The 124,291-nt window shown below is 46.9% G+C and overlaps 40 protein-coding genes and 3 non-coding genes across 46 annotated transcripts in view; 21 read left to right on the top strand and 22 right to left on the bottom strand.

Moving 5' to 3' along the window:
- The window catches only part of FEN1 (Elongation of fatty acids protein 2), a 1,979-nt gene extending 474 nt beyond the window's left edge, over positions 1–1,505 (bottom strand). The window contains exons 1-5 of the mRNA XM_043151791.1: positions 1,173–1,505; positions 936–1,109; positions 680–883; positions 492–622; positions 1–436 (exon numbers count right to left, since the gene is read on the bottom strand). The exon at positions 1–436 is cut by the window's left edge and continues 264 nt beyond it. Coding sequence (XP_043009871.1) covers positions 1–436; positions 492–622; positions 680–883; positions 936–1,109; positions 1,173–1,463 — 1,236 coding nt within the window. The 5' untranslated portion in view covers positions 1,464–1,505. The remainder of the gene's footprint in view (positions 437–491; positions 623–679; positions 884–935; positions 1,110–1,172) is intronic.
- A 1,413-nt stretch (positions 1,506–2,918) lies between these two features.
- E1B28_007082 (uncharacterized protein) lies at positions 2,919–6,208 on the top strand (the record flags this gene model as incomplete). Its single annotated transcript, XM_043151790.1, has 8 exons — positions 2,919–3,028; positions 3,077–3,319; positions 3,378–3,672; positions 3,727–3,739; positions 3,796–4,379; positions 4,431–4,976; positions 5,032–5,083; positions 5,142–6,208. The coding sequence occupies 8 exons, from the start codon at positions 2,919–2,921 to the stop codon at positions 6,206–6,208; spliced, it is 2,910 nt and encodes a 969-aa protein (XP_043009870.1).
- Positions 6,209–7,493: 1,285 nt separating this feature from the next.
- Positions 7,494–9,200, bottom strand: E1B28_007081 (uncharacterized protein). Its single transcript, XM_043151789.1, has 9 exons — positions 8,941–9,200; positions 8,833–8,870; positions 8,722–8,777; positions 8,607–8,662; positions 8,429–8,554; positions 8,212–8,357; positions 8,080–8,159; positions 7,926–8,028; positions 7,494–7,876 (listed from the first exon to the last, which is right to left on the bottom strand). Exons 1-9 carry the CDS (start codon positions 9,095–9,097, stop codon positions 7,568–7,570), a joined length of 1,071 nt encoding a protein of 356 aa, XP_043009869.1. The 5' UTR covers positions 9,098–9,200; the 3' UTR covers positions 7,494–7,567.
- A 282-nt stretch (positions 9,201–9,482) lies between these two features.
- On the bottom strand, positions 9,483–11,978 carry E1B28_007080 (uncharacterized protein; the record flags this gene model as incomplete). The annotated part of the gene is made up of 15 exons (XM_043151788.1): positions 9,483–9,560; positions 9,628–9,746; positions 9,807–9,853; positions 9,913–9,971; positions 10,036–10,177; positions 10,239–10,292; positions 10,345–10,419; positions 10,482–10,525; positions 10,577–10,614; positions 10,681–10,865; positions 10,925–11,053; positions 11,108–11,218; positions 11,288–11,501; positions 11,572–11,671; positions 11,733–11,978. 15 exons carry the CDS (start codon positions 11,976–11,978, stop codon positions 9,483–9,485), a joined length of 1,641 nt encoding a protein of 546 aa, XP_043009868.1.
- A 268-nt stretch (positions 11,979–12,246) lies between these two features.
- E1B28_007079 (uncharacterized protein) lies at positions 12,247–15,238 on the bottom strand (the record flags this gene model as incomplete). The annotated part of the gene is made up of 10 exons (XM_043151787.1): positions 12,247–12,585; positions 12,658–13,230; positions 13,290–13,502; positions 13,560–14,048; positions 14,100–14,442; positions 14,495–14,574; positions 14,630–14,939; positions 14,998–15,038; positions 15,093–15,124; positions 15,181–15,238. The coding sequence occupies 10 exons, from the start codon at positions 15,236–15,238 to the stop codon at positions 12,247–12,249; spliced, it is 2,478 nt and encodes an 825-aa protein (XP_043009867.1).
- Positions 15,239–16,458: 1,220 nt separating this feature from the next.
- On the top strand, positions 16,459–16,552 carry E1B28_007078. Its single transcript has one exon. It is a non-coding gene; the product is annotated as a tRNA-Thr (tRNA).
- Positions 16,553–16,779: 227 nt separating this feature from the next.
- E1B28_007077 (uncharacterized protein) lies at positions 16,780–17,499 on the top strand (the record flags this gene model as incomplete). Its single annotated transcript, XM_043151786.1, has 1 exon — positions 16,780–17,499. The coding sequence occupies one exon, from the start codon at positions 16,780–16,782 to the stop codon at positions 17,497–17,499; it is 720 nt and encodes a 239-aa protein (XP_043009866.1).
- Positions 17,500–18,395: 896 nt separating this feature from the next.
- Positions 18,396–18,903, top strand: E1B28_007076 (uncharacterized protein; the record flags this gene model as incomplete). Its single annotated transcript, XM_043151785.1, has 3 exons — positions 18,396–18,471; positions 18,531–18,651; positions 18,723–18,903. 3 exons carry the CDS (start codon positions 18,396–18,398, stop codon positions 18,901–18,903), a joined length of 378 nt encoding a protein of 125 aa, XP_043009865.1.
- Positions 18,904–19,325: 422 nt separating this feature from the next.
- E1B28_007075 (uncharacterized protein) lies at positions 19,326–21,329 on the top strand. 2 transcript variants are annotated; one of them, XM_043151783.1, is made up of 3 exons: positions 19,326–19,728; positions 20,076–20,187; positions 20,248–21,329. In XM_043151783.1, the coding sequence occupies exons 1-3, from the start codon at positions 19,341–19,343 to the stop codon at positions 21,047–21,049; spliced, it is 1,302 nt and encodes a 433-aa protein (XP_043009863.1). In that variant the 5' UTR covers positions 19,326–19,340; the 3' UTR covers positions 21,050–21,329. The 2 variants fall into 2 exon arrangements, with proteins under 2 accessions (XP_043009863.1, XP_043009864.1); XM_043151784.1 differs by having other exon boundaries at positions 19,326–20,187.
- A 105-nt stretch (positions 21,330–21,434) lies between these two features.
- Positions 21,435–24,728, top strand: E1B28_007074 (uncharacterized protein). Its single transcript, XM_043151782.1, has 10 exons — positions 21,435–21,773; positions 21,904–22,040; positions 22,103–22,235; positions 22,296–22,750; positions 22,803–22,892; positions 22,946–23,499; positions 23,551–23,703; positions 23,767–24,270; positions 24,327–24,452; positions 24,507–24,728. Exons 1-10 carry the CDS (start codon positions 21,543–21,545, stop codon positions 24,581–24,583), a joined length of 2,460 nt encoding a protein of 819 aa, XP_043009862.1. The 5' UTR covers positions 21,435–21,542; the 3' UTR covers positions 24,584–24,728.
- Positions 24,729–24,816: 88 nt separating this feature from the next.
- On the bottom strand, positions 24,817–24,909 carry E1B28_007073. The gene has a single exon. It is a non-coding gene; the product is annotated as a tRNA-Thr (tRNA).
- Positions 24,910–25,363: 454 nt separating this feature from the next.
- Positions 25,364–25,738, bottom strand: E1B28_007072 (uncharacterized protein; the record flags this gene model as incomplete). The annotated part of the gene is made up of 1 exon (XM_043151781.1): positions 25,364–25,738. The coding sequence occupies one exon, from the start codon at positions 25,736–25,738 to the stop codon at positions 25,364–25,366; it is 375 nt and encodes a 124-aa protein (XP_043009861.1).
- Positions 25,739–25,830: 92 nt separating this feature from the next.
- Positions 25,831–27,009, bottom strand: E1B28_007071 (uncharacterized protein; the record flags this gene model as incomplete). The annotated part of the gene is made up of 1 exon (XM_043151780.1): positions 25,831–27,009. One exon carries the CDS (start codon positions 27,007–27,009, stop codon positions 25,831–25,833), a length of 1,179 nt encoding a protein of 392 aa, XP_043009860.1.
- Positions 27,010–27,973: 964 nt separating this feature from the next.
- On the top strand, positions 27,974–28,801 carry E1B28_007070 (uncharacterized protein; the record flags this gene model as incomplete). Its single annotated transcript, XM_043151779.1, has 2 exons — positions 27,974–28,159; positions 28,223–28,801. The coding sequence occupies 2 exons, from the start codon at positions 27,974–27,976 to the stop codon at positions 28,799–28,801; spliced, it is 765 nt and encodes a 254-aa protein (XP_043009859.1).
- Positions 28,802–30,151: 1,350 nt separating this feature from the next.
- E1B28_007069 (uncharacterized protein) lies at positions 30,152–34,077 on the top strand (the record flags this gene model as incomplete). Its single annotated transcript, XM_043151778.1, has 8 exons — positions 30,152–30,158; positions 30,212–30,675; positions 30,731–31,295; positions 31,350–31,489; positions 31,545–32,081; positions 32,138–32,405; positions 32,453–32,802; positions 32,860–34,077. The coding sequence occupies 8 exons, from the start codon at positions 30,152–30,154 to the stop codon at positions 34,075–34,077; spliced, it is 3,549 nt and encodes a 1,182-aa protein (XP_043009858.1).
- Positions 34,078–36,266: 2,189 nt separating this feature from the next.
- On the top strand, positions 36,267–38,068 carry E1B28_007068 (uncharacterized protein; the record flags this gene model as incomplete). Its single annotated transcript, XM_043151777.1, has 14 exons — positions 36,267–36,275; positions 36,325–36,444; positions 36,497–36,524; positions 36,577–36,614; positions 36,664–36,753; positions 36,808–36,981; positions 37,047–37,157; positions 37,212–37,249; positions 37,303–37,336; positions 37,388–37,520; positions 37,576–37,662; positions 37,722–37,746; positions 37,821–37,967; positions 38,029–38,068. The coding sequence occupies 14 exons, from the start codon at positions 36,267–36,269 to the stop codon at positions 38,066–38,068; spliced, it is 1,074 nt and encodes a 357-aa protein (XP_043009857.1).
- Positions 38,069–40,075: 2,007 nt separating this feature from the next.
- E1B28_007067 (uncharacterized protein) lies at positions 40,076–42,978 on the top strand. The gene is made up of 18 exons (XM_043151776.1): positions 40,076–40,214; positions 40,285–40,467; positions 40,534–40,649; positions 40,708–40,742; positions 40,804–40,860; positions 40,923–41,063; positions 41,118–41,237; positions 41,290–41,317; positions 41,370–41,551; positions 41,602–41,775; positions 41,832–41,942; positions 41,997–42,034; positions 42,099–42,132; positions 42,187–42,316; positions 42,369–42,455; positions 42,524–42,548; positions 42,619–42,765; positions 42,837–42,978. The coding sequence occupies exons 2-18, from the start codon at positions 40,361–40,363 to the stop codon at positions 42,874–42,876; spliced, it is 1,572 nt and encodes a 523-aa protein (XP_043009856.1). The 5' UTR covers positions 40,076–40,214; positions 40,285–40,360; the 3' UTR covers positions 42,877–42,978.
- Positions 42,979–44,214: 1,236 nt separating this feature from the next.
- On the bottom strand, positions 44,215–44,487 carry E1B28_007066 (uncharacterized protein; the record flags this gene model as incomplete). Its single annotated transcript, XM_043151775.1, has 2 exons — positions 44,215–44,292; positions 44,353–44,487. The coding sequence occupies 2 exons, from the start codon at positions 44,485–44,487 to the stop codon at positions 44,215–44,217; spliced, it is 213 nt and encodes a 70-aa protein (XP_043009855.1).
- Positions 44,488–45,066: 579 nt separating this feature from the next.
- On the top strand, positions 45,067–46,439 carry E1B28_007065 (uncharacterized protein; the record flags this gene model as incomplete). Its single annotated transcript, XM_043151774.1, has 3 exons — positions 45,067–45,403; positions 45,456–45,599; positions 46,147–46,439. The coding sequence occupies 3 exons, from the start codon at positions 45,067–45,069 to the stop codon at positions 46,437–46,439; spliced, it is 774 nt and encodes a 257-aa protein (XP_043009854.1).
- Positions 46,440–47,335: 896 nt separating this feature from the next.
- On the top strand, positions 47,336–47,721 carry E1B28_007064 (uncharacterized protein; the record flags this gene model as incomplete). Its single annotated transcript, XM_043151773.1, has 2 exons — positions 47,336–47,552; positions 47,624–47,721. 2 exons carry the CDS (start codon positions 47,336–47,338, stop codon positions 47,719–47,721), a joined length of 315 nt encoding a protein of 104 aa, XP_043009853.1.
- Positions 47,722–47,798: 77 nt separating this feature from the next.
- On the top strand, positions 47,799–48,503 carry E1B28_007063 (uncharacterized protein; the record flags this gene model as incomplete). The annotated part of the gene is made up of 1 exon (XM_043151772.1): positions 47,799–48,503. One exon carries the CDS (start codon positions 47,799–47,801, stop codon positions 48,501–48,503), a length of 705 nt encoding a protein of 234 aa, XP_043009852.1.
- A 429-nt stretch (positions 48,504–48,932) lies between these two features.
- On the top strand, positions 48,933–50,332 carry E1B28_007062 (uncharacterized protein; the record flags this gene model as incomplete). Its single annotated transcript, XM_043151771.1, has 3 exons — positions 48,933–49,677; positions 49,740–49,844; positions 49,959–50,332. The coding sequence occupies 3 exons, from the start codon at positions 48,933–48,935 to the stop codon at positions 50,330–50,332; spliced, it is 1,224 nt and encodes a 407-aa protein (XP_043009851.1).
- Positions 50,333–50,427: 95 nt separating this feature from the next.
- On the top strand, positions 50,428–50,730 carry E1B28_007061 (uncharacterized protein; the record flags this gene model as incomplete). Its single annotated transcript, XM_043151770.1, has 1 exon — positions 50,428–50,730. The coding sequence occupies one exon, from the start codon at positions 50,428–50,430 to the stop codon at positions 50,728–50,730; it is 303 nt and encodes a 100-aa protein (XP_043009850.1).
- Positions 50,731–51,002: 272 nt separating this feature from the next.
- E1B28_007060 lies at positions 51,003–51,095 on the bottom strand. Its single transcript has one exon. It is a non-coding gene; the product is annotated as a tRNA-Gln (tRNA).
- Positions 51,096–52,815: 1,720 nt separating this feature from the next.
- On the bottom strand, positions 52,816–53,255 carry E1B28_007059 (uncharacterized protein; the record flags this gene model as incomplete). Its single annotated transcript, XM_043151769.1, has 3 exons — positions 52,816–52,864; positions 52,922–53,170; positions 53,227–53,255. 3 exons carry the CDS (start codon positions 53,253–53,255, stop codon positions 52,816–52,818), a joined length of 327 nt encoding a protein of 108 aa, XP_043009849.1.
- Positions 53,256–53,454: 199 nt separating this feature from the next.
- Positions 53,455–55,225, top strand: E1B28_007058 (uncharacterized protein; the record flags this gene model as incomplete). The annotated part of the gene is made up of 2 exons (XM_043151768.1): positions 53,455–55,060; positions 55,117–55,225. 2 exons carry the CDS (start codon positions 53,455–53,457, stop codon positions 55,134–55,136), a joined length of 1,626 nt encoding a protein of 541 aa, XP_043009848.1. The 3' UTR covers positions 55,137–55,225.
- Positions 55,226–60,312: 5,087 nt separating this feature from the next.
- E1B28_007057 (uncharacterized protein) lies at positions 60,313–62,703 on the top strand. The gene is made up of 6 exons (XM_043151767.1): positions 60,313–60,870; positions 60,923–61,191; positions 61,249–61,596; positions 61,652–61,739; positions 61,789–61,836; positions 61,890–62,703. The coding sequence occupies exons 1-6, from the start codon at positions 60,393–60,395 to the stop codon at positions 62,312–62,314; spliced, it is 1,656 nt and encodes a 551-aa protein (XP_043009847.1). The 5' UTR covers positions 60,313–60,392; the 3' UTR covers positions 62,315–62,703.
- A 195-nt stretch (positions 62,704–62,898) lies between these two features.
- Positions 62,899–65,021, bottom strand: E1B28_007056 (uncharacterized protein). Its single transcript, XM_043151766.1, has 7 exons — positions 64,341–65,021; positions 64,223–64,259; positions 63,952–64,172; positions 63,729–63,892; positions 63,474–63,672; positions 63,004–63,421; positions 62,899–62,933 (listed from the first exon to the last, which is right to left on the bottom strand). The coding sequence occupies exons 1-6, from the start codon at positions 64,659–64,661 to the stop codon at positions 63,011–63,013; spliced, it is 1,353 nt and encodes a 450-aa protein (XP_043009846.1). The 5' UTR covers positions 64,662–65,021; the 3' UTR covers positions 62,899–62,933; positions 63,004–63,010.
- A 638-nt stretch (positions 65,022–65,659) lies between these two features.
- On the top strand, positions 65,660–67,392 carry E1B28_007055 (uncharacterized protein). Its single transcript, XM_043151765.1, has 3 exons — positions 65,660–65,847; positions 65,906–66,133; positions 66,196–67,392. Exons 1-3 carry the CDS (start codon positions 65,816–65,818, stop codon positions 67,154–67,156), a joined length of 1,221 nt encoding a protein of 406 aa, XP_043009845.1. The 5' UTR covers positions 65,660–65,815; the 3' UTR covers positions 67,157–67,392.
- Positions 67,393–67,850: 458 nt separating this feature from the next.
- E1B28_007054 (uncharacterized protein) lies at positions 67,851–69,701 on the bottom strand. 3 transcript variants are annotated; one of them, XM_043151762.1, is made up of 9 exons: positions 69,390–69,701; positions 69,273–69,339; positions 68,926–69,217; positions 68,796–68,870; positions 68,718–68,732; positions 68,504–68,656; positions 68,387–68,447; positions 68,243–68,330; positions 67,851–68,182 (listed from the first exon to the last, which is right to left on the bottom strand). In XM_043151762.1, exons 1-9 carry the CDS (start codon positions 69,608–69,610, stop codon positions 68,033–68,035), a joined length of 1,122 nt encoding a protein of 373 aa, XP_043009842.1. In that variant the 5' UTR covers positions 69,611–69,701; the 3' UTR covers positions 67,851–68,032. The 3 variants fall into 3 exon arrangements, with proteins under 3 accessions (XP_043009842.1, XP_043009843.1, XP_043009844.1); XM_043151763.1 differs by having other exon boundaries at positions 69,273–69,334; positions 69,390–69,662; XM_043151764.1 differs by having other exon boundaries at positions 69,273–69,701.
- Positions 69,702–70,480: 779 nt separating this feature from the next.
- On the bottom strand, positions 70,481–72,901 carry E1B28_007053 (uncharacterized protein). The gene is made up of 6 exons (XM_043151761.1): positions 72,649–72,901; positions 72,267–72,581; positions 71,481–72,216; positions 71,260–71,428; positions 71,135–71,211; positions 70,481–71,068 (listed from the first exon to the last, which is right to left on the bottom strand). The coding sequence occupies exons 1-6, from the start codon at positions 72,770–72,772 to the stop codon at positions 70,525–70,527; spliced, it is 1,965 nt and encodes a 654-aa protein (XP_043009841.1). The 5' UTR covers positions 72,773–72,901; the 3' UTR covers positions 70,481–70,524.
- A 59-nt stretch (positions 72,902–72,960) lies between these two features.
- E1B28_007052 (uncharacterized protein) lies at positions 72,961–75,776 on the bottom strand. The gene is made up of 21 exons (XM_043151760.1): positions 75,262–75,776; positions 75,125–75,203; positions 75,062–75,075; positions 74,954–75,013; positions 74,859–74,884; positions 74,790–74,808; positions 74,716–74,725; positions 74,644–74,661; positions 74,558–74,583; positions 74,472–74,497; positions 74,368–74,402; positions 74,297–74,316; positions 74,151–74,189; positions 74,063–74,102; positions 73,904–74,004; positions 73,786–73,845; positions 73,704–73,731; positions 73,596–73,650; positions 73,521–73,545; positions 73,181–73,459; positions 72,961–73,124 (listed from the first exon to the last, which is right to left on the bottom strand). The coding sequence occupies exons 1-21, from the start codon at positions 75,324–75,326 to the stop codon at positions 73,112–73,114; spliced, it is 1,038 nt and encodes a 345-aa protein (XP_043009840.1). The 5' UTR covers positions 75,327–75,776; the 3' UTR covers positions 72,961–73,111.
- Positions 75,777–75,885: 109 nt separating this feature from the next.
- On the top strand, positions 75,886–78,355 carry E1B28_007051 (uncharacterized protein; the record flags this gene model as incomplete). The annotated part of the gene is made up of 14 exons (XM_043151759.1): positions 75,886–76,078; positions 76,142–76,458; positions 76,517–76,619; positions 76,673–76,814; positions 77,013–77,055; positions 77,114–77,166; positions 77,232–77,308; positions 77,367–77,392; positions 77,447–77,466; positions 77,548–77,559; positions 77,616–77,855; positions 77,910–78,022; positions 78,078–78,166; positions 78,221–78,355. The coding sequence occupies exons 2-14, from the start codon at positions 76,378–76,380 to the stop codon at positions 78,353–78,355; spliced, it is 1,134 nt and encodes a 377-aa protein (XP_043009839.1). The 5' UTR covers positions 75,886–76,078; positions 76,142–76,377.
- Positions 78,356–78,522: 167 nt separating this feature from the next.
- On the bottom strand, positions 78,523–80,909 carry E1B28_007050 (uncharacterized protein; the record flags this gene model as incomplete). The annotated part of the gene is made up of 18 exons (XM_043151758.1): positions 78,523–78,682; positions 78,736–78,759; positions 78,816–78,880; positions 78,938–78,967; positions 79,024–79,079; positions 79,131–79,269; positions 79,329–79,414; positions 79,472–79,513; positions 79,572–79,677; positions 79,737–79,838; positions 79,890–79,948; positions 80,009–80,064; positions 80,123–80,149; positions 80,196–80,236; positions 80,296–80,449; positions 80,528–80,592; positions 80,653–80,764; positions 80,821–80,909. 18 exons carry the CDS (start codon positions 80,907–80,909, stop codon positions 78,523–78,525), a joined length of 1,413 nt encoding a protein of 470 aa, XP_043009838.1.
- A 245-nt stretch (positions 80,910–81,154) lies between these two features.
- E1B28_007049 (uncharacterized protein) lies at positions 81,155–85,408 on the bottom strand. Its single transcript, XM_043151757.1, has 20 exons — positions 85,030–85,408; positions 84,697–84,964; positions 84,558–84,639; positions 84,358–84,502; positions 83,944–84,304; positions 83,752–83,891; positions 83,664–83,680; positions 83,439–83,610; positions 83,285–83,377; positions 83,058–83,233; positions 82,805–82,999; positions 82,543–82,738; positions 82,381–82,470; positions 82,193–82,323; positions 82,069–82,136; positions 81,913–82,018; positions 81,772–81,848; positions 81,693–81,707; positions 81,519–81,627; positions 81,155–81,461 (listed from the first exon to the last, which is right to left on the bottom strand). The coding sequence occupies exons 2-19, from the start codon at positions 84,891–84,893 to the stop codon at positions 81,624–81,626; spliced, it is 2,265 nt and encodes a 754-aa protein (XP_043009837.1). The 5' UTR covers positions 84,894–84,964; positions 85,030–85,408; the 3' UTR covers positions 81,155–81,461; positions 81,519–81,623.
- A 530-nt stretch (positions 85,409–85,938) lies between these two features.
- E1B28_007048 (uncharacterized protein) lies at positions 85,939–87,736 on the bottom strand. The gene is made up of 4 exons (XM_043151756.1): positions 87,493–87,736; positions 87,185–87,434; positions 87,084–87,121; positions 85,939–87,020 (listed from the first exon to the last, which is right to left on the bottom strand). Exon 4 carries the CDS (start codon positions 86,750–86,752, stop codon positions 86,159–86,161), a length of 594 nt encoding a protein of 197 aa, XP_043009836.1. The 5' UTR covers positions 86,753–87,020; positions 87,084–87,121; positions 87,185–87,434; positions 87,493–87,736; the 3' UTR covers positions 85,939–86,158.
- A 340-nt stretch (positions 87,737–88,076) lies between these two features.
- Positions 88,077–89,083, bottom strand: E1B28_007047 (uncharacterized protein; the record flags this gene model as incomplete). Its single annotated transcript, XM_043151755.1, has 2 exons — positions 88,077–88,982; positions 89,036–89,083. The coding sequence occupies 2 exons, from the start codon at positions 89,081–89,083 to the stop codon at positions 88,077–88,079; spliced, it is 954 nt and encodes a 317-aa protein (XP_043009835.1).
- Positions 89,084–89,606: 523 nt separating this feature from the next.
- Positions 89,607–90,122, bottom strand: E1B28_007046 (uncharacterized protein; the record flags this gene model as incomplete). Its single annotated transcript, XM_043151754.1, has 2 exons — positions 89,607–89,886; positions 89,941–90,122. 2 exons carry the CDS (start codon positions 90,120–90,122, stop codon positions 89,607–89,609), a joined length of 462 nt encoding a protein of 153 aa, XP_043009834.1.
- A 4-nt stretch (positions 90,123–90,126) lies between these two features.
- E1B28_007045 (uncharacterized protein) lies at positions 90,127–91,331 on the top strand. Its single transcript, XM_043151753.1, has 4 exons — positions 90,127–90,372; positions 90,425–90,869; positions 90,926–91,199; positions 91,259–91,331. The coding sequence occupies exons 1-3, from the start codon at positions 90,211–90,213 to the stop codon at positions 90,976–90,978; spliced, it is 660 nt and encodes a 219-aa protein (XP_043009833.1). The 5' UTR covers positions 90,127–90,210; the 3' UTR covers positions 90,979–91,199; positions 91,259–91,331.
- Positions 91,332–100,288: 8,957 nt separating this feature from the next.
- Positions 100,289–100,870, top strand: E1B28_007044 (uncharacterized protein; the record flags this gene model as incomplete). Its single annotated transcript, XM_043151752.1, has 5 exons — positions 100,289–100,306; positions 100,365–100,427; positions 100,496–100,513; positions 100,575–100,741; positions 100,816–100,870. The coding sequence occupies 5 exons, from the start codon at positions 100,289–100,291 to the stop codon at positions 100,868–100,870; spliced, it is 321 nt and encodes a 106-aa protein (XP_043009832.1).
- A 2,265-nt stretch (positions 100,871–103,135) lies between these two features.
- Positions 103,136–104,842, bottom strand: E1B28_007043 (uncharacterized protein). The gene is made up of 8 exons (XM_043151751.1): positions 104,650–104,842; positions 104,510–104,591; positions 104,441–104,454; positions 104,293–104,385; positions 104,160–104,234; positions 104,078–104,106; positions 103,876–104,020; positions 103,136–103,773 (listed from the first exon to the last, which is right to left on the bottom strand). Exons 1-8 carry the CDS (start codon positions 104,674–104,676, stop codon positions 103,450–103,452), a joined length of 789 nt encoding a protein of 262 aa, XP_043009831.1. The 5' UTR covers positions 104,677–104,842; the 3' UTR covers positions 103,136–103,449.
- Positions 104,843–106,037: 1,195 nt separating this feature from the next.
- On the bottom strand, positions 106,038–107,703 carry E1B28_007042 (uncharacterized protein). The gene is made up of 3 exons (XM_043151750.1): positions 107,512–107,703; positions 107,229–107,456; positions 106,038–107,173 (listed from the first exon to the last, which is right to left on the bottom strand). Exons 1-3 carry the CDS (start codon positions 107,541–107,543, stop codon positions 106,219–106,221), a joined length of 1,215 nt encoding a protein of 404 aa, XP_043009830.1. The 5' UTR covers positions 107,544–107,703; the 3' UTR covers positions 106,038–106,218.
- An 8,294-nt stretch (positions 107,704–115,997) lies between these two features.
- E1B28_007041 (uncharacterized protein) lies at positions 115,998–117,044 on the bottom strand (the record flags this gene model as incomplete). The annotated part of the gene is made up of 1 exon (XM_043151749.1): positions 115,998–117,044. The coding sequence occupies one exon, from the start codon at positions 117,042–117,044 to the stop codon at positions 115,998–116,000; it is 1,047 nt and encodes a 348-aa protein (XP_043009829.1).
- Positions 117,045–124,291: the final 7,247 nt, after the last annotated feature.

The raw sequence follows: 124,291 nt of genomic DNA, 5'->3' as shown, positions 1-124,291 counted from the left end.
TGACCGATTGTGTGTGAATGAAAAGGGAGGATATGGGGAAAATCTCACCTCAACCTGATCTGCGGGTGCTACATCTGGCTTCTCGAACAAACGTTTAGCTTCCTCCCAAGGCCAATCCTCCGGCATCGAGACACCACCTTTGCCTTTGCCTTTGCCTTTTCCTTTTCCTTTTGCAGCGCTCTTCGTCTTTGTCTTCGCCTTGCTCTTTTTCGATGAGGACGCTTTCTCCTTACCTTTTGATGTCTTGGGCTTACCATCCTCACAACCAGACCCCATCTCAGCATCCTCATCCTCATCCTCCTTTCCACCGGTTTCGTCCATGCCACCCTCCCCTTCCTCATCTGGTTGTTCGACATCGGAGGTGGGTGCCGGCACATCTTCTTCATCTTCATCTGAAGATGCCGCTGCCGCAGCGGCAGCGGCCTTCTCTGTATCTCTGAGGGGATCACGCGTGAGAGATCATCCCATGAATTAACGCGGGAGTGCCTCACTTTGCCCGCAGATGCTTAACCACGTCCTCCAAATCTCCGTGTTCTCGAATAAGTTTTAGAGCAGATTTGGGACCAACGCCCTTGATAGGCTCCAAGTAATCACAGCCAAGGAGGATACAGAGGTCAATGAACTAGAGAAATGTATCATTTCATATCGTATAGAACAGTGGTCAATGAACAGCACGAACCTGGCTCATGTTCATGTCTAGCCCCTCCAAGGCTGCCTTGAGGTTGATTTCACTAATGGGTTGCTTCTTTGCTTCGGAGAAGGTGAGGTGACGGAATAGAATGGGCGCGTTGAAGGTAAGAGTGTCCATGTCTTCTGAGCCGGCCGCGTAGACTTGACCCCCTCGTGCAAGTTCAGCGCATTGCGCCTCGGCCTCTGAGGGAGCCTAAGTGTCATAGTTTGATAGACATTTAAACGAAAGCAAAAGCAGCGCGTACTGTGATAACAGGTATCCCCATGAGCTTCAAGAGCCTAATACATTCCTCGTTATGCTGTCTGGTGACTTTCACTGTTCGTCGCGAAAACCTGTCCACGTCCTCCGCAGTACCGACTTCTTTAGCTTCTTCACCTTCTTCCTTGGCTTCTTCTCGCCTTGCGAAACGTTTTGATAGCTGGCAAAAATGAGATGAGATAAGATTTCACCAAAATTCGAGAGCCAAAAAAAAACCACTTACCACGCCCTTCTTCAAATCTGGCGGTTTCCCATCGAAAACATAGGCAGGTTTTATTCCATTCTCCACGATTCGTATCGTTCTGTAAAAGAATCCCATGAGATGGCTCGTTGTCTCTCCGGCATCGTTGGTGAGCATTTCCCCATCTCGCTGACGAACGGCTATGAGAAATTGATATATCGACATGGAGGCATCTATCGCGACTTTACGGCCAAATAGTGTTTTTATGTCGTGTTCTTTGATTGCATGAGGTGCATGTTCAGAAATGAGACCAGTAAGACCTTTAATACCCATTCCCTGAGAGTGACGATGGCGGTGAGGAAAAGTTGAAACGCGTGGCGTGACGTAACGCGAGTGTGACTTGGCATGCTCTGACTGTCGACGACGCTTTTGCATACATACTCCCACACCAACCACTCTCGACTCTATCCTAATCCTCTTATTCAGCGTTATCTCTCTGCATACCATGGTTATTACAAACTCTATAATGATTTCCTGAAGCCATGCACCTAAAGAGAGGGCCTGTCAGATGATTCGAGTTCGACTCGACGAAATCGAGCATGCCTTGATGGTTGGGCTACACATTTTCAGTCCTTCAGACTTTCTGAGATTTTTTTAGGCCCTTGGGAGCCTGGTGTCAGATCCATTCAACGCTCACCATCAAGGAATTCATACCCACTTCTCAACTTCCCAGAGGCTCTGTCTTCGGTAGTCTGAAAGCATACAATTCGAGAAGTTTCATCCTCGCGATACTCGATCATACGTTCGAATGGTAATAGCTACTTCATTCTCAACAGATCTTTCCGCCATAGCTGAACGGGTTCTTCACGCAGCTCGCGAGATGTCAGTTGGTTGGTAGGAACGAGAAGTGGTGTTGTGTAGACCTGTGGATAGACTATATGCGTCGTCAGTCATATACCTGCCTCGGATTCCCGTTCTGAGCGGATATGATAGGCCATGGACCCAAGGATGCTGGTGGCCCTGCGGTGGGCGGCTCAGACTTTATGGAATCTAATTCCCCATGGCTCCGAGCGCCTAATGCAAAATACCCGCGGACCGACTATCAGCTGGCACAGCACCGAGGCGTCCCACGTCATCAAACGTTGTTGATCGTCTCAAGTGCCGCAGGATGAGCGGATTGTGGGTTGCTTATGGTAAGTTATCGTTATCACCTCGGCCAACTCAGTGCTTAGTCTAAATGTCATCAAGCATGCCTTCCTGCGTCGCGACAATCTACCGACTCGCTCGTCATCATTCCACGTCGCGCGGCGGTATAGAGGGCGGGTTTCCCATGTATACAAAGACAGCCCATATTTGGTGGCTTGACGGTTAGTTCAATTCAATTGTAGCTGTACCTACTACCCATGATGGATTTTCCCTGATGTTTCCGCGTAAAAAAACAGGATTTACCGCTAATGTCGGTTTCGGGTGTATCTGACTGTCGATGGCAGATATTTATGGCTATGGTCGCTCTGCGGCAGTGGGTCCTTGCAAGCTTCGTTTTGAATGAAGGCTGCGGGCAAACAACGTCATTTGAATGTGGTGAGGAAACCAAAATGCCTTTCACAACTCCGAGGGTTAAAAAGGAAATGCAGGGGATTTACTGTCAGGATGACAAGATGTTGTTCGGAGGACCTGACGGGAGCTCTCGTGCGAGAACTACGCGAGCGCTTCATAACCTGCAGAGCTGTGGCTGTGTAGCTCGATGAACCTACTGAAATTTCGGGCTGCTTCTGATCCTCCCAAACTATGTCAGAGGAATCATCCTCGTCCTCATCGCCCAGTGGCCACCCCATTGGACTTCCCCAGAAAAAATCTCAAGCTACATCTTGTGCAGAGTGTCGGAGACTGAAGCTCAAGTGCGTCGTTGTCCGCTTCCCAGGATTTTACTAACCACTATTTCTCAGATGTGACCGCGTTTTTCCTTGCTCCTCGTGTATTCGAAGAGGATGTGCCAATCTATGTCCAACCGGAACCCTAGAGAAAGGAAAGAGAGGGTTTTTGAAAAGATTGGAACAGTCACTCCCTTCGAGCGGGAACAGAACTGTTGACCCCAACTCTGGTGAACCGACGACAGAGGTTGCGATGTTTGTTGCGAGAGATGCTGCCATGTCTAAACGAATACAAGAATTGGAATCTGCTCTCATAAAGTGCGTTCTCCAGGGCCCTCTGTTTATTCTTTACTGAACACACTTTTTTCCCACCCAGTGCGGGAGTACCAGTTCCTGGGCTACCTCATGCAGTGGCCAAACGGACGACCGCCTTAAGCCACAAAAGAACAAGAAGTTCTCCATCAATGGATGATGATTCTGATAAGATGTCCTGTTCTGAGCGTTCACTATCACCGATAAACGCAGCAGACTCAGCTGATGTGACGATGGGATTTGGTACCCTCACCATAGATCCCTTGAACAGGGCGAAGTACATCGGCCTTTCCGGAGCTTCTGCATATCTCTCTTCCGATATCTGGTCGTGTTCATTGGAAAAGAGAACGGAGGCCGAGGTACATCCAGCCATCTATCGTAACCCTTTTCACAGCGCTGACCTGTTACTGCAGGAGACTGTCCCAGGCTAGTAGTCGCTTTGATGCACCCGTCAGTATTAAGCTAACACACCTTCCACGTAGATTATGCGTTAAACAGCGAAGTTCAACTCGCACTGTTGGGAAAATTGTCTGTTCTACCTTCTTATGAAGAAGCAATCCGGCTTTCCAAGTTATACTTCCTCAACGACTCATATATGTACGAGATCGTCTCCCAAGAGATCTTCATGAAGGAGCATTTGACTACAGCGTATGAGCGTTTCACTGCTCAAGGCGGTCATGTTGCCCCGGATACCCTTGCCCTCGTGACAATGGTCCTTGCCATAGGCCAATACTACGATATGACGCGTTCTTCAGAAGATTTGACACAGCGAGTAACGGAGCTGTTTGATGTCGCTGTCTATGCTCTGAACATCAATAACGCGGTCAACGGAGCAACCTGTCCTAGAACGATCCAGGGAATACAGGCACTTCATCTCATGGCAACGTATCAGCTCAGCGTCAAAGCTGAAGTTGGGGCGGAGGCTGCATGGCAGATACTTGGGATTGCATGCAGATCCCTTCAAACACAAGGTCTACATAGAGATGGATCCAGATGGGGATTACCGCTCAAGGAACTCGAGGAAAGAAGGAGAGTATTCTGGGAAACCTATACATTTGATCGACTGGTGAGTAGTAATGGTTTGCGTCTAGTGCCCCTTTAACATGTCTTTTCCCAGCAATCTTTCATGCTCGGCCGCCCGTATTCTCTGATCGACGCACATCATGACTGCGAGATGCCAACCACGTCCAATATACCTCTTCTTTCAGACGTAGACAACTCCAACACCTTCTCCCATACTCGATTCCATCATCATAAATTCCGATGGGCAATCCTTATCGGCCGAATCGTCGATCTGGCATTTTCAGCGAGACAGCTTACTTATGACATCATCAAACAGGTTGATAGAGAGATTAATGATTATTACTTCTCGCTGCCAACTTGGATACGATGTCCAGTTGTTACCCGTCCAGTTGAAGAAAGCGTTTGGAAACGGGTATGCTCAAAAGCTGGCTCGCGTCCACACGGACCTCATCCTGATTTTGCGAGTGGCCTTGGGAAAGTAGAAGATCAGCAGAGAGATGCGCAGATATACACACTGGCGACCAGTATCTTTGTCGCGATACTGCATCTCCATCGAGCGCCTTTCTGTAGGGCGCTCATGATGGAACCGCAAGAGCTTGTGAGGTCACCTTACGAGTCAAGTGTTTCTCGAGTTACCTCGGTATGTCTTTTTCAAAAGTGCTTTATTGGGAATCCGTCTCACGTGTTATTTGCAGGCAGCGACTACGATTATCAATATCACACGAGGCCTATATGTGCTTCATCCTGGTAAGTTCGAGTTTCCTTGAGTTATCTGGACAACAAGCTCATTCCTCCACTCTTTCAGGACACACATCCCGTGTTTGGTATTGGCTCTACCATGTATTCACTGCCGCTGTCTGCCAAGCAGTGTTTGTATGCACAGCACCATTCCATCCGCTCGCCCCTCAAGCGTTCAAAAGTTTGCAGGCCGCTCTCGAGCTGCTGGATCGTGCAGAGGGTCCGCGCGCTGCCACGGCAAGGTCGCGTCTCAAGATCATATCACAGAAAGCCGCCGCATCTATGGACAGATACCTCTCATCATCATTCGCCAAGTCGAGGTCGAGGAGGGAAACTCCGAACAACTCACCACCCCTGGATTCTACTATCAACTTACCCTTCCCTCCTCCCGGCGCCAACAAACCACCCCCACCGAGATTCCCAGAATCATACCTTCGAGGCGCCACCGGTGACTTTTTGGGAATTTCAACCAAATTGGTCAGGCTCGGCTCTCCGCCTCATTCTGGTTCTGGTTCTACTTCCGCCGAATCAGCAAGCAGATCATCGTGTTCTTCACCCATGTCTGTCACTTCAATTTCACCAGGTGAAATTCCACCTCCTCCTTCACTTCATCATCGTACGTCGCCCAACGATAACGAGAACCTTGTCCGACAATCACATAACCAACAACGACCACAAGAACGTCACTGTCCATTAGAGCCGTTGGACATATTCGAATCTGCTACTGGGAACACCTTCGATCCGTGGTTCCAAACCTTCATGGCCATAGGACCTGAAAAGGACGTCAACGCCACTCCCATCCCACCAGGTCCCAACCTAGGCTGGGCTCCCGGAGGAGAACAAGGAACGATGAACACGCAATCTAATTTCCAACCTCCTCAATTCGACCCTAATTCATTCAACGATCTCGATTTCGCTGTCGACCCTGCTGGCGTGCGGGAACTTCAGAGTCTACTCGAGTGGAGGCATACTATAAATGTTAATCTTCCTCCCAATGCAGTTAATGGGCCGACGGGAATGAACCAGAACGATGCGTTTGGGCTTTTTGGTGCTTCGAATGTGTTTGATTCGTCGAATTTTATGCAAGACGGTACTCATGGACAATGGTTATTGGATCCGTATAAAGCTAATTGAAGTGGAACGGGTCTTTTTTTTTTGTTATTTATTGTACTCAAATGAAAGAACCTCGCGAAGCAGGATTGTGTATGATAATGTACTATTAGGTTTGTTTTAGGTTTTACTTTTTTGACGCTTTCGCAATCGTGCAAACTGGTACTCTATGTAATCTCAACTGATAATAATAATGATAGATTTCGATTTAATTGACACATACTGTCATTGACCCTGAAGTCGGAAAAACGGGGAAGTCGGAAAAGTGTGATATAGTGAGTGTTAGACTAGATTTTTGAGCAAATATACTATCAAAAAAGAAGGAGCGGGGTCTTATATGCATGCCTGACAATTTTCATAACGGGGGATGGGTTCCTCACTGAGTTGTGGCAGTAGCACAATGAGGGGTCAGTTTTCCGACCAAAAATCGAAGCGTGAGAATATTTCCTAATCAGGAGATTGGCCACTGCAGCACAAGTACTCATCAACCTCTCGCCGTTCTTGGTATGTTATGACCGCAACATACTTCTCCATCTCACAGACACCCAGGACTACACCCATAACTATCTTACAAGTCTCTGGAGTCAGGTTTATATAATACACTCAGTTTTTTTTCTATCATTCTGACTCTAGATTGCAGTGACTACTTCAAGTTCAGCTGGACATGCCATGGACAGGGCTCTCAGCACAGTTATATATACCTATCAGGCTACCAGAATCTATTATCCTTGGATTTTTATGATTTTTTTTGAGTCTACACAGCCCATACCTGCAAATATCCCAGATTTTTGTGTTTTACACCCAAAAATTGTTTCTAGAGGGGAGGAAACATTCCTGTCAGATGTCAGATGATCTTCATTTGCTCCCCTTAGGACCCAACAATGAATTGTAATAGATTTTGGTGCCACCAGTGCACTCTGACTGTACCTAAATGAGGAAAAACTACTAAATTAAGGTCATCCTCCCACAAGGACAGCCTCTATCAATGCATCTTGCAACAAGAGCATTTAAAATGAATTTATAGGTCCCAGGTGCTCAAAAAAAACTCTTATATACGAGATATTGACGATTCTTGGACGATTCATCAATGTGTATGATTGTGTCACATGTAATCACGTTGCCGGCCCGCGATTTCCGACTTCGCCGTGGGGCCACGTTTTCGACACCCCCTCATTAAAAAATTCATATCTCAACAGCATTACACCCTACCCACACGAAAATTGGCAGGCATATACCTCAAAAGGTATTCTATGCAACTGCACTTTATTTACAGGTTCTGGTATGTATTTTCTTAATTATATAAATATTTCTCCTTAGATTGCCGACTTCGGGGTCAATGACAGTACATATCTTACAGCCAGATTCTCGGGACAAATTTACTCTTTACAAAGCAGGCACCGCTATCTTCTTTACTTTCTGACACTCGTCTTTCGTAGCCAAAACAAAGTTGTGTTGAAGTTCAGCATGTGGTTTCGCTTCTTTAAAACCACGTGCGAGTGTAATTTCGGTATTCTCGACAGTTTTCAGATCCTGTAAGTGACGGGGAAATTTAGAACCGGATTTGGGGTGTACAACTTTCGACAGAAACCATACCACGATCAGGGAGGTCTTGACACCGAAAACCGTGTCACTATTGATGTAGGGATCATCGCGGGGATATAGAGCAGTTGTAAGCTTCTCATATCCAGGTGCCTAAAAGGACCTTTAGTCTTTTTCGTCGAGGTCGAGACAGCCGCCATACTTCAATCATAAAATGTAGATGAGCAGGTCTCATTACATGTCTTCCCAGGCCGCTGACCATCTTTCCAACTGGTCCATCGCTAGGAATCGGGTAGGATACCGGCCTAATTCGTAATGGATGAGTGACGGTTTAGAACGCCAAGGTAACAACGAACACCACAGCTCTATAAGCAAACGATCCGTCTTCTGAAGTTTTCAGTCGACCTCGACAGTCTGGTTCGGCGCGATCATCGTACTGGAAGGAAACAATTGACCAAGAGTAGGATTGATACGAGGGAACTGTATACCTGGGTATCATACATCCCGAACCCGTCTGTTTCCCAGGTATCGATAATGGCACCGGCGATTGGTTTTCCCTTTGTATCGAGGACCTTTCCATGGACGAACATATAATCTCCTTTACCTTCCGATGCGATCGAATCTCCTGCTTTTACTGTACACATCCAACGATCGAGGCAGGTTTCAACAGATGTCCTGGGTTCACAAGATTGAAAGCACACCCACCGTCATGCGCGTCTTCTGTAAAGAAGGGACCTAGAACCGTTCCTTCAGTCGCTCCAGGGGGCTTTGGGTTGTTCATAGAATCGACAAGGATGGATAAACCGAGGGTGTCGGATAAAAGAATGAATTCTAAGAATTGAAAGATGAAGGCTGAATTGCGAAATGTGTATGTTCAACGCACCTTGTCGAATATCTGAACACGTTTTCCCAGTCTCAGTAAGGAAATGGATAGCTGTCCTGCGTATAAGTATAGCTCAGCGAACGAATACCACCGCGAACGTTCAAGAATCCCTCACATCCATTCCTCCGTAGTGAGCGACGTTTCTCGGGCAAAGTCATGAAGATGCTGAACCTATCTAGGATGTAAATGACCACTCTAGACACTAAGAATGGACGACAACGCTCACCAAACTCTTGAAGATGAATTTCATCCGCTCATCTGGGCCTGTTTTTCAAACGAGAACAAGGAACGATCAGCTAGCCGCAGGACACAAGCGAATCGCTAGAGACCGCACAATTCCCATTGATCTTGTGGACATTCTCTGTTATCGTTTTCGCCGACATATCTGATAACTTGGGGAGCTTTTTTAGGTCAATTCCATGTTCATGAGCTCGCTTGTTCGCTGCGAGTATGCTTGCTTCATGGGAGGTGTGGGTACGTGGAGTTGCCATGGTTGAGGTGAAAGTATGAGTATGAGACGGTGCCCGCTAGAAGGAGTTGCAGTTTATAATGGGTCATGTTCATAGTGGTTGGGTGGGAAGGCTTGGGAAGTTGGTACCCCCATTCGTGAGATCCAATGAGATTTCTTACTCATGCGCTTCATGCGAACACTAACGTAAAAATCTGCTCACTGCTTCCAATATTATTCTAGCGACGATGTGTACATCGATACTAGTAATCGCGACAGACTCGGCTATAATATCCTAAAGTGCCCGCCGGACGCTGTTAATGCCGATAGAGTAGCCACACCGTGTACAACGAACTTTGGGTTGACGCCGTGATCCGTCGACCACAGCCAGTAATCCAAACTTTCCCCTCTTGCCAAGTAGTATCCCACTAAAGCTTCTTACTCTCCATCACCATTCTCGAAAACCTGCTCCGTTTCCGTATTGCAGGTCCATAGAAGAAAAGCATCTAGCCCCGCCAACAACTCGCTTCAGAAAAAAAGACACTCGCAACTTCAACGGAAAACCGGACTCACGAAAGGTATCGGAATCATGACCGTAGCAATGCATGCAAACAAGGTGCTTGCCCACTTGAATGATAGCGTTTGGAACATGCGCGTTGTGAATAAAGGGAATGCGAAGCCAGCCAGATTTCCTGAAGGGGTTTGTCCAGGTTCGTAGAGAACGACAATAATAGAACCGGTTAAAAACGTACGACATAAACTCTGGCCAGCCAGCGCCGAAGAGGCGAACGGACCATAGCTAGGAAATTAGAATATCAGATGAGTGATCTCTCATTCCAAAACATGAGTAGAACGCACCAATCAGCGAGATATGAAAACACAGCAAGATAGATGACGTAGCAAGCCCATATGAAAATCTAGGAATGCGAGCCGTCGCTCAGTCAGAAACCTAGACGAGAAAGCACCAAGAGAGCAACTCACCAACACACCCATAGCAAGCCCGACCCAAGAAACATGCGGAAGAGGGGTCCAAGCGTATATAAACATTCCAGCTGGGAACAGTATAGCTGCAACACAAGCGAAATATAGACGTGCTTCAGGTCCTCGATGGGGGTATCCTTTCCTATTAGATCTGAATCAATAATCCGCGATCTCGCGTTGAGAATCTTAAGAGACTAGCTCACTGATACATTCGCTCCTGAACAAAGTTGGTGGCAAAGCCAACTGAGGAACCAATTCTACAATTACAGGTAAGTAACATCTGGGTTGAAAAACCGGTTCTCAACGCACATCATTGCCACAAAGACCGTCCCTATTTGACCGATGTTGAAACCATGTAAATCTCTGAAGAGAGCTGCGATGGATCTACGAAAAGTGACATCTGATCAATCCATCAAGCTGCAAGGAGTCGGGATTCAAAGACATACTCAAGCATGCAATAAAGAATTCCCCACGCAAAACCTATCCACAACTAAAAAGAGGTGATCGGACGTGCCACGAGTCTAAGAGAGACGGTGCTCACGCTGAAGCTTGCCACAACTGGCTCCGTGAACATCAAGTCTAGATACAGGAGGTTGAGTAAGCCAGAGCACTGGAAGGGGCCGAAGAAAACGAAAAGAGACTCACGAACAGGACGGGTACAGGAGATATATATAAGAGTTCTCAAATTTGCACGTTCATCTTCAACTCGAGCTCGAAAACGTAGATTCCCAGTCTCCTTCCGTATACGCTTTGCCAACCGCGTAAGAATGATAGAGGACCGGGTCTCTTTCATGACTATCGGAATGAGTACGAACATCAGTCCTGTATTCCTGTTGATAGGGGCATTGTAAGGGAAGTGTGAGAACACCTCGAGTTTAGAGCAACGCACATCATTTGAATCCATTGTATCCATCTCCACCCCAACTTTTGGTTCATCTCTATCCAACCGCCATAAAGCGGGCCAAGACCAGTGCCTCCTATGGCGGTTAATGCGAAGAGGGCCATAGGCAACCCACGTCTAGTACGGTGAAATTGATCAGATCAAACTCGAAACAAAAGAACCCGAGCTTACTCATCCGGTCGCCATATATCAGCCACTGTACCTCCCACCATCGTAGACCCAGTCGATCCAAACCCGCCTTGGAGAAATCTCGCCACTAAGACAGTTTCTATGTTACGCGCCCTAGAAGGTTAATCGGGTGCGAATCAAAAATTTGAACAAAAATGACAAGTGACAGCTGAGGTTGCTCACTTTGCAATCATGACATACATCATCATGAAGCCTAACCCGGAAAAAACATAAAGCGGTCGCCGTCCAAACTCTTCGCTGAACGAAGCGGTTACGAGTGGTACGAGGCCAAAGCCAAGCGCGTAAAGACTGAGCCCAATCGTTGCTTGATATTCGGTACAGTTGAGATCTCGTATCATCGTTGAAAAGCCCATGTTGTATGATCCCGCGTTAGCCGCTAAGAAGACGGAATGTCGTCAGAATCCTCCGCAGAAGCCGTGTTAAGAACAGGGAGGGTACGGGCGTACCAGAAAGGAGAGTGAAATAACAAGCCAAGGCTGTTATCGTCCATTTCGTCGTGAGCGAAAAATTTTGCGGATCTCTTTTGTCTCCTGGTTCAAATTCGACCTATCCATGATCATCTATGTATTAGTCGCCACAGAAAAAAAAAAGGCCAAGGTGGACGCACGTAGATAGGTTCAGGTACGACCGTAGTCGTAGAACTGTTCTGTTCTCTATCCTTTTCACTTGAACCACGACAGTGTGCGACGCGGCATATACGATTCGCGAGATTTTCATCGAGTTCTTCAGTGTCTAGCCTTGTAACGGTGACCCTAGGGTCCAGATCTGAATCTTGGACGTCCTGTAGTGACTTGACCGCGAGATCCGTTGCTCCTTTTTCTGTGGCATCCTCTAGATTCTGAGGAAGCTCCATTGGCGTGGAAGTTGAACAGACCAAAGACCTTGAGAGTATCGTTACTGTAACTGGAATTGGTTTTTTTAGTCATTATCGACAGGAGCCACTTGCCAGGAACAAGCCGCAGGGCATTAACATTATCCCGAAAATCCGTAATGTCATTATGTAATTACCGATTCGGCAACTTGGCGGCCGGGCGGTTGACAAATATGAAAGGAAAACTAAATCATGTATGTATAGAAACCAGAAATGTACTTTTTCAACCCACCAGAGACCACCTCTACATCTAAGCAACACTCCCAGGCTTCACACTAACATCACTCAACACCTTAAACGCCTCCTTGTACGCATCCAACAAAGTTTTCACCCTAGCCCTCTCAGCAACCAACGCCTCATCCTCATTCAACATATCCGCAAACAGCTCAGGCTTATACAACGATGCCACCAACCGATTCTGTACATGCTCACTCGTATGGTTAACGAGGAAATGCATGATAGCTTTCGGTATCAGATCCTGAATCGTCTGTCGGACGATACCAAAATACGAAGTGATAAGTGACCTGATCAAGTTCGTTTCCATTTCTTCCCGGATCGTTTGGCGGGATGTCCCGTCCGTCGTTTGGATCTTGTAAGAAGAGGTTGTTAGTTTTTCTAAACCTAAAGAAAAGAAAAAGAAAAATCAAACGACTAGACGCACAGCTTCGATATGCTTCCCAAGACTCTTCATATCATACGCCGCATTACTCTGATCCAAACTCCTTTTTCCAGACATCAACCCACTCGACATAGACAAATCAGCTCCCGTAAGGTCTCGCCCCGTACGTACAATCCCTCCACCAGAACCAACACTAGCACTATGGTGATGATGAAGACCATGGTTCTTCTCCCCATTTCCCGCCGCGCCAGGCGGATTCTGCCCAAAGAAATAATTCAAAAAGGTTTCCCTAGCAGAAGGTGGTGACGATCCAGGTGCAGCACCGAGAGCTGAATGTGGCCTTTGGGGTTGTTGACGATGGCGTGATGAGGAACGTTTGCTACCACTACTGGAAACAGTTCCACTCGGAGTAAGCGTACTCCCTGTCGAAGCACGACCTGTTCTTGAGCGGTCATGAACCGTGGAAGAGACCGAGCGTGGGCCATCTCGAGATGGGAAGATGTCGTTGGCATCACTGGTGTGACCATCGGATAAATCGTCTACGTCTTCGCTATCAACTCCTGTTGCTGTCTTGCCGTTGATGCCGTTGATAACTTTACCTTCGACCGATGCGGGCTGGGGAGAGGGAACGAGAGAGTAAATCACGGTGAGCTACACAAAAGGACGATACTCACCCGTGGTGGAGGAAGGGGTTTCGGTGGTGAGTTGGCTTGACCAGCAGCCAAAGCGGATCCAGAAACAAAAGAGGGGTGGTTGGTGTTGATATACGCGGCCTGTATTTCGATAAGGCTTTGTGCATATTCGGATGTCGGCCCAAGTCGTTCTCGTAGAAGTTCAGATACGACCTCGATTAACTGGGCGTGCAAACGGGGGAAGCGTTGGAGTTCCTAGTAAAAGGGAACCGTTAGAACGGGCAGTGGTATGAAAGAGAGAGAGAAAGTCACAGCACTAGTACAATTATGGCAAATCTTGACCAGTTCCTCATACACAAGTTCGACGCATCGCAAGCTCGGTGCTTCCAAAAGCTTAATTTGCGGCTTCACCAGAAGATCGAAAGCAGCCTCTGGCACGAACAAGCTCGGTCTCGGGCCCGTCGAGTTGCGGATGGCAGTACGTATATCCTGGTTATCGAGATTGGATGTCGCGTCAATCGATAACAATGCATTCCCAAAGACATCGTTAAAGATGTAGTAGATCCTGGCACCCCCAGACAGTTCCTTTGTGGAGATATCGACGTTGGTACCTTCGATGGAAGCGACAAAGTCTCGAGCAAACTGGGTCATAAGACGGAGAATGAGTGCGCCTTGTTGATTTTTATCACCGAAGATGGCAGCGTCTCCAAATGAGTTGAGTTCTTGCTGAGCTTGCCCCATTAAGGTGTTCAATCGTGCTTTCATATCGGGAAGTTTGTCTCGAATGTGGTTCATTAACACCTGATTCGCAGATTAGGTAGAGTTGAAGGGTAATACTCAAACGTGACACACCTGGTTCAGCGTCTTCGCCAGATACTTTGTTCCATTTTTGTGTGCGATATTTCTATAGGCCGGATGGTTTCTGAAAAACTCTGTCTCCGAATCCAATGCATCCTCCATGCTCTTCTCCGAATTGATATCTTGTTGACTTCGGTTGACAACACCGATGAAACCCAACTTCAGCGGGTAAACACGTCCAGTGAGGATGTCAAGAGCATTGGTACCAGCATCCATGAGATCCAGTTTTGTGAGGACCCCGATGGTACGCCTTCCCTGCGGGTCGACTGAACGAGCGAGTTTCAGGGATTCTGAGTTGGCGAGGTCGACATTAGCAGGCGAGACAGCAAGGATGACACTGAGAGAAGATGAGCCGATATCTCGGGACAAAGAAGGGTTTAGGGGCATACCTATTAGGTTTAGAGATGTAGTCCACGACTAGGTTTCGTATCTGTCGTTCTATGTCGCTGGGTTGATCACCGACCGGGATCTAGGCAAGGTGAATCATATTCATAAGGTCTTAGAACACCAAAGCGCGAACTCACCTTTGTTAAACCAGGTAAATCCACCAAAGTCAGATCCAAAACATTAGGACTGTATATCCTCAACGATATCGGCAACTTGCTGATACCCTTGTTCTGCCCAGCCACTCTGAAGGTCTCCTGTTCAATTTCCTTCCTAATCTCCGCGTAATCCGTAAACCGTTTATCAAGATGTAAAAATTGTCCCCATTCTGTAAATGGCGGCGCGTTTGGCGAAGGCTCGGATGGTATGGGTGTATGAACGAGTTGCAAAATGAGAGGTCTTCTAGTAACGATGCCTTGCCCTCGAGGAAGGAAATCTTGTCCAACAATCCTACGCAAAGAGAAACAATTCGTATTGAGTCAGACCTCAAGGTCATTCAGGCACTCACGTCTCCAAGACACTCGACTTTCCCGCTGACTGGCTTCCAACCTGTTTCATAAGTTAATCTTCCAAGCTTCGTATTTCAGTGAAACCTCCACATACGACGACCAGCTGCGGCATGTCAAGTTCGCCACCTGTTCAGGAAACAAAGGGTTATTGGAGAGTTGAAAGCACCCATAAGAATACTTGCCTAGATTGTGGAAGGTATCCTGAAGTCTGTTAACCAGTTTTATGAGATCTGAATCCATCTTGTCGGAGGGAAACTGAGGAGAGGGAAGCTAGAAGTCGGAGTGAAATGGAAGCCTGCCGTAGCTTACGCGCGTCGTCACGGCAATGAAGTCAAGGGGAAGGAGAAGGAAAGATTCTAAGCGGGCGATGAGAGACTGTGTTCGAAGAGTCCTTCAATCTATGGACTCGAATGCTGAAGGAGTAATGGAGCTGTGCCGTCGATGGGCGTTAGACGCGAAACAGAGACTGTCTGTACTTATCGGGAAACGAAACGAAATCTCGCCGGCAGCACAGTCACGTGGTTTTTCAGCAAGTGTCAAATAGCAATAAATAAATCAGCGTGGCATAAAAAGGAAAAATATTCGTAGCAGTAACTTTGGGACCCTTGATCTCTTCCCTCTTCCATCGTGCTCTTTGTCGACCAGTGGCGCTGCTTTTTCCAGCGTTTTTTGGTTTGACGATGGGCATGGCTGGTATCCTCGATTGTCTGTAGAAGGCCGACTCCTTCAGCAGACTTACGTCGAGCGATTACTGGCGGGGGTAAAGTCTTGGGGCGGTTGTCATTCCGTATATTCCCCAATTAGAGACGCTGACTGCGCTCATCCTGCAATCATGCAGTGTACGGGTTCCTAGGGCCCTGATCTCTCACGAGAGAACTCCTGACAAGGAGAACCTTCCATTGTGGAGGAGGACACAACCATGTCCTGGTCGACAACATTCGACCGCAAGCCATGCTTGCACCACGCAAACATCGTGGTATGGTGTGAAAGACACTAAAAGGCACAACCGCCTACAGTTCCAACATGAACTGGAGCTCGAATCTCAGAGCTCAATCGACCCAAAAGTCGAAAAGGTCGTCAGTGCCTTAACCCGCGTTAGTTGGGTTTCGTCTCGTAAATTTCGAGTCGACAAAGGTCGTCAGTGCCTTAACCTGCGTTAGTCAGGTTTCGTCTCATAAATTTTGAGTCGAACGTCTAAACAGACGTATACTCTAAACAGAGTTTTGGAGCCCATTTTCCACTTTCATTGCGTCGCCTGTCGGATGGGCAACCATCGTCGATGGTGACGCAGCTGGGATTTTTTTCTGGCAGTGGATAGGTGGGATGTACTCCGAACACTGCAAAGTGCAGTGTTGGCACCAAAAATTGGGCCCGGCAGGCGCAGTTCCGGCTGCGCCTGTTGGGCTCAAGATAGTTGATAGCTGCTAGTCCTATACCTCTATGTAGAATTTGAATAATAGTCCCTCTTAGCTCAGTTGGTAGAGCGCGTCACTAGTATAAAAAACCACTGGTGTGTATATGACGAGGTCAGTCGTTCGAGTCGGCTAGAGGGAAATTTTTTTGCAGCAATCAATTTTGTCCACGCAACAACGTCCTTCTCTGTCCCGCTTAAATCACTGCTACTGTCCGCTTAGGTTATTTTTTTTTTCGAATTTTGCCTCAATTTTGTTCATGGTGGAAGGCGGTGGGCAAACTTGAGGCGCGTCGGAACCAATGTCGCGTCTTACTTCCAACACCGTCCCAGAACTTCGCTAATGTATCCTTTGACACTGAGGTCCACTATGTTCTGCGTGCGAAGGCAGTTTTCCTCTTCCATTCACGAGTCCACTCTCCATCTCAAGGCGCATTTCCGTTCACTCCTCCGAGAATCTGCGCAAACAGTCGCCGTGGTGACTACAACAACCGCAGCTTCACCTTCATCTACGTCTCATGATCGACACCACGGAGCGACATTATCCTCATTCACCTCGATAGCAATGGATCCATACCCCCTCATCTCGTTTTCCTTACGATTACCGTCCAGGATGGCAGCCTACCTCGCAGAAGCATACTCAAAACCGCTGTCACACCCTGAATCAGCGCATATGGTGATAAACCTACTATCAGCTACACAAGAGGATCTAGCGGTGGTCTTTTCACGGCCTGATTTGCACCCACATCCATTCTCTTCTTCCGAGTTTTACAGCTTCAGCCGTGAAGGAATACCGGTCCTGAAAAGGTCTTTGGGTGCAATCTCATGCCAACTGGTTGCACCTCCGATACCTTTGCATGACCTGGAGTTTTTGAAGCATGGATTTGGTGGAGGAACGAGCATGGCAGAAGAAGGAAGAGTGGTTGGGGAGTCAGACGGGGTTACATCCGAGTTGTTTATTGCACGGGTAGTAGACGTGGAAATGGATGGCATCACGGAGGGGGTTAACGTGTCTGGGCTCGAGAAGAAACCACTGCTTTACCACCGACGGGGATATACGACTTGCTATGCCAGCCATACGACGCACTGAGCATGTAGCGATCTTGGACAAGTAGCTGCATCACGACCCGCATTGCGCTAAGCAGAACCTACCAGGCTCCTTGCGCTTCACTCCTTGCCGTGGCACGGTCCCTGTATCAAGTACAGTTAACCACGCGTAGCTCTCCGCTCGGTGACAAATATACAATCTATAATTTTCATACCTCTGAGACCCTTCTATGCCAGGGCGTCGCTCGATTTCGTGAAAGGACTCCAACGAAGGAACGTTGTCGTGATCCCGCTCCGTCTAACGCGTACATCAAGTCTTGCCGACAACTATGATGTCTCGTGCCTTGAGCTTCAACATTGGTTACAGTACCTCATGCGTTTTTCGCCGCGAACACGGATGGGCATACTTATTCATCTTGCGTCGACATACGTATGCGCATACCATGTCCTAGGAATCTTGGCTGCATTAATGATGCGCAAAGATAAGCAGGGTGTTAACTCATTCTTTCATCCAACATCGCGGAAAATCAAGCCAGATTCTATCTACGATCCCGCGGACCATCTTTTGACCATGGCGTCGCCTCTAGTAATACCGCTCAAAAGCTGTACCATCCACGAGCTCAAAGCGAATCGATAGTCGCAACATACCTGACGGACGATGATACACTAGCAACCGGGACCGTTGTTCGTTGTTTTGTTATCCTGCGCCACATGGAATCAAGTTGAAGTATACATTCACGGATATATCCTTGACGCGAGAAACCCGGTTGTGGAAGTAGGAAGCACCCTATCGTCCTTTGCTCTTCCCGGTTTTGAGGGCTTGATACGTATCATCTATGCCTCAAATGGGCTAGTAGCTTTTCCGATAGAGTACAAAAGCAGGATTAGACCTCTTGAAAGAGCATTATACGTTCTTTGCCTCTCGCTCTCTTCTTCTCAATGATGTTCCTGTCCATCAAGTCTTTGACTCTTGCCACTTTGTTGGCCGTCCCAGGGTTCGCGTTTACTGGTGATGGTATGTGACTCTATCCTCGCCTTGGTTTTGGACCGCACGCTGATATTGTCATTCTCTAGTCACTTTCTACACTCCCGGTCTCGGAGCCTGTGGTCGTCTTAATGGTGCCGGAGACCTCATCGCTGCTGTTGCTGCTCCCATATACAACACGTTCCCCGGTGCGACAGCCAATCCCAACCTGTATGTTTCTTTGTTTTTCCCTTCTTGCTTGCGGCTGATCCCCCCTTCCCCCTCCCACCTTCCTCCAACAGTAATCCGATCTGTGGTAAAAAAGCCAAAGTCACGTACCAAGGCAAATCCGTCACTGTGAACATCGTCGACAAATGTCCTGGTTGCGGTGCTACTGGAATTGACCTTTCGCCTGCTGCGTTTGTTGTGCTTGCTCCGCAGAGTGTTGGGAGGCTTAAGGGTGCGACGTGGACCATTCTCTAAGCTTTTCCTGGTCTTTTGGGGGAGATGGAAATAATTTATTTGATAAATAAGTATGTGTATAGATGATAGAACAGGGTTTGAATATTTAAGGGTTTGGGGTATGGGATGGTAGACGGGGTGCTGCTGTATTTAGTTTTTTTGGATGATTTGTGTGTCGAGCAGCGCATTGAATAGATGTATTTCGGGCTTCGGGGGTCCTTCATTAGTAGTAGCTCTACCAAAGACCGTCGTGACAAGTTGAAACAGGATTCACTGTGAAGGTAGCACCGTCACGATGGCATGGAGCTACAGTAAAGGTAGCATCTGAAAATAAAATGAATACCGAAAGATACATCCTCAGTTGTGACGCGCGAGCACGTGCCACGTGGGGTCACAGTGTGACCGGCCCTGTTGACCGCCTGGGCGCTTTCCGGAAATGCTCTTGAATATTGACCTCGATGCCGTTCCCCTTTACCTTCAACTTTTCTGTTCCAGGCCTCTCGAATCCCTTCTATAAACCTCCCATACCGCAAACTTTATCGAGGGACGTAAATGAAGCCTTTTGTCAATCTAGTTCAATCACCAGTAGACCCGAAGATGAAGATGATATCCTCAATCTCACTCCTAACTCTACTCATCTGTCTCAGCGACAACCAAGTCCTCAAAGAAACTCGAAGAAACGAGGCTGGGAGCCGTCATACCACGAATCCAGTCACTCAATGACCCAGACGACGTTGGCGTCCTCCAGTGGATACCTGGACACTCCAGCGAAGTACCGGGCATTGGCAGAAGGGCAGCTTGAAGAGACGTTTCAGTATATTCAAAACCCTGGGCCCGAGGTTGATGGTGAGTGGACACAGAAAAATTTTGTCATGTTTTTTCCCCCAAGATGATCTTCGGGTAAGCCTTGCGGAGAAAATGAGGCTTTGATCATCCGATTTGGTTCATTTAAGCAGGCGCTCTACACACGCCCCTTGCACACCTTCTTATCTCCTGCATGTCGCAATGTGTAAACGCATGCGCACTACGCATTGCTGCCATCGGTATTTATACTGTGGTCGTATGCCAGGTGCTTCTTGCTCATTTCATACTATTCCTACATCACTTCTGGTTTCTTTTCTCTGCTTTTTCTCAACTTTTTCTCACTTGCTCTTCTTTTTTCATGCGTCTCCTTTGCTTCCTTATCAATGTAGACGCTTTGCAACCACCTGCAAAACGCCGTCGCGGGCTCGCCGGCTCTATTGTCTCAACCGCTCTGAGTGCTGCACTTATCGGTACAGCCGTTGGGCTTACCGTCTATCGCCTGTGCGTTGCTCCTCTACGATACCTCGCTTCAAGAATCTCTTCATTGAATTGCTGTTTCAGATGGCGCGATCGAGGAAAAGCCGAACCTCTTGCAATGACTTACGAGCAACCTCCCCCACCCCCATATTCCGAAGCCGAATCCCGATCACGATCACTCGAGAAGACCTCCTTACCGAACGCTCCGCCAGGTCTGAACGTCATCCCACCCACACCTGTGAGGAGGATTCATCCGCATAAGCCACAGCGGTCGACACCTCGTAGACGTCGTGTGAAGGCAGCGAACCTCGGATTTACATCCCCATCTTCCAACGCTGTCTTTCCCAAACCCAAAGCCGAATTCGACTTCTCATTCCAATCAACATCGCAATCTTCTTCCACTTCCAAGCAACTTGCCAATGAGGTTGAGGTTGAAGACCAGATGGACTGGATTGGCGATAAGCTCAGCATGCTTATCGAAGAGGGCAAACGAGCTCTAGGCCGAGAAGTCGTCGTATCCAGCGAATGTGCAGCAGATGAAGTAGACGATGGGTCTGGTGGGTGGGTTGAGGAACACGAAGATGGTGGTCGTGGCAAATCACGATCTTCTTCCCCCCGGAGGGTGAGAAGGAAGGAAAGTCAGAGACGACTTGGGATTAGACATAGCCCTACATCATCGCATTCCGGGTCTCTGCCTTCTTCGCCACCCTTCTCTTCTTCAACATTCCCTGCATCTCAGGCAATGGCTTATGGGTCTCTTGGCTCTACCGCTGTAGGTTCTGGCTCTGCTTGTGAGAGTCCAGAGATCCGAGAGTCGATGGAAAGGGCGAGGAGGAAGGCTATGGAGGCTCGTGCTGCTCGTGCCGCAGGTGCTCCGTTTTCATAACCTCTGCCGTATCTCTTCTCTGCCTTTTCACCTTTTCAAGTTCACGACGTGATGCCCTTTTTATTTTTTGTTTTATAACCGTCCAAGATATCTGGACCCACAATACAATTGTATCAATACTCACTCATTCCTTCACAGGTCTTTCATTTTATGGCCGTCCAGATAGATCCATCGGCTCTTAACTAATTTATGTCCCCACCCTCTCCTTGTTTTCGTTATTCGTACTACACACTATTTAGGTTTTTGGTAGAGGAATTAATATAAACGCTATATCTTTACGATTTTATGTGTGACGTAGAAGAAGGATTTGTACCGAATTGGATTTTTCAATGAACATAATTGAAGTGTATCATGTTACTTACCTGTAACAGTATGAGCGCGGGAAATTGCGACAACTTCGACCTGACCTGCAGGACGGCGCAAGCCGGTTCCACAATTTGCTCACATTCACCCCTTGTTCGTTTTGGACAACGAACCCAGGATTTCTAAGTCAATGAACGACACCTCAGTGAAGACTGAGCCGTCCGATGATTCCTCACCACTTCACGCTGGCCAACCACAACAACAACAGCTGACTGAATTCCAATCATTACAAAAACGTCTGCGCGAAGAACCAAACGATACCGAATCATGGAGAAGACTCGTAGCGTGTGCAGAAGACAGTGGCGAGACCGAGAAGATCAGAGCTGCATATGATGCATTGCTGCAACAATATCCCAACACCGTGCGTTTTATGTGATTTTTCTACCCCCTACCCCCTTCACGGTCCAGCAAAAAAAAACCCAATAAAAACAACAAGTGTGTTCGGGAATGTGTGTGCTCAACCTCGAAAACCCTGTTTCTTTTCATGACAGTCATCCGCACAAATTGCCTATATCAACCATTTTCTGAACAACCCGAGTACGTTCAACGAAGCAGAAGAACTATTCAAGAGATTTCTCAAGAGCTCACCGTCTGTCGCTTTGTGCCGGTTCTATGTGACTTATGTTCGGCAAGTCGACCAATGTCGCCCTTAATAGATTCCTTGTCGTTGACCCTCCAGATTTATCACAGACGGATCAACACTGACCCATCGACGCGTGATACAATACGGAAATCTTACGAATTCGCTCTGAGTTTGATTGGTTATGACAAGGACAGTGGAGACATCTGGTACGATTACTTGACGTTGTTGAAGTCAGGCCAGGTGTGTAACCTACCATTCTCTCTTTCCACGGAATCCCCACTGATTCAAAAACACATATAGACCAACTCGCCATGGGAGAAACAACAAAAAGACGATGCGATAAGAAAAGTCCTTCACCGTGCGGTACAGATACCCTTGGACAACGTCGAGAAACTCTGGGGCGAACTTGAATCGTTCGAAAACGGCCTGAATCGTATAACAGCGAAGAAATTCATGACAGACCTCTCTCCTGCGTATATTCAAGCTAAATCCGTCTTGCGTGAACTCATCAAGCAGACGACACCGCTTTATCCTCCGGCTATTCCGACACAAGGAGTACCGGATATGTTTTTACCTACTTTACCTTCGTTTTCGGCTTCTGAAAGGCAGAATGTAGGGAAGTGGAAGGCGTACTTGAAGTGGGAAGAGGGCAATCCGTTGGAGTTGGAGGAGAAGGATAAATCGATACTAATATCGAGGATTCAATCAGCCTACCGGAAAGCGATGATCAGAATGAGATTTTTCCCCGAGATTTGGTGCGCCTTGTTATGAGGAACCGGGTTGTCTTTCTGACTATGCTTCATTTAGGTTTATGGCATTTAACTGGATGGCAAGTATTGGAAAGAACGAAGAGAGTCTCGCGGTGCTCAGATCGGGATTAGAAGCGAACCCGTCTAGGTGCGAGTCAACGAATCTCTATATGACTTACCCTCGTCTTACTGACGTACCAGTTTCTTGCTCACGTTTTCACTTGTTGAAGCACTGGAAACCAAGAAAGACTTCCCAGAAGTCCACAAGATCTATCAAAGCTTCCTAACAACACTTCGCGCTGAACTAACCGCCCTTGACGAAGCTGAGAAGGCTCGAATAGCAGCTGACGCCACTGCCAATAACAAGGAAGAAGGCGACGCTGAAAATGGTTCTTTTGATCAGACGCAGTCGACTCAAGCTTCCGCAAGCCAGTCTTCTGAATCTGCTTCCTATTCAACATCTGAAGAATACATCGAACGTCGGAAAGAATATGGTTTGGTCTATATCATGTTCATGCGATTTGTACGTCGTGCCGAGGGAGTCAACGCCTCTCGAAGTATCTTCGCTCAAGCACGCAAAGACCCCCTTACCCCTTGGAACGTTTACGAAGCTGCAGCGCTATTAGAATACCATTGTAGTGGAGAAAAAGAAGTCGCCGTGAGGATATTCGAGAGGGGTATGACGCTTTTTGGGAAGGATAACGATTATGTGCTTAGGTATCTTGGATTTTTGATCACGGTGAATGATCAAAATAGTAAGTTTTGCACCTTTTCCCCTCTTATCACGTTCTTATCGATACTCGCAGACGCACGAGCCTTGTTCGAGCGCGTAATTAGCACGTTCCAGCCTAAAGATGCGAGGCCTCTATGGGAACGTTGGGCTCGATACGAATATCAGTACGGCGACCTGGAGGCCGTACAGAAACTGGAGAAACGTTTCGCAGATACGTATCCTAATGGTATGCACTACGTTACAACACCCACCCCTCATCCCGGTTTTCTTATACAACCTTCTTCTCTAGAATCCCCGATCAAACTCTTTGCTCAACGCTACATGTACCTCAACACCGATGCCATCGCTTCTCGGGACCTTGGTTTTGCCCGAGCAAAGAAGGAGATCACACCTAATAGTACCATTGAGAGCATGAACGGAGTTAGCGGGTCGTCACAAAGTGCATCGTTGAAACGTCGGAACATCGAAGAAGCTTCAAGTAGTGGAGGAGCTGGAGGAGGAGGAGGAGGAGGAGGCGGTGGTGGTGGTGGTGGCAGTGGAGGTGGGAGGAGGCGAGGTGATGATAGGGATCATGGTGGCAGTCATAAGCGTCAACGAGCTTCTTCGCCTCCTCCCAGGGACGGCTCAAGAAAACGGTCTCCTGACAGACCTGGTCGAAGGGGTGGGGATAGGGACAGAGACCGAGAGAGGGATAGAGATAGAGACCGGGATGGGGACGAGGACAAGGCGGTTCAGCTTCCTGCCAAAATACCTTGGTTTATTACTCAGCTGCCTGACAAGAAGGCGTTTGATGGTAGGTTTTTGTCTCTTTCTGGATCTCGAGGGATGCTAATTTTTTGATCGTCTCAGGACCGGTATTCAGAACGGACGATCTGATGAATCTCTTGCGAGGTGCTGTGATTCCTAGTAGTACTGGTGGTGGTGGCGGTAGTGGTAGTGGTGGAAGACACAGATCACGATCACCCGCTTCTCGAGGTGCGTTTCTTTGAAGGTCGTCGCTAGCGATTAGACGAACTGACTCGCTTTCAGGTAAAAGAGGTCCACCTGACTACGGCCCTTACCAAGGACCAAATAGTAACACCAGAGGAGCAAGACGGCAGTGGTGATGATATGGATCCGACTATGCTCTAGTCTAGTTATCTGCTCTTGTTTTTAGTCTTGGTATCCTTCATACATTGCTGTATTCTGGTTGGAGTAGAATCGTGCACGCGCATTGTATCATGTTCATATTCATGCTCTTTACACCTGTACAAAAACCCGGACAGTGGTGGGTAGAAAGAGAGATCAGTCTCGTTGACGTGACGCAATGGAATCCAAAAACGTAGATAGCAAACCTTAGTTCCCTCTAGCCGACTCGAACGACTGACCTCGTCATAGTATACGGTTTAGAGGGGATACTAGTGACGCGCTCTACCAACTGAGCTAAGAGGGAATACAAGTAATGGAGGATTGTTATCTATCTCAGCAAACATACTAGGAGTGCGCGAGCCGACTCTTCCTCTAGCCAAGGTCAAGGGTATGCGTGAGGCTAAAAGCACTCCAATCCCGCTTAAATTTATGTGTTCGTGAGGATTCAACTTGAAATCCAGCGTGTTTTGCAAGGTTCAAATTGGGTTCAGACGATATACAATCCTGATCTCTCCGACGATCTCCACTGATTCCACCAGAAACGTCCCTACAGAACTTTACATCAACCGGTAAGAAAGATCGTATGGATTCAAGTGAACCCAAAGGGAGGGTGAACGAGGTATGCCTCTAGACCACTTCTGAGACCTGTGGACCTGAAAGTGGGTACGTTTAATGGTCAGTGCTCGATTTTAAATAAAAAAAAAAATTAGCGAGACTCACCAAAGCAGCACCTCAAAAATCCAGTATTTCCTCGTTCATCAGACACTAGTCACTTGAAACGAACAATGAACTCGCGTTCCGGCAGCTCTGAAACACGTTATCGAATCATAATCTGACTTGCATTCAACCTCGTTTGATACCAGGACGGTGAGGACGAGTGCTCGTAGAGTAGTGACTCTGGAGGCCAGCGTACGCTCTAACGCTTGCTGGTCGGAGGGTTCGAGTGGGAAAACAGTGAGGGTTAGGTCTGTTAGTCGGGGAAGGAAGTCACGAGAGCGTTTGTCGCCTGGGTTGACGATGAAATGTTCTAGAAAAGTTGTCGTGACAATCGGGTTTTGCGGTGGAGGGGGTTTAACGCCGGGACGCAACGCATGCCAACTTTCGTCGATGGAGAGGTGGGTGAGGGTCGGCATGAGGACAAGGAGGTTGAGCGTCTCCGTATCGGATAGAGGCAAGTGTTTGATCGTAATTGATGTGAGGGGACACGATGAACGACGGAGAAAATCTACCAGGGGACCTGAGTTCCAGGGTGACCAGAACCAAACACGGCAACCGCAAAGATCGAGGGACGATAGAGACGGGAAAGTGAAGTACCAGAACAGCAATGAGCCATCAATGCATCACCTTCTGAATCACGAACAGATACAGATTGCAATTTTTCGAGAGTGGTGTTGAGGTCGGTCGGCGACTCTAAGTCATCTGGATCTGTATCCACACGTTCTAACTCCAAACGCCGAACGTTTCTGCACAACGTCATCATATGTCCCAAGTTAGAGTCTTCGTAGTCTGAGAGCCTCAATGACTGGATTTGTGCCCACGGAAATCTGCATCCGGATGGTAAAGTTCCACCACGAATATGGATGGAATTGAGTTTGGGGCTTTTACTGAAAAGGGCCAAATCCGAAGCCATCCTGTCGCCGTCATCATCCGAGACGCCTGAGTCTGTGCAGAAATTCAAGAATAAGTGCTCCAGATTTGGGAGGCAGCGTCCTTCAAGGTGTCGGAAAGGTGAGGTCGGTTGGTTAAGCCAACAAGGATCGTCGCCAGGAAATGCTACACTGCGCCAGCGATTGGAGTGTTCCAAAAGGCAGTGGAAACCAGCCTCGAAATGCTCGAAAGCTTCAGCTTCGACCCCATAAAACTCCAAGTCCAATAATTCCTTCCTCGAGCGTGCCATGAATAAGTTCATCAAACGGCATGTATAATCCTCGTCCTCAATGCATTCTGCCTCTTGAAGGTTGAGAGTCATCGACGACCAAAGGCGAGGGGTTGCCAAGACAATCCCTCTCCAGTGTCCGCAGACGGCAGAAAAAACGATGACAATGGCCGAATCCAAGTCTGAGATGTGGTTCGTTTCGCAGCAAAACGAGAAGATGTGGCCCAATATCTCTATGGGCATCCGACAAATGGGCGATAACAGCGACCGATAGTTCGTGATAGTCTCATCCAACCTATCTCGCCTCATCTCCAAAGCAATCATCCTTGCTTTCAGCCTGTTTATTTCGGCCTGATAAGTTTTCAGATCGCCCTCAGCATCGACGAGACACTGGCTGAGAGTTTGTCGTTGAAAAGAAGAAACTGTTTGACGAAATAGACCTTGGACAGCAGAGAACCGGTCAGGTAAAGGTTCTGGGTTTACGAACGAGGTGGGGGATGTGTTATCGCCGATTTGTGGGCTGGACATGGTTTGAGATGGATGCCAGAAGCGACCAGCTGGAACCAACCCAGTTACGCCACGCGGTCACCTGACACGAACCCTCTACACCAGCTATTGCTGGGGACGGGCAATGCCCACTGAAACCGCGTCCAGCTTACTAATACACACCGCCACATAAAACATGTCCGCGTTCGTTGTCCTAAACCTCCACCATATACCACCACTCCTACTGCCTCCCCTTCGATATAATTCTGCGTAATCGCTTTATGACATAACTGCAAGCTATATAGGAGTGTAATCTTGGATTTGTGTGTTGAGGATGTACAGAGACGCGTCGAGACGCGTCAAGTCACACTGTGATACCGTGTTTGTTCACTGTATATCCATTTCGTTAATACCGACTTGCTCATGCCCCGGCCACTCAAATTGAGCCTTCCATACTGGATTTGAAGTGATTGTGTTTAAAATGTTCAGAGGAATCCCGAGATAATGCAAAAGTGACCAAGATATCATGCCTATCTCGATCAATTTTACACTACATGGAAATTCCTCTGAACAATTTTAAGTTTATGATTTATCAGGATTTATCATGAGGAGAAATTATTTTATTTGTGAGTCTACAGGAAGTTATTAAGCTCGGACACTTTTCTGAAGTGTTTCTGCCATCACCAAATAGAGCCAAACAGAAACTTTCTGTCGCGGGCATTGCCCGTCCCCACTATTGCGGTTTCTTAGAGCTCAATATATATTGTGGCTCAGAAGAGGTAAGTAATTCTAGATTCTATCTTAGGCTCTTGTTGTACGACGAGAATTTCCACCTATCTCAACGATGTTTCGAGTCAGAGATGGTGCCGAAGGCGTTACGGCGCTATTCATCATGTGACAGCCTTTCCTTATAGTACTTAGAGACGGGATATGTGAACTTGGGTTTATTTATACGAGTTACAGTACTCGGACACGCGTCAAGTCTTCTTCTTCGCTGTACCCCACGATGACAACGGACATTGTGCAGCATGGTCTTGCCTTTCTCAAACTAGCCCTCGTCGTTCTTTCGTCTTTGTCCTTCAGAAAATCTTTCACGCCACCGAGAACACCACCGTTCCCCGCGGGTAGAGGATGGACAGAACCTCAATGGATGACCATATTTCTCATTCGATACGTGTTTCCAGTGCTCAAGGTGAGTAGAGTCCTGTTCTGGTAGAATAAATTATACCTGCTTACTGAACGGGGTGAGAACCAGATAGCCCTCGAAATAGCCTCACTGAACGAATGTCTTTTCACTCTTTGCACAAGTTTTCCCGAAATCTCCATCCCATTTGGACCACATCGTGCCAGCACTTCCTATTGCACGCACCCACCACCGAACCCACCTTCCAATTCCAGCACGATCTGGTCTATACTTTCCCTGAGTCTCGTAATCACAGGCCAACACATCCGAAACGCCTGCTATCGTGCGTTCAACGGCACTTTTACGTTCGATTTGAGAGCAGACAGTGCTAAAAGTACACCCCTCGTAACACACGGTCCATACTCGATCATTCGTCATCCGGCTTACGCAGGCTCCTGGCTCATCGTCTTGGGCATCGTTGGCTTTCACCTTTCCTCGGGATCTTGGATTTATGAACGCTCCTCCGAGTCTTCGTACCCCCCATTTTATATGTTTGTGGTCGGATTATGGATTATGATTGTAGTCGCACATATGACGATGCTTACCATGCATACTCGGGACGAAGACGAGTTGTTGAGGAACCATTTCGGTGAAAAGTGGGAACAGTGGAGGAGGATTGTGAAGTACAAGGTGGTACTGGGGGTGTATTGATTTTGAACAAATATGGTGATCTTCTGCAGGCTCCTCAGATACAATACTCCAAGTAATGGATTTACGAAAGACGCCACAGCATTGGTATGGGTGTGAATGAGAAAAAGGAAGAATTGAAGAAAATGGTGAAGTTGGCAAGAAAGTGAAAGATTTGAGTGGCTGGGATCACCGAAGGTGGTGGTCGTGGTGAAGAGCAGAGGTCCGAGGAAGGAGATGAATACCGATAAGAACTTGGTCTTGATCTCAGGATCCTGCCTAGTACCGTTCCTCCGTCAAAAGACGAAGACGCCCGCTAGCCAATTACCTCGAAACGCGAAGTCAGTCAGACCTATAGGCATGGCTGGAGAAAAAAATGTCGAGAGGGAGAAGGGTTGAATCAACTTGTGTGTTGCTCGAACACCAATATCCTCCGTCGTCTGTATCATACAACGGCTCGTTTTCCATCGACCAATCGTCGGGAATGTCTAATTTGTGCCCGATCTACCCCGCTTTGACTCACGATTCCTTTCAACATCCATGAAGAGGCGCACTCCGGTACAGAAAGTATGTCTCTTCCCAGAATCCTATCTGTGCGTTTACATCTATTTCCCCTCATAATTTACCCTCCCTTTAACCAACAAGTCCGCAGGTTCATTCAAACACGAAGTGGATGCCGTGACACGACCTCCTGTCTTCTTGCAAGCCCTTTTAAACGAAACGGTCGTCGAGCTCGAAAGTCAAGACAAAGGCAGCCAGAGGTGTAGATGAAATTGGTAAAGAGAATCAAGATTGAAATCCATTCCTTGAGCGGAGACGCTGAGAACACACGAATAGTGGAGAGGCTGGAGACGCCGTGGAGATAAACTTGAGGCGGAACTGGAACTTCCGATTCTCATTCGAGCTGGATTGGTCTCGAGACATCAGTAAGGGCTACTTTTTGTGGTTTCGTGGGATCAAATAGTATACATGGTGTGTGGAGACAACCTACATCTCGAGATAAACAGATGTGGCTTTAACATAAATGATCATAAATGAAAAGTTTCTGTTCGTTTGCAGCTGAGGCAATCGATGCCACAGTGGCAAGGTCTGTTACTGTACATGGCATTCATCAGTATGCCGCGAAGTCGAGAAAGAGAACTTTACCCTGAGCTCGGTTTGTAACTTGTTCCGCTCATCGTTTGGAATGATGATGAAATCCCAAGGTGTGATTTTTGATAACCGAACCGAGTGTGCCGGCGCTTCCTTACTCCTCCCATCGTCATCCTCTCACCGTCTGGATAGGGTTGAGATAATCTTCAAGTCACCGGTCAGAGGAAGATTTGAGGTCTGTGGGCGGAGAAAAGCCACATTACAGCGAATTTGTTATTCAATATGGCCGGTTAGTCAAATGTATGAGGCTGGTCTTGTCTTATGTTCTGACTTGTTCTCAAGCCACGAGCTCGATCGCTTTCCCAACCTCAGAATCCACTCAGGAATCCTCAAAACTGGTCTCAACTCGACCGCCTCCACCCCGACCACCCCACCTACCTTTTCGAAGAATATCCTTACCAACACCACCATCATTGGTGCACCGAGAATCAGTTGTTTCTGTCGCATCATTCGATTCATTACCAGAGGAAGGTCCATCCTCGGCCTCATCATCAGTAACCTCGTTTCAACCTGAAAAGGCTGTAATGAGGAACATGACTTCAAATAATAGCTTGGCTAGTGCAGGCGGAGGACAGTACAAACGACCAACGAAACGTTCTATGTCGGCGAACAGAAAGAGCCATTACAATGGTTATATCAGTCGGGTCACTGGAGATGAAGCTACAGAAGTGAAGCGTAGGAAAGTGATTACCGAGCTCTTTGAAACGGAACGAGCGTATGTTGATGGACTGGAACTTATTTACTCGGTGAGTAGCGTTCAACAACCTGACTGGTGTATCGGTTACTCACTGATACTCGTAGCATTTTCTGACTCCCATAATCGCCTCTCTGGACACACCAGCACCACTACTGGATCGCTCAGTGATGACAGCCGTGTTCAGCAACTTCATAGACATATGGAACCTCCACCGGTCATTCTTCTCTGCTTTAACGTCTCTCTTATTTCGCCATAACACTCTGGAAAGCTCGCTACCGACCTCAGCTATGCTAGAAATACCTTCCGACTCCATGACAACATCGATACCCCTCAGTCCCCTGCTGCTTTCCCATTTTCCCTATCTGTCGCTATACACACCTTTCATCACGTCATTCTCAACAACGCTTTCAACTCTGTCCGCCCTTATTACACCACCCTCCCAGACATCCAATGCTTCCAATATGGAGTATAATCCGCGTTTCGCAGCGTTCGTGAAAAAACAGGAAGCCGATCCCCGTTGTGGGAAACTTAAGTTAGGCGACTGGCTTTTAACTATAGTGCAAAGATGTCCGAGGTACCTGCTACTGCTCAAGGATCTGATCAATTGTACGAGTCCAGACAACCCAGAGAGGAAGCAGCTAGAGAATGTTCGGACGTTGGTTGCGAAGAGTAAGTTTGTCTTTCATTCTTTTCTCCAGACAAATGACTCAATGCATTTCGTAGTAACAATCTCTCTCAATACTTCATTGCAAACACACGCACAGACACTCTCGTTACTCGTTCTGCAACGGGCAACTCCGAATTTACCATTCCAACTCATATCTCCAGGAAGAACTCTACTCAAACGCGGGCCCCTAATACAGGTATTTTCTTTCCTTAATAGGCTCGCGTTCTCGCTCAAACTTGATTGTTTTTCAGGTTGAACGTTCTTCACCCCCACACGAGCGCGAATTCCTACTCTTCTCTGACTGTCTTATATGGCTCGTACGGGAGGAAGACGAACGCACTGAGAAAGGTGAAAAAGTTTGGGGCGCCATAGCTGGTCTCGGTGGATTGCTCAGCAGCGGGGAGAAAGCGGACAAAAATGGATGGGCATCGAAAAATGGCAGCCGAACAAGTTTTGGTAACGGGAGTAAAACGAATCTCGCGGAATCGCCGACGAGCCAGACTCCTCCCTGTACTGCATCTGCGCTTCCTGCCCATTTGAAGAGACCCGCTATGGTTCGAACGAGGAGTAAAAGTGATGCAGAGGTTACTGTATTGCAGGCACGGGCTGCAATATCGGATACTTCGCCTTTGGCCGAAGAAAGCGATGGGTCGCAGTCATCGACGATTCTTAGTACAAGACCTGAATTGAAGGATAAGTCATACAGTGAACCTCAAGTACCTCTTTTGGAACCGTCGCTTGCACAGCCGAAGAGAAGATCTTTTGCCGCTCCTGAGCAACGACTTAGAGTGAGTGGGGCTCTGTTTCCTTACCGCGTAGCAACCAACCTGTTCATTGTATGCAGACGAAATCATCGGCCCCGCTACCTCGCCTGAACAAACTGAAGAGACATGCTTCATCCGCTGATGATGGGTCTGGGTCTGCGAAAGAGCGATGGGTGTTTAAAGGCAAAGCAGAACTTGTCGATCTTGAGGTCGTTGTACCTGTCAAAGTCCGGCGAAGACCGAGTAGCGTAGGGGATGAGGTCATACGAGACCCAGATGAGGAGGAGGATGTGAGCGAGAGGAAATGGGAGGTCTTGAGTCCGGAAGGAAGTTTCGTGTTGTATACTGGTGAGCTTCTTCCGTTCCATTGTTGAAGTAACTCAACTTCGAAACAGATACAGAGCAAGATCGAGACGAATGGATATCCCAGATTCGGCACGCCAAAGCACAACTTTTAGTCTCGTTAAATATCACGCACCCCAATTCTACGCTGACCTCTTCTTCATCGACCAATCATCTCCGAAAAACTCTCCAAGCGCTACCGTTCTTACCTGACGACGAAAAGGAATCCAAGAAGAAGAATGGTGAACGAAGGAGCAGGGTGGAGCATTGGGTTCCTGCAATATGGATACCGGACGAAAAAGCGGAGGGCTGTATGCGGTGTGGTAGAGCGTTTGGGTGGAGGAGAAGACGACACCATTGTAGACTTTGTGGGAGATGTGTCTGTGCAGGGTGTTCTGAGAGGGTGCGTTGTACATTCCACCCATCCATTTTCAAACTGGTCGCTTAACCAACAGCCCAGACGTTCTTCATCTCAGACCCACGAGATCCTGCAAACAACAGCAAACCTGCAAGGGCTTGTAATGCATGCTACGAAACCGTTTTTCCCGTTTTGGATCCGATACGAGATGACGATGAAGAGCCTACCACGCAAGAGGATCAAACTGACCCGAATTTCCCGTCATGGTTGTCGATGCCTTCCCTACCACTCAGTTCATTTCTACCGGGCTCTTCGTCAAACACTGAATCGAGTGATATCAAGGAGAGGCCGAGAAGTAGGGATTTGGATACTGTTGACGAGGGACAACTAGTATACGAACTGGATTCAGATGAAGAAGATAGAGGCAGGAGGAAAGTCCAGGTTGTGAAATCCCCTAGCTCATCGCACACGAGACCGAGGAGTTATCACCAGATCCTAGAAGATTTCTTAGTCGCCGAGCAAGGCAAGAAGCTCGATGCCAGTGGTGAGAGAGGTGAGGTGGCTTTGGGGGGCGGGGATGATTTGCCACCCCATACAGCGAATGGTTCACCCAGTCCTGGCCCTAAGTTGAAGAGGGAAGTTTCCTTTGCACCTTCACTCGCGCCGTCCGTGGCATCTCACAAACGGCACACGGTCATTCACCTTCCAGCATCGGAAGGTAGCCAGATGTTACTTGGAGAAACGGGTGGAAGGAAAGAGGATACAGCCAGGCGGAACAAACGGTTTTCTATGCCTGCAGTCGCGTTACAGGCTACCAGTGTTACGACGCGAACTGCGGTGAAGAATCATGATAACGCTCCTGTGGAGGGTATGGTTCCCTCCACTACAGGTCCAGTAGGTGTACCCAGTGGAGCTGGAGCATCGATGTTGGGCAATCCTCTTAGCTTCAATGTCTCCGACGACGGCGAAAGAAGTGTCGGAGGTCTTCCAGCTCCTCGAACGAGAACGAAAAGTTCCGGATCGTTGTTTGGGAAGATACGTCACCAACATTATCATCACAACCATGGAACCACTCAACATCAACATCATCACCATGTTCTCGGTAGCTCCGACTTCGCGTTTGGAAGTAAGCTGAAGAAGAGTCTGAAACGCGATAAGGGTGCCACTATTGAAGAAGAAAGGGATATGGAGGATATGCTTGAGGGTCAGATCTCCCCGCCTTCGTCTCCGACCTCTGCGAAGCATGATTTAGGGAAGAGCGTTGCTGCGGGGAAGTTGAGTGAATTGCTGTTGAGGAAGAAGACGAAGATTCTTGGATAATTTCCCCCCCTCTCCCTGTTCCCTCTGGTTCTGTTCTGTATTTTTATTTTTATTTCTTTTAATTTGCGCTTTTGGGATGCCATTGTGTTAAAGGTGTTATACCCAATTGGCATTTGATGACAATTCGCATACATATGTACTTACAATCACTATAGCAGTCCACTGATTCTTCCTTAGTAACGCTAGATTTCACGTCATGGATTTTTGGATACTATAATGAAGTTTTACGTACATGTCCATTTCGATGTTGGTCCTTGTTGGTCCAGTAACCAAGTCGCGTCGGTGCTTTCACCACATCTTCCACTGTGAATTTTCTTTCGTGCAGCACACCTGCGCCCGGTATCTCTCAAGGTACGACAAAGGGTCCTGTATGTGATGAAGTCAAATAAAACCAGTATAGATGTGGGGAATGAAGTTTAACTTCTCGTATTCTAACAGTGTTCGGGTTCGAAGGGTGTGCTTGCACCTTACACATTACTGTGCTTATCGTTTCTGTTTGACATTCCCAGTTATGCCAGTAATGGTTAGCCCTGGTTGCTGAGGTTTTTCCCCGCCCGACCAAATTTCGGTGCGCCTACGTTACGTTTTCTCTGTAGGGACAATGTGAATGCTTCTTTTGAGGCGACAACGGTTTAAGATTACACAGTCATCTGGTATTCTGCAAGATGGATTCGTTCTCTCCAGAGACAGTCGGCCTTTTGATTGTATTGTTTCTCATGGTAATGCGCAATCCTCCCGCCAAAAAGTTAGCCGAGCGTGCAGTTCCCACGGCTGGCCTCCCGCCAAATACTGGATTCAAAACGGCGAATGTCTTAATAGCGACATCGGCCACGTCGTCACTCAAAATTTTTAGTGAAATCAATGTTTAGTGTAAAAAAAACCAGGTTTATCATAGAAAAATCTGGAATTTATTCAAATACCAGGATCTGCAACATGTAAACACTTGAAAAAAGAAAACTTTTTCTATGATAAACCCGCCTGAATTATCACGGAAAGTTATTTCCGAGTGTTCTCGGGGAGCCAGCAGCTCCAGGAGGCTCAACTAACTCTTCCCCGCGGAATGGGTGAGAATAGAGTGTAAACATACACAAACAAACGCGACGCGCTCATCCCAAGCTCATCCAGACGTATAAAACACGCGTGTTTATGCCTCTCCAGCTCATCAAAAACGTTAAAAATGATGCAGAGTCAGAGGTGGACACTGTGGGGTTAGAGACAAGTGTCGTGGGGCATAGAGATGGGAGCGGGAGACGAAGAAGCAGAGTGCGAGAGTTTATCTGATGGATATAGTGTGGACAGCGCTGCCGAGTATTATAAGTCATTCAACATGGGAATTTGATAGATTCTCGTGATAGCTATACCCAAATACAGCCATTCATCTATACTACCTATTGCCATAGTCTGTACTGCGATTTGAGCTCTACACAGAATTGCATATCAAGTTGAAAGTCAGTGCTCATAATTCGCCGCGTTTCAGACGCGGCTCCAGCCAAATTAATGCTTACTAAGCGCACGCTCTCAGAACCGGCGTTGCCCATTACCATTTCTCATTCTCTTTTTCCTACAAAAAGTTGCCGGTTTGAAAAAAATTGTTGGATGGAGTCGGGTACGTTCGCTCACCAACTCTTCTCGCTACGTTGACAATGATAAATCACAATGTATATGTGCAGATATCACCCCGGATTCAAAACAATTCTCTCCCAAAGAACGATATTGGCCAACCTTCTCCCTGCCATCCCTGTAGTAACACCTGGCCTAAACCATGTGTTTGAGAACAAGTTTTCGTGTAAAATATTCACACTTCTTATATGCGCGAATTTTCACCCTAGCCCATGTTTGTAGGGTTTAAGCATTACGGATGGGATATTACCGCAGCTGTATTGTATCCATTCATTCATTTGCGAGTCCCTGTCTCCTGACCGCGTTCACATCCGAAAACAGCTCTCGTTTTTCCCAGAGGAGGTCATCATGAACGTCGCCAATGCGGCAGCAATTAAGGTAAAGTCCAACCTTAACACTCGCTCCCATTGATACAGCTAAATTACCATAACTAGGAAATAACCACCTCTCGAGCACGTTTCCCGAAACCAGTAGATGACTACCAGGCTGTTAACCTGTTGGAAGCAATATAGTTGCATCCGAAGGGGAATTGTGGAAGAAGTATCGAAAGATAACTTCCCCGGCTTTTAATGATGCAAGTACTCTTTCCCGCTACCGGTTCAATACTTATTTTTCTCGTCCTTGTAGAGGAACAACAAGCTGGTTTGGGACGAAACGGTTAGGATTATGATGGGTCTCTTCGACAGCGTATGGCTCGATCAAGACGTTGTGACTGTTGATCACTGCATTCCGGAAATGACTCTTCCTGTACGTATCCTGGTCCTTGACAAATAGTGCACAGCGAATAACCTTCCGCTAGATTGCACTATTCGTTATCGGGGTCGCTGGTATGTTCATCTCCTTAATGTCTGACAGTGTGTTTCTTAACTCTCGCTACAGGTTTTGGTCGGAGAATATCGTGGCAAGATGATGTCACCGTGCCACCTGGCCATAACTTTCAAGGAAGCTCTGATTGGAGTCTCTCAGGGAATTCTCACCAAAATGTTATGCCCTGAATGGTTGATGGGAGTCACGGAGAAGACGCGTAAAGTGAAGTTGGCATATCAAGAATTAGAGGTGCATAATGTCCATCTTTCTCGTGGTATACCTCATCACTGACCTCCTACTCAGCAATACATGTTCGAAATGATCAATGCCCGTAGGACCGCAGAGAAGAAAGAGGAACGTTACGATTTGTTCAGTAGTCTTCTGGATGCAAACGATTCTCCAGATTATGGACAGGACCCTTTGACTGAACGGGAGTTGATAGGGAACGTCTTCATTTTTCTTCTCGCCGGCCATGAGGTACTGCATCTCGATGTGCTGTTCATGGGAAGTTTGCTGATTATCTTATCATCTGGGATGTTCAGACGACTGCTCATACCCTTACCTTTACATTTGGGCTTCTCGCATTCTACCAAGAAGAGCAGGAGATATTGTACCAGAATATCAAGTCTATTATTCCTGATAACAGGATACCGGTCAGTCCTTATATTTCGTACTACAAACCACCTCTTACGAACTCTCTTTGTCAGACGTACGAAGAAATGCCCTTATTTACCCAGTCCATGGCGTACATTGTATCATCTCTCTGCTTGCACTCAAATCATTGACTTGATTGGCTAGTGTATTTCTTGAAACCCTTCGATTATTTCCTCCGGTACGGCGAGCAGCACCGTTTTCCCTCGGGCGTAAACTAACCGCCAGATAGGCGAGCATTATTCCCAAGACAAGTGCGGACGACACCACGCTAGTCGCGGAAAATGACGAGGGAGACACCAAGATCGTCCTTATCCCTCGTGGAACACGTCTTTACCTCAATGTCGTTGGATTGCACTATAATCGTGAGTTATTATATTACGTCAACCTTCGTCCCTCATTCTTGAATTTGATCTCTAGCTCGGTATTGGAAGGATCCGCATGAGTTCCGGCCTTCGCGATTCAGAGAGAACTGGCCGCGAGATGCGTTCCTTCCCTTTAGCAGCGGTGAGTCCACAATTCAACATCTGGTTTCTTCTCCCGTGTATTCACTTCGTACTTCTTAGGGGCCCGTGCGTGTATGGGCAGAAAGTACGTTGAAGCAATTGAACCAACTCACTAATCACGTCAACGGTCCAACTCAACCCTTGTCCCTCTTCGGCCAGGTTTTTCGAAACAGAAGGGATTGCCAGCCTCACCATGTTGATTTCAAGATACAAGGTCAGCTTCAAAGAGGAACCGCAATTCGCAGGGGAAACGATGGAAGAGAAGCGAGCGAGGGTGTTTAAGTCGAAGTCTGGAATTACTCTTTCGTATGTTTTTCTTCTTTCGTTTCAAGTCGAGCTGGTTCTGATTCTTGGGTGCATGTTATAGGCCAATCCGAATGCCTTTGGTATTTACTCGGCGGGTGTAGGGTTTCGTAAATAGTATTTTTGTTCGTTTGGTGGTGTACGTTGAGGGATCTCCAATATTCGGTGGCTCTTCCCGCTTCCGTACGGATTCTCCGTCTGACCTTAACAAAACGAACTATCTCGCCTGTTCCAGTCATCCTTTTCTCGATATAATTCTCTTTAAATCTCTAGTACTGTGTGACTCATACCTACGCTACATAAGTGAAGTAACGACAACCTTTTTACCACCCAATCTACTTTTCGCGTGAATAGTGAGTTTCTTTGAACACCGATTAACCTGAGTTGAAGGTTTTAAGGATAGGAAGGGCTCGTATTGTATTTCTCTACGCTAAGATAGATATCTAAGTGCAAATCCTAATCGTGCTCGAGAATCCGACTGCATTTACTATAGGTACTGAGTAGTAGATCTTAGCCGTATTGTGCATAGTGTGACAAACTGGAACAAGAACGAACTCTGGGGCTCAACGAAAATACGATGAGCAGACAGAACGATAGGCGTTGGAGGGTATAAATCAAGTGCATGGCACGTAAGTGCATTGACATGAGTGACGGAATCAAGACATTTCACCATCCGACGAACGTTGAAAAGATCTTGTTTGCTATCCACATCGTCGAGTACGAGTACGGAACGGAACAGGATGTGATTCACGTTACCTATCGCCCAAGAGTCGGCCTTTGTACTTTCATGCTTCAGTTCATCTAAAAACCGTCTTGTTCTAATTTCCTTCCCACTCGACCCTGGCAAGGGTATCTGTGCATTAATGTGGTATCTTTAACAGAAGACAGCTGCCTTGAGCTCACCGCCCAGCCCAGAATAATCACTGTGAGACTGATCCCTCTCGCCTACAGCAAGATTTAGGTTTGATGTAGAGGTGATACCTGTTATGAAGGTATAGGGAGCTGATAGCGGTCCAGAGGTAGCGCGCGAAATGGGGTTCGTTTTCCCTGCGTTTGAAAAGCCCGCTCAAATCGTCACTGTAGAAAGTCCGTTAAGCGATGAGTGGGGATAGGAACGTGGTGAAAAACCGCTTTGTGGTCTTTGAGCTTCTCAGTTGTTCGGGGACCAATTTACAGGATACGGGCCGTGTCTCTTGTATACAACCGTCGCCCATGTTAGAAGTCTGCCGAATAACAATGAAACCGTCACTACGAAACTCGGAGAGTGTGATACGCGACGTACTTATATTCGTTCCCTCTCGTTGCCCGATGATCGATAATGGTTCTCGACGGTCAGGTTCAAGAGACACGGCCCTCCATCTTGTACGGTCATAGGTGCACTCTAATGTTGTTGTCAAGTTTGTATCCACTGAACCAAATTTTACGAACCAAGTTCATTCGGAGGATTGTTCAGAAAAGCTGACGTAGAGTTGTATAATGAAAAGTCGGGAGTTGTTTCGTTCGGATATGGCGGGTTTTTGAGAGGTGAATCGTATTCCTTGGACCAAGAAAAAATTTCGAGAAGGTCGGGAAAATAGCACCATCCCTCTAGCTCGACTCTGCTGCAACCAACACAGGCTTCCTTCCCATGACAAGAAGTATGCCGCCTTAATAACGCCAGCGAGCACCGTTCTTTCTGCAACTCTCCGTACGATTATAAACGATTTCAATGTGAGCTCTTCCAAATCGCCAAATCTGGGCGGCTAGAAATGGAGAAGAATTTCTGAGCGGAAATCAAAATGTGGATGAAGCGTTGGGAGAGCCTCACGATATCGTGTATTTCGCAGACAATATCTTGTTTTATAGTTTCCGAACATCGAACGACACTGGAGAAACTGGTTACTGCAATTGGGTGTCAATCAGCACTCACGATGGAAACAATAAGATATGCTGGGATAGATACGGGATTATGATTATATCGAGTTCCGTACAAGGAAGTTCGCTTTATCATCGTCTCTTGACGACCTTGACACAAAGACTTGAAGCTTGAAGACGCGCTGGAGAAGGAGACCCTGAGTCGGGCGGACCGGTGTTGCGATTATCTTATCAGATGAAACAAACCAAAATAAAACCTTCGACTCCCTCATGACCATGAATCTCCCTGTCTGTATCTCTTAAAAATGCATATGATATTGGATACCATATGGCTTGCCATTTGGTGCCTCAACTCTTCAAGAGTTTCCCATGCTGATAGGCTACAGTGGCAAGAAGGTACGCGTTATCTTCTCGTGAGGTATGGGATGCTAATCATCCGCACTTTCTTTCCTCTCGCCGTCCAAAGTTGCCACTGGTAAACGCTACCTTGAAAGCAAGAACAGATTGTTCTGTAAGGCCACAAGTTGGATTCGGTGCCCAAGATGGATTCGTTCTCTTCAAGGACAATCGGCCTTTTGATTGGATCGGTTCTTGTGCTATTTGTTCTGCAAAAAGCTGTCAGTCTGAGAAGGCTGCTCGCAGGAGTTGGGTGTGTTCCCTCAATTGTAACCCTTGTCACTACGTTGCTCACTAAGCTCTCGATGTATATGTACAGGTATCACCCCGGATCCAGAACAATTCTGTCTCCAAGAACGATATTGGGCACCCTTCTCCCATCCATACCTGGAGTAAACCTTAACAGGAAACATGCGTTCGACAACAAGTTCTCATGTAAAAACATTCACGTTACCTTCTCATATCCGTGAACTCACTCGATTCATCTTTACAGGGTTTGAGCATTACGGATGGGATATCACCGCAGCTGTATTGTTTTCACCCATTCATTTCCGAGCCCTGGTTCCTGATCGTGTTTTATTGAAATAAGCTTACCATTTTCCCGGAGGAGATCAACATAAATGTCGCCAATGCGGCAGCGATCAAGGTAAAGCCCAACTCTGACACTCAGATCCACTAATCATTTTTCAACTGAAATACCACGACTAGGAAATAACCAACTCTCGTGCACGTTTCCCGAAACCGGTCGCAGTCTACAAAACTCTTAGCCTGTTTGGAAGCAATATAGTCGCATCCGAAGGGGAATTGTGGAAGAAGTATCGGAAGATAACTTCTCCGGCTTTTAATGATGCAAGTACTATCTATGCCCTACCAGTTCAATGCTTATTTTTCTCGTCCTTGTAGAGGAATAACGAGCTGGTTTGGGACGAAACGGTTAGGATTATGATGGGTCTCTTCGACAGCGTATGGATTGATCAAGACGTTGTGACCGTTGATCACTGCATTCCGGAAATAACTCTTCCGGTACGTGTTTTGGTCCTTGACAAATAGTATGCAGTAAAGGTTCTTCCGATAGATTGCACTGTTCGTCATTGGAGTCGCTGGCATGTTTATCCCCTTAATGTCTGACGGTGTGTTTCTTAACTCTCGCTACAGGTTTTGGTCGAAGAATATCGTGGCAAGACGATGTCGTCGTGCCACCTGGCCATAAATTGACGTTCAAAGAAGCTCTGAGTGGTGTCTCTGCGGGAATCGTTACCAAGCTGCTATGTCCTGACTGGCTGATGGGAATCACGGAGAAGACGCGTAAAGTGAAACTGGCATTTGAGGAATTAGATGTACGTATGTCCATTTCTCTCGTGGTGTACCATCTTGACCTCCTACTCAGCAATATATGCTTGAAATGATCAACGCCCGCAGAAACGCAGAGAAGAAAGAGGAACGTTACGATTTGTTCAGTAGTCTTCTGGATGCAAACGATTCTCCAGATTATGGACAGGATCCTTTGACTGAACGGGAGTTGATAGGGAATATCTTCATTTTTCTTCTCGCTGGACATGAGGTAAACCGATAATGTTGCCGATTTGAAGATGTTTGTTGACCAATTTGGATGCTTAGACGACCGCCCACACGCTCGCATTCACGTTCGGACTTCTCGCATTCCACCAGGAAGAGCAAGAGATACTATACCAGCATATCAAATCGATCATTCCTGACGGCAGGATACCTGTCAGTCTTTATGCTTCTCAGGATATTCACCCGTTTCCAACTTCCTTTCAACAGACGTATGAAGAAATGCCATTATTCACGCAGTCATTGGCGTACGTCGCCTCAGTACCTCTCCTTACAATCAGAACACCCCTTACATTGATATTGAATATGCAGCGTATTTTACGAGACCCTCCGATTGTTCACTCCGGTATGGCTAATAACACCACATTCCCCACGTGTGGACTCCTAAACAACCTAATAGGCGACTATCCCCAAGATAAGTGCGGAGGATACTACTCTAGTCGCGGAGGACGCAGAAGGAGACACCAAGGCTATTCCCATCCCTCGTGGAACGCTAGTCACCATTAATCTCGTTGCATTGCACCATAATCGTAAGCAAATTATTGATACATCGTTCTTCATTCCTTAAATATGAACTTCTAGCTCGATATTGGAAGGATCCGCATGAATTCAGACCTTCTCGATTCAGAGAGAATTGGCCGAAAGATGCTTTCCTTCCTTTTAGCGCCGGTGAGTCCACAGCATTTGACATTGGGTTTCTTTCCCCCGTTGAAGTTAAGTACTCTACACCTTCTCAGGTGCCCGTGCATGTATCGGCAGGAAGTACGTGAACAGCAAATCAAAAGCACAATCCACCGACAACTAACCATCCCCTTCTGTTGTTTCGCCCCAGGTTTTTTGAAACAGAAGGGATCGCCATCCTCACCATGCTGGTTTCAAGATACAAGATCACCTTGAAAGATGAACCGCAATTCGCAGGAGAAACGATGGAAGAGAAGAAAGCGAGGGCGTTCACAACTAAAATCGGGATTACTCTCGCGTATGTCTTTTTATCATTTCGTTCGTTCTCTGTGGCAGGTACTGAAACTCGGGCATAATGTGATTGTATAGGCCGGTCCGAATGCCTTTGGTGTTCACTCGGCGAGTGTAAAAGTTGTGTGAGACTGGTATTATTTTGTTTCGAATCTTCTGATTCGGGTTTTATGATATCGTATTCGATACACTGGCCAATTGGCTGTAGGTTAGGTAGCTGCATTGATTGTGATACGGATGGTAAATCCTGGGTTGCAATGAAGACATGATGAACAGAATCTGAAGGCAGCGCTGCCGACGACAGGACAATAGTTAATGGGTGGTATAAATCAAGAGAAAACGAAGTTCCGAGTGTGCGAAGATGTGTGCACGATGCTTGCCCTTGTTCATCGTGAGTCCCCAGAAGCTGAAAAGGTCACCTTGCTATCCACGACCTCGCCGTCGAGTTCGGTACGAAACAGGACATGTTACAAGAGTGTATGAGGCTAGTAAGGGGCGCAGTGAGAGCTTGAGAATGGCCCGCCGCCGGTGTACTTGATCTGCGAAACTAGCCCGGTCTTCACAGGTTTACACCATATGGGTTTTGTCTCTTCCGCCACGTAAGGGACCTGCCAATAGAATGTATTGGCTAACGAGAACTTTGAAGGTAGACAGTGATATGCGATACATTGACCTTCTTGCGTCTAGCTCGGATGACCTCGCTAGCTGGCTTGTCAAGTCTCTATGTACTAGACGCTCGACGTATGGGTCATGCCTCAACTTCATCATCGAGCCTTACATCCAAAAGACGATCGTAGATGCACCGTTTGACTGTGACAAATCGTCCGGACCAAGTGCGTTCTGAAAATTGTTTACGTCGTGAATTGGGTAGGGTCGACCGTAGAGTTGTCGAGGTTTGAGTATGCGGCGAGCGTCTAGGGGGTCGGTTGTTGACGAATGCCTTCAGAGTCCTACCAACGTGGATATCTGCTGCAGGAGGCCAGTAATAGGTGCACAGGCTGATCCTTTGCAAACAAGATTCATTGGTGCTCCCAAAGAATGGCTGACGACGGTATTAAAGATCCGTGGGACAAGTAAGAGCAAAGTACTGAGAGCTCACCAATCTTCCCGTCGCCATTTCATACATGATTATTCCACTTGCCCACATTCGGGCCAAAAAATAGATCCTCTCTGTCCGGCACTCGTCTGTATCATCTCTGGGGGAGTATAGGGTGTCGACCCAACGAGATGCCAATCGACCAACCTGGGTTTTGTGCAGTCCTTCACAAAGTCTTCACGTAGCGGTGGACTATTCCGTGTTCATGGAGGAAAGCGAGCCATGCAGTTATCCCGCAGAAGTAAAACTGGATAACAGAGTCCGGGAGAGGTGCATATTTGCGCATGAGCGTTCTGAGGTCTCCGGAAGGCATGAATTCGAGCGCAAGGTAAACGTTCTTCGAGCCTACAAAGCTTCCTATCATCCTGGTAACGAAAGGGTTTCAGGAAGTTCTGTGAGCACTGAATGCTCTTTGTCCTTCTCGTATACGATAACAAACTGTTCAGAATTTGACTATCAGAGATACGCTCGCTCCTTAGGAGAAGGGGAAGAACCAACCAGATCGAATTCTCGCATGTATTTCTTTGACACGGTTTTCATGACAATTAGTGTGCCGGGTCTATTCAAATCATGGGCATCGCGAACTGTGCGTACAAGGACAACCTTGCACGACTCTCCGTCACCTAGTGCCATAAGTGAGAGTGAGCCATTGCACTTTGTGGAATGGACTTCGAATGTGTACTCACCGAGTGTTCTGATGCATTCAAAATCTTCCAACCTGAGAGGCGGTGGTCTAGGATCTTCTGGTTTCAAACCTGGATCCGGGGCATGCGAATACTGGAATCAACGACATTAGAAATACACAGAACCCAAAGAATTCATTACGAACTTCGGGTTCTCTAAACCGTTATATGTCATAGTTCGACCTGAACCGCCGTCCAAACCCCAGCCCGTCGAAATCGCAGGAAACCTGAAAGAGCCTTATTATCTGATTTTGCTGAGTGGCAAAGGTCGATTTCGAACGGTAACTTCGTCGTCTTCGAATGGGGTCCTATATTTTGCAGGTCTTGCAAGCCAGCGTCTGGTTGAACGGATGATAGACAGGCTTTGCGATGAAGGCATGATGCTGAGGTAAAAAAGAGGGATACGAGGATGTAAAAATAAGCAAGACCGTTGGGTCCAAGTGTGTGTATGCACACTGTGGGAAAGCGAGGGCCTGGTGTGTGCACAACGTCGCCAACGTTAACTTCAACCGTCAGCTTCACCACCACAATGGCAGATGTCAGTCTCGGATGGAAAGGACACCTCAGAAAATTATTGGATCGATCTGTGGCTCAACATGCAAACTATTACATCTCTCGTGCGATGATTATCTTCACAACCATCACTTTTGTTCTCTTCACCTTCAACTCGAACAACCTGCAGTCATGTCTCTTTACCGCACCTGTGTCCAGCGAGTCGAGTCCTGTCCTCAAAACAGTTACCATTGGCTGGCCCACTGCTCTCACTCTAGGCTACCTGTTCTCAGTTGCTGCTGGGGTCTGCACAGCTGAAGGCTATCGATTCTATAGCTTGGCGTGTGTTGTAGCCTCTATTGGCTACCTCTCTGGTGAGCCAATCTCTTGATCTGCCTGGATCTAAGTCACAGTGGCTCCACTCAGCACTCTGTGTTGTCTATAACGCACCCAGGCCGTCCCTCCTCTCAACATTCATGCTTGCAGTCGCTCCACATCTGGGAGCACACTGGCTTATCCACGGCAATTGGCGACAATTTGAAGTTCAGCTTGGAGCGTATACTCACATTTGTAAGTTACAATTATTTGTTCACCATATTTCTGATTCCAACCACACGACAACCAGCTCAGGCAGCCAAGTGACTGAGTATCGAGTAGACTGTTCGGATTCCGTTCTACTGTGTGTCCTTGTGTGTTACTGGACCTGTTGTTAGTTATTTGGTTTTCTTTTAGTTTCTTGTTCCACACTGTCATCGTAATCGTAATCATTCAAGATCAAACTCGATTCAACTTGATGACCGTCAGTGTACCAAAGACCATTATCGCCACACTCGACATAAATTCATTTTGGGAGGGCTTCAGTAGAGCCATCGCTTTCATCACTTTTCTCGCTCCTATTATCCTCATTCACATCTACTACGTCCAACCACCAGGCTTTTATGCAATACACTGCTATCTTTGTGAATTCATTTTTCTCCTAATCACCATCTGCGGCCTTGGCTGGGCAAATCGAAAGCAACCCTACATTGCTCTCTACTTCCAAACATTGATACTTTTGAGTGAGTGAATCATACATTTTGAACCTTTTAGGGGCGACACTGACGAGTTACAACGACAGTATTAATGATTACCCTACGAATGGATGAGAAGGACGTCAGTCTGGCTTGCGTTATCCTGCTACCTCCCATCGTATCAGCCATCACCATGTCGTCCGCACTCTACCTCACACACGGGACTCTTGGAACTTATCTCCTACCGTTCGACTCGGACCTGCAAGTTGTGCATTGGGAAGACGTTCGTTCTTTTCTCAGGTCGGAAAGGAATACTGGAAGGTTGGCACACGATCCTTCTGATCGCGACGTCGAGGCTGCCATCATCTCATTGGCGGAAGCCCAACGCAAGGCGACTTAGTGGAGGGGTGGTTCACCGGGCTGAGGTTACAGGATGAGACCGACGGTCGTTGTTTATCGATCCCTCCCCATGTCACAATATTTTGTCGTCGATTCTCAGCTGCGTTGAATGACAGCGAATTCTTGAAGATGTTCAAAGAACCCGATTAGGGACCTAAACTCTGAAAGAAAGCAGGACTTGCCCAAATACAGAACGGCAGCGACAACACAGAGGCAGCCGTCAAGTCGGAGCACTCACCTGAAGCCAATAAACGAGCGGTGTCACTGAGATCAGTGCATGCTGGCTTAGACGTGCTCGAGATGGTATTGTAAATTCCGACTCGAGACTTGTAAAGCGGGCTACACAACGTGCGCGCACACAAACAGACTAACTGCCACGATGAACATTTCTCCCACTCCAAGATTTCTGCCACCTCTCTACGAAACCAACGTTGAACCACTCCTACCTCCACCTTCACCTCCAGAATCTCTGCCACCTCTCTACGAAAGGTTCCACGAGTACGAACGCAATTTACTACAAGTTCTGCTGCCTGGGCCAGAAGGAAGGCATGCACGCTTCCTGAGCTAACCATGGTGGCGGTGAGTTAGTTTTTTTTTTCTGAATGCTTCAATGGTGACAGCAGGATAACCTCAAGCTTATAACAGCGTCTGGATGGAGGACTATATTGCAAGAAATGATTCTGAACGCACACTTAGCGTATCATACCAACCGCGCCTGGGTCTTTGACAATTATACACGGGGTCGTGGCGAGAATGAGTACTCGTTCTTTAGAAACAACAACATTCTTTCACGGATACCAGTTCGATTATGTCCTCGGATGAGCTTTCATTTCTCTTCGGATTTTTAGAAAGTGCTAATGAATTCTACAGGTCCTGTCATCGGACGACCTTAGAAGGATGGGTTGGACAAAGTTATCCCTCGTGCAGTTATCCGCACATTATTTTTGCCAAATCTGTTTGAGAGGAGAAACTGTCGCTAGTGCGACAGCACTTGTAAACAGCACCGGCGCAACTTGCGGGGCGTATCGTTTCAAGGTGTATGCAGATAAAATCAACTCCATAGGCGCGAGGTGCATTGAGGTTGGTGACGTTAGGGTGCAACTTTTCAATATGTGTGCGTTTTTCTTAACACCCACTGTCGTACGACTACCTGCGAGACTTAATACCCTCGTCTTTGTATTCTAGGTTCTTCCATAGAGGTACACTCCATGTGGCATGAGATCTCGAAATCACCCATCTTGGCTCATTCGGCTTTCACCCCCATCTTGGCCGCGTATTTCTAGAACCAAGATCAGCTAGTCCCACCAACATCGTGGCCTCACCCCCACGTTCTGTCTCTCGGACCCCCATACCCGGACTTATGGTTCTCCATGTCCGAAGCGGAGAACGCTATCGATGGAGGTCGAGCTTCCTAGGCTACAACTCATTCCCAGAGTTCCCAGAACGGCTAGGATGGAAATTGGATGTGCTTATAGAAGTAGATAATGAGGAGTGGCGATGGGTCAACGTTTACCAAACGCAGTGTTACCCCACTATCGAACAAATCGTCAATCGCGTTAACGAGATACAGACTGCGCACCATGCTAGGGTTACGAGAGATGGAAGTAGATTGAAAAGATGGTACATCATGACAGATGGGAAGCGGGAGTGGCTGAGAGAATTGGGAGTGGCTTTTCATGCGTCTTCGAGTGAGAAATGGGACGGGATTTCGACAAGTCGAGATCTTGATTTGAGCCCGGAACAGAAACAGACGCTGGACACGTACACTGGATCCAGGTCTGCAGTGTTTGTCGGTAATGAGATGAGTGTCTTTTTCTTTGTCTCTCTTTTGACTGGCAGCGCTTATTTCGTTCGCTTCCCACTAGTTCTCAAGTATGACTTCGTCCATTGTCATGCTACGAAGTTTAACAGAGCAACACTAGATGCTATGAATGTTTTTGTTGGGGGGAGCTGTACATCTATATCAATGCATATTCGGCTCTTGCTGTTAATGCAGACGGTTGCGATGGATTTCTGTTACATACATCCCTACACAAGCCCGCTCAAAGATCCTTATCAGCCTTGACTTCGTGGGGTCCAGTTCGCGAATTCTTGTCAAAGCAATAGCAATGTCAAAGGTTTTTCTCGTTTGACAAGAGGCGCTCGTCCTCATGCCGGAGACACGACGAGATATTTATATTTATGTTGGCAGCACTTTTCTCAATCACGGTAGGCGGAATACAGTTCCAGCAGAGCGTAGGCGCGGTGTTTGTCATGTGCCAGATTCGGCGCCCTTGTCGGGATTTAAATGGCCGCACTTTCCACCTGCCATGACTGGACCCCTCGACGCTAAGACATTATTGACTGTCGAAAGACTAAATCCCTAACACACTCTTTACATACAAAGTCGTTCTTTTGTTGACTAGCCGTTTCTTACCCGCGGTCATCATCCCCTTCATCCTAACGCCCGTCCTCATCGTCCAGAAATTGTCTACGAACTTGCTCTATCTCATCCATGGCAGTCGCTTCCAGTACTATCATCATCATCGTCATTTGCGCCTCCCTGGTCGTCCTCATACTATCCATATCCTCTCGTTTCATTCTCAAGCTTCGCGCGAGAAAAAGCGCACCTTTACCACCAAAGCAGCCTCTTGCCCGTCACAGAGCATCGTATTACAAGACACCCTTCGGTTCTTACAACTCAAATAACGGCGACGGAAGCAGTAGGGTCAGTTTATCAAGTCAGGAAAGGTTTCCTTCAGATGTGACTTCGGCCTTGACGAGACTTTCCTATGTGGAGGATAAGTCACTTCCTTCAACAATCGCCCAGTCTTCTTCACAGCTGAAAGAGTCGAGGCTAGGATTGCCGACTCCATCGTTCTATCCAACAGTGACGACCAGCGACTCTTCAATTACATCTCGCCATTCGTCTTCTGAACGAAGCCATTCACCCGTTGCGGGCGGTAGCCCCGATCCTGAAACGATACCTTTTCCGCATGTCATGCCTCCGGATCTAATTCCGCTACCAACTCCCCCCGCTCAGTCAATACCGCTTTCGTCTTCTACGTTAAGAAGTCAAGGTTCTCGACCCCGGCCTCTTTCACATGTTTCGACAACGTCGTCGCATCTCAGTACCTCGAGAAGTTTCAGTGGTAACACGCATGCCAGACGGAGTGGAGTTCCTCACGATCCGAATACGGGGGTGCAGATTGTTTTACCTGCCCCTTTGGCGCTGATGTACACCGGTGCACCAGGTCCAGGTAGGTCTCTCATGAGGTTACTTGATGACCGACATACGACCGACATACTCACTATTCGTCAGGGCCGCCACCTCTACCTCGAGGCGCGACAATGCGAGAGAACAGACTGTCGTTTGTAGACGCGTGGGCACCAAACGCCGTCAGGGAACACGAGTCGTCTAGCTCAAGTAAGTCGCGCTTAGCTCGTCTCTTTTCTCCCGTGTTTCTATGGACTGCGGACTTTAGAGTCAATCTGGAGTGATCTGCCCTCATGTTTATACTGACATCATTATGTGTTCTAGGTGTCAAGCGGCTGCATCGACCCAGGACGTCCCTCCACATATCATATTCACCATCGTCCTCATCGCCTCCATCGTCTCGCCTGCCTTCTAGCCCGCTCACTCCCAACACCCTATCATCGCGCTCGAGGGAGCCCTCGTCGTCGTCATCATTGAGGCAAGAAGAACGTTCGCGACGGCCAGCCACTGCCCAATCACGTACCAGCGCTTCAACGTCGCCCATGAGTTCGAGATCGGGTACTCCTCCGGGTGCGATGCCAATTGATGGTGTCCTTGAACGTGCGAGCGAGGTTGTTTACGATCATTTCGGTGGCTCTGGTGATCAACCGCTCACCCCGAAGTTGCGGGTTGACGTGCCTGTCGCCGTTTCATCCTAAGCCCAGGCATTACTCAAGCGCTCAGGACCTCAGGTTCGGAGGTTTCAAATGTTCATGGACAACCGACGTCGTTGCACAGTGGATTGAGTTGACACATGACACGACATCCGTTACCTGTCACGGAAAATCTTTTGATGGTTCAAGGGAAAGGACCCACAGGCCTCGTATGGTTATCTGTTATAGAGATTTTCATCATTATTTTCGATATTCTACTTCTGCACATTTCCACGTTTATCTGCACACGTTCCGGGACATTCTATCGAAGACAAACACTTACTACTTCGTGTACATTTTACAACACACATCTGCCCTACATACAACAACATTCTAGACTAGTTATTCATGCACTTACGGTGCATTATCTTACCCTTTCTTGTTGGGACGACCCTGATGATTGACAGGTACAGGGGCATTAGGAACGGCGACCCCTGGCCTTTTGAAGACGCAAGTAGCCTACATAGACTAGCGTGGATCCGTTTCATTTCCAGGTACTGAGGGCACATGGGCTGCGTTCTGGAAACGGTAGGTCATCGACGAAGGACAATCGATAATCGATGATCTCAGCTTCGAATCAGGCTGTACCTGATATAATTATACTACAATAAGTTGAACGATGTAGAGACGAAAGAAAGACACTGGAGGACAAAAGTACAATTTGCGATATGTCTTAAGGTCCAACCAGGAATCGAACCTGGGTTAATGGAAGTCTGACATCAAACTGCGTACTCAAAATCCACTGTGATAACCGCTACACTATTGGACCATTGTGCTCGCTTGCGTTGATGGTTATTATAAAGCTTAACGTCCTCATGCTGACTGCGTGCTTCTTCTCTACGTTTCGATTTTCAATAGGACTTTGGGAATAGCCCTTGTGAATGGGACAGGAGGTGCGATTTTGTGTTCCAGGGTTTAGTAAGAACGACGACGCGAGGGGAAGACAGCTGGCTGCCCGATTTCCATGCCTCGCCTCTCATCCACATTCCCCGGACCAGGGTTAACTTATTGGATGTTAGGAGGATCTTGAGTATAGGAAACGTCTCACCTCTACCATTCCATTTGAGACACTGCAGGGAATCCTCGGAGCCCATTCCCTTTTCGTGGCAATTCGTCGATATCCTACATGGTTCGCCGCCATGGTGGTGTGTCGGTTAGAAAGTGCCTCCATAAGACAGTACGTTGGAGCCGTCATTGTGTCTACTACCTGGTGGAACCTCCCCTTTTTTCGTGCGCCGGACTCCTAGTAGGTTAATCCCTTTCCCGGTTATACAATAGAAGTCGTCTAGCCTTCACAATCTGAATGATACAGTGGGTCATAAATCTCCGAAACCATCCTCAGTGTCACCTGAATTTTGGGGGGCTGAAGTCCTATTTCAAGATATGTATGTAGGCCGCTGTTATCATTCAGCCTAGAAGTACATACCTGAAACCAAGTCCCTATCATTCTGACGACGGACTGATGTTGCTCTTTCCGTAGCTAGTCCCACCGTTCATTTTGTACGTGACTTGTAGATCTTAATGCCATATGGCTTCAACGGGGAGAAAGGGACCTCAGTAAGTCGAGTTAGTTATCCCAAGAAGTTCGAATCTGAGGTGATAAATCCTTCCCCTAATCGTTCAAAGCTGGATCCAAATACAAACCTACCCCTAACGAAGCTAATTTGCAACTGAAACGACATGACCCCCAAACGACGAATTCGGTCCCCAGTTCCATATGAATTTCCCGCCATTTCTCCATTCTTCCTTCGGCAAGTCTCCCATGCCTTGACATCCCACGTTGAGGATCTCTACTCGGACATCCCGAAGCAGGAAAAAACCTCACTTCCATTGCAGTTTCGAAGGCAAGAGGCGTTTTTGGTGGTATTTCTGTCAATTATTCATTCGGCGACAAAACAGTTGCGTGGTCGCACCTAAGTATTCGAAAACCTTTTGAGGATCCGAACCCACAACCTTTGCCTATTCATTTGGGGTGCATGTGCTTAGGAAAGCAACGCATTATCATTGTGCTACTTGGGCTTACGGAAAAAGTCGGGGCTGGAAGGAATGTTTGGGAGAGGGTGTAAGGTGGACGCGCTATGCGTTTGTAGAGTGTGGTGTTAAAAGCGAGGGGATATCAATGATGGATCTTCCTTCCTCATAATCGTGCCGATACGCCGTACGGAGTCTAGCCATATCGGGAGAGTGAAATAGTTGTTGATATCTCTAGAAAACGCACCAGGTTGGTGGTAACATGAATCAACGTTAACGCTTCTTCGATACGAGGAACCTCTCATACCGTTCTAGCTAGTCTCCACACGGCTTCGAAGTTCTCTGCCCAAAGATGGTTGACTCACTTCTAGACCTGGACGACTGTGTCGCGAATCATAAAGCAGTCTGCGCATGTATGGTACGTGCCGCCGGTGACAGTCGGAGGAGAGCAGGAGGTACGGGTCTAATCGATTGCTGACCTGCGAGATGTAGTCCGAGTGTCCACCGTCCCCTAGCATTCAATAGACCTTCGGGAAGGCCACAATTTTGAGCATATTCTCGACGGTACTGTATTGAACCAATCAAGTTATTAGCAAACGGTAAGTGATTCCAAGTTGCGCCCACTCGTTCAGTAAGGTCTGAATATAGCTCCATTGGCTCAATAATTCCTGCTTTCCTGGAGATTCAAAGGAGGCTACGACTGAACAATGAATGAGTTCAGATTCAATCGCTGGCGAAGCCTTGAATGAAGTCTGGAGACTAAAAGGAATGGAACGCACACCACATGGTACGGAGTCACGACTGAGATAGATTCTCCTCCAAGGATCGAGTTTGGTTGAACTCAAGCTTATGTTACTGTATCCCCTCTGAGGGCTCAACGAAATATATCAAGCGAAATTCGGGCAGTAGAAAAGAGATAAATACCTTACTTATTTCGGCTAGCTGACCTGGTAACCATGGCGCTTCCGCGACGTTGATTTTTGGTTCTTGACTCTCATGAACGAGAAATCTCGCCCACTATCGCTGGGGATGGTGTCAAATCGGGCGCTACCATTGGCGGCAACGTGTTGGAGAGAATCAACGTTTTCACGCTACGTCTCGCGTGGTACTACTGTCAACCTACCCGACCACCAGCAACATCATCGTCCAAAGCTGCCATGCCCGCACACCAAATTCAGAGCGACGAGACACCCCCACCTCTCAACGACCCCCTACCAAACCGTTTCTCTAATATTCAGGCTCGAGCCTTTCGTCGCACAATCTTGTCTTCGGAACGACAATCCGTCAGCCAGTGTCTTCTTGATGCAGAAACCGATCTCAAGGTATATCAGGCTGAGATTGATAGACTGAAGGCAAAAATCATGGTGTTGGAGACGAGAAGGGATGGGTTGAAGGAGAGGATAACGAAGTATCGGTCGTTGATGTCGCCTGTTCATCGCATGCCACCTGAGATATTGACACATATTCTCTCGTTCTGCTGCGAGAACGTCCTTCAACCTGGAACTCTGCAACTGGCTGTCCTCGCCTTATCCTCTGTGTGTGGACGCTGGAGAGAGCTTGTCCTAGCAACACCTCGTTTTTGGTCATCGCTGACCATTATGCTCCACGAATGGGCAAATAAAAAAGACACGGGCATCTCATCCTCAGACAGACATAATTTCTACCATTGCACTGAAATGTTCATGCAACGTTCGAAAACGGAGCTATTGGCTTTGGAGTTTTTTTCCTATTATGATCATCCGTTTGAGCCTCTCGAGGCTGGCCTCAACTGCCTTTTGGATCAATCCCATCGCTGGCGCAGTGTCACTGTCGGAATCCGCCGTGATCCTCATGTCATCGGTACTTCATCTTCACCCTTCCAACGTCTTCGAGGTCGTCTCCCAAATTTGCGTCACCTGGCGCTGGAATATTATGAGGAATGTGCTGAAGATTGGATTACCTCCGATATGAATCTGTTTAGTGCTTGCCCCTCATTAACTTCCCTCAAGCTCATGGCCGATTTGGTACCAACTAGTACCATTTTCCCATGGGAGCAGATGCATTCATTGCAGCTTTGTGTCGATTCTTCTCATGATGCACTAATACGAACCATAAAATTATGCAAGAATCTTCAGCAACTGAAATTAGCCTATGTGGACCACCCATCCGAGTCTACCATCGGCCCCATCACTCCCCTCAACGAGATGCAACACCTGTATGTTAACCACGTGGAGGATAATGGCTCGTTTTTATTCGACTCTTTTAGCCTCCCCGCCTTGTCATCCCTCCAGATTGATGGACATCACTATGTAACTCACATGGATGTGGGTCCCTTGACAGGCTTCTTACTCCGCTCGTCATGTTCAATCACATCGCTTCTTTTGAGTGAGGTCGGTCTATACGGCACCCAGATGTTCGACCTTCTTACGCTCATGCCAACACTCGTAAAACTCTCTATCCATGAACGGGTAATTCATTATGAAATCATGGCCCGAGGGGTTACGGCAACATTTTTAGAACAGCTCGTTATGAACGTAGGCGACGAACAGGCCGCTTGTTTCCTTCCTCGACTAGAAGACCTTACCCTCACAATTGAACCCCTCGAAAGCTCCAGTCGACAAACTCTTCAACGTGTCCTCGCATCGAGAAACGCTCTACTGCGCATTTTCACACCCACAGTGAGGAACCTGAAGGCAGAGATGGATGTGGCAGACTACGAATTACTGCGATGTTTCAGAGCCGTTGGAATGCGAGTATCTGTCTCCTGCCAGATTAGAGTTTTTCGTAAGCCCATTGCTGCATTTTATTTATTTATTTTGTGACTGATTAGTGCGATGTAGGACGCCGTATTCCGGAATGAGCCTTTGTAGTTCGACCTAACTATAGCAGTACAGTCACAAATACTCTGATATCTCAAAATTTCACAATCCAGAAACACCCATGATTGCATCATCTACATTGCGAACCACCAACGCCAATATCCTCAGAATCATGATTCCGCGGATATTGGGCATGGACAGTGTCGCCATGAGGGCTGAATGTTGTCAACGCCGTAGCTAGCGTGTGAACTTGAAACTCTCCGGTCAATAGCACAAATGAGCAAGAATTCTAGGTATACAGGTATATAGTATGAGAATGACATGGAAATGTATGATTGTACATGGATATAAAAAAATCTCCAATGCACCGACCTGTGTCGAGCCTAGAGACCATGACATGGAACCTTTGCCTATTCACTTGGGGTACATATATATTAGGAAAGCAACGCACTACCATTGTGCTACTTGGGCTTATGTAGAAAGTGGGGGGAATGTTTGGGGAGATCGTGTAAGGAGAGCATTCGTAGCGTTCGTATTGCCCTAGTGTTGAAGATGGAACGGGGGAAATGATGTGTAGGGAAGGAGGATATACGGGGACTGCCCAGTTTTGCCAGATACGCATCGGGGTCGCAGCGGCAATGATCAACGCTTCTTCGACACAATAAACCTCCTCTTACCGTTCTAGTCTCCGCACGGCTTTGAAGCTTTCCTTCTGGACCGGAACGACTGGGTCGCGAATCGTAAAGCAACCTGCGCATGCATAAGTGCAGCCAGTCGCAAAGGAGTCTAATTGATTACTGACCCCGCCGTTGACACTGAGATGTAGTCCGAGTATAAATCATCTCCTGAAATTCAGTGGACCTTCGGGAAGGCCGTAATTTCGAACAAATTCTCGACGGGACTGTAATGAACAAAAAAATCCTCAAGGGATCCGGATTGTTAGGTTACTTGCGAAAGGTATCGTGTTTCCAACCCATTCGTTCAGTAAGGTTGAATGTAACACTACTTGGCTCAATAATTAGCTTTCTTGGAGGTTCAATGGAGTCTACGACTTATGCATCTGGCTCATTAAATAATTGTTAAATAACGAATGAGCTTGAGATATCCAAATTTGGATCGCTGGCGAAGATCGTTTTGGTGGTTCCAGTGAGAAAAACCCAGAGCGTCCCATAAAAAGTAGCCGCTACATCTGCGCAATGGTTTGGCAATGGTACGCTCAGTCACATAGTAATGGGGGAAGGTGCCAATGTGCGCTGGTGGCGTCCGGTGTGATACTGTAAATCGCACCTCAGGCAGGAGTTTGACAGCTACGTAACGGCCTGATAGGCCCCCAAAAAAGCCGTGAGAAAGGAGCCTCAAAGGCCTTCTACGCCGTCAAAGTTTCCAAGGCACCGCGTTATACGGCTCTACCCGCTGCTACGACTTGCGCCTAATCTGCTTCGTCCCTCCCTTGATTTTCATTCCGCTCTGTCTCTTGCGTCCTCCGCCGTCATTTGGGACAAGACGACGTTAATCAAGCCTCCTGCGGTGTCTCAACACTGCGGAAACCACCCGACGTATCCCGAAATTCTAGGTTGTAAATACTACAGCTACTCGCACTTTTTTCACTCGGTCGTTCTTGTTCTCCTCGATCGTTCGCATCCTCCACGATTTATATGGGATGGAAGATGCGAACTTTACCTCCCACGATGCCAAGTACTGCGGAAGCCACACGCTGAATACCTGAAATTACACGTCCCCAGTGGTATGTGCACCTATCTGTTCCTCCTCACTGCCACTCACTCAATTCTTAATTTCCCTCTATCCTTTGAACTCGGCATTCACCAGCACTTTTACAACCTGGAAGATACAAGCTAAGCCACTTGCAGCATCATGCGCCACGGAAACCACCAGATCCAGGAACTCGAGATGCTATACCCTTAGGTACGTAGACGAATACATCTTCCTTCCAATCTGCAACTGTTCTAAGAATCTTCAAGATTTTTTCGACGGTTGCGCTGAGGGTTTGGATGCGCCCTGCCACTTTAAGATGGATTACATTCGTGGCTTCAGGTGTGCGTGTCAAAAAGTCCTTCTACCTGCCTCTCAGCTTTTTAACCATTGCCTCTGACAATCCAGAATTTTTTTTAAGATATTAAGGCTGCCGTCAAGTGCGGTCGGAGGCGTTCATATCCACACAGTGACTTCACAGACAACAACTCACCGTATTCTTTCTCAACCCTTTCATCGTCTTCGATGTGATCATTTTGAGGAATTGTGGATTGTTTTTACTCGTGCTATTCCTCTCCATGAGGTGAACCATCTTGAAGGACCCGACGTTATGTGTTTTTTTTTGTATCTTGTTTATACGTTTTGTGTTTAAAGCATGCGCCCTCATTGGGTGTGTACCACCGGTTATCCAGGTCTAGCTTAAATAATTTATGTGTCTTCTCAATAGTATTACGACCAATACAAGGCTGGTTGTCCCATCTGAACGCTGAAATGGCCAAAATCTTTGAGTGTCCGAAACTGACACCGGCATTCCGGCTATCCAGTAACCGGTGCCTTTAGGAGACTTCCCACAACATAAATTGTTTTTCTGTACGTGTAGTACTCATTCAATTGCTTATTCCTGCGGTGAAACACATCGGTTCTACAGTATGATTAGTCTATCAAAATTTCGAGTCAAACAAACGATTAGAATATGGTGAACGAAAAAGTAAGAAAACCGGCGCACCGTTTGACCCAGAGTTTCGCGCTAAGCATAGTGGTGAATCATATTGAGGTTCGTCGTGAAAGTTGTGCTTAATGGTTTTCACAAATTTTGAATATATACTCTACAGCCTTCAATAAGCCCTATTGACTGATTTCGACGGCCAACGACGCTAAACGTGCAGCGGTAGCCAGTTGTATAAATACGCAATAAATATATAAAGCACATGTCAGAATGGCAATAAAAGTATAATGAGCTGCTTTACATCCCGAGATTCTGATCACTGGAGTTGGGTTTATCGTACCTTCAGACTGATATTGGAAGGTCAATAACGTCTTGTGTATGGGCAGCTAGCTTCATGGTATACTTAATGCGTAAATCTGGGTCGCCGGTTTTCTTACTTTTTCAATTACTTTATTCTGATCGTGTGTTTGACTCGAAATTTTGATAGGCTAATCATACCATAAGTAAAATCAATGTTTTTCACTGCAAGAATAAGAAATTGATCGAGTATTGCATGTACAGGAAAACCATTTATGTTCTCCGAAAAGCGCCGGTTACAGAATCGCCGGAATGCCAGTGCTCATTTCGGACAAGTTCTACTTGAATCGGAAAGCCAGCCTTAAAGTGGTTTTGAACGACACCAGGAGAATTTATATATTATTGAGGTGTAGCCTGTACTATATACGATGCACAGATATCATAGTAGTACCGCTTCAACCATGAAGCGGAGATACTAGATTGCGTGTAGGCACGGTCCGCCGGCCTTTAAGTAGCTTAGGCAGTAGCGAGCTTCTCTCGTGCTTCGAGTAGCTTTATTCTGAATAGAGAAAATGATTAGGATGAAGTGGGCGCAAAGGTCAATCTTGCCGAACACACCTAGGTCCTACGAGATTCTATAATCATAACATTATGACCAATTTCATGCTAAGTAAAACTATCTGAAGTGTTCTGTGCTTGGCATATCTTCAATGTCTTGAAATGGTTCTGGATATGACCGATGTAAGGGACAGGTAGAACAAGGAAAGAAATTTTGGGATGCGTACCAGTAATACCAACGAGATTTAGATATGATCGACAACTACATGTCCTTATGAACGTCATTCAGCCTCGTAAATTCTTGAATGATGATCTTAGAGAAGGTCAGACAATGAAAAAAATTAGTATCCCTACGTACCCGTGTAGTAACACATACGAGGATCTTGAATTTAAATGGCGGGTATGGCAGGTTTTTCAAGGTAATAAGATGTCGCGACATGAGAAGGGCCCAATATGCATGTCTGAGATCAAATAACGAAAGGAATGAAAAGTGCAGGCACGTACCGGAAGGCTGTAGCAGCTCAATTTCTGGTTCCAGGGTGAAATCTATGCTACCCAACGTCGTTGGAGGTCGAGTTCGCGTCTCCTTGTCCCAAATGACAGCGGAGGACACAAGAGACGGAGGGGAATGAAAACGAAGTAGATTAGGCGCAAGTTGTAGCAGCGGGTAGAGCCATATAACGCGGTGCCTTGGAAACTTTGACGGCGTAGAAGGCCTTTGAGGCCCCTTTTCTCACGGCTTTTTTGGGGGCCTATCAGGCCTTTACGTTAGCTGTCAAACTCCTGCCTGAGGTGGTAAATCGCCGCTTATAATCAAAACAAGCTTATGACCCGGCCCTTTGTGCCGAGTTTTTTTGCATGTTTATACACCTGCTTACTTGCACTCTGTAGGAGTTCTGCAGGTAGTGAACAGCATGAATCACCCATGGGGGGAAAGTTTGTGTCCCTTGGCCCACTGTATTCATGTCACATGACCCGTTCTGTGAATATCCTGTGTCAGAGGCGTAATTACACCTGTTCTACCTGTTACCCATGGAAAAAAGTATGGTGGGTATGGGACTTGTACAGGATGACTAATCCATTCCAGCCCCATCCCATGCACAGGAAAACCCACCAACCTGTGCTGTTCCAACTTCCCTATCTGCAGGTATGGCCATGCTCTATCCCATTTTACAGGTGCAAACCCATGGGAAAAGTATTCTGTGTCAAATCAGTACATATTGTATAGTGGGTGACATAAATAGCAGGTAGAGGACTTGTACTGTGTACAGGACTTTGTACAGGGTGGCCTACCCCATTCCCTCCCTGTCCCATGCACAGAAAAACCTGTAACCTGTGGAAAACCCCACCAAGATAGTACAGTTAGAGAAGGGGAGAGGAGGGACCACAGAAACAGTGAGAGATGACAAATTATTACCAAAAAAGAGTGTGGGAATATAAAAGTTACATCTAATAACAGTTGAAGTATAGATACATGTCAGATAACAGTAGGAATAAACAGGAACTTGAAAAATACTACATTAGCTCAAAGGGAGGGGACATGGATATTGTCGTGCACGCAGGAAATTTCGATCTCCGCTTTAATTTACCCCGGTCCTGTCGCATAGATCATTTTTTGGAGATAATCGCTGATAATCGCTGATAATCAGGTCTCTTTGTCCCATTATATATAGGATTTCCCGACATGTGACCTAGTAGCGGACCTACTGTAGGTGACATGTGACATCTCCCTCCGTATTCATTGGCGTTGTTTCGTGCCTCAGGTATTGCAGCTCGACAACCATCGATGGCGCAAGGTTTCATTCCGGCAGGGGCCGCCGCCCCGCCTTTCGGTTCGCCATGGCTCTTCGAATCATCATGGGACTTCGCTTTGGAGATGCAGCACATCTTTGACCCTGTGACTCCTTCAAGCACAAAGGAATGGGTTGGCGCCTCTTCCTTCGGTGGTGGGAAGAATGCTGTTGGCTTGAGTACCCTTATCACTGAACGGATCAGGGAATTGGAAATGGAAGTGTGTCTAGGTGGCAACGATAAGGGCTGTGGTCCTTTTCGAGTGAAGAGGAAGGACAATGGCATAAAGGAGAGTCCGAAACGGAGTCAGCATGCCAAGAATGCCTCAAGTGAGAGAAATTCGGATGATACGAACCAGAGGATCTCTTCTGTGGTTCTCCCGTCAATCAAGAACTCTGAAACTCGACTTCGTAGTCCCTCTATTCCTTCCTTTGCCTCTACACCGCCACCTACCTCCCAACCAGTCTCGAAACGTAAGTCAGCGCCACTCATAAATTTTGCCTCCTCATCTCGTCTCGTTAACAGCAAGGTTTGAAACACCTATCCATCTGGATGAAACGTTGGGGAGACTATACGGCCTACACGAACTGTGCAAAGCCTCTTACACCCCCTTCGAGTTACCAGTCACGTTCACCAATACCATGAAGAAACGAAGAGAGCTATACTCGACATTCACGAGCCATGCCCAGGAGCTTCGGGAGCTACACCATTCATTTCAAGGATTGCTGGCTCGGACTGATACTAAAATAAAAAGTCAGTCACAACGCTTTGGAGAATGGCTCGCCACTAGTAAGGTAAGGATATATATATATCTTGGCCTCCTCTGACACCTGACAATGCTCTTTGCGTAGAACATTCAAAGCTTACTTAAAATCGAACGACACTTGGCGAAGACTAAAAGCAGTCGTTCTCTGGACGAATGGTATGAGTTCGGTGGAAAAGATGGTCGAGAGGTTGCTTGGCTGCCCTCTAGTCTAGAGGAGCTACAGTTGCAGATTCAACTGGTTAATATTGAGCTGAAGAAGAAGAAAATGGATGCCGTGACTCGCCTATCGCTCAGGGAGTCTAATATGAGAAGGAAATGGCACGTGGGAAGATTGGAGATCGTAATGGGCCTTCTGCTGGTACAAGATAGCGTACCGCTGGACATGATTGAACAACTAGGTAGAAGGGTCGTGTGTTTTGTGGAAAATAACATGGTACGTTTCGCGGTTTTTTTTTGCTTCGCACTGGTTTTAACCATTAGCGTTCCAGGCGGAGGGTTTTCAAGAGGAACGGGGAATTTACGATGACATTTTGCGTTTCGATGACGATAACTGGGATGAAGACTCGGATTGTGATGGTTCGTGCTTCTTTACCTCAATACCTACGATACTGATTTACCTCGATAGAGAATTCACCGCAAGAAACTGACAGGGACGATGGATTATGTGATGCGTGTATGTGCTAATCATTCGGTGTTTCAGGGTGTACTAAGTTGGTTTATTGAAAGTGACAGACGACAAGACAGATATTTCTTCTTCCTCTCCTCAGCATTCACCTCCGCCTACTTCAATCCAACCTGATATACATAACTTCGACACCTCCATCTCGGGTAACCGAACCTTCAGCCACAACAATGTTACGAATACAGATACCACAGACTCTCATAATACGAATAGCGAAACTAACACCAACTCTCATAACGTCTACAATAACATTACGAATCATCATCACCACAATCATCATCACCACCATCGTCAAGAACGCCGAAAATCGCGCTGGAACATAACAAAGTTTGTCCATCAGCACATATACCTACCTATACTTTGGAATCCGTACTCCTGTCTCTGCTCTCATCACCAGACAATGGCGTCGAGTTGGCTCCATGCATATTTGACGTGGCTGGCCTCCTCGTTTGGTAGCTGTCACCGGTAGTCGGTTACTATCCTACATAGGGAGCATCGGGTTCTGCTCCGCCTGACCAGTTGTTCCTCGATTCTTCACCCCGCGTTTTCCACCCTTCTTTGTTTCTTTTCACCCATCTTCACCTCGTTTTCCCTGCCTTCTTCCATCTTTTCTCACCCTTAATCTTCCCATCCCCCTTCTCTTTCCACCTGTCGCGGTTTCTGGGCTCGACACGGGTCGGTGCATCGGTGATTTTATTTTGTGAACCTTAATATCCATGTACGATATACGATATCATTATTATCCTCAAGTACGTTCTATCCTCCCACGTGTAATTCTACATTCTCATGTCATCCTCATACTGTAAACCTGTATACCGGACGTTGTGCCGTTAAATATAACAATTCTCCTGTTTCAAGCTATTGACTGGACAATTCCGCTCCCGGATACCTGCAGCTGTGAAGGAACTGGTGACAAACCAAGCCGAACAAACGAGATGGTCAGTTGGCACTGGGCAGACCCATCTGTGCTCATGATCACAGGAACAGGTGACGGTTCAGGTAAGTTACTGAATTACATTTGAATTCATGGGGATCTATAAAAGCCTACCAAGAGGCTTAACAACGTCATGTACTACCGGTTAATCTATCTGGATAAAGTCGAAGCGGAGAATTGCATGAGCCTCAGAATTCAAGAATCAATGTGGAAACGATACTGACCGTTCCTTCAGTTCTTGGACACGCTGGGCGGCGCGACTGGCCTTTTGGCTGGACCTTTGGCTGGTTTGGCTGGTTTGGCGGGAACTTTGGCTGGTTTAGCGGGAACTTTGGCTGGTTTAGCGGGAACTTTGGCTGGTTTAGCAGGAACTTTGGCCGGAACTTTGGCCGGAACCTTTGACGGAGCTTTGAATACAGCTTTCGTGGGTGTCTGTTTCGACTTGAAGGACGTCGTAGCTTTCTTAACCGACTGAGTTGGTAATTTTGCGGCTTTCGACTTAGACTGTTTAGCCACCGACGACGATGTGACTGAGGCCTTTGTCGCAGCTTTAGTTGCAGAGGGCTTGACTATTTTCGACGCCGCCGCGGTTGTCTGGGCAGTACCGTTCGTCGCGGCCTTACTACTCGGTGAGGTGGGCGGCTGATAAGACGGAGGGTAAGTAACGGGTTCCAGTCTATTGATAACCACACACAGGAGGACATTGGGTTTTGTCGGTAGCGGGTGCCTTCCCCGTCGCCGCACGAACCATGAAGTCGCGGGCTTCCATCCAGAAAGAACGCGTCAAGGGACGATTGCACTTCGCTCTCGCTGCCGTCCTCTCTGACTCATTGATAAAGCCGCCATCCGACTGTGCAGGTAGTAGTATCCCTTCGTCAATAGCTTCTTGGCTCCTGATAGTCATAAAGAAGTTACTAAGAGTTAGCATGGCAGTCCATCTACCACTTACTTCTTAACGGCAGCGTCTAGTTCTTCGATGTACTCCGACACGAAATTTGCGTCAAAACCTGACTGCCCAGTTTTGGTCATAATGCTGTCCATATTTTGCTTGATCGCTGTCGCAGAGGCTTTTGCGTCGCCCTTCACCAACGTGAGGTAACTTATAGCACCGTCCTATAGCACGATCGTGATGAGTTCGATGCTCGTTTCATTCAATCATAGAAGGAACGTACAGCGTCCTTCACAGTGGTTTCAGTACCAAAACTCGCGCCCTTGAACAAGATACCCTTTACCAAATTGACCCTGTTCTCCAAAAAGACCAGACGTGGGGTAGAGTTGATATCGTTGAAGAAAGACTTATAATCCGCCGTTCCCGCCGAAGACAGGAAGTGTTGGCATATGGCGGGGTTTGCTTGGATTTTTTTACTGATGAACTGCAATTCTACCATATGATCTTGGAGAATGGTGAGAGGAAGTTTCGGTGCATGAGTTTCAAATGCCTACCACACTGAACCTCTTTATCGTCCGTTGCATTCGGGTCCTGTCGGCGTAGAAAGAAGAGCGATCGCATAAGCGTGTTAGCACACAGAGACGTTGAAGGTTTAAACTGCTCACGACTCACAGGTAACAAAGCTAATGTACCGTCTTCCGAGGTTGCAGCTGCATTCACGAATTTGAATGACTGCTTTGGGCAATTGGGTCTGATATTTTCGAGGCGAAGAGATAGATCATCATTGCAAATACATGGAGGGACCCCGCCCTTATTGCAACGTCTCTTGGCGGGCGCCCTCGCTGTTAGGTTGAACTCTGCGGTAGTAGCAGGACTTCCTCTGACGACTGGTAGCCTCGGTTTCTCCCCTCGAAGTGGAGTCGGGGCCGTAATCGCGAGTTGCAAGAAACCCGCCAAGACGAGCGACTGAGTAATCCAATGAAAAATGACCATCGCGGTGATCCAGCAGCGAGCGAAGCCAAAAAGGTAAGGAACGTGAGGGTGATGAAGGTGAGAAACGTTAGGTAGTACTGGGTTGAGGGCGCCGGGCAAAGAACATTGCTCGTCTTAGAAGTGCTTTTATAGTATTTCGATGGTCCAGGTTGAAGATGAACTTGAAAGTTGAGATCCACCCTCATTCCATTCAGACGCAGAGTACTACTGCCCGCGCATCGATCTCGACCTGAAACCTGATGCTTGAGCTTGATGACCCGTGCTCGACGGCTTTACCGCAGGGAAAACCCTCGCCGGTAAAGCTCTGCCATGTTGATGATCTGACCCTGAGCCCAACCAGTGGACATCGAGAGTGAGATCCTTGAGTCGGATAGAATGGGGGATTGGTCAATAAATAAATCGAAGCCTGCCATGACCAAGAGGACGTACTACCAGTTATCTACCAAGATAAAGTCGGGCGGAGAATGCATGAGTTTCATAGTTCAATATTCAACACTCAAGATGGGGTTCTAACCTTCATCCGAATGTTTGTTCTTGACTGCGACGTGACATCACATGGGACCTTGACACCTTTGACTGAAACCTTTGGCGGAGCTTTCGAAGTTGCGAGTGTCTACAGTCCTATAACACAATCCGAATCAACGGTGATTCAATTAGAAAAGGACGTACAGCATCCTTTACAGTAGTTTTGGACACAGATTTTGCTCCCCGAACAAGAACGGCTTTATCGAATTGACCCTTGACGTCGTGAGTCTCGTCGTCCTCTCAACTGAAGCACAAAACTTCACCCATTCATGCTCGTAGAGTCAATGTCGAGGTGATCAAATTGGTCTTCATTTGACTGGTCGCTATTGTGTACGTCTTCCGGTCTTCAAGTTCATCTTGTATTCCAGTATATTTTAGTGGGTACGATGTCAATACGCGGCGAGCTGAGGCCTTCCAGTGACCGAACTGAACAAACAAACAAAGGCATCATGCGGTCGGCTATCAACTGATCACGTCAATCTTGCTCCCGAAACCTGATTCAACGAACGAACGATTGAACAAGCGGCTATGCTACAATATGATGGTTGAAGGTCTTCTCAACCACGGGCCAGGGGTATCTTATCACTGTACCTCAACGTTTCAACTCTTGGTTGACTGAACTCCTTTCAATGGGTTGCTCGGATACATACTGCTGCTTTTGGTGCGTTTACGAACAACAGTGCTTCTCTTTTTCCTTCTTCATTCAACTCTTGGTGCAGTTCTGGGCCTTTGGATAATGCTCGAGAAGCGTGGATAGATTTTTTAAAGGAGGGAATCACCAGTTGGCCTCCAAAGGACGGTGAATGGCACAACCCTCCAGGTTATCCGGTACCAGATCAGCCAATAGAGGAAATCGTCACGATCGATGAAGAGGACGGGGCGATTTGGGACGATTGGGTGGTAGTTTCACCCCTTTGGGCCGAGCAAGACTGGGTTTCACCATCGTGGTACGTTTTTCTTTCTTTCGCGCGCGCTTATGGGCATGACTGGAATCCTCTTTGCCTTTTAGTACTGTGGACAGCTACGGAGTTGTGGCGGTCAATGGAGACACACGTTGGAACCAAGAAAGAATACGATTTCTCATCATTCACCGCATATGTCTTTCGTTCCTCTGTCGTCGACTAGCTGTCTCGCCCAAAACCGTTTGGGAATCGTGCTATGCTCCAGAATCGGACTACCGACATTATGGCGGGGGACAAGGGTTACTTCACTGTGTCCAGTACTACGATATGGAAAACCGAAATGGGCAGTTTTTCAGCTATGTTGTAGGGAGGAGTCTATCTAGGGCAGACAGTCCTGACGAAATGTGGTACTGTTACGACTTAGAAAGCATGACGGACACTGCGTGGATATTATCTCGTCCAAATATACTCCCTCAACCCAAACCGCTCGCTCTTGCTCCCGTTTTTGAGGAACTTGCTTCAGGACCTCGATTGTTTGACGTACCCGAACTCCTTGACGCCGTCTTGGTCGAGATTATGTCTGTTTCGTCGGATGACATCGTTCGAGAGGAGCGCGACAACGCCGTCCGTGATAGCCCTTCCGTGACAGCAGTCGTACGCACCATCCTCTCTCTCTCTCTAGTCAACCGCTGGTTCTACCGAGCGATCATCCACGATAGACAAGGCCTCTTTGTACGCCTCGCATCCACCTTTGGGTGGATGCTTCCTTGCACGCCGGCTGACTGGTCCAACTGGCCTTCGGAACTCACCCCGCTATCATTCAGTTTGACTCAACCTTACGATTGGAGGGAATACCTACTCACATGCCTTCGTAAAGAGAACCCTCACGTTCGAAATAGGTGGAGATTCCATAGAATGACGATTCAGTTTGCGAGGGGCCGTACCGGGAAAGGGACGTTCCGATGGAGTGTTGGGAAGCTTGGTGTCCCATCCGACCTGGATGAACCTAAACCAGAACTATGGGAGCTAGGGTCTGAGGGTCAAGTCGATAATAAGCATTTAACGTAGGAAGATTCCTGAATCTCTTGCGCGATGCCAATACACGCTGCACTGTACAGTTCATTGTTTCCTTGCCCTAGATGCAGTTGAATTCCAAACTACCATCCGAGGGGTGTCTTACTCTCTGTCGGATCTTCTAAATCGAGTTACATGGGTATACTCTGAGGCTCACTAGCTATCTGATTTCACATGCATGGCTTATCATCATTAGAATTTTTATTCCTTCTCTGGAATACCGAACGACCCGACGTACATATGCGACGCGCCTACCCTGCCCACGTAGCTTACGATTCAATCTGCGTCTTTCATCATTCTTCGTGAACAGGAATATCGTATCAGGGTGATGGTACAGCTAATTCGGGCTTGTACCCAGCATGACGTGTCTTCCAAGTACATACTACGCCAGCACATAACGAGTGCCTTTCCACAAATCATCCAAAGGACAACCGCCCAAAACTGCAAGTAACGAAGCAAACTGACAACACCTCACGACATGGATATCTCACTCTCACTCATCATGCGGCTGAAATACTATCCATTGGATAGGGAGTGATACCCACACTTGTGGTACACCCATGTGTACCTGGCGTGTCCAGCTGCAAACCAACCTTGAAACGATATGCGTTTCAAGTCAGAGGGATTGACTTGGAATTCAATACATACCACGTTCTCGTGAGTAGGCGCCTATGAAGCTGATGCTGTCGTGGATAATACGCATGGGCCGGTCTCGCATGTTGACTCTTGCCCCCAAAAGATGGGCATCCCATGAGAGGACATTAGTGGGTCCTCGATTGAATATTGCTGCGTATACCACAGATGATAAGATGAACACTGAAGTGGCGAAGAAGTGAAATACGAAAGCACATCATCTCGCCGAACATTAGGTCACCAAACCTCCTCGTCATCGTCCCTGGGTCTCCCCGGGCTTCTCATCCGGGCCATATCACGGAATGCTGTCGCTTCATCTTGGATCCTTGCACAATTGGGATTGGCAGCCAGGATATTATATGCTTCCGGTAGTATCTGCTCCAGATACTTTACAAGAAAGGAAAGAAAGATGAAAACGTGGTTGAATGCAACGAGAAGAACGAGTACCTTGACGCGGCTCTCGGAGGTGGGATGTGTGGTCATGAATTGAGGCGCCCTACGCCCAGATTCTAGTTGCGCTAGCCTAGAGAACATCCTGAAATGTCAAGGTTTTAGTCTATGCTTGAAAAAAGGAAGAACGAATAAACAAACTCCGGTGCGCCTTTAGGATCGTAACACGCCTTTGCCATGAGACGTATGCCTATGATATCAGCTGTGGGCAACCAGTGGGTTTAAGTTTTTGATAAATAGGAGCGAACGAAGGATCACCTTCACGCTCTTGCGTTCTCGAGTTTGGAAGATCCAACAACAGCGAATGAATCAACGATGAAATGCCCAAGTCAAGCCCAAACGCGGCGAGAACAATCATGAATGCAATAGCGACTGCTTGGGATGATAGGCGTTCAGCTGAATGTCGAGCAACTGTAAAAGCGTGTTGTTAGTCAAGACGGAAGCTTTTTTACCTTCGTGTGACACTACTGACCGACGTGTGCTATTTCTGTGGGCGCAAGGGATAAATCAGACGATACGATCTGTTGTTGGATTGCGGGCTGGTACGAACCATGCGAAAGGACAGCTGCCAATCCTCGTTCGTCTCTGCAAACTGGTAATATACCAGTGAACACAATGACCGTCCCTATGCGAGGTTGAATATCAGATTAGGCGAAAGGTCATTCAAGAGATAGGTGTACCCGGTAAAGCTGCTGCGTTGATCATCTTTTGGTCATTTACTACAACCACGTCCCATTCTCGTTGGTCACCAAGAGTAGCATCCGATCGTGTGTATTCGGACGTTGCATCAGGGTTCCACACATTGTCTATCGGGGATTGCACAACTGGAGTGTGTCCTTTCACAACACCGAGGTTGGAAGCAGCCAGAATTTGAGAAACGACGCGTCGAACATGTATCGAAACGGGATGATGTGGAGGAACAATTTGGCCTTGGTATTCCTGATATGTTTGCTGTCTCGTCAAGTCACCCATCTGCATATAATCTCTCATGAGTATGAAGGGGTATTCCCAGAACATTAAGATGGACCTTGGCTTCTACAGTGGGACCAACATTGATAAATCGCCATCTGCCTGTTTCTGGGACTTGTTCTAAACTGGACGAATCATACAGAGCTCAACCAAAAAAAAAGACACAAACACGCACTGTGTAACATAGTATACTGCACCTGCTCCAATAAGTCCAGCTCCTACTTTCATCGGCCATGTTCTTGACCCGAAGAATCCTTTGGGGCGTTTGCCATTTCCGCCCGGTCCTGATGGTGTTGGGTTGATTTCAAAGCGAACATATCTCGGTCTTTGTGACAGTGAGCGGCTTGCAAGATGTTTGAAGGGAGAGGCGTTAATTCTGCGCCATGAGCAGAACATCAAGGGCCTTGGAAAGGTTGCGGTTGTACTAGAGTCTAGAGAAAGAGGAAGCGAGTCGACGGCCCTGCCGCTCCGGCTACGCAAACCTCGCGGCAATGGCAAGCAAATTCTTCTCTTCATTACCGTCACCGACGTCAGCCTCGTCCAATAGGTTCACCGCCAATATTCTCGTTGCTTTCATCTTTGTGGTTTGCGAAGGGTGTGAAGATTAGATACCAATGGTATGTCCTGGCCTTTGCTTCCGCCCGCCTCTTTTATGAGCTCACATTCGTGTATCAGAGTGCCTTATTCAACTTCCAGTCGCTGCTTCTGGTAATTCTGCTTTGGATATGTACATGTGCGTACGTGAGAGCTTTAGCTCCTAGACTGGTGGATCGGAACAAGGAAGGGTGCGTAGCTCAAATATACTGAGACTTGACAAGTCGATTTCACCTCTGTATGCGTTTTCTCTAGTTTCCTTGGATTATTCTTCATGGCCGCCAGAGTCGGTTCGTCTAATTTTTTTGTTGAAATTTTCTCGCTTGCTCATCTGCATACAACTTGCATTAGGGGAACGACTGTCTCCATACGTGGCATTGGCGTGTACTGCGATGGCGATCACATTACTCCTACAGTGAAGATGAAAGAACGATACCCCGGTTATCATGTACTTGATAAAAGCTGGAGCTTCGCGCACGCCCTCAATTTCGCTTTTACACCGAAAGGGGGATAGGTTTCGTCAGGCGATGAGTATAATTATGAACGTCAGTGTTCGTGTGAACGAGAAGGACTTCTTGGACTCCCATTACGTTTCTGAGGAGAACGATGGTAGTGCAGACTGCTTCCTTCCAGCATCATCTGTACTGAGTTGATTGGCTTCGAAAGCAAGAATTTCATGGTTGCTTTATTACGATAACAATAACAATACGCGGGAATTATGAATGTGGGGCTTTGGTTTCCATCTCCTTTTCTGCCGGGTCCATCGTCGATATCGCAGCACTGATACTTCCGATACCAGAAAGACCTAGCCCAACAGGCGTTGCTTTGGGAGTGGAATTCACTTTCAACTCTTCATTCCGCTCGTCCTCTCCATCTTCCTTCTTAGTACTGTCTCCTCTTCCCTGAATCGCTTCGCGTGGTCGCTCGTCAAGATGTCTACCCCTTCCACTCCTCCCAGACTCTCTAGAAAACCTTTCGGGTTCTCTTCCCCTTCTCTCTCCATCATTTACAGCGGCGGCAGCACTTCGAACATAGAACCGAGAACCTTTCCGCTCCTCGAGCGGTCCTACTTGGCCATAGCTCTGCAAAGTTCTGACGATGGCGAAGAAATACAGCATCCCAATGAAAAACACGCCTGTAATCGCAATCCTTGGACCCAAGATGGCTGTGGAACTTAAACCTGCTCGTTCATCTGGATCATCGACTTCGCCAGTTCGCCAGACGAAAGATAGAATAGAGACAATAAATAAGATCATTGACCTACAAGAACGTTCAAAGTCGTTGAGACTGATAAGCGAGACAGTGAGGAAGGTGATTTCCACGTACCATGACATCCACACTGCAGGCATTGCTAACATCACCCAAACATTCCATAAAAGAAACGTTTTGGACCTCTGCGCTTCCTATACCTTTCGTTACAAACCATATTTTGCGAGGTAATCTGAGCTCACCTCAGCCCATCTAGAAGCCCTAAACATACTTCTCATCGACCCGAATCGTACAATATACATACATCCGTAAGACAAACTCATGATAGCACAAATCAGCGAAAGCAAGGCGGCCGTTCTCGTGACCGGATCCGTGGCCGCGTTAGGTATTTGAAACAGGGTAAGGATGGCACTGCAACAAAGTCAGCTGAATAGCCCATCCGCAAACCACAAAGGATACGTACGACAAAAGCAGAGCAGACACAACGTTCAATGTCTTCCATTCCCTCAACAGTGAATCAATGAAGTCCTCCCATGTATGTTTGAATTTTGCCAGAGCAGGAGTGACTTGGGGTGTTTGAACATCTTGTCCTGACGACGCGCCGCGGTTCCGAGTATCGACAGGATCATCCTGGTATGCGTTCGCACCGCCAAAACACCCCTCTACCAGTCTTTGAATATCTGGTTTGCTGACTTCTGCGTCCTCGAAAATCCTGGCAACGCGCGAGAAATACATGGGGGGAAGTCGCAAGAGTAGATAGATGTAGACAATGCGAGGAAGCCAGACCGTGATAAAGATATAAGTGGTCCTCACTTGCCTGTCGGACATCCTGTTTGTATGACAGAATCCGGAGGGCCCTGGTGATGACGTTTGGGCTTCTATATCAGAAGGAAGGCCATCAGGACGACCGCTTTTCCCTTCTGGCCCTTGCTGCGAGGAAAATAGCGACGATAAAAATGCAGGAACGAAAGAATGGAATGGGTCCACTGGGATGAAAGGCTCTTCCCGGTCCTGATTACCCCCAAGAATATGACTGCGAGAGATATTAGCAGACCATTGTTGAAGGAAGCGGATGGGCGACACTGCACGGGATCTCGAGTGAGCTGACGAGCCGTCGCCGTCCTTTCTATACTCTGGTAGTATAGCAGATGGCGCGTTAGCAGGTGATGGGTCGCTCGTGTGACTCAATTTCCTGAAGGCTAAAGGAAAAGGTCAACATAACTACTTACACAATACTTCGAACACGCACCTCGTTTGACGCTATTCACACCTGAAATCGAGCCCCGGTCGCTGTCCAAAGAAGTTCGACCTCTCCCACCTCTCTCTACAGATCCTTCTGACATGCTGTGTCGAGAAACACGCCCAGTAGTATTGAAGGTGTTCCATCCAGTTTCCGAAGCTATATGCGGCCATGACCTTGACCCATCCATACTATTCCGGAACATACGAGGCGATTGTTGAATTTGTGGTGACCTTCCTACGCGATTGATACTCTGACTAGTGATCGTCTGCGGTAGCGCCGAAAGTTTATCAGAGGATGTAAGTGCTCCTGAAGAATCGGAGACTATCAAAACCCCAGGTCGAGTCAACTCCTAAGACATTAAGATCAAGAAGGCGTAGATGCAACATACCAGGAGATTGTGCTGATTCTGTCACTCTACTAGTGAAAGACGGAAATGGAACAGCTTCAACGTCGATGTTTATATCGACCGTGTCATGTTCCGAGGTGCCTGGATTGTGACTCTGAGACGCCATTGAACTGGGACCCTTGACTTGTATAGAGCGTCGTTTATATAGAGGTGATCCAGGTTACAGCTTTTACCTCGCGCGGGGTGCTACAGGAAAGCATATAATGATAACGGGATGGCGGGAAGGAGAAGGGAGGTTTCCGAATTCGGAAGTTAACACGTCATATCACGTGGAATTCACAGATATACAACAAGGAGCGAACAGATAATTTAATTTAAACAAGACACACATGAGTACTTGAGTACTTGAGTCCCTCGGCTGTTCTTCGAAAAATACACTAACGGTAGTACGAAGTACTTACAAATCCAGTTAACTCGTTTGATAGGCAAGTGCGAATGTGATTCATCAAGTCGACGCCCTTGAAGAGTTGAGATTAGTAAGGCCGCAGAGTTGAAAAAATGAACAGCAACTCACACCGAGAACCTGCTCCCACAAGCCAGATCACTCGACCCCAAAGCACTGGTGCTGTTATCAGGGTAAAAGCGGATACTGGGTTCCAATGAGACGAATGTCCTCGAGTTGTTCGGTAGGTTCATGGATCTTTCTCTCCACCGAGAACGGGACTGCCGATGAACACGCGAGAAGCGTCGCGTATTAGGAGGGATAGGGGTGAAAGAATCGGATACTTGAAATTCGCTGTCACGATTATAGACGACGTTCTCGTTGGGAAATAGAATGTGCCTTGTATTTAGCCTGTGAGAGGGTTGAATGAAAAAACAAGTTGAATTGAGATGAGCGTGTAGGGAAGGCATACGCTGCAAGAAAAGAAATCCCATAGACTTGCGTACAAGTCAGTCCCGATCAGGTAAGGAGACATCCAGTAACCTACGTTTGCTCAGAACAAAGAACACAGCGACGAATATAAAGTTTGGCATCAGGTAGAACTGAAAATATGACGATTTAAAGACCGTGGAAAACGTCCTTCATCGAGACTTACGGAGAGAAGCGTTGCGAGGCCGGCCGCACTGTAATCCTAATTTCAAAAGCACGAACAGCCCAGCTCCAAAAAAACTAGATACCTGGTCACTGCACCAGTGCTCACAGCGTATATACTGATTTTGGTAACGACCGTTGTTGCGCTTAAGGGAAATTTCTTGGAGATTGAGGTGACGAGTAAGAGGGTTTGCGATCACGTACCTCTGGCATCCAGCTTTGAGCTTTCGTAGATAGTACCATAGTACGGCTGCAATGGCCACATCCGCAGCAACTCCACAACCGAGTGCAAGGCTGCCGATGGTCTGTTAAATAGTTGATCAATTCCATGGTCTGATAACACGAGGCAAAATAACGCGACACCTTCATTTGCCAAATAAATTGAAGTGATTGAAGTTTAAACCTAGTCGCTATTAGATGGTCAAGACTGAATGGACCTCCGGTCACTCACAGTCGTATAACGAAAACTGTGAACACAAATGTATTAGCCCTGCCGCAAAAAAACGAGATCAGCGATGGAGTTACAGAGAGACAACACTGGAGAAGGAAAGCGTGTCAGGACAACAAGTTTGAGGGCTCTGATCAGACATACCAAACTCAGCGAGAACAAAGACGACCTTTGGAGTCATTCAGATATGGGAAGAGAGGATGTGAATGATTATACATACGATGATAAGGGTTGCGAGTTTGTTCTGCTTGCTAACTGCCATGAATCTCGAGTCAGGAGCCACAGAGCACGGGAATCTTCACCGCAGCCTATTAAATGACTCACATCTCCAGACCCGAAGGCTGAAGCACCTGAAGTTTAAGAGTGTCAGCGGTTGAAGAGCCGCAAAAAGGCGATGGGGAGTAAGTTACATCTTGACTATCATTGAGATGATAGCCTGGAGAAGGCCGTTAGCATTGCACATGTTCGAATAGAAGTTGAAATTAGTGCCACTTACACCAATCATAATCTGAATCTGAAGGATGCCCATCAAACCGTTGCAATGATCCCGTGCAGTATCATGACTCACAATCGAGGTCCTAAAAGACGACATTCACTTTGAGGAGTGGAGATGGATAATGATCAAAGAAATCGTATGTTTACCAGGGCGGTTTGGTGTTTACTTTGGGAACAGAAATCAATAAAGCTCTAAAAACGAATGGTTCGACTTACATAGCACCATAAGGTCGCTAGATTTCCTGGAGCGTACAAATGACGTGAGGCTTTTGATTGAGACACTGGAATTGAACCGCCGTTTGGACACATACAAAATCGTGTAGTAGTATAGTGTATGGGAGATGAATGCCTGATGGGCAAGCTCTAGAATCCTGGAGAGCCGGTTAATCCCCGAGGTCAAAGGTCTAGCACGGCCGTACCCTATGACAGATACCTAAGAATGGTTACCGGCCATTGCAAGAAAGTAGCCGGGCACGACGTACAAGAATTTTATAGAAGGTCGTGTCGTCTTGATAGCGGTTCCAGTACCGTACGACCTGCCCTAAGAATGCGCCGAGAAATCTGCCATGATAACTGTCCCTTGTAGTAGTCCCGCACACGGATATCATCGACAACGTACACGCAAGACACTGCATACCCGATCAAGGAAGCTCCTAATAGTTTATCGCTTGAGTAATCGGCCATTGGGGATGAAAGGACAGAAAAGTAAAGAGCGGCGCTGAGGATAGACGGTGAGTTGGCGGGGGAAAAGGAGGGACTAAAGTTGAGCAACTATTAGCGGAGTTCCTTATCAGCACTGAACAAACTTCAAGAACGAGGAATCATGATGTTGATTCTGAGGTATTGACGCAACTCCCATCATACGATTATAACTGCCCCCCATCACCACACGTAATCATCGAGAGATGATCACGATACAGGCCACCTTTCGTACACATTCACAGTTCGAAAATGAACAGACCACACCCAAAGCCTGGCCTTTGAACCACGTCAGCCTTCATGACGTAAAGTAGCGCGAGCTTTTAGCCTGAAGTCGAACCACAGCTGAGATTGCGATGGGTTAATCGGGGGTGGAGCCTGAGATATTATTGTGTTGCTGTCGAGAATTAACGGTCGGAGAAGTCAGAGATTAGCTACTTACTGACTACTGTAACGTGAAAGAGCTCGTGACTCAAAGACTTCGCACATCACGTGAGAGTGTAACTTTTCTTGTTCTCACGCTCGGAAACCTCTCAATGCATCAATCATGGAACGAGGATGTCTCAAGATCTAGACACGCCCGCAGCTTTTTACGGTGGCATGCAGGACTTTGATCGTTCGGGAATAGGATCATCTGGCCGTATACTAGCTTCCTGCTTGACACGGGCCCGGATGGATGACCACGTAGCGAGTCGGTAGAAGATGAGAGCGTCCCCACGTTGAATCTACGCAGTCATGTAGGAATGCTCATTCAAACCTTTCTATGTTTGTTGCTAACCATATGTTATTACCATTTGAAGGTGATGTGCCACTAGTTGACAGACAAATCGAAGCGAGCAGTCCTGCAGCCGCCTCTTTTAAGTCTCAGGTCCATGCGTAGAGTTTCGTCTCGTGGACAATTGCAAAAATCTTCCCGTGGCACAGGAAACATTTCGGGTACCACGGGTCATGCATCAGGGTGTACCGCACGTCATTTTAAATTTAAACGGCGCTTTATAAAGGACTCGTTACTCAAAGGAACGAGAGAACGTGCAACATGATGCAACGGACCTTCGTGTTTCTCTCACTCATCGTCTCTGTATTTTCACAAGACTTGGGAGTCCCATTATCGTGGAGGGTTGGTGTAGTTTCAATCATGGCCTCCCAAAATACTGACTATGTACTTGCGCCTTCAGAAATTTTCGAACGAGCGGCCTCTTGACGAACGTATAAGGATTGCACAGAATGGGATCAATGCGATCATACCTCAGTTGAACGCTGGAACCGCCGAATTCAACGGTACGTTTCGTCCATCATTCAGGCGCTACACCTTCATTCAGCCTCTCGGTCAGATATTGGGTTCTGGCAATCCGGAAATGTGTATTCAGCAATGGCAAATCAAGATCACATCGCCGGAACCACCGTCAATCGCGATCGGGTAGTCAACGGTCTCAATACCGCTTTCAATCTCAACGCGAATTACGACAAATTCGGGTGAGTTTCCCATACGATTTCAAAGGTAACATGTGCACAAACTGATGATTCTTGTAGGGTAAGTTACGATCATCGTTTCTCCAGGTTGAGCAGTGTTCACACGATTCAAATTTCAGTTCAATGACGACGCATTGTTAGTGGTCGATAGATGCATTATTTTTTAATCTCATCTTCTCATTGTAACTTTCTTTGTCACAGGTGGTGGGCACAGAGCGCTGTTTATGCGTATCGAGCATACCGAGTACGCCTTCGGTTTTACGCCCTGATACCCGAACTCATTCCAGCTCATACGCTGCTAGGATGACAATCTTCTATCCCATGCCGTTGCCACTTGGAACCGCGTGTCTGCATTGTAAGTCCAACATGTATCCATTGTTGAGATTATGATGCCGTTGACTAATTGCTAAACGTTAATAGCGTCATCACAGCTGCACAAGCCAGTGCAGGCAAGACTTCCGTGAAAAGCTTCTCATTAGCAGGCAGTTGCGATGGCGGTGAGCAAAACTTTGTAAGGATGCGTGTATTGAGCTCAATATCGTCTGGGTACCGTAGTGACCATGGCTGGGGGTGTATTTTGGGTAAGTTACCTCGTCCTTACTTCCAGTTACCCCGTACTCAACCAGTGAAAAAAGCGCCCCACTACTGATGACCAGTCCGTCAACTCTGTCACGACTGGGTATCTCTTTCTTGTCCACCTTGTCTCGACGTCTAGCTGATAGTTTCCTCACGATAGGCTCTACTTGACGTGCGTCTTTTCGCAGGCTGCGTTTGTTGACAACTCTGATCCGTAAATATTTCCAGCCTCTCTGCATATTTAGCCGAGATCACGAACGACGCTAAATACAAGAATGCCGCGATTTTGAGTGCTCAGTGGATCAAGGCCCATAATATCAACTCCAACAACATCGTTCTGGACACAGTAAACGGGCACGACTGCAGCCGGTCTCCCGCAAACTGGCTCTTCACGTATAACAGTGGAAAATACATCGAGGGCTTGAGCGTCTTGGCCGCAATAACAGGTGATGCCCAATGGACCTCCCTGTAAGCCGAACACTCGCATTTCTGTTGCATGCGTGTTGAATCTCCTTCCCACAGGTATACCAATATTGCCAACTCGGCTATGAAGACTAATGTATGGGAGGGTTCCGATGGGATCATTACAGAGGGAGCTAGCCCTCAGCAGAATAATGACGGTGTCGGTTTCAAAGGTCCGTCTGATGCCCTTGTATGCTGGCCATTTTCACGACTTAAATGGACCATTAGCTGTTTTCATACGAGGTCTTCACGAAGCCTTCAGCCGAAGCTCCAATCAAGCATTGAAAATACTGATTCATAGTTACATTGACGTCCAGGTTTGTACTCCGCTTTCCATCAGCCACGGTCTATTACTCATAGGGTCTTTTCAGTATAACGCTCTTCTCGATCTGGCTGCTAACGGAGATACGTATTCTTCAGCCTGGCATGGACCCTCACAAAGCTTCACTACTTGGGGTCAACTTGCTGCCCTAGATGTCTTAGTATCTGCCATTGACGCTAACTGAAGAGACACCAGTATTATAAAGTGAAGTGTTGAAGGACAATAAACATATGCATATCATATTTATCGATCTCCATAGAGAATAAAGAAGGCTAAAGATTGGTCGTATGTTACCGCTTCACGACAGGAATGCCCCGAAATGTACGACATGTTTTCTCGGGTAGAAGATACTTACAGTGTATAGAGGAAGCCGGGTTGACCTTCGAGAGGAGAACTTAACTTCCCCTTCCGTGACGAGATGTTTCTTCGATTGAAAACGAAAGTAGTGATAGTGAGAGTGGCCAGCAAGCCCAGTTGCAAACCTATCACAGTCCATAGTCCATTGGAGTACCTGCCTTAGAGGATGAACTACTGTGATCACCGACATAATGGAAGAAGTACTACCGTGGGTAGTCCTGTTGGCGAAAACTGTGGGGAACTCAGCATTCGAGGAACGACTTTTAGATGACGGGAGTTCTACTCACACCGTTGAGGCAAGAATTCCGCCAACGCCTCTTGAACTCGAGATAACTGCGGTGGTCACGGATCGCTAATTCCAAGTGTTATTTCAACATGTAAATTGCAGATTTTGTAGGGAACTGAATACCTTTGAATGACTAACTACGTTATTGGCGCTCTGAAAATGCAACCAGCTAGTAAGTTTGGACCCCGCAGAAGTCTCGCCAAACGTACGTATGCAAGAATGCTCGGTACACTTCCCAATGAGCCTGCCAAGGTGAGAAATATCCCTGGTATCGGCCGGTGAGACGAATGCGAAAAAGCGGTACTAAATCACATACCGAAGTATCTCACTCCCGGATTGGGGGCGAAACCGGTTACCGCAGCTCCGGTGAGGGTTATCACCGTTAGTATGGCAAGAAATATGGCGCGATTTCTGGCCTTGTCTGAGAGCCAGGAGAAGAGGAAGGCAATGATGACCTAGTATTGTCCGAGTGAATTGAGAGGACTGGTCACACCGTCGGACAAGAGAATCTTACCGCAAAGATGTACGGTGGTGCAGTCAACAGTAACGAGTCGCGAACACCCCATCCCATGCCTGATAGGATGATTGGAGAGAAAAAACCTGTTCCAAATGATTTGTTAAGTTTGGACACGAAAGATTTGGGAAGTGAGACGTCACTCATTGCGTACGCAGGCGTTGTGCCAGCAAGAAACATCACAACTGGCCGTGCGTTAGCTACAGTCTGAGAGCAAGAAAATTTGACACTTTAGAGACATACCGAAAGCCCACAAGACCCAATCGCTGAGGTGCTTCAAGACTTTTTTCGTGGTGATATTGTCTGGTAAAGAATCACCGCGATCTTGCTCGATCCGGTCGAGGACGAGCTATACCGTCAAATACCAATGTAGCCTGTCCACACTCAACTTTGAGACTCGCTACGCACCTTGGTTTGTCTCGCCGTCAGAAAATTATTGCGATCGGGGAAATCGGGAATGTAGAAGTAAGTCATCATTCCGAATAGGAGGGTCACAGATCCCTCGACAATCTACAGACAATGAGTCGATGAAAGCATCTCGGAGAACGTCTTAGAACTCACGAATATCCATTGCCAACCATTGAGCCCACGCCTACCTGCCAATAGGCTAAGCGCGTATGCTAGTGTTACAGTTACAAAGGTTCATAACAGTTATGAATCATCCACAACGATAAACCCACCGAGTATGGCTCCGAATGCGTTGATAGCTTGTGTCATGAGGAAGAAGAACGCGAGTCTGATAACCAACACTGTCAACATCTCAATAATGCACCGGGCAAACGATATTAAGGTACCTTGTCTGGACTTCATGACGCCGATACCTAAAAAGGGATGAGCTTTCGCAAGTGACGAGGCCTCCCGACTGACCAAGTGGTGATGATATATGTTATCGCAGAAAAGAAACCTGCCTTTACGTGAAAACTGATTTAGCAAGGGCTGACCGCTTTGGGTATGATTACCCGCTTACTTCGAAGACACCCAAGAGAGTCCGGCACACGAGAAGCCATCCCCAAGTTGGAACGAAGCCCATCCCCACTTGAACTGCACCCCAGCTGACGACATAGAAGGCCAGGCAAATACGAGGACCAGCGTATCGTAGGACAAGGTTGCTGGGAAGTTGACTAGCCACATAATGAGAATGAGTCAGTCTGAATGAGGCTCGGAACCGCTCGAGTATAATGGCTCGACGGGGAACTCACAGTACGATGTAGGGAATAAAGAAGCAAGTTGATACGAGACTATATCGACTTCCAATGTCAAGTCCCTAGAGTCCTCAAATCAAAAAAACACAACCAATGGACTGAGCTACACCGTGGGTCCGTACCAAATCAGCCCCCATCCCAGATGCACGCGCAAGTCCCAGATTACCACCGTCGAGCGTGGCGACTGCGTACATCAATCCGAATAGCGGCAGTATCCGCTTATCGACGAGCCATCTATTTGCAGCGTTAGAAAACAGAAAATTAATGGAGAAGTAGGGTAGACGACTTACATCGTTTCACGCTCGAAGGACTTGTAATCATCCGGGTCAGTGGTGTCGACCAGACTTTCTCTCGTGGGTTTCGACCTGAGTGAGGCCATATCCGTGTTCGCCACAAACCATCCTGCATTGCATTTAAATATACTTACTTCCGCCACAAAAAGGCAAATAAAGAACGAGATGGGCGCCAGCGGTGTACAATTTGAGTCTCGAGCGTTCACGCGTTCACGCGTTGTCCGGTGTAAATGGAGATGTCACTACGACTTGCCTTTGTAAGCGATCTCGGATGGGAAACCTTCCTGGAATCCAGCTAGAATCCACGATTCCATCTTGAAAACTCGGAGAGGGCTGAGTTGGGGCTGAGAACAGTATTACCAAGAATATTACAAATGATTGAATTGTTGAATTGTGATTACCCGGTTTACTTGAGTCCTTTCCCTGGCATCCCAACTATGACATTCCGAATCGGATTATCATGAATAGCCAACGAAGAATCCAACATGCATTGGAGTTACGTTGTACCGCCTTTTGAAGGCTTATACATAAAATGATTATATTTGTCGTGGGAGAAACTGGCTGGAATGCACAGTCATAGCCGACGCTGACCATTTGGAGACTCATGTCAACGACGCTTTCTTTTACATCCAGAATACCTATCATTCCACGAGTTCATCATCCACCATTATAGTAAACGTGAATGTAAGTCGCACCTACACCTTTCGCCAAACGACTATTTTATATTTTATCGCACAGTAAGGTTGGTTTTAGCGAAGGTTTGATCACTTGTTCCTATTTTGATCATGAATGTTCCGGGCTCAACTACCCATTTGTTGTCTTGAGACCATAGGCCCAGCTGAGATGAATCGACCAGAATTGACACTCGCCTCGAAGATCCCGCGCTGCATGTTGCTGGGAATGAGAACCCGAAAGGACGGTAGATTTTGATGGCGAGAGGAAACTCACGGAATCTGAACTTTCTCAAAACCGACAAGCTGCTGATTAGCAGTTACCACAGAGCTGAAGACGTCCGTGGCATAGACCTGAGGACATCGAAAATCGCATTGAATGACCAAGAGCTGTGTAGAAAAATAAAGGCTTCAATACCTGAACGACTTCTTGTCCATCAACAGAACCCGTGTTGTGAACGGTGACTGTGACGTTGAAACTATCCGTTGGCCCGATCGTTGAAGGATTGAGGGTGAAATCGGTGCTGGGGACTATCGGTGAGTCAAATGGAACTAAAAGGTTGAACAAACCTACTAGTTGAATGTGGTGTAGCTCAATCCGTGGCCGAAGCTCCACAGAGGTATAGGGCTTTCGAGAACATACTAACCCTCAGATCAGAACGGATTGCCCGGGCGGTCTTATGTATCAAGATAGTCACCTGATGTCCAAACACCAGAGTCCCGTTATCTGTTGTCGTTCCGAAGTCTGTCATGGGCCTAGCTCCTTTCAGATAGTTGTAGAATACCGGCGTAGTCCCTACATCTCTTGGGAACGATACCGGTAATTTGCCTAGAGTAAAAGGTAGTATCAACTCGGAACATGTAATGGTGCGTTAATGAGCCCCACCTGATGGATTGTAAGCACCAAAGATGACTTCAGCGATGGCCAGACCGCCAAGTTCCCCAGGATAGAACTGCTGTATGACTGCATCGGCGTCTACAAAATCAGAATCAGAATCCAAAACGCCGTTCCCGCAGTATGCGAATAAAAGAAATCAGAGAAGCTTACGGTCGTGAATCCAAGGCTCTGCTATGGGTTTTCCGCTAACGAAGACAACAACGGTCGGTTTGCCGGTGGCCTTAACAGCTTGCACTAATTTTAGTTGAGCGCCGACAAGACCGAGATCGTGAACATCGACATGTTCTCCTGTAGTTGCGTTCAGACCGGACCATAACAAGGTCTGGTCTCGCGACCAGGTTCCGATCTAGCCGAAAGATAACGTGTGTGAATCGAACTAATATATCGAAAATAGCCCAATAAACGCACGCACCATAACGATCGCAACATCAGAGGACTGCGCAGCATTCACTGCTTCATCAAACCCACTCTCATCGTTTGACCACAGTTTACAGCCTTCAGCATAGTTTATTTTCGTGGAACTGGATGAATTTGATAGGAATTGCTTGAAGCCTCCTAGGGGTGTTATTCCATTGAGGGTCGCGTTGAAGAAGACATAATCTCCGAACTTTCGGGAAATATGTCAGTTTCGAGTGTTCACCTGAAAGCGTCCATCAAGTACTTACCGTAACCTGATCAGCCTGCGGGCCGATCAAAGCGATGCTCCTTATATCCTTGCTCAAGGGTAATGTATTCTTGCGATTCTCCAAAAGGACAATTGACTCGAGGTCTGCGGTATGAAGCGCTTCGCGGGATTTGGATGTGCGAATGGTTTTCAGATAATCTGGATACGGGTAAGGATCTGCAACAGATTTAGCTGGAGAGATATTTAATATCAAAATAGGCCACGTACTCTCGAAAAGACCTAACGTGAACTTGACTCGTAAAAGGTACTTGACAGTTTCATCGATGTACTTCTCGTCGAGTTGTCCAGCTTTCACCTGATCTGGATCGAAAAGGATAACTCGGAACCTGGACAAATACGAGTTCTCATAATAGGGACGTACCAGGAAGTGTAAGGTAGGTGTACGTTCCACCCCCCATCTCGCCACTGAAGTTTTCGATGGTAGCTTTGGCCGAACACTCTCGTGTCTCACACGTAAAATGTTGTTTGTACAGTAGATCCACAGATCCGGCATCACAGGTCACCCAATACTTGTATCCCCATTCATCTCGAAGCTGGTGGTCGTTTGGTCAGCAAAAACTGTAGAGAATATAGTAGCAGCACTCACGATGTTAGTGAGTATATCTGGGGGAAAATTAAATGAAAGATGAAGCTAAGAAAAAGGACAATTGGTAGAAGGAGGTTTCGATACCCACTTTTATCGGCGATGGTAGGTATACCATTGTACGCCGAGTACGAGGTCATCATACTGAGACTCTCTAAACATGCGCGTTCGAAAGGTGGAAGATAGGTGGAACGCAGGTCCCGTTCACCTCCTACAACAGGGGCCAGGTTCCTGGAGCAAGCGTTGAACAATAGCTTCAACAAGCTATGCTAAGATGACTCACAATCCCGTCATAGGGCTTCCAAACGCCACGAAGTGCTTACAGGTCGCGGCCATCCGTTTTCGTAAACCGCCACTTCTCCCTGCTGTAACGTTCCTCCTCGTACCGTCCTGGATCCCGCTTACGAATGCGAAACCCAGCTCGCCGGTCAAAAAATGATCTTCTCCGTAATTTTCTTCAACTCGGCCCCAACGCAGTTCCCGAGATAGGTCCAAAACCGGGGCAAATATATGGTTGATACCGAGACCTTCGGCTTCGTCAGAGACGATAGAAGCTATGGACTTGACGACATCCCGGTTGAAGGAAGCGGCAAGGCCAATAGGTGAAGGGAATATCGTTCCGTTATTGGTAAAGCCATGTAGACCTAATGTAAGGTGTCAGGGTACGTTGTAATGGTCGGTAGAATCTTTTCGAAACCTTCGCTCTGAATCAACGCCGGTATGCCCAGAGTCGTGTTTTCCATTAGGTATCTCTGCCCGACCTCAACAGCAAATACAAACTTCTCGTATGTCATAAGGTAACCGCCCCAGATAGATCCGCCTTTCAGGCGCATCATTTCTTCCTACGCAGAGGAACGAATCAGCACGAGCATGACATTCCCATAAAGCTGATCGTACCAAGCCAGACTGATTGAAACTGAGAGTGTTGTCTAACGGATCGTCCAAAGCAGACATCCATCCATTGATATCACCTTGAATGCTAGTAGTTGGTTCTCATTAACATAGATGGAAGTGAAGCAAAATTGAGACACCATACAGTTGAGAAACCTTCTCTTCCAACGTCATCCTTGGTAACAGGTCTCCAATCCGATCTTCAATGGATGCTTCTGGGTTTTTGTACGTCGGTAATGAACCATCAATGTTGGTAGCGCGAGATTCAAGGGTGAATTTCCGCGACTCCAAAGACGAACATAGCACCGTGGGTACGAGCAGAAGTGGATATAACAGTCGCATTGAGGGCAAAGTCGATGACAAAAGCCTTCAAAATCGCCATTTCAATGTTCCTTCTTATACGGGTAAAGACACTGCAAGGGAACCAGGGCAGATATGAGTAAACATTTCTGAAAAATCCAGACCGCGTGGAACATACCGAGGTTGTACAATGAGTTCCTAACCTGCAAGCAACAGCTGACCCTCCAAGACTGAAGTTTCTTCTATTCACAGAACGACGGACCGCCACCTCCTTCATTCACAGTCCGATGATTGACCGCGAGACCTACATAAATTCCGGAGAAATTGATCATAATGTATGAGTAGATTTGTTTGAGGAGTGAACTATGTTATGAGAACGAATGAAAATCAGAAAAACCGACAAATGGTTCATATTCTGATCGTTGCCGGCGATGAAGTCTGTCAACCGTAATTGACAGCGCGTAACCACCATTTTATGAATATTTTCGAAGGTGGGGCAATACGAGGCAGTGCTTCAAGCTTTAAGCTTCAAGGATAATGGTGAGAGTCAAAGATTGTACGCGCGGTAACTGCCACGCCGCGAGTTTGTCGCAGTCACGTCGGCGACATCCATACGTCGTTACTACTTACTATCGAGCAGAAACTCAGTACACGTAGCATCATGTCATGGCCCAGGGTCAAATTCTGAACCACCGGTTATGTAGTATTAGTATGTGGCTGCAAGGTATCATTCTGATCGACGGGAAGAAAAACGTTCGGATTGCAATCTACATCGTTGCCTATGTCATGTTCGTCCTCCCTGATTTCCCTCAACATGTATGGCTGCTAATATCACTACGAACGCCGTTTCAAAGCGGTTTACGGTCGTGGACGAAGATGGCTTCAGACTCACGGAGACGAGAAGCAGTAAGGGTAGAAGTTGAGGAACCACTGACTTCTTCAAGCACAGGTGGCGAGGTTCAAGTTCGGGGCGTCGCGTTGGTCACGAAATTGCGGTGGATGTTTCTATCCATGCGTAGGCTCTCGAGCGTCATAGCCACTATCATCCGTAAACGACAACAGTCTTTTTCTTTTTTTTTTCTCGTTTATACGCCCTATGTAAGTACATACATATGTAGCGTGTACTTGACATTGAATCTAACCCGTAGTGTGTCCTGTCTCTCTGTGTGTTACGCCGCATGGGTTGTGTCCACCTAGGGTGGATCGGTCAACGCGTGTAAGCGTTGGAGCCTCGACTGGTGGGTCTTAGCAGGTAGGTCAAAGTTGGCGGGTGGTAGTACATGGTTCCTGTTCTGTCCCTTCGGTCTTTATGGGTCGATCTCCCCTTCCATCGGTAGTTCCGGTATCAGTCCAAATACTGAATGTAATCGCCTCGTCTCGTTCACATATCGGATGGTTTCTCGTACTCCTTTTTTGGTCGTTAAGAGGAATCTGATGTCGATGTCGTGCCGTCCTAGTCTCGTTCGTCCTCGGTCTCTGGCCTTGGCGTGGGTTGGGCAGTGTAGAAGAAAGTGGGCAACCGTCTCTAGGGATGTTTTGCAGCACGGGCATGTGGGGGAGTCAACCACGTTGAAGCGGTGTAGGTAATGGTTCAGACCAATATGGCCCGTTATGAGCAACAACAGTCTTCTTCCTCGTTCGAAGAACTGGAAGACGACCGACCGCTCTGCAACCGTTTTCGAAAATATTAGCACGACAGGTACTGCCGTGTACGCCACATCGGTGGTAAGTAACGCTGTCATCTGTATCGCGCCGGCTGCAGCAGCAGGTATAAGTGTGTAGCCAGTCGTTTTTGCGAGAGAACACAATGCCGGTTGATGCAGATAAATGACTGTGGTGACGCAGGAGGCATGAATGGTGGTACAAAATATGAGATGCCTTTGCATCCGAATGCCAATCATAGATTATACAGTCATCATCCAGACCGTAGAATTGTTCCTCGCCATCGGCAACCAGCGCCCTGCGTGTCTCCTTGATGTCGCTCAATCCAGGAGCCCAGAAGAAGTAAGCTGAGTGATAACGAGGTTAACAATACTAGCGGGTTGAAGTTCGTATCGTTTGGTCGTCACCGAGTTGTATTTTGGATCGTTGGGATGAGGAAGAGACAGTTATGTAGCATACCCTCTACTCCACTCGTAGCGAGTTTCATAAGTATGGTAAATGCGAGGCCTGCAATGGAATGACCGCGGTTGAGCGATGGGGTAGAGTGAATAAATTGCGCGTTATACGCACCGTGTCAGGGATCTCTGCTGAAAGGGATTCCGGCAGATCTACAATGATGCACTGTCCCTCAGCTTTCTCGTCTGGTACCCATTGGCCGAAGTCACACCCACCCTTCGCTTTCCATCTTCTCAGTACGAATGGCAATGCGTGGAGGGTTTTGCGATGATTAGTGGATTACGATGTAACGCATCGAAAGACTGGACGTTGAACGTTGAGCTTTGGCTTGTCAGATTTGGAGTATCTATTCGTCTCCTTCGTGTTTAATTTCTCTGAGTCATCGCTGTCTAAACATCTATTCCTCTTTCCGTAAACGGGACGCCTCTGTTCAGAAAGCCATCAGACTGAGAGCGCCGGAGGGATCTGGACGGAATATAACAACTTAGCAAATTACAGCACACGGAAAAATAAATGCTCGTACTCCAAGTAGCTGCTCGCTGTGTACCGACGTTCGTGTACGGCGTTATGACCTTTCGCTTTCTTCAATTGGCACAGACGAAGCGGCTGCTGGCTGCTGCAGCTCTTGGATGAAGCGTAGTATTCTCTTCATCACTCTGACTCCTTCAAAGCCTCGAGCTGTATCGATATTTCCAAGTGAGGAGATGCAGTGCGTCAGAATCTCGATGAGGAACGTTCCTGACAGTAAAGAGGAAAGAGCGATTGTTTGCAAGGCGAAAGTTCACACGCTCTCGCATACATCTCTTCCAACCTCTTGAACTTCCACGACTGTTATATCGCAGTTGGAAAGGTGCGAATGTTAGTGCTGTTTCATATCAATATGTGAAATTTTTAGGGAATCGCTTTTGAATAGAAATTATTATGCGCCGACCTCTACAAAAATACTGAAGAAGAAATACAGGGAAAAATACAGGATAGCAATCTATACGATACACAGAAATGGATACACAGAACGGTCTTTCATCTCGAAATACTTCTTCATCTGCCATCCCGACGTCTACTTCCTCCGCTTGACCTCGCCGTGAAATACACCTTAGGGAGCCAATTTTACGAGAGTCTCTGTCCCCATCTGGACTTATAATTTTCCTGGTTGAAACCGTTCGATTGACGCGGTTGAGGACTCGAATGTTTCAAGATACCTTTCAACCTGCGCTCGGGAGGGCCCGAAGTCGATGAATAGTTCTCGCTCCCCAGACTAGAGCTTTTTGACATCCTAGTCGAGGCAGAAAAAGGCGTTTTAGGCTTTTTGGAATGCTTTGGTTGAAAGAAGGCGCGTGGAAGTGGGACGAGTTCGTTCGAGTCGGGCTGCCGTTCTAACGTATGGAATCCGGCGAGAGCTTCGGTAAAGCTTAGGGAACCGAGACTTTCTCGTACATAGTACGCGATTGTGGGAGCCTGGGCCGTACTCGAAATCGGAATGGAAGCTGGCGCTATGTTATGTTCGTGATCATAATTGGCTTGCATGCTATGAGAGAACCTGCGCGCCTCGTCCATCGCTCCATCCCTCGCTTTCGGTGCGGGGTTTGCTTGGAGTTGGTCGGTGAAACGGATTTGACGTTCAGATCTGGCTCTGGTAGTGTTGGTGCTATTGCTTGTTACAAGTGGAATCTGGGCCTTTGAAAATTTGTTGGACCGATGGTCGAAGACCGTCCCATTCTCGGAGTGGTCTGCAGCCCAATTTTCCTCTGTCCTGCTTAACTTGACCTTCTTCTTCCTAAATCTCAAACCACCCAAATTACGGTCCTTTATCTCCGCCCTCCGAAGTTCTTCCTCAATGTCAAATTCCGATTGAGCGACCGAGCTCGGATACTTTTGGTTATCGACGACGATGTTTGAAACTGTCGACGCGTGGATTCGATTTTGTTCTTTCAAGGTCTTGAGAAACGAGATGGGCATAGGGTGTGAGATCTCTACGCCACTCAGACTCGGACGTTGATGTTTACGTTTTGCGCCCTTGGACGTAAATCAGTTTGGTTCGAGTGTTCGTGGAGAAGATAAAAACTCACTTTGCGGTTTTTATTATTCGCATTACGATTATTGGCAGCAGAGGGCATGGGTGCAGCTATGGAGGAGTCTGGGGTGAGTACTATGCGAGAAACTGGGAAATTGGGAAAGGTCCCTGCAATTCCGTGCTATATATAGAGAAGTTCTGAGTTGGACTGCTTACTGTAAGTCTGCCGCGGGCCACCATTCCACATCTATACTTAATACCTCCGGTTTGCTACAGGACTGAGGAAGCCATTGTAACCGACTCGTTTTCGGGGAGCTCTCCCGGGCTCATTCTCCTCCATCTCCCCTCGTACCCACTACCCAGTGTATTGCGTTCTAATCTGAACACCCATACCTTCCTCTACGCAACGACTAGAGCGACCAGCTAGTATGAATTACGGAATACTGCGGACAATGGAATAATTTGCGGAACCGAGTCGCGACGGGACGCGACGCGTCAAGCCATTGTTCAAATGTTCAATCACCGCTGACTGATTTTCCCGATTTATTTAGCAATAGAGACCTCGACCATGTTCGCCATATCCAGAACGTTGTAGTCCCTTTTGAACAAGGGACGATAGCGATTGTCTATGATTCTATATAGTCTTTAGGCTGCCCCTTTGGAAATTCCACTCCCGCTGCATGGGAATGATGGCCAAGTTCACGAAACACAGTAAGAAGGCACGACGGTAAAGCCAACGTTCGTGTGTGCGACCCACGGAGGCTCGATCGGGTTTGTCCGAGTCGAGAATACACTATCCTCTGGATTGATGTTGAGTTTGTGGTTAACAATGGCGCCTTGAGAAATGGATAAGTAGATTTGTCACCGTCCAGAAAGGTTACGCGATTTGGCTTCAGCAATATTTCTCTACGAAAGTGACATCAGTTGGGAAAACTACACATGTTGACGGTAAATAACTACGAAGCACTTGATGCGACGACCATCGTCGATGAGCTATGATTGAAAATTGTATCCGATAAACAAATAGGAATGAAGCGATGGCGAGGGAAGAATAAGAAATATGGAAGAATACAAGACGGAGCGGGAAATGCCAACGGTTTATACCGGGCCGCAACGTTGCTTGCTCGTGCTTGGTCCGCCATAGAAAAACTAGCCCCTCTCTCCACGACTCTTTCATCCAAACACCAAAATCTGAACCTGGAGGAGACGAAGGATGAACTAGGTCTCACAATGAGTACGACTCTTACTTCCAAACTCCAGAATCTGAACCTGGAGGAGGAGACGGATGAGTTATATCCGCCTAACTCCACAATGGCTATGACCCATGCATTCAAACTCCATCAAGTTCACCTGGAGGAGACGAAGGATGAGGTTATAGGTCCGCCTGACGGCGTACGTCCACCGCTCACGTCTCCAGCTAAGTTACCTGATGATCGTTCACTAGCACCTCACTTTCGGTTACATGATGAAATACGAGCCCTTCGACACCCTTCCCATCGGATACTTCCCGTGGAAGGAAGTTGATCATTATCCACCCACTTTTGACTATGGCATCCCCGTCACTGTAGAAGAAATCAAGGATTATGCTCGTCGGGAAATTTTCGCTGGAGGGCCCGTTCCTGACGATTACCGTCGCGTTCTTTTTGGCGTCTTCGAGAAGCTGGACAATGAATTCGGGCTGGACCCCGCACTTGGGTTCTTCATAGGAACGCCCTACTCAAAGACGCAAGGACTAGTGATACTCAAATTCATCGACAACTATTTCTGTCCGTTTTCAGTTGAAAAGGTGAACCTTATTGTTGATGGAATAAAGAAAGCATTTGGGAAGGCGCCTCAGTGGTTTTTGAGTGGTACTAACAAGAAATTCAAAGACCATTATAATGTTCCCGGTGTGTCTTCCTGTGGCTCAGTTGATTCGCCTTTCTGACTTGCCTGTCACCTGTAGACTGGAAACTCGATAGATATGACGCACATAGAAGGAAGCTTTTAAACTTTTAATGCATACGTTTCTGCCATCTGTCTTCAGGAAGAACATAATTCGCGGCGTGGTCACCTCTGGGAAACAGTGAATTTTTCTCGTTCTCAAGGTCAATCCTCTTGATGGCAGTGCTGTATTTGCGGAATCCCATGAATTGGAACTGACGATGGTTGACAAGCTGTTTAACAAAACGGTTTCACGCGATGCGTCCATCATAATTTCAGGGATTCTCTCGCACTGGGTAATAATCACTTCCTTTTCCCTTTCAGATCACTTTCTTACTCGTTAATCCTCGCGTAGATTCTGCATAGCCATGAAGACATTGGAGAAGATGACTGGTTGACGTTGCCGCTTGAATGGAAAGATGCCGGGCGAGCCTAGTGGTGGGCTTGAATATACAAGGGCCCACACTGTTCCACTTTCGATGTGTCGGGAATGTCGAGTATACTGCTATAACAGATTACTCCCGAAGCATATTTTCAGCCTAGTTTTTCTTTTGTACCGCGATCATTGATGCAAACAGCACAAAAAAGTAGTAACCGTACTAACACTTCATTAATAATTCGCATTGTACGGACTGTCTTCATCACCAGGCCAGGTTTACCCAATCGTCTTGAAGGTGAGTTTTTTGCCGTTTCGTCTGTAGCAACCCCGTGAGGAACGGAGGTGTCGAGAATGTGATTCGAGGATTGGTTTGAAAACGGAGCTTTCATTGTAAGTGATGGCTGGCTAGGCAATTCTGACGGGTTTGTCTTATAAGATGTTGTATGTTATAACTATGTCAAGAAATGTAAGCGAACTGTTATTACCTTATAGAACGTGGAGACGTACCATGCCTTAGTCCTTCAAATGTTACCATCGAGAGGCCCAACGCCCACTGAATGATCCATTTCCTTTGTATGTTATATCTCCACTTCGTCGTTCCTATCTTTTCAAGATAACTTTCATCGTGTCTCGGCTAACATCATCAGCTTTATTATGAAAATACTAGAATGAAGAAATTGATATACGCACGGTATGAGGTTCTTGAGCAGCGAACTATTCAGAAAGATTCTCGGTCTCCTGCGTAGCGTTGTCGATATGAACCGCGATCAATGATGGCAGGGTGTATGTCCATAGCTAGAGTCTGCCTTCGTCCAAGCCTCTCTTCATTGAAAGCGAGTTCCCACACTGGGGACATTTTGATGTCATCAGGAACGTGTCCAGTACCTGTCAACTAGAATGGACCCTACACGGACCTCGTCACTTTTGATGTGACGGAAACAAAGGTTCAATTTCGTATTGGAAATGTTTTTTGTATCAAAGGAGGTCAGATTTTGTAATGAAGTATCTGCCATAAAGAAGTCCAGCCACCATTCAAATCAATAGGGAATGCTGTGCCCACCCGAAAGAATGTGAACCCAGTACAAAGGCCCTTTCCAAAGTTAAACAAAGTGGCGGCAACGTTGCCGCATCGCTAAATGTTATCCGGTTCGAGCCGGCTCTGACCGACGGCGGTTCCAGTTCCAGTTCTAGGCTCGAGCCAGTTCGAACTGGGACCGAAACAACGGTTCTATCGGTTCCATACATACCTACTAATGAAGGGTTGATAAATCAGTGTTGCTCAGGACACTGTCAGACACTAGCCGTCACGACGTGTAGCCGACAGGCCAGTGGCGGACACATTTTGTAGTTTTGACCTTCCCACACCCACGATCATGGGGCACCAGGACACATGCCGGCGTCACCGAGATCCAACGCTGCGCAAGTGTCTTTCTACCCTTCTTGAATCTTTGATGGCTACACAGGACAGCTATCACTTGTAATGTCCGAAATTTGGCAAGTACATTTGTCTCTACTGTCATTGACCCTGAAGTCGGAAAAACCGGGAATTCGGAAATTTGTACTGTAGCCAAAAATGGACCGATTTTTTTAGACTTTTTAGTATCAGAAATTAAGGAGAAATGTACGATACCTATCCAGAACACTCCTCACAAGGGGGGATGAACTCCTTACTGACTTGTGATGGTTGCACGACGACGGGTCAAATATCGGGCCGAAAATTTAAGCGTGAGAAAATTTTTTAATCAGGAATGCTGCCACTGTGGCACAAGTTCCCGATCAATTCCCTTCATTCTTGGTTAGTTATGATCACTGGATATTTCTCTTGCCCTCACATACCCATAGATACAAATATGACTGACCTATAAGTGCCCAAGGCCATGATTCTGCAGAGCACTCCGATTTTTTCAGTCATTTTGACCCTAGGTTGTGGCAATTACTCCAGGTACAGCATGGCATGCTGAGGGCCAGGCTCTTGGCACTGTCAATTACATCCATTGGGCTACCCAAATCTTTGGTCCTTGAATTTTTGCAATTTTTTTTGGGTGTACAGGGTGTATGCTTGCAAATATCCGAGATTTTTGTGTTTTACACCCATAAACTGTACAAGAAGACTAGCAAACACCTCTGGCAGGGATCAGATGATTCCTGAATTTTTACTTCTAGTCCAAGCAATGAATTAGGATTGATTCTGGCACCTCCAGCACCCTCTGTTCATGGGAAAAACAACCTAAATGAGGAAAAACTGATAAATTTAGGGTTTTTTCCCCACAAGTACAGCCTCTGTACATGACATGTGTAGTAGAAGCATCTGAAATGAATATATATTCATGAGAAAAGTCCCAGGACCTGATGGAACCATTATACTGTCTCTAAGTAGACCTGCGTGGGAAAGACTTCCAATTTCCCCCCAACTACACTATGCCTCGTAAGAAAGGGCAGAGGAAAAAAGCAAAAACTACTACCAGTACTTCCGCAACCCCAGATTCTTCACCACATACAACCCCACCCCATTCTCCTACTCCATCTGAGTCCCCCTCTCCAGATTCTCTTCCTAAACCTTCTGATCCAGCTGTTGATCAGCTTGAGGTTGGATACCTTCTTCTGTTACTTGAAACCACGGAAGCAACTCCAGAAGACAGAATTCAATATGCACTTGCAGCTTTAGACCGGTCCAAGCAGGAAGCAGTGGCTGAGGCAGAGAGACTGAAGCAGGCAGTACGTAAATCTAAACTGAGTGTTAATGCTGCGTGAGTCCTGCTTGCAATCTCTGTGTCCAAAGCTCATTAGTACTCTAGATCAAAGCGGTTTGGTGTTCCCTCTTCCACACTTTATGACCGAGTCAGTGGAAAACACAAGAACCGACAAGAAGCTCATACTCAGGAGATGATTCTCAACCGCGAGCAGGAGTCCATATTGGTAGAGTGGCTGAAGGTGTTGGGTCGCCGTGGGGTTGGTCTGAGACCCTCTCTCATTAACAAGAAAGCTTCCAGCATTGCAGGAAAGGAAGTTGGGACAAATTTCTACAGGCGATTTCTGGCACGGCATTTGGATTTGGTTGCCAGACAGACCACCATGCTGGAGGCATGTCGGGCACAGGCTCTCAACCCTACCCTTGTTGGTGAGTTCTATGATCTCTTGGAGGAAGTCATAGATGTAGGAGATGGGTTGAAGATTCATCCGGGTATGATTGCTAACATGGATGAGAAGGGGGTCAATGTTGCAGATGTTGGGGCACAGAAGGTTATTGTTGATCGTGATCAGAAAACAGCATTCACAACATTGAACGCAAGTCGGGAGTGGATAACTATTATTGAGACGGTGTTTGCGGATGGTTCCAGTATGAAGCCTACAGTTATCTTTAAAGGTGCTCGGACAAATGCAGAATGGTCCCGAGATAATCCTGGTGGTGCAAGGTGGGTCTTCAGTCCATTTATTAATTCTGTACATTGTGCTGCACTCAACTATCCCACTATAGTGTAGCTTCATCTCCCAATGGCTGGACAGATCGGGAACTTGGATACACCTGGCTGAAGAAAGATTTCATTCCGGAGGTCCGCCGTCGGAGGAAGGACTTTGGGCTCCACTCAAAGTATCCTGCACTTCTTATTCTTGATGGCCATAACAGCCACTGCTCCTACGAGTTCTGCAATGCGGCAGAGAAAAATAATATTCATATTCTCTGTCTTCCATCCCATACTACACATGCTCTGCAGCCATGTGATGTTTGTGTCTTTTCACCTCTTGCTCGTGCATGGAAGCAGATTGTCATGGAATCGGCAGATCAGCAGATCACCATCTCAAAAGCAAACTTTCTCTCTCATTATCACAAAGCCAGGGAACGTGCAATGAAGGGAACCACCATTACCTCTGCATTCCAAAAGACCGGAATTCACCCTTTTAACCGCAACATCATCCCTACTACAGCCTACGCACCTGCACAGAATACTACTACTCAATCATCCCAGCCTATTCCTGCACGACTTCCTTTTGGTCTAGTTCCAGTCGCAGCCCCCATCCCTCTCACTGTCACATCTGCCCCAACTGACAGCCCAAACATTTCTGCCACCAGCGGACACACATCAGTCACAGCCACTAGCGACAATCTACTTGAGTCCCTTCGGATTCAGAAATTCGAACTTGCTCTTCCCGATCCCCCTGACAATGAGGCACCACCAGAGGAGCTCTGGGAATATATCGACCTTCTTGTTCAGACTGCCAAGCATGCCAGCACTGAGCTTGATCGTTCATATGCTCATATGGTACTGATGGATGAGGAGAATGCTAGATTACGGGAGGTTGCACAGAGGAAGGGTAAGACAAAGAAGAAAACCTATGCACAGGGGCGTGCTCGACATCTTACTGATGCACAGGCCTTAGAGGAGTTGGCGAAGGAGGATTGGTGGCTCAAGGCCAAAAATCTACTGAAGGAAGTTAAAGTTGCACACAAGGCTTTCCAACACCGTCTGAAAACTCGACAGCAAGAATTGGAAAAGTTGATCGGAGAGGCCAGTGGGGATCATGGCAAACGGCGAGGTCAAGCTCGGGGTAGAGCTAGAGGTGCTGGTGCTGGTCGGAGTCGAGGTAAAGGGCGTGGCAGAGCAAAGGGTGGCAAAGGAAAGGGTCGTCAAGTTGACGTGGTATCAGAATCATCTTCAGGTGAAAATTTTGACTTCTCTGCACTATCTCCACCCCCCCAGCCATCTCAACCCCGACCTCGCCCCCGTCGAATTAACAAAGGGACCAGTCCTGCCGAAACTTCAGCAGCTGCCTCTCACACCACTCCACCCCTTTCTGCCAAGAGCAACAGCGATGACAATGATGATGAATATGAGATTGGGAATGTCTCTATTGCAGATATATTGACCCAGGAGCTCAGGGACAATGGTTATGACAGCAGCAGGGAATTAGTTGATATGCCTATGGAAGATGACAGAGAGACCAGTGAGAATGACAGTGAGGAGGTGGAAATTGGTGTCAAGAAGATTGAGAAACATCGTCGTGTTGAGGACAAGCTGCAATTTCGGGTCTGGTGGGATGATGGAGATAAGACTTGGGAGCCATTTGAGAATGTTGATGAGCTGGAGGCATTAGACCAGTATCTGAAGCGGAAAAGTGTATCCTTTGTGACTGAATTAGCTTAAATAATATTCGCCTTTATCTATGCTTCATTCTGAGCCCCCTATTGTGTATTTTGGTTGGGAACTCGAGGAGATATCGACACTTTTTCAACGAGCGCGATTGTGTGACGACAGCGACGTCGCTTAAATCGGCAATTTCCGACTTCGCCGTGGGGCCACGTTTTCGACACCCCCTCATTAAAAAATTCATATCTCAATAACCTCACACCCTCCCCACACAAAAATTGGTAGGCACATACCTCAAAAGGTGTTTTATGCAACTGTAATTTATTTACAGGTTCTGGTACGTACTTCTTTAGTTATACTAATATTTCTCCTTAGATTGCCGACTTCCGGGTCAATGACAGTATATGTACACTTTTCTGTCAAAGTCCCTCTGATTCAATATTCCTTTAGCCTTTTCACTTACAGGTTTAACCAAGCTGCTGTCAAGTTCAACTGATAAATTTATGATTCATATGTAAAATTGAAGAAATGCTGCTGTACCCATTCACTCCGATCTGAAGCCATGGTTATGTGAGTACAAGAAGTACAGGATGAAACGAAATCATATAATAAAAGGAGAGGCGGCGGCGCACCGACAAATACATCGATAATCGATATCGTTATCTACAAACGTGTATCTATGACGCTCATCATTATCTAATCCACGACGGGGTAGGCAGACCGTGACCAGCCCACTGTTTTTCCGGTCTACCACTTACAACAGTCTCCGCGACTGATTTGTCAGAAACGCTGTCCACAGGACATACATTCTGTCCCTGGACAATGTGTTGCTCGAATAGGGTCGAGTTCACCCCTCTGTCAAGCCAAATTTCCGTTTCTCTCACCGCAGACAGATTTGGGGGGAAAGGCATAAGACTGTATATTCAACATATCAATAAACTTAATGGAAAAGTTGTAATTTGGTATCTCCTGAAGGTTAGGATCTGACGCGACTTCATACCATAGCCGGGATGCAATCTCCTTCGACATCAACTCTTCGGACATCATAAGCCTGGTAGTGAAATGGTGATGGTACGAAGAATAATCGAGGTTTGAGAACGCGGACAGCAGCGCGTCGAATATTTGTTTGGCACCAGTGACGATCATCGTGGTGTAGTCATGTTCGGCCGCGCCGGACTTTCTTGTTTTGACAAATGGCGGCGCCTCAAGGCCTCATGACCGGCAGAATACGGCAGCTTGGCTTCATGAACGACGGTCAGTGGGATTGCAAGGCAGCAACGATGCCGCAACCTTTGTTCAACGAAACGGCCTCGCTTACCTCGCGTTTAGATCTCAGGTCGGGTGGCTCAAAGCATTCCCAATTCCCACATTAAGCCAAATACTATATTACAAAACTTAACGTACTTTAGCACCAAAAACTCTTACAATACGGGATGAAACCTTTGTTCCTGTCACATCAAAGTGATGAGGGTCCATTCCAGTTGACGGGTACTGGACAGGTTCCTGATGACATCAAAATGTCCCCGGTGCCATTAGCTCTTCCCTTCCTTGATTTTACGCTGGACCCCGCGTGAGACGGTGAAGGACAAGGAATGAGATAGGTCGCCTCAAGAGATCAACGCTATACATTACACGTTTACAATGAGGATGACTCCGAAGCACGAAGGCCAGGCCTTGAAGCTTGAAAACCTTTGAAAAGCTTAACGCGTGACGGTGTGATGAGAGAATCGTGGGATGGGTACGGCGCGGCATGTTCGAATCTTTCGCTCTTTGATTTACCTCAGTGTGTATCGAGATTCTCTTCGGAAAGCCGACCTTCAGATTAGGAGAAAAAGCCAACCAATACGCTTTGAACGATCTGCGTAGGTCGGCAACATCCCTTTCCTACGCCAATTCACCCAGAGTCATACCGAGGAAATTCGGAGTTGAAGACCGTGAACTTCCCGTCGACGACCACGATGACCTTCGTTTGGAGAGAAAGGATAACGACACGAAGGGGAGGATGAAGGAACAACATGTGAGGAGGCCTCCAACAAAAATTCATGTTACAGTGACAGAAATGATTATCCGCCCACAATTTCGAAACGTGAACGTGAGTCAATGTCGCGTATTTTCTTACCGGATCCTGATCCACCTGTTCTCCTTCGCAGCGAAATCCGTATCATCTACATATTACGTTGAAGATATTATATGAGCTTCACGAAGTATGCAAAGCGGCCCCTTCCTTCGACGTTTATAAATTCTATCAGGAAACGAAAGGAGTCGTATTCGGACTTCGCTGGTCATGCTCAGTCCTCAGAGTCATCCTCATTGTATACGTGTAATGTATACGGTGGAAGGCGTTGATCTCTTCAAGTGACTATCTCGTTCCTTGTCCTTCACCGTCTCACGCGGGTCCAGCAAGTCTTCGAAGCTCAGGAGGAAGAACTGCAAAAGAATGGGAACTCGCTCTTGGACGAAGGCAGAATCTATGGACATACAGCGCACCATCGAACTTATCCGACTGCCCGGAGGCCAAAAATCTTTCTGAATGGTTCAGGTTCGCTGTCCAAGCTCATACCATGCATATACTAATCTCGTCACGCTAGTACTTTCATAATAAAGCCCATGATGTTGGCAGACGGGATGAAAGCTATCTTGAAAAATATAGGAAAGACGAGGCGGAGATATACCATACAAAGGAAATGGATCATTTAGTGGGCGTTGGGCCTCTCTCTCGATGGTAGCATTTGAAGGGCTAAGGTATGGTACGTCTCCACGTTCTATAAGGCATAACAGGTCATTTACATTTCTTGGCATAGGTATACACACAGCATCTTACAAACCGGAAAGAATTGCCTAGCCAGCCATCGCTTACAATGAAAGTTCCGTTTTCAAACCAATTCGGTCCGAACTAGAATCAGCTGTATATTCTCGACACCTTCGTTCCTCAAGTTCGAGGAGGGATTTCGATCCAGCATCTGCCGGGTCAGTGCTCGAGTTGGAGGTGCCGATCCCAGGCCTCTCTGTGCACTTCATTCACCATTCACCTTGCACCACCTCCCAACTCATGCGACGATTGAGAACAGATGGCTACGCTCAAGCTTCAAGGGTCGGTACGCCCTCCGGGCTCTTCCCTACGGTGGAAACGAAGGTGGCTGTCGAGGATCTTCACTGGGATAATGTACAGTAAACGAAAGACAGTTTTGCACTCTAACGAGCTGCTCTGTCATTTTTTCAACTAGCAAACGCAACGCTTCCAACATCCATATTCCAACCTTGCCTCACTTCCAGATTATGGGACACGCCTCTCAAAGAAGTTTTTGCCCGGTATTCTAACAGAGAATTCATACTATCTATGGAAGTATACTCCACTGGCATTATGTCGTGGAACCTATCTATCCTTCTGGTTTCCCTAGCTTCTGCTTGACTGCGCGACTCTTTATGGATCCGGGACGATGGAATCGAATGCAATCAAGATTTGAAACATCTCGAATCCCTCGTACAGCCTTGTCTGCGAGACGAATTGAACTAAACTTTACATCTCGACGTCCTGTTTCCCTCGTTAGCCCCGCATCGACTTCCGTTCTCATTCTCGAGGACCCACACATTCGTCAATTCGCGCGGCCACTTGGGTTCTAGTCTCCAACGCGTATGATTGGAAGCACGAGCTCAGAATGAAAGCGAGCAGGTGATGCGGAGCGAGAAACATCTAGCATCGATTCGCTGTTCATTCCAACTTTCGACACCAAACTATCACTTTCAACCTCAAATCTTGGTGCTTTTGCACCTAAATCGTTCGTAATGTCAAAATGTATCGTGATTCCGGGCGGTACAGCAGGTCAAAGGTAGGAGGAATGCTTGTGAAGTTCTGAACTTCGCTTCTCATTTACAGAAACATTTCTGTTGTCCATTACGGGGGTCGGGCGACTTCGTTTTCAACATGGGAATGGAGCGACTTGTAAGTACTTGATTTTCTTTGTGACCACTAGGGCAGTATAAAAGCTCAACTCGTCCAGCTCCAGATTCCTCAGCAACTTCCTGTTACTCTTCTCATTCTCAAAGCATCCACAACATGTCTTGTGAGTCTCTCGATTCTAGTGCAATTGTCGAGTCGTGTGTATTGACTAACGGATGCTCGTCCTCATAGTTCCTCACGAAGATAATAGTAAGTCTGAACTCCTTCGTTTCCCCAAGCACACCACGTCCTCAACTGTAAACCTACCCAGTCGAGCACTTCATTGAGGCCCACCACCGGGTTGAGCCAGCCTCCAAAAGCACCAACAACCAGGAGATTCACGTTTTCGCCATCGAACGAACCCCGGTCTTCGGTTCCCAAGCTTCCGCCGGAAAGTGCTTCGACATCGCCTTCGGTTTCGGACCTGCTAATTTCTCTGTAAGTAGAGTTCAATTTCGTTTCCTACCAGCATTCGTCTCTGGGCACTTATCACCTCTGTTTCATCGGCACAGGTCGAGGCTTGCTTTGATCTCAGCTCAGGCTCGATCTCCATCTGCCTCTACGTGAAGATCCCGTTCTTCTCGAAGCAAAAACTCGGGTGTGCCACTGGAAGTACTACCGAAGGGATCTCTATCGGTTTTGATTGGAAGATTGTGTCTGGGAAGTTCACGTTCTCGATCAAGGATAAATGGTTGTGGTTGCACTATGATATCAAAGTGCTCGGGACATCCTGGAAGGGTGATCTCAAGTTGATCCCACTTCCGTGAGTACATTGGCTCTTCAAGTTTGGGGTGTTAGCTCATTGGGATTTTTTGGTTCACCCATCCGCAGCTTCCTCTAGTGAGGTCTCAGGTGCGATGAGAGTAACTCCCGACCCGTTAGCAAGGAGCTCCTGAACCGAAGAAAAACAGAAAAACAGAATTTCCGTAAACGTTGAAAACCAAAAAAAAATGTTTGTAAAGTTGTAGTCGTCGGTCGACGAGTCGTGTTGAATGGATAACCATTTGTTGTTGTCGAATTTTGACTGTACGGATTCTGGCATTGATTGAGTCGCCGCACTGTAAGTCTCGACAAAATCTACCCTCATCCCTATCAAATCCCTCACTCACACTCGGAATGGTTTGCTTATGGTTACTCGGTGTATTTGTCGCGACAGACCTGTAGGCTTGCTTTTTCAGCGGCTCGCTTCCGAGCTCATGATATGGAAGTACTGTACCAAGTGGCGATGGCCGCTGCCGTCTACTAGGAATCAAGCCCATGTCCTCTGAATATTGGAGGGCGTACCTTCCCCGTTCATGAGGATGGAAGATCCACAGGTACGGAATAGATGGAGGTTTGATTTAATAAAAGCCCATCCTACTGGCGTCCACTCCACGGTCCAAGTTGATAAGGAATTTATGTCCTCTTCAAGCACCTTGATCCTCTCAAGGAATTCAGAATCTCCTCAACTTCCGTTCCCACCGCAAGACACACGAGCTGAAAGTCCACCGTAGGACGGGGTATAGTAAGCTGTCTTGCCCTTCTCGATTTTGGCGTTTAGCGTGGCCTCGATTCGGGGACTCGATGTACATTTCATTCTTCAACTGCTTCAAATCGCAAACGTTCGAACCAACATCCGGATTCCAGAAGGGAAGGAAAGGAAAGTGGCAAGGATCGACTCTGGTTTTGAGGAGGTCATAATCAGGTCGTAGACAAACGACCGGTAGGCTCGATTGTCAGCACCAGACGATATGCCAACGGTCAGCTCGAAATGGGTAAATCCGCCTGCAGCGCATGTCTAACAAAGGGAAAGCCCTTCGTTGAGTTTACGCCGCAGCAAGCACTGGTATCCCTTTGAGCGAAGTCGAGGAATCGCCGAATCACGGAGAGTAAGTTGGAGGAGGACAGCAGCCCCAGGCAGCCTATCACGTTTCGAGAGAAAGGGTAACGAGGAAGTCGAGGTTACCGGCCTTACGCTGGGTGCGGAGCCGCATTCCGAAATATTCTTGTATCAGAACTACACCCGATGTTTCCGATGTTTCGATCATTCCATTGTCCACGAGCAACAAATATCATGATAATGCAAAGCCTCTTCAAGAAATCTCGACAACCGGTGATCTCGATATTCAAGAGGGGCGGTGTACTCCCTGTAGATGATGGTGAGACTGTTATGGCCGTAGTGTTCAGCATAGAACATGCCTTGTTGAACTGGATTCTGGAATTGTGGTGTGTGGGAGAATTGTCGACGAGGAGTTCTAGGTACGCACTCATCGTTGTTGCACTGGCACTCCGACAAGGTACATTAACATCATCCTTGATTCAGATTCAGATTATTGTACCTCCGAGTCCCACAATACCGAAGTCAAGGCGGAAAACATCCATAATATTCTATCAGCTTCTATTGAGCTTCTATCTTGATTCTTCAGCTTGCGGAATCAACCAGTACACGAGGAATACATACCTTAAGGCTGTTCGTAAAGATGTTCTTTGAACTAGCGGATTAAGATCGTCCCCGATAAAGGACTGATAGATACTTGGATGGATTTACATCCCCTGCGGACCCAATGGATACCGGGTGATTTACCATACGGGTATTCAGGACTGCGACCTTGAAGGACGAAAGAAACACTGGTACTGATGGCTGCATGATGGCTGATGGAGGGATTTCGCCGTTCGGACTGTATCATTATGCCGAACGTGACGGTGATATCGACTCCCCTTTTTCTTCACCTTTGACGGAATTGGATCAAGGGCAGTCCAACTAATAGCGTCGAACAGAGCTCAACTGATGATGTATTGATGATCTAGTTGAAATTTAGTTACAAAAACTTAAAAGGCCGCAAGGCTTTGCCTTTACGAACACATCAAATCAGTCATTGATACTTAGACTATACACAAACTACACATCCAATTATTTATTTCACAGATTGTAAGGTTGGAAAACATGAAATGGGTGAATGGGGTCATTTATGTAACGAGTGTAACGTCCAAAACTTGGGCTAGAGAGAACGGAATTGTAACCGTACATGTAGAAAAGAAAGGAAGAAAAAAACTCGGTAGTATACCTAAGAGAGAGAGATATCACTAAACGTCGGCCAGATTCATGAGCCTATCCCAGAGGGAAAAAAAATATAAACATGTTACAAGTGTTGTCGGAGCTCGCCCGCTCATGCTCTTGCAGTCGAGATTCTCGAAACTACTACAGCCAGCACAATCAAGATGCCCCACTTCCATTTCTCCCACATATGTCCCAATGAAGCGGCAATTCCAGTAGAGCCATGTAGATGGTCTTCTCCCTTGCCATCTGAAGGGCCGATGACACTGTTGGGAATAATTGCAGGGAGGGGTATCGTTGCAGGCGTGGATATCGTGGTTGAGGAGGCCTGAGGATTAGGGGGTGAAAAAAACGTTGGCGGTGATAGCATTGAAGATGTCGAGCTTTTGACAGATTCGCCCATATTTGGAAGATCCTTGACGAGCGTCGTGCAGTACTATATAAGTGTAGACGTGAGTTATGATGGGAACATTCAAATCAATGTGGGGTAGCGGTACGACGAGATCGGGATAAATGTGGCATTAATATAAAAACGTACCTCAGGGAAGGCTTCTTTAAACCGTGCTTGTCCTAAATTCCATGCATGGCTGCGCGCTGCATATATACGTCTCTGTGATTCACTGGCTGATACAGATCCCGTAGTCATTTCATCTGATAGCATGAAGGAGAGAAGGCCAGTCAATCTAATCGAAAAAGATGATCAGGTTTCGACGAAACAAGGATCTAACGTGAACACTCACATTGTAGCAACACTCCATGCTGGATTCCACTGTACGAAAATTGGCATTAGCGGTAACTTCAAAAAGAGTGTCTGTAACCCACAGTCCCCGGATGAAAGTCTGACATTGAGAAGCATATCTTCTTATCGGGGTGAAATCGTCCAGAGGGTGTGAACATCTAGGTGAGGGTCCAACATAAGCCACTGTACGACACCAAGACATGACAGTTTACGCACCTTGATACCGGGCGGCTTGAAAGGATACTCTGAAGGGAATAACAACACTCCATGATATTCTCCACTAGCGAAAGGCGAATCCAATGGACCCCTCTAAAGGCGCCTAAGTCAGCATCGTCGGTGAATATAGGTGCAACCGAGAACTTACTATGATATAGTTCCCTGTTTAACAACTGATAAACGAACGGCTCGAGCAACAACACATAAGATATCGCACATGTTAGGATATTCTTCTCGTCTGGTACAGCATACACAAATGGGGGTGGCTCCCTTTGCATCGCGACATATTCCTTCGTGAGCTGCGTGATAGATTGATGTCAGTAAAGCAACCATAGTACACGATGATGTCGTACATACACGTTTCTGAGCAGCTTTGCTGGCCATTTTGAAGACGAAGAGTGGATATAAGCTGGGAACGGAGTGGGGGGTAGTGGTTGGGGGCGAGAAGGTAAAACGTGTGAATGATTGTTTGTCAGCACTGCCAGTGCCACGTGATAGGTCGTTTCAAATGTTTTCGCCACCGAGGGTCGTTTTTGGCCGATGGTCTTTTGAAGGTTCCTGGCTGCAGGTCTTTTCTTTGACGACAAGTCGTTTACATCGAGGTATAATATACCCACATAACAAGAAGATCTATTGATCGGGCTCCCAAAAAGTAAGCGCATCGCCCTTGAACACCTTACTTGATTCATTGACGCGATACGGCTGTGCCTAGTACGCCCTCGCAAACATTAACAAGGTAGTCTTTAAGTATCATCGCAGCATAAGCTGTATGACATATTGTTCCGAACATGGTAAACAAAGTAGTAGCGGCTTCAATTCGATATTGTATTTGGCTCGGGGCCGACTCCGGGAGCAGTGCACCAATGCTCACCCAACGAAACGTACGAGAAAAGATTTTTCGAGAACCTCGGTGCATTAACGCATCAAGAGAAACATTTTCCCATTGAAGACTCTGGTTACGAATACACAGTTAGTAGTGACGCCCTACCGTTCCCGCAATCTTCGCCGCTCACGACGGTTACCACCGACGTGGGATCCTCGTTGCGAGCGAAATATCATCTGGGTGTCGTGGCGCAGGGACTAAGACCGGCTGAAAACGACTCACAACCATGACATGTGTGTGTCTCAACACTGGACTGCCTCCGATTCCAACCCCAGCATCGGTGAGAACGGACACCCGGCCACAGTACTCCTCCGCAGTTGAGTTGCGCGGTGAACGGAAGGAAGGCACCCGAAGCACGTCCATCGTCGTGGTGACTTGGCTATATTCAACACTACCGGAAGTCAAGGACGTGGAGACTACCCTCGGAGGAAAGAAGGCTTGAGCAGAACACCTTCCCAGTGCGCCTCGAGTCGGAGCCTACTCGCTTGCAGTGCTTTCCTGACACCTAATTCAAGGAAACAATGCAGTATGACTCCTCGTATAATAGGAAAGACGGGCGCGATGGATCGAAGGAAAAACCATGGGTAAGTGACCATGGCCAACAAAGATTCCTGCTGGGCGCAAAGATAGTGTAACAGCTGTTGCTGCTGTTTTCAACTGGTTGAATCCCAAACACGAACTTTATCAAACGGATATATGATAATCACCTGCATTTGAGACAGCTAAAGCAGATATGTTGTGATGGTTTCAACACTCACAGACAAGGTGTGAGAGAGTGTGAAGTTTCGACAGCGGGCGCCGCTCTCCTATGTTTACACGACGCCTCGCTCGGACTGCGACACAAACACTTATTCGAGAGTGGTCGCCACAGCAGCTCCTCGGGGGTAACATAGTAAGTAGAATGGAGGCAAGACGCCGAGGACGCCGCCGAGCTAATCATAGCTTGTACCTTGGTGAGAATTTCAAAACATTTATCAATTGTAATTGGTAGTAAGATGAAACAGTTAAACGTAGCCACCAGCGACGAGTACGATTGCAGTATTTCAACAAGGTTCCTCCCAAGTTTTTGGCTCTGGTCGTTCCGAACTGGAGGTAAACCCAAGCTGGCCAACATTCCAGCGCCATATCGTTTCTCCGTCACTGTTTTTCTTCGCACGGCCACGCGCAAACTGAACAGTCATCCTATGGAACCTAAACCTATTCCGAACATGCAGGTCTTCTTTCCGAAGACAAGTGAGAAGGTAATACCTCCAATCAACGGACTGTGTCAGAGTGAGTGACAGCGGTGTTAGCTCATTGGGCCAATTTGACCAATCCGCCGGTATGCAAGGAAGCATCCATCCAAAACTGGACGCAAGTCGTAAGAATAGGCCCTGTCTATCACGAACGATAGCACGGTAGAACCAACGGTCAACTTGGGCGAGAGAAAGTAACGACCTAGTTGCCTCGAGAACGGATGGGTAGTCAAATACGGAACCGCCGTCTTTAAGTTCGTTGACTATGACGTCTTCCGGGATGGATATGACCTCGGTCAAGATGGCGTCAAGGAGTTCTGGTACATCGAAGACTCGCCGTGCCTCGGATGCTGGAGGCTGGATGACAGGAGAGACCTCCAGGGCCTTCGGGAGAGGAAGTACGCTCGGTCGAGACAGAATCCATGCTGTGTCGTTCATAGTTTCCGGATCGTACCAGCGGTCAACATTTTCTGGATCATACTTCTGAGGTGTCTGTCGCTCAACAGCATAACCGAAATTCTGCCTATTCCGATCCTCCATGTCATGATACTTGACACAGTACAGCAACCCATCCCCCGACTCGCCGTATTTCAAGTAGTCCGCACCAGGAATGTAGAGCGATTCCCAAAGAGCTTGAGGTGAAATCGACAAGCGACGACAAAGGAATGAAAGACAGATGCGATGTATCCTGAGGAACCGTTCGTCGTTTGCGTTCCAATCGGTATCACCGTTGATCTCGACACTTCCATAGCTATCTCCGCAGCTAAGAAAAAGCGTCAGTCCCAAACGATCGTGCCCTGATATCACGATAAACTCACCATGGTGGTGAAACCCAGTCCTGTTTAGCCCAAACTGGTGAAACAACGACCCAGTCGTTCCATGTCTTCCCATCTTCTTCATCGATAGTAACAATCTCTTCTATCGGCTTTTGGGGTACAGGGTAATCAGGAGGATTATGCCATTCACCGTCTTTTGGAGGCCATTCTTTTACACCTTCTTGTAAAAAATAAATCCAGGATTGTCGACCATTTTCCAGCGGCCCAGCGCTGAAAGAGGGTTAGAGTTCGTTTATCTGGACCCGTACAATACCCCAGAGCTCACCAAAAGCAACAGTACGTGTCGAAAACACCCATTTTCGAAAAAGGTGAATCGCCAAACTCGAGATGACGGGCCTTAAATGAAGGTCATTCAGGATTTAGAGCAGCGAAGAGGCAGTGCTTTTTGATGCGGTTGATATGGGGTTGTGACATGGTGGCCCGGAATATCAATTCAGGGCATATGCAGAAATTACTTTGAGGTTAAAAGCAAAGTTAGTCGCATTTTGTTGTCATGTGGCAATTGTGTTGTCTAAAATGTGACTCGAACAATGAAAATTGATGGAAGTTAACCTAACCAGGATTATGATTTTGTAGTAAAATATGTTAGTTATTGTGGCCAATGTAGCGATCATTTGTGCACAAAAGAGGTACTATCATTGTGCCTGAGTTTAAAGATGAGCATCGGACTCATACTTCCTATAATTATTCCCCTCTCAGCTCTGGTACAGCAGTTGAGTACTATCTGTAATAGCTAAATCCAGAATTTATAGTGATTTTATTGAGTGGACAGGGAGGGAGAGAGGTGCCGGAGAGAGGGCTCTGAAAAGGTAGGTGTTTGAAAATATCAGTCACGCAATGTCACGTTGGCGAAGAGCGGCCGAATAGCTAACTCCACGGCCAGGTACGATAGGACACGCGACGGGACATCGTTTGGCAGCGGTCGGCACTGAGTTGTAACTCCGACTGATTGCGGTTTTATCATGCCTCAGTCGATCTCGTTTTGAATGCTTTCCTCCACATCTATACATGGGCAGTATCGCTCCAAAATAGTGCATTCGGCTTGTATTATCATAGGGAAAATATATACCTAGTACTGGGAAGAAATCTGTGTCCTGTACCCAGGAAATGACCTTGTTGGCTATGATTTTATGTACTTTACCCGAAATATCATCATTTTCCAAGATGAAAACATTAAAGTAGAAAGCTAGCAACTTCCGCTTAAGTCTGACGACAAGCGATAAAAGTAACCCCGTGGAAATGAGCTACAATGACCGGATGTAAGGGTGTGAGGTCTGGAGGCGTAGGTGTGACTATACCCAACAGTGAATGATGATAAGAGAGGACAGATGATGATCAGCGCTGGTCTGATCAATGAGCAAGCCTAAGGAAACCTAAAGAAAGACTAATCAGCAACACAGATGGCAACGACGAACTCACCAGTCAAAGTGTAGGCAGCTGTTCTACTCTTGAGAACACTCCTGACAGCGATGAGGGTGCAATTCTTCTTGGTTATACTGAACCAAGGTGGCCAAGACTGAGAGATGAGAAGTAGGGACGAGAATGAACTGTATTTTGTGGGGAACACCCCTGTTTATATACTACTGGAAGCCTTTGTTTGTACTTATTACTATAAACTGGAACTATGGTCCATGCCAAACAACCAAATGGATACGTGAAAACCCTCCCAAACTTAGTAAGTATGTATAAAAGAAGGCTATGCGGATAGTAACGATACTGTAAAGGAAGTATGGGTCCATGAGTATGGGTCCAAAATATGAGTGTATAAGAGGAAGAAATTAAAAGGGGAATTCAATGGGGTAATAAAGTCAGGCCTGACATCCGCAGGGAACAATTTAGCGCACGTCCTCGTCGCTCACAGTGAATTCCCCACAGCATTCTTCCGAGAATAAAGCGAACTGACATGGAAATGTTCCTAACCACATGACTGGCGTGAAGTTGAGTATGATGATCAGTCCAGAAAAGGGTGCTTGCCATCTTCGTCTGTATCTGTTGCATGGGAGCCATTGCTGTGAGAATTTTGCTTCAGGAATGCACCACCACTCCCTTCTACTCTTCCTCTTCTCTGTTGTCTCTCGGAAACCTTGTCTGACACCACCTTGGTCAGTTTAGAAATCACCCCTCTACCGCAGTTGTTATCGCTCTTCTCTTTCCGAAGGTCATCTTCTTTGCCCGGAAGGGAATTGGAAGGAGAACTGCGATTGACTGATGGAGATGTAGGTGGTCTAGGGTTGTCAGTGGTATTGATCTCTGCCAGGAATTCCCAGACGGTGAGCATTTCTGTCTGATTGGTACTTCTGGATGAAAGAGTAAAATCAAATTGTGGATAGCGTCCAATACATTCTAGACGATTCTGGAAGGGGGAGAGCTCTACTGCTGAAGCGAAAACCAGCTCTCCACTGTCGGAGTCATCGGTTAATGGAAATGTTACTGGGTGGGGGGAGGTGGAATGATCAATAAGCCAATCTCCCAAGTCGTTCATGCTTTTGAGAGCTGGGATGTCATGGGGTTCCAGGAATGCGGGTTCTTCGGTGACTTCATCAACATCCCTTCGCTGGTTCAGGTTAAAAGCAATTGGCGTGCCATATTGAAATCCTACCACCTCCATTACTGCCTGGGTTGTAGTGTTACAAGGTCCAGTGATGACGGGAGTGATCTGGGACAGGAACTGGGAATGTGCAGAGAAGATGGAAGGCCATCGGGGAACAAGCATATGAGACTGGAGACGAATGTACACCACTCGGCAAGAAAGGTCAGTCTGCACAAGGACAAACACATCATGGACCCATTTGTACACTGGATGGATAAGAATTGCACAATCAAATTCTCCTGCAGGCCCCAAAATGGCTGCTCCGAAGGTGACTGATTGGGCTGGTATGCTTTCCCTGGTATAATACACTGGGACATCCTTCAGAGCTGGAGGATGAAAGTTGGAGAGCTCTGCTTCCCAGCAACAGGATGGGAGTGTGGTATTGGGTGGTGGGAACATGGAATTTCTGGAGTACTCGGGACATCATCGTTTGTGAATGAATGACAGATGCAGAGAATCTGGATGAAGGGTGCCTGGGTTTACTTGGAGGTAGCTGCTGCAAGTCACTTGGATTGTACCAATGAGCCATGGTGTGGTTCTTGGTATAATGCACAACCTTTTCCAACAACTCGTGAAACTCCTGACCAGTACACTCTACATGCACTTGACTGAGATCGATGGTTCCATGGTTCGATGGATATTCAAGCTGAGAAAGAAAAGGATTTATAGGAAGAAAAAGGAAGGGGGAGAAAAGGAAAGGAGTGAGGGAACGTAAAAGAGAGACATTGTTTTTAATGGGATTTAATGGTAGATGGTAGTCCATTATGGAGTTGCTATGACTAGGAAAAATAAGGTTGATGAATCTGTTGGGAATTTACGGCAGTGGCCTGGGAATAGTTGGTGCTTGTTTTCTCAATTTTCATGTTCCCCTAGCCACCCTGGCTTCATGAACCAATGGTTGCGTTGAATGTATGGCATTAGTCTGTAGGTGGCCACGAAAACAGCCAATTCAGCCCCATCTAATTCCCTGAGTTTATAGGCTTCTCCTCGGGTCCAGCGAATGACTTCAAAAGGCCCAAGATAGCGGGGTTGTTCCTTTGTTCCAATGTTTTGATCAGCCTCTGAATTGCGTACTAACACTAACTTGCCAGAATGATATTCCTTAGAAATGAGCCTTTTTGCAAACTGTTTTTCAAAGTGCGATTTGGAAGAGAACCTACTGGCTTTGAGAACTTCAGCTGCTTTAGCAATATCCTGTGAGTGTCGGTGGAGTTGTCTCATCCTTAACATAAGAAGGTCCTCCATTGTCATACCAACATAAAATCCTTCAACCAGAAATGTGGCCTCGAATAGATCAAACAGAAGTAAAGGTTCCATAGCATGGAGCAGATGATATGGAGAAAAACCTGTAGATCGGTGAATTGTGATCTGATCTGCAAACACTGCTTCAGGAAGTCGCTTGGGCCATTGTGATAACCGGGTCTCGCATGCCTTGAGTAGCGCTTCTCTCAACATAAAATGACCACGCTCAACTACTCCATTTGCGTGTTTGTTGTAGGGTGAAATCCGGACTTGTGGCACTCCTAAGCGCTTCATGAGACTATCAAATGCCCCTTTGACTTCTGATCCATTGTTGGTCACCACTTGGTGGGGAGTTCCATATCTGCAGTAAATTTGTTCCCAAAAGAATCTTGCCAGACTCTCTGAGTCAATACTGGTTAGAGCTCGGGCTTCACAAACACCTGAAAGATCATCCCTGGCAGCTGCAATATACTGATATCCTCCTGCTGGTGGCATATACATCACATCAATGTAAATCTTTCCAAACAAAGCAACTGGAATTGACACTGTAGGAGGCTTTTCAAATCTCTTGAGACTTCTAATTTGGCATTCATGACAAGATTTGATATGATGTTCCACATCGTTTCGTAAATGTGGCCAATAAAATCGACCGCGGAGTAAATCATAAACTGCCTGCACTCCCTTGTGCCCTAAATGATCATGTGCCAAAGTAAGAATTTTAAGGCACTTTTCAGGGTCTGTGATGACTAGTTGAGGTTGGCCATGTTTATCACGATAGAAAAGACAATCTCCATGCATGTGATATCGGCGAGCTCGTTTAAGAAACCTCTTCTTATCTGCCACTATGGGAAAGTAAGGTGTCTCAAGAGTCTGCAGGAAATGATGTACTTGCTGCAGCCATTTTTCCTGTGTTTCCCTGGAAAGCAATACCACTGAGGGAAGTTCGAGTGCATGATACAAAACGCGATGTTTTATGGTGTGAGAAGGACTCTCTTCTGAACTCCAGTTGAATAAAGCCACTCTGTCCAACCATGTGTCATCATCGCTAATGGCAGTCTCTCCTTCAGCTAAAGGTCTTCTTGAAAGGGCATCAGGTCCTTTAAATCTAGTGGCTGGAACATGAACCAGTTCAAAGTCAAACAAAAGGATGCCCTGAATCCAACAATTGATTGCTGCATTAGGTTGTAAATTGGGTTCCTTAATCATTCTGTGAATATACTTGGCCTCCACTTCTACCCTGAGGTTTTTCACTCCTACTAAATAAATTCTCCAATGTTGAAGGGCTCTGTATAATCCAAACAACTCCAACTTGGGTTGTGAATAGTGGGATTCACTTTCGCTCATGGGAATGGATCCATAGCGTGCTGGAATCTTTCTTCCTTGTTCATCCAATTGGGATAAAATCATTCCTGTACCTTCTTTACTGGAGTCCACTGATAGAATTATGGTTCGGTCGCAGTCATAGTCAATAGGTTTCATTGCAGGAGTGGATGATATGGCCTTCTTAATCTGGTCAAAGGCTTTCTGCTGATTTTCTCCCCATTGGAACAGTACATCCCTGTGATACAATTTAGTGAGAGGCCTGATGATCATGGAATAGTCTCTTATCCAGATCCTTACTGATCCACATAATTCTAAGAATTGGCGAACGTGCTTGGAATCCTCCAGAATGGGCCAACTCAATATTTTATCTGCTTGTCCCTGGTCAGGAATTCATCCTTGATTGTTGCATCTTTGTCCCAAGATCAGGGCTTCAGGTCTGCACACCTGAGCCTTGTGACCAGAGAATGTAGCTCCAGCACATTTGACTCGGTGCATGATACGGTGTACATTATTGGCATGTTCCCAAATAAAATGCCGTATTCCTGGATTCTCTGCTAAGCACTCTGGTTCTCCCTGGCTGTCCAAATATTGACTCTTTGGTCCTTTGATAGCCAAGTCATCAATAAAAATATTGGCCACTTCAGGAAGATCTTCTTGCAAAACAAAGGCCATACACTTTTGAAACTTGGCAGGAGAGTTGGTAAATCCAGTGGGAAGGGAGGTGATTTGGAGTAGTCCCATGGGAGTCATAAAAGCAGTGAGTTCTCTGCTAGATTCATCTATTTTCTGGGCATCAAATCCCCAGAACAGATCAAACACCGAATAACATTGTCTTCCCACAAAGCCTTTGATAAAGTCATCAAGGATTGGTAACATTCCTGCGTCCCGTACAGTCACTTTGTTCAAAGGCTGGAGATTGTGGACTATTTGTAATTTTCCATTCTTCTTAAGGACGCAAAACCACATGGATCTGTAAGATGATACGCTGGGTTCGTATACTCCAGCATCGATCTTGAGTTTCAACACCTCATTCACCTTGTCCTGAATTCCTGGAGGTATAGGAATATTGCGATACTGCCAAGGTTGGTGTGGAATAGTTGGAATGACATATGGAGAGAAATACGAGTCCTTGAGAGTTCCCCGTTCTATGTCCTCAAATGCCAATGCCTCTTGATTAAGGGATACTACATGTTGGAATAACCTTTCTTTGTCTGGTAACAGAAATCCAGTTGAGTTTAAGTCCAATATCTTGAGCCGTTCATAGTCAAGCCTTGGAGTAGGCTGAAATTCTGGGGGATCATAGGGTAATGGTGGTAAGGAATTCAGAGGGTCCTCTGGAATTGTACACCGTACACGACTTTCCGGTGGCATGAAAGTGGAAACTGGTCTGGCCTTTTGAGCCACACGTTTGTATGCAATGTAGGAGATGGAGGATGGGGTGGTTTGGAGTTCATTGTCAAGAGTAGTAGGGAAGACCACATATTCATCATCTTCCTCTAATGTAAATCCCTCAACTTTAAGAATGTCTTCAGGTAATCCTTCTACTACATGGTTCCTGTTAACCCAGTTTAGCTTGATTGTACAGTCAGGAGGAATTTTCTCCGTTTTCTTGGTCAACAGTATCAGCAATTGAGTCGGGATTCCCCAAACTTTGCCCAAATTTTCGGTTTTCTCCAAGTCCAAAATTCCAGGGTTAGTGCAAACTCATCTAAGTGCGCTTTTCCTTTGTGGAATTCCAATGTAAAGACAGGAAGGCCCTCTCAGTACACCTCTCTCAATTCTTTCTTCCTTCATTTCTTTTCCATTCACCACAAAATATGCAACGAATAATATCATTCCTGATGATAAGCCTAAGACAGCAACACAAATAGTAATGACAGTATGGGTAAAGGACTGTAATAGTTGGCTATTCCTAAAGATAGTGCAGTTGGTAAGGAACGTGGTTAGTTCAAGGAAGAATGGGGTGATGGATAATGGAGTAACATTTGAGCATGGGCCAACCAAGTCTGAAATTCTCGCCTTTGCTGTTCTATCAGTATCTCGAACTCTCGGGCACACATTGCCACGCGTTCCATCACCACCAATCGCCAATGTTGAGTATAGTGGTATACAAAGGTCTCCTGGGCATTGGCAATACCATGACGATGAAAACAGGTAGCATTGGGCTGGGGTTGTTGACGATAATTTCGAACTGTTCGAGGTCTGGTAGGCAGGTGAGTAGCAGTGACATGCACCATTGGAGTAGGATAAATAGGGATGGGATCTTGTAACAGAAATGTTCCCCCAGGACAAGGGATATACGTACATGTCACACTTCGCCGTACATGCTCTTCCAGGGTAATGTTCAGAAATTCCGCACGAAAAGGGGAGGGGTGTCGATAAATAGGGGTACAGGTGGTCGTTCCAGGTTCACCACTGGTGGAGGGTGTTCCCGATAGTAACGAGTAGAAGACGCTCGAGTTGTCGCACTTGGCAAGGTCCAAGAGTGTACCTGCTGGTAAGTGTGAGGCGGATAGTGACGAGAATGAATGTTCCGCCCCGGTGGATGAGCCAAGGAGGGTGGAGCTAGTGGAGGGTGATGAGTTGATGAGGGAGGAAGGTGGTTCAGCTCGGATTGTCTGGGAGTAGAACGTGGATAACGAGAGATAGGTGAAGGCATACACAAGCGTATGTGGACACCAGAGTTGTGAGTGTGGGGATGTGGAGGAAAATACTGTGGTGGGGGTCCCTGACCAGCATGGGATGTTCCAGTGGCTAGCACTGTTGGGCTTGGACGACACTTGGTCATGTGGAATGCTGAATGAAAAACGGTACAAAAAGCTGGGGTTGTCTTCCATGAGAACGAGAATCACGGGGAACAATTTAACACAAACCTTGGGCTACAGTGATGAATAAATTGTTCTGGTTGACCAGCAACCTAAAAAAAATTTGGACAGTGGCGGGTGTGATTCTTGAGGTAGATTTAAAGAACAGCAGCTTTAGAGGATGGGTTAGGTGCAGAAAAAATGTCAGAAGGTGGGTTAAGTAGTGGGGCCAGAGTTTGGGGCAATCAGAAAGGGACTCTAGGGTTGGGTGAGGAATGGTCGAGTTTCAGAGTAGAGGCAGGTAAAGCGACATGGGCGTTGAATGTTCCAACATCATCCTGGCATGAGAGTCTCATTCCAGGTCCTAGAGACTATACCAGGTAAAATGGTCGGGAATTTGGGCATCAAACCTTTCTGGTGCAAGGTGTCCAAGGCCTCCGAGTCTTGGTACTTCATACGGAGTGAAAACTGTACCAATGCCGATATTTTGACATCCTGTAAGTGAATAAAAATCTCCCAGGCAGTAATCAACCAATGGCGTTGCTCGGCGTTCAAAAATCGGTTATCATGGAAGTGTTGGTAACGTTCGAGAGCATTGGGGTAAGTGACGTATGCAAAATAACGGGCACGGAACAAGTGGTCCACCTTTCGGAGCAGGAAATACTCCGTGGTGAAGCGCATGGCCTGATAAAGCTGATGGTCAAGGCTAAGAGCAAACAGCTTTTGGTACTTCCACCTTCCTGCTTCCCCTACAGATATGGCTCCAAACTCGTTCTCCTCCAGCCAACTTTCTCAGCTAAACTCCTCTTGTTCCATCAATGGTTGCGACGGTATGGTATGGGACATGAACTGTCTGAACTGGAACCTGTTTGTCAACTGTCGACACACCTCCAAATTTTCGAAATGCTTGGCTACTGCCTGACAGTTGGCCTCACTGGGTGTTTTGCCAGCATTGTAGAAGTGTTCGGCTTTTTCTTCAATCATCTGATACTGAAATTCGTCGAAAAGTGCACGATACGCCTGCTGAAGCCTTCCATGACTCTCCCTAGGATGTTCACAGACAATGGCATGGTTCTGGACTTGGAAAATGGACATGAGTTTGCCGAAATCCACTTCAGGAATTGGATCAAGTTCGATAAAAATCGGACGGCCAACAGCGGGATGCTCAATAAGGCGTTCCAACTCGCCAACAGAGAGTAATGCGCTGGGTAAGATCTGAGTCCTAGGTGTTAACCGGCTGTCAAAGAATGGCGTAGGGATTCCAGTGGTGTTAGCTGGCTTGACTTGAAGACTGGAAGGATCAGTGGCAGGTAAGGCTGGGGGAGTTGGAGCACTAGGATACTGCAGTTCTGTGGTGGTGTCAGAACTGCAGTTAGAGACCATAGAAGAGGTAGGGGATGGTGGGCGTATGGTTCGTGATCTAATGGGTAGCTTGGAAGAGGTGTCCGGTATGGCAACATCCATGTTGGCCTTGCTGGTATCAAGTTCGGCGTCATCAACGTCCATCTTGACCTCGTCCACATCAATCAATTCTGGCGGCTCATCCGAGTCCGTCATTTCTGCCACAATAGCATTGCACTCCTTCTCCAAGGACGAAGGGTCTACTTGGAACGGTCCCGCAGTCTTGAAGTCTGAAGCCTTGAGACTATGGGTGCCACTCACTAGCTCCACTCGGGCAACTCCTGGGTCAGTAGGCTGATGTTCCTTGTAAGTGTACACCAAGTGTTGGGCGAGTACAGCTTTTGGAGAAATAGGCAGAGGTGCGACATTGGGGTAAAAGTGAACATATGCATGCCCAAGTTGAAAGGAATTGTCTTTCTTCTCGAGGTTGTACAACATAGCACCACGAAACCGGGGCAATTCTGGTCCACTCCTGATATATATGACCAAGTACTGTCAATCTGAGAGACATGATCAGTACATGATAATATATTGATCATTAAATCCCAACCTGAATTTGAGTGAACATTTATTAACAGTCTGTGCATAGATGAGCAGAATGTAATCAGAGCATGATAAGTGTCTGAAGTGCAAGCCCCAGTCTGATGATATCTGACAATGTATGGTCAGCTGCAGTGCAGATTATAATCAGACAGGGTCAGAATGCCATCACGGAGTCAACTACATTCAGACTTAAGACAGTTCATTGTAGGTTGATCACAGTCCATCCTAATTCTCTGCAGCCTACTGTCAATATACCCCCAGCCTGCTTTTTGCTTACTTTAATTCCTTCAGAAGTAAATGGCACTGTAGACTAGAACATTGGCCGGGGCAAGGCCGGGGGAAAAAAATTTTCGACTCCTGCAAAGAATGTGTTTCGGCACATGCATACGTCATTTCCCAAAATGTACATATTGTCACGCAGGGTAGGAATGCAAGCGAGCGGTGGAGTCAACAGCGCTCCAAAAGAGGTGGAGCTCTGTGGGTCCCTCAACAAATATGACCAAACACGGTGCGATGGTTAAATAGGTGACTGCCATTTCCTTTTCTCCGCAGTCTGTGAGTCTTAACTTCACTCCTTTTCCCCTCGTTGGACTGACACTCGGTGCCAGAGTTCCTACACACTGTGCCGTCACCTTGCTAACGTTCCCTCTAGAACACCTCAAACATAAGTACTTGTGGCTATTGTTTCGGCGGCAGTGAGTTGACTGGGCAACGACAAGTTACAACTTACATTTTGAGCCAATTGGTTATTTTTCTTTTCTATGTTGATGTACTGTTCTGGTAATTTGTAATTTTTGGATTGTTTATAGGTAATTATTTATCTAAAATAATATGAAGTTTCTGATGCAAAATTTTTTACCTGAGATGACCACAACTTTGGGACAAAATTTAATTGGCAAGAACAGGCTGATCAAAATCCTTTATAGGTAACACATCTGGTCATCTCGGTCAGTCTGATGATGTCTGGTCTGACATTATCAGACTGGACTCCTCTGATCAGTTGGGTCAACCTGATTACTTACTCTCAGACTGGAAGGCTTTGATCAAATTTGAACTTGAGTATCAGATATAGATCAGGTAAGGTCAGGCTGATATTGGCTAATGGTGGCTAATGGTATTGACCAGTACATGAACATTTCGGTCCCTGTTTCGTGGTGTAGCACTGGTGTTCAACAACACCATCTCCTGACGAAACCCACCATTTGCTGTGGGTTCCGCTAATGGGTGAGGAATACCACTCAAGAGTCAACCTAATATCAGAGCGATGAGAGTAGCACCAACACCAAATCAACCCAAAATCTAGTAAACCTCCATGTAAAGTCTATCAATAACTCTACACACCAGGAAAGATTGCAAGGGTGGACTGCTTGGCAAAGGTTACGCACAAGATCACAGTCTCAATATTGTATGAAGGTCTTATAAAATCAAGGTGTAACTGCAAGTGTAAAACACCACAGCCACAGGGTTCTAGGATTTGTAGGGGCTCTGTTTATTGTCCAGTGGACTAAGTGGGGCTATGAATTTCATCTATGGTAAGACTAATTCGAACGATTGGAGACTATTGCCCTCGACAGACACAAAAACTAAGTCCTCGGCGGACACGAACGCTAAGACCCTCGACGGATCACGAAACAGTAATCAAGACCTCGGTGGCCTACGGACGGATAGTTCTCTAGTTTTGACCTCAACGGTCTCATATGTTCAAATCAAATCTTATCATTTCACTGCACAAAGACAGGGCAAATCTCTCTATTGGTGTCAAGAGCAGTTACTCACGGGCAACCCACTCAGGACTTTCCTACGCACGGGTAGTACTTTTTTATCTACGGATACATGAGCTGCTTTTATACTACTTCTACGCTAGCTTTGTAATCCTATCTCTACTTGTTTCATCTCTAAAAATAATGTACCATAGCTATGAATCCATGCTAGGGACGGTTACATGTGCAGAATTTTGTCTACGGAGCTTTTCCATATTTGCATCATATGTTTTGGACCAATTCTGGACCGTTCTTCATTCTTGTTTCAGCATGTAGAATGGACCTACATAGGCGTACCATATGGTATTTCCTGCCTATGGACCTTATCCTGCATTTCGACATTATCAAATCCTATGGACTTTGTGTGTCCAAATAGTTCCAGCATATGGATCCAGAGTTCCGAATTGCTGTAGCACATGAACAGCATGGACTCCAAGATCTGTTGTTCATTCCTGCCTGGTTTCTAGATACTCTATCTGTGATCTGGGATCTGTATCATGTCTTTTTGTCTTTTCCTCAGATCAGGACTCGATCTATGGTCATATCAAATTTCTCCTAGTCTGCGTGGTCCTATGTCCGATTTCTTGTCAACTAAATCCCCTGTAGAAGTAGGTACTCCTAGTATGAAGGTCTTTAGGCTTTGTTAAGTTCTGCTACGAACAGTTCTGTGAAGACTACAAGTCTTTTAATAGTACAATCCCTTGATATGCCAGTGCATAATAGAATGTAGAGAGTAGAACTCGGTGAATTACCGCTTAAGTCCTCTGCTCATAGTGTTCTACAGGTTTCGAACAGTCATACAGTTTTCTGACACAATCTACGGCTCTCTCTAACTGGTCTAGCTGCGCCTATGGCACATTCTACTAGCAGCACTAGCTTTAACTAGCAATTCGGGCTCACTCTAGTTCTTAATACGATAAATATCGCTCCGTAGCACTGTTTAAAGTGCAAAAAGAACCTTGTAGCATAGTCAACTAAGTCGCATTACCGCCACAATGAGATAGGCTTGCGCCGTACTCAAAACAAAAGGACGGGTGTGAATAAGCCCTGTCTGATGGTAGCGATGTGCGGCATCTTCACAGATGTCACAAATGGCTGTGCTTGTCATAACTTCTCTCAAGGCGGCAACGGTCTTGTTGATCGGGCCTGGATCAACCAAGCCAATAGGAGGTGGAGGGAGTTTCGGTGAAGGGGTAGACTGAGGAATAGGTGGTGGAGGGTGAGTCGGTTGTGGAGGACTAACAGGAAGCTGAGAAGTGAGAGGACCAGCCTCTCCAAAAAGACGTTTAGTCTGGGAGCGAGTACGAGGGGGCATTGAATAAAAAACAGAGTTATGATGAGGGGAGTCCGGAGGTGTCGAACTCAACCCTCTTTTATCTGTTTCATGTTCCGGGCAAAGGGCCTCCATTCGTTGGTCAAGCCAAGTGAGCAGAAGTGCACTCACCGTAAGTATGATTTCCAGCCACACTGAATGAACCAGGGAGCGTATAGACAACAGATTGTGTAGATCTTGCAATGTTACGTCGTTGGGAGGTTCCTGTATTGTATTTCTTTCTTCAAGAGTCCTTACTGTGCCGTCATTGTGACCTATTTGATTGATTTGCGACAAAGGGGGAGTCCAGCAGGCTGGACGTAATCGTGGTTGACTGAAAGGTATGTCAAATCCATCATAAAATGGTTGACGTTGTTGAATTTCACCTTCACCACTTTGCGATTGCGTTCCATATGTTGCCACTATGTTTATTTCTTTGTCGTCGTTGTCCTCAGCTTCGGTTTCTGGTAATTCCTCTTTATCTCCCCCAAACAAAAGAGGACTGTCTCCAGTCCATCTATGGACTGAGTACAACACCACCTTCTATCGTTTGAATTGATCTATGGCTCTATCATTTGGTAGTTCTACTAAAAGCCTTCAAAATGGCCCGTAGATCTACTTAATCTTTTCTATGGTGTACACTCTAGCGTACAACTGTCAAGTCTCGGACTTAGAGAAATTTTGAGCTCGAGCTCTACGCTGACCAGCGCTAATGTTCCCAAAAAGGAAATGTTCCGACATCAAAATGATTTTCCCATGCCAGAACTCCTACGATGCAATGTTCCGTTGTTAATTACTTCCATCATTTCTTAATTATGGCTTCATCATTCCATAGATGATTTCAACAGCCTTGAGGCTTTAATTTCTGTAGATCTGGAATATTCTACAACATTCTGCGATGTTCTACGGTCATGTGCTGGTTCATATGTTGGATTTGGCTATAAAAACCGTAGCAGTTGGACTTAGCAGAAATTTTCATTCCTTCCTTCTCCCACTGCTCTATGGTCGCTCACTTCTTTGCTCATTGTCCTCCACGTTCTCGAGGTGAGCAGGAACGATCTACGGAAGCTTCGGAGTCTGCTCCGAGGCCCGTAGCTCGTTTCTTTTCTTATATATTTTTACGGTGTTGGGTACTAACACAACACCGTAGATCATATTAAATGCCATCTAAGCAAGACAAAGGCAAAGGAAAGGCGCCAGCACCAGTGCCGTTTGTTCCATCCCCTATCATCCTTGACGCTCTGGAGGCCAACCTCCACTATCTTCATACTTGGATCAGCAATCTCAACAATCGTCTGATTGCAAAAGTGACTGAGGAACCGCAACTGTTTGCAGAATTTCGCAAGAATAGCTCCTTTCTGGTACGTCTTTCTTGATCCTTAGTTCTTTTGGGGCCAACTAATCTCGCTGTAGAACGACCTCCACCGACAAATCGTGCGTTTTCGTGATGAGTCATGGATCTCCCCTGCCTTGCAGATTATGGCTACGCTGTCTTTTCTCGCCGATGACTGGAAAGTACCGGGAGATGAGTGGATGTATGGGGAATCTGAGTTCACCAACCTACTCGCCATCCTCGGTGTACGCGCTTCTTTCTAACTGCATTTTTCTTACTTATCATTTTCATAGCAGTTTGATTTTGATTCCAAGCCCCCAGAATTCTATCTTCCAAACGCTCCCTGATCAACTCTTCCGTCTACGGTAAGTTCTTCTATTCATTTCTCTTTCTTGGACGCTCAGCTTTCACTGTAGCTTCCTTTACTCTCACTTCCGGACCCTCCTGTGGTAGCTACATGCTCCTGGGATGTTGCCATGGGTTTGCCCCAGACAGCAAACGTTCAACCTGCTTTCAGTTCGTCTGAAGCCGGTCCCTCTACTCTTCCAGTTGCTGGTCCTTCAGAACCAGTTCAAAAACAAAAGGTACGTTTTTGCAGAATTGTCTCATTTATTTTTCTTATCGCGTTCTAGGCTCCAAGTTCACCTATGGCTGGCCCTTCACGATCAAAGAAGGCCAAAGCTGCCCGAACCTTTGTCAAGAAAGTCGCTTTTGCCGAGACTTCCAATGATGCAGGGTCTCCCCCTCCTATCGTATGTTCCTTTCTACTTCATTTATTTCTGTAGGTCTGATCTCTCACCAGTGCTATCAGACCCGGTCTCGAGCTCACAAATGCTCCACCACCCTCACTTCCGATCCTGAGGTCATGACGGTCGATACTCCTATGGAATCAACACCCAGACAAGTTTCCAGGGGTGAAGGCTAGAAGAAGACGGCTGAAAAGCAAATTCCCCCGTCCGTAGATGAACTGTAGACATCTTCGGCGCCCTCCCATGTCTTTCCTGAGTCTTGGATCGGGGAAGCTCGAAGTAAGTGCCTCTTTTCTACTCATATCATTTATTCTTACACCGTAGATTAGACATGGACCTTCAATTCGACCTTGGGGAGGCTAAATTGAGCCTTGAATCGATTCTGAAAGCTGGCTGGTCTGTAACATTCGTAATTTACTGTTTCTTTTTCTTATAAGTTCATTTCTGACTGATTCTGATCAGTTTGATCGCCTAACTCCCTGTGGACGGTGCACATACTTCAGCTATGCTGATTGCAAACCGATCTGGGCTGCCAGCAGTAAGGCTGGCCGTAGGCTGACATGTGCACGTTGCTTCGTGGGGAAGCAGAAGTGGTCTTTCTTCGATCCTGACAACTCGTGTTTGTGAGGATTCGATCGGGCCAGAACGCGGAAGCCGATCAATCACTCGGAAACTCTGTGAAGAGCCTAAGGGCAAGGAAAATTGGGAATATATAAGAGAGTTAATTGAACTGAGTGATCACTGCATACATGATAGCTTTATATACTGAATAACTAAGGAGTCTGTTGAAATAGTTAAGGAATCCATGGAGACTAAAAGGAGTATAATGAGATGATGTTAAGGAGTTCAGAAAGAGATTAGGGGAAAATAGGGGAGTGCCAAGGCTTGATGGAGTGCGGCCGTAGCCTGGTTCGTGACAGCGTTCTGGACTCAAGAAACTCGAAGCAGGCTCGAGCAACAACCTTCACAAGTTCTTCTCATTCAATTTCATTTCATTTCATTTAATTTCCTTTACCAGTTCTGGCCAAGATCGCACTATGGCTTGATCGTGAACTTCGGTCTTATGAGCAGATCCAACTGGCCCAGAAGACCACTTACGATGCAGCTAAGTTGGTCTGGTCTAACATCCAGGAAAGTCAGAGGGCGCTACGGGCAGCTGGTAGGGATCCCGTCGAAGTTTTCAAAGGTCTTGGTGATGATGAGGACTTTAAAATGACCCCTTCCCAAGTCAAAGCCCTTGGTGACGCTCTTGGTTGGTCACTTTCAGGTTCTGCCGTAGAAACGGTCACTAAAAGTGCTCCCGCTTCTGTTCCTTTGGTAAATTTCATTTCATTTCATATCTACGGGGATCTTTCTGATTCATTTCTGGTTTCCATTTTCTAGCCTTCTACTTCCATCGATCCACCCGCTCCCATCGCTACAACTGGGGGCTCTGAACAGGCCAGTGAAGCTGTTGAGGAGGGGGAAGAAGTAGAAGGAGCTGACGATTCTTCGTTGGATTCTTCTTCTTCTGCTTCAGCTTCTCCGTCCGCCATAGCTGGGCCTATAGCTATCATAGAAGAAGCAAAAGAGGTCGAGGGAGAAGAGGATTTGGGAGTCCCTTTCACTCCTAGACTCGTAAGTCTTTATTATCTTTACTCTCCCCTTTATTCATATCTTTTTAGGAAACAGATGTCACAGTCAAGGACTTAATCGATGATGAAGCCGAGGAAGCTGTAAGTCGTTATCGCACTGAAAATCGGATTTGACCCTAAAATGCATATTTTTAATCATTTTAATAACATTTGAGTTATAAAATAAGGGAATGTAGGACTAGGGTGAGCCCGAATTACTAGTCAAAGCACAAGCCTCTACGTGAGACTTTAGCAGTACGAAAAGTACGGAATTAGAAAGATGAGAGACTTCGCGAGGTTTCGAAAAACGGTAGAAACCTCAAGAAGCAGCCTCTTAAAAACCTTTGTATTTTGAATAGAAGGCCTCATCTTACT

Source organism: Marasmius oreades, chromosome 4 (assembly GCF_018924745.1).
Source record: "Marasmius oreades isolate 03SP1 chromosome 4, whole genome shotgun sequence".
NCBI classification, from domain to species: Eukaryota; Fungi; Basidiomycota; class Agaricomycetes; order Agaricales; family Marasmiaceae; genus Marasmius; species Marasmius oreades.
The sequence above is the reverse complement of the archived record's forward strand: the minus strand, read 5'-3'. Positions and strand labels throughout refer to the sequence as shown.

Coding starts and splice junctions, on each gene's coding strand:
- E1B28_007053 (XM_043151761.1), bottom strand. CDS start 72,772: ATGGCGTCTCAGAGTCACAATCCAGGCACCTCGGAACATGACACGGTC. Junction 72,217..72,266: donor TGTGAATAGCGTCAAACGAG/GTGCGTGTTCGA, acceptor CTTTTCCTTTAG/CCTTCAGGAAATTGAGTCAC. Junction 71,212..71,259: donor GGGCTTCTAGATGGGCTGAG/GTGAGCTCAGAT, acceptor CGAAAGGTATAG/GAAGCGCAGAGGTCCAAAAC.
- E1B28_007042 (XM_043151750.1), bottom strand. CDS start 107,543: ATGGGTGTTTTCGACACGTACTGTTGCTTTTG. Junction 107,457..107,511: donor GACACGTACTGTTGCTTTTG/GTGAGCTCTGGG, acceptor ACCCTCTTTCAG/CGCTGGGCCGCTGGAAAATG. Junction 107,174..107,228: donor GACTGGGTTTCACCACCATG/GTGAGTTTATCG, acceptor GCTTTTTCTTAG/CTGCGGAGATAGCTATGGAA.
- E1B28_007045 (XM_043151753.1), top strand. CDS start 90,211: ATGAGTACGACTCTTACTTCCAAACTCCAGAATCTGAACCTGGAGGAG. Junction 90,373..90,424: donor TTATAGGTCCGCCTGACGGC/GTACGTCCACCG, acceptor ATCGTTCACTAG/CACCTCACTTTCGGTTACAT. Junction 90,870..90,925: donor AGACCATTATAATGTTCCCG/GTGTGTCTTCCT, acceptor TGTCACCTGTAG/ACTGGAAACTCGATAGATAT.
- E1B28_007057 (XM_043151767.1), top strand. CDS start 60,393: ATGGCGCAAGGTTTCATTCCGGCAGGGGCCGCCGCCCCGCCTTTCGGT. Junction 61,597..61,651: donor GTTTTGTGGAAAATAACATG/GTACGTTTCGCG, acceptor TTAGCGTTCCAG/GCGGAGGGTTTTCAAGAGGA. Junction 61,837..61,889: donor CGATGGATTATGTGATGCGT/GTATGTGCTAAT, acceptor GTTTATTGAAAG/TGACAGACGACAAGACAGAT.
- E1B28_007052 (XM_043151760.1), bottom strand. CDS start 75,326: ATGGCCGATTACTCAAGCGATAAACTATTAGGAGCTTCCTTGATCGGG. Junction 73,732..73,785: donor AGCACTGGTGCAGTGACCAG/GTATCTAGTTTT, acceptor TTAGGATTACAG/TGCGGCCGGCCTCGCAACGC. Junction 73,546..73,595: donor GTTCTTTGTTCTGAGCAAAC/GTAGGTTACTGG, acceptor CTTGTACGCAAG/TCTATGGGATTTCTTTTCTT.
- E1B28_007049 (XM_043151757.1), bottom strand. CDS start 84,893: ATGCGACTGTTATATCCACTTCTGCTCGTACCCACGGTGCTATGTTCG. Junction 82,471..82,542: donor AGAGCCTTGGATTCACGACC/GTAAGCTTCTCT, acceptor CTGATTTTGTAG/ACGCCGATGCAGTCATACAG. Junction 82,137..82,192: donor CTCTGGTGTTTGGACATCAG/GTGACTATCTTG, acceptor TCTGAGGGTTAG/TATGTTCTCGAAAGCCCTAT.
- E1B28_007056 (XM_043151766.1), bottom strand. CDS start 64,661: ATGGTCATTTTTCATTGGATTACTCAGTCGCTCGTCTTGGCGGGTTTC. Junction 64,173..64,222: donor CGATAAAGAGGTTCAGTGTG/GTAGGCATTTGA, acceptor CCATTCTCCAAG/ATCATATGGTAGAATTGCAG. Junction 63,673..63,728: donor CTAGACGCTGCCGTTAAGAA/GTAAGTGGTAGA, acceptor TATGACTATCAG/GAGCCAAGAAGCTATTGACG.
- E1B28_007081 (XM_043151789.1), bottom strand. CDS start 9,097: ATGGCAACTCCACGTACCCACACCTCCCATGAAGCAAGCATACTCGCA. Junction 8,871..8,940: donor CCACAAGATCAATGGGAATT/GTGCGGTCTCTA, acceptor TTTGAAAAACAG/GCCCAGATGAGCGGATGAAA. Junction 7,877..7,925: donor ATCTACATTTTATGATTGAA/GTATGGCGGCTG, acceptor AGGTCCTTTTAG/GCACCTGGATATGAGAAGCT.
- E1B28_007054 (XM_043151762.1), bottom strand. CDS start 69,610: ATGTTCTGCTCATGGCGCAGAATTAACGCCTCTCCCTTCAAACATCTT. Junction 68,448..68,503: donor GAGAACGCAAGAGCGTGAAG/GTGATCCTTCGT, acceptor GGTTGCCCACAG/CTGATATCATAGGCATACGT. Junction 68,331..68,386: donor GATCCTAAAGGCGCACCGGA/GTTTGTTTATTC, acceptor TTGACATTTCAG/GATGTTCTCTAGGCTAGCGC.
- E1B28_007074 (XM_043151782.1), top strand. CDS start 21,543: ATGAACGACACCTCAGTGAAGACTGAGCCGTCCGATGATTCCTCACCA. Junction 21,774..21,903: donor TGCAACAATATCCCAACACC/GTGCGTTTTATG, acceptor TTTTCATGACAG/TCATCCGCACAAATTGCCTA. Junction 22,236..22,295: donor CGTTGTTGAAGTCAGGCCAG/GTGTGTAACCTA, acceptor AAACACATATAG/ACCAACTCGCCATGGGAGAA.
- E1B28_007067 (XM_043151776.1), top strand. CDS start 40,361: ATGGATTCGTTCTCTTCAAGGACAATCGGCCTTTTGATTGGATCGGTT. Junction 41,776..41,831: donor TTCTTCTCGCTGGACATGAG/GTAAACCGATAA, acceptor TTGGATGCTTAG/ACGACCGCCCACACGCTCGC. Junction 41,943..41,996: donor TTCCTGACGGCAGGATACCT/GTCAGTCTTTAT, acceptor TCCTTTCAACAG/ACGTATGAAGAAATGCCATT.
- E1B28_007075 (XM_043151783.1), top strand. CDS start 19,341: ATGCCGTTCCCCTTTACCTTCAACTTTTCTGTTCCAGGCCTCTCGAAT. Junction 19,729..20,075: donor CCCTGGGCCCGAGGTTGATG/GTGAGTGGACAC, acceptor TTATCAATGTAG/ACGCTTTGCAACCACCTGCA. Junction 20,188..20,247: donor GGGCTTACCGTCTATCGCCT/GTGCGTTGCTCC, acceptor TTGCTGTTTCAG/ATGGCGCGATCGAGGAAAAG.
- E1B28_007043 (XM_043151751.1), bottom strand. CDS start 104,676: ATGGCCAGCAAAGCTGCTCAGAAACGT. Junction 104,235..104,292: donor TCAAGCCGCCCGGTATCAAG/GTGCGTAAACTG, acceptor ACCCTCACCTAG/ATGTTCACACCCTCTGGACG. Junction 103,774..103,875: donor TTAAAGAAGCCTTCCCTGAG/GTACGTTTTTAT, acceptor ACACTTATATAG/TACTGCACGACGCTCGTCAA.
- E1B28_007048 (XM_043151756.1), bottom strand. CDS start 86,752: ATGATTGGCATTCGGATGCAAAGGCATCTCATATTTTGTACCACCATT.
- E1B28_007055 (XM_043151765.1), top strand. CDS start 65,816: ATGGGTTGCTCGGATACATACTGCTGCTTTTG. Junction 65,848..65,905: donor GATACATACTGCTGCTTTTG/GTGCGTTTACGA, acceptor CTCTTGGTGCAG/TTCTGGGCCTTTGGATAATG. Junction 66,134..66,195: donor GACTGGGTTTCACCATCGTG/GTACGTTTTTCT, acceptor TTTGCCTTTTAG/TACTGTGGACAGCTACGGAG.